The following is a 144,179-nucleotide window of genomic DNA, read 5'->3' as shown; positions in this document are numbered from 1 at the left end:
GAATGTGGCTCTCCAGCAGGGATACGACTTCCTCAAATCCTGCCCTGAAATGAGATCCATCCTTCATGAAATCCTCCCCACTCCACCAATAGTGTCTTTCCGCCATCCACCTAACCTTCATAACCTCTTAGTTCATCCCTATGAAATCCCCAAACCACCTTCCCTACCCTCTGGCTCCTACCCTTGTAACCGCCCCCAGTGTAAAACCTGTCCCATGCACCCTCCCACCACCACCTACTCCAGTCCTGTAACCCAGAAGGTGTACACGATCAAAGGCAGAGCTACGTGTGAAAGCACCCACGTGATTTGCCAACTGACCTGCCTACACTGTGAAGCTTTCTATGTGGGAATGACCAGCAGCAAACTGTCCATTCACATGAATGGACACAGGCAGACAGTGTTTGTTGGTAATGAGGATCACCCTGTGACTGAACATGCCTTGGTGCACGGCCAGCACATCTTGGCACAGTGTTACACCGTCCGGGTTATCTGGATACTTACCACTAACACCAACCTGTCAGAACTCCGGAGATGGGAACTTGCCCTTCAGTATATCCTCTCTTCTCGTTATCTGCCAGACCTCAATCTCTGCTAATTTCAAGTTGCCGCTGCTCATACCTCATCTGCCTTTCAACAACATCTTTGCCTCTGTACTTCTGCCTCAACTGACATCTCTGCCGAAACTCTTTGCCTTTACAAATGTCTGCTTGTGTCTGTGTATATGCAGTTGGATATGTGTGTGTGTGTGAGTGTATACCTGTCCTTTTTTTCCCCCTAAGGTAAGTCTTTCCGCTCCCGGGTTTGGAATGACTCCTTACCCTCTCCCTTAAAACCCACATCCTTTCGTCTTTCCCTCTCCTTCCCTCTTTCCTGATGAAGCAACTGTTTGTTGCGAAAGCTAGAATTTTGTGTGTATGTTTGTGTTTGTTTGTGTGTCTATCGACCTGCCAGCACTTTCGTTATATACACACACACAAATCAGTTGGTTCTATTGAGAAATTCATCAATGGAGTAGAATAAATTCGCCACCAATAAATCCTTTAGGCTTCTCTTAAACTGAATTACATTGGTTGTTAAGCTTTTTATGGCTGCTGGCAAGTTATTGAAAATGGATGATACTGAATAATGCTCACATTTTTGTACAAGAGTAAGTGGCTCTAAATCCTTGTGAAGATTATTCTTATTTCTAGTATTGATTCCATGAATTGAGCTGTTGGTTTGAAAAAGTGATATATTTTTAATTACAAATTTAATTAAGGAATAAATATATCGGGATGCAGTAGTTAGTATCCCTATTTCCCTAAACACGCTTCTGTAGGATGTTCTTGAGTTCACACCACATATAACTCTTGTTGCACATTTTTGTGCCTAGAAAACTGTAGATTGACTTGATGAATTACCCCAAAAAATAATTCCATATGACATTATGGAATGAAAGTAAGCATAGATTTCCAGTTTTTTCATTTTTATATCCCCTATGTCTGACACAATTCGCATTGCAAATAGATATTTGTTAAGATGCTTCAGCAGTTCTGTGGTGTGCTCCTCTCAGTTGAATTTATTATCTAGCTGTAATCCCAAGACTTTAACACTGTCCACTTCTTCTATCTGCTTGTCATCGTATGTTAGGCATATACTCGTGGGACACCCCTTACAAGTTCTGAACTGCATGTAGTGTGTTTTCTCAAAGTTTAGTGACATAGAATTGGCTATGAACCAGTGATTAATGTCCACAAATATTTTATTAGCTGATCTTTCTAAGACTACACTTGATTTGCTATTTATTGCAATGTTTGTATCATTGGCAAACAAAACAAACTCGGCATCTGGTAATGGTACTGATGAAAGGTCATTTATATACACAAGAAAAAGTAAGGGTCCTAAAATGGAACCTTGTGGGACCCCCACATGTAATTAGTTCCCAGTTGGATGATGCCTGATAACTTAATACATGTCTCTTTCGTAATAACACCACCTGTCTTCTGCCAGAGATATAGAATTGAACCATTTTGCAGCATTTCCTGTTACACCATAATATTCTAATTTACTTAAAAGGATATTGTGATTTACACAGTCAAATGCCTTTGACAGATCACAAAATATACCAGTTGCCTGCAATTTTTGTCTGATGGATTAATCACATTTTCACTGTAGGTTTAGATAGCCTTCTCAATATCAGAACCCTTTAGAAATTCGAACTGCGACTTTGACAGTATGTTATTTGGGATAAGATGGTTATAAAGCCAATTGTACATTACTTTTTCTAAAAGTTTTGAGAGTGCTGGCAAAAGTGAAATTGAATGGAAATGTGATGCTATTTCTTTATCTCCATTCTTATACAGTGGCGTAACTTTAGCATATTTCAACCATTCAGGAAATATCCCGCTGATAAACGACTGGTTACACAGGTAGCGTAATATGTTACTTAACTCAGATTCACATTCTTTAACTAACTTTGTTGATATTTCATCATACCCACTAGATGTTTTTGATTTTGAAGATTTTATGATGGAAATTATTTCCGCTGGGGTAGTGAGGGTCAAATTCATGTTATGGAAGTTACTTGAAATGTCTGGTCTGAGGTATTCCATAGCAGCATCTACAGAACCTGACAACCCACTCTTTTCAGTAACAGTTATAAAATGTTTGTTAAAAAGTTCTGCAACACTATACACATCTGTCACCTGTGTATCATTTACTCTTAATGCTATTTGTCCCTCTTCATGTCTGGTTCTACCAGTCTCGTCCTTCACTGTATCCCATATCGTCTTTATTTTTTTATCTGATATGACTATCTTTTCCTTGTAATATATTTGCTTTGATGTCCATATTACAGTCTTTATTTAATATTTTGCAGTATTTCTTGTAATGTGCTATAGCCTCAACTTCAGACCTGTTTCAGATTGACAGATACAGTTTCCTTTTTGTTTACAAGACACCCCTACTCCTTGAGTAATCCATGGCTTCTTTGTAGACTTTGCTCTAACCTTGGTTAGTTTTGAGGGAAAACAGTATTCAGATAACGTGAGCACTTTATTAACAAAAACGTTATATTTATCATTCATGCCATGAGCACTGTAAACATCATTCCAGTGAATGTCTTTGAGGAGTGTCCTAAAATAATCAATTTTTGGCTGATTGATTACCCTCTTGTGCTCAGATTTAACAGATTTCATATCCTGTTCAGTATCAACATTTAACAGAAGGAACTGCATGTCGTGGTCTGAGAGGCCATTGACTATTGGTTTTGTAATATAATTTTGTCCATTGGACTTTTCTATAAAGATATTATCAATGGCTGTTTGTGAGCAATTGGCTACGCTAGTGGGGAACTTTACAGTGGGAATTAAGTTGAATGATAGTGTTACTAACTCAAATAAGTTCTTATTGGGAGAGTCTTTAAGGAAATCTACATTGAATTCACCAGCAACCACTATTTCTTTGTTTTTGTTTGTTAAATGGGCCAGTAGAGTTTCAAGGTGGTTTATGAACAGATTAAAGTTACCTGCAGGTGCTTGGTATACACTTAATATTATGAAGGACTTTTTGTGAAATTCTACTTCTGTTCACATGCTTCCATATGCTGTTCTAGGCAAAATTTATGAATGTCTATGTTCTTAAATTTATGACAGTTCCTGATGAATGTGGAAACTCCTCCTTTCTCCATTTCTGCTCTACAACAGTGAGATGCTAACCTAAACCCTGTAACACATAAAAGTTTTATACCAGTGGCCACATGATGTTCAGAGAGGCAGATTATGTCAGCTGGGTTTGAAGACCCCAATTCATCTATGCAGATAATTACTTCATTAATTTTATTTCTCAGTCCTCGAATATTTTGATGCAATAAAGATAGCTGACATTTCACATTGACTAGTTAAAATTGGCCAGAGTTGAAATATCTGATGACAGCTGAAAATTCTTAACCAATAGCTGTTTATGCTGATGTAATAAGCTAGAATTATGTTTTTTTGTTTCTTACTCAAACTGAAGGTTTGTCTCAGTCCTAACCTCTCTTAAAATTTGGTTTCTTTCTGTCCTCCCTACACTATAAAAGGGTCTTTTCTGAACCCTATAACCACTGGTATTTTATCACTCATGACTGTGCCTCCCCCCTTTAACTTTCCTGCTATTTTCCAAGCCAGTTTACCCTTCCCTTTCCTGTTGAGGTGAAGGCCATGCCTAGTATAATCCCGCCTACTGAGAGAATCAACAGGAACCACACCAATGTGTGACCCTGCACCTGACATAAGCAGCCGTTCCAACTCCAAATTATCTCTCTTGACAAAAGAACTCAAATGAGGTCAGTCATGGTGCCCAAGAACAGATACAAATTCAACACTGATTTACTTCACTTAAAATGTTTTGTTCCTCTGTTAATTTTATAATTCTATCTTTAATCACTGTTTCCACTATTTTAAACAGAACAATTGTGGTTGTTATAGGTCTGTAATTTCCTGGCTCACCTTTATCCCCTCTTCTAAATGCTTGGCATTACCTTGCCCCTTTTTAAACATTTTGGGAACACTCCTTTTTTCTTTACTAGGAATATCAGGAATGTCAGAGGCTTTGAAAGATATGTAGCACAATGTTTTATCAGTTTTGCTTATTGCCATCCAGACCCTTGGTATATTTATTTTTTAGTGCTGCAATCTTTTTGAAACTTTGTATTACCCACATCTATATTTTATTCAAAATAATATTCATGACAGCATTGTATGTGGAATGTGACTGAACTTTGATCGTATTCTCATAATAATGATAAAAGGGACTTCATTGTTAATAAAATAATAAATAATTATTGTCAATGATGTAATTTAATATTTTGTAAAAAATCATATCTGAGACAATACCCATGTATAAAGATAATGAAAATCTCAGTCTTTTGTTATTTGTGATTTTTGTAGAAAAATCCTTTTGATAAGATGTGATTGACATCTCATAACACAGAGGTCAGCAAAAAACTGTATTACAGTCTTGTTATATTGCTAGCTGGTATTTGAAAATAGAGATTATGTGTCATTGAAATGAATCTTCTTTGTTTGGAGTTTTATTTCATTGTAATTCTTGTTCTATATAGATGTTAAGTTTTTGGCTCAGGTACCAAAGAGTGTGACCATTAGCCCTATTGATCTGCAATGCAGTTTATTGGTAAATAGTGAATATTAATGTGTCACAAACATTGAGAAATATTTTCAATACTAATGTATATAGTGGAGGTGAAAAAAGATTTAAAATATAATGTTTATTACAAGCAAAATACTGCCTGAAGCAGAATCCATAAGTGATTATCTTATGTTAGCTGCCATCGTAGTGAAATGTTGTAGCAGCAGTTTTAAATTGATTTTCTATGCAGACTTAAATGTTGTTCATTATAACTGCAATAATAATTGTGTACTAGTGGCCAAGGACCCAGTCTGATCTAATAAATTCCAGTTAGACTGTGAACTTATTGAACTTCTATGAATGCAAACAGCATCTTAAGTGATATAAATTCTCATCTGCTGATGTTTGAAGCCTGGTAATTTCGTAACAACTTTTATGAACTATCTCAACAGGAAAATACATTAGTGTTGTGTATGTATGGTATTGTGTGACAAAACTGTTCATTGTACTTAAAGAAAAGTGTTACCACCTCAAGATACGAGTAGCATTAATTTTGATAAACGATCTGCAACTAGTAAAGATTCTTTTAAACAACAGCACTGAAATTACTAAAAATCATTTCTCTTGTTTAGTTCAGATTACTAGTCATACATTTAGCTTGTTTGTTGGTTATACATGATTACTTTTGTAAATGATCTTAGTGACATTTACACTGCTTGACAGACAACATTGCTACACGTTCCCAGGTGGATATTTCTTTAACAAAACAATGTCCATTAGCCAGGAAAAGCAGTGATTAAAAAAACCCTCATTTTACATTAATAATAAGCAACTAGTTTTATTGTAATCTTGCTGAAATTGTATATCACAAGACATGCAGTTACATTACACACCACAACATCTAGTTTATCTGTAGGGAGTAGGTATAAACTCTCAGCCATTCTTATGGGGCTTACCATGCTCCTTGGTACTATTAAGTCTTGTTTTAGGAGTTTCTGCACTATAGCTATATAGTGCTGACTGAAATTAATACACACTTATTGTGAATCTGTCACTTCTTTCCCCTCACATGGCAATATTATATTTGTATCTTTTAAGACACGCGACTCTTCTCTGTTCTCATCAACTTGAACCGCAAATATTACAGAAATGGAAAGTGCTATTGATGTGCGGTTTTCACAAAATGGATTGGTAGTCAGGGCCTTGTTTTGTTAGCCAATAAACAGAGTATAATAATACTTAGAAAGAGTATTTTTTGTGTAAACATACACTTTTTAAATGGAACAATGCATATTGACATTAACAAACTAAAGGTAGGGTAAATTAGAATGTCAGTGGTGCTTGTTGCATGATTCTAGGCTATGCATCCAAAATGTCAATATATGATAATATTTACCTGTGGGATGTCACAAGAATGTAGTAGTGACTATATTCACAACCCCTACCTTGTTTGACCTGCAGTGACATTGTTCATGGTTAGAGCAAAATATTAATGCAATAGCATTCATCACCTTACATATAACATACCATTTTATAATATTTGTATTCACAGTTCCATTCAAGATTGAAGAACCTTTACAAAGAGAATATTTCTAAGTACATATGGGGAGACAACATGACACAATAGAACACTATTCGAAGCCTTCTAGGCTGCTTAATCATAGTTTCAGAGTTATTTAATTATAAGATGAAATTGGTGACCTCAGGAAGAGAATGGACACCAGCAAGCAGGAGATTAAGAGTAAGCCAATGATGCCTACAGCAACTGACAGTGACAATATTTTAGCAGAACAACAGTGTGCCGACAGTATTCAGTGCGTATAGTGACTTTATTTTTCAGACAACTGCAAATAGTGAGAAACAGATGTTACTGCTGAGTTTGGGAACTTCCATATGGGGGTGACAAACATTTTACCCATCACTTGCAGTGCCTTAATCAAACCATAAAGCAAAATGAAAATTCCACTCTGTTTACTACAGTAACTAGAAGTTTGGTTTTAGATGCTGGAACTGTCTTTTGCTGCATATGTTGTTTTAAGTGAGAAGATACAGTTTATACTGACAATTAATACATTGGACTGTCATATGTTGGTGTGGTGGCAGATATTATTAAGAACACATTAGAGCAGAATACGTACCAAAATCTAAAAATTCATTTATTAAAACAGGATGGTAGAGCACAGGCACAGGATACTAAAAGCGGCACTTATGCATCATGTCATGACCTGGATCATGGCATATCACTGGTATTACTTGGCCTCTGCAGTCAAACAGGATATCAGTGCATCATCAGCTGAGATACTCTATGGGGAAACACTGAGGCTTCCGTTAGAGTTTTTCACACCTGCACCCCTCCTACTTTTGTTGCAGCAGGTGAACCATCAAATCTCCAAGCTTCACCTTACACCAGCATGGAGAAGCAAACATTTTAATCAAGTGTTCACATATTATTCTGAGGACAAGACAAATACCATTTGTGCACCACTGCAACAGTCTTATACTGGCTCTCACCAAGCTTTAAGATGTAATGAGCATATATGATAATTTTATGAAACAATAAATTGATTGGCACTTGTAAGGGTGTAATCAGCTGACCTGATACCCAGGACAGCCTGCCAGCTCAGTGCTACTCCATTTCATCACCATATGTAACAATTGATGGCTTTGATCTATGGATGGCAACAACACCTACGACACTGTCACCTAACTAGGACACCCTCCAAATTCCACAATCTCTAGCACCTGTTCATATGAGGGCTGGTTGTAAAGTTCATCACAGATTCCAATGCATTCACAGAGCTCTTCTCTAACACAGTCGTTGGGAAGAGGGGGCAGGGGGTTGGGGGAGGGGTGCTGTGTGGGAGTGATGTGCTTTGCGTTTGATGTATAGTCTTTAGTGTGCATGTTACATCTCTGTTTCTTGTGAAGCGAACTTTCAGTTCTCTTGTACCTGTATGTGAACAATCTATCTTCTTGTGTGTGAGTTGAAATCAAATGTACATTTGCAAGTTGTGAACAAATTTTGGTTCTCATATAGCATTCTTATAAGTGTGATGTCTATTGTAGTGAAAATACCAACAACTTAAATGAGAATGACAGTAATTTTCTTGTTGTAAAACATGAAGTATTTTGTGACAGTTTTCAAACCAAAGTTTCAAACAATGATGTTAAATTAGAGACAAATGTGGCTGATGTTGACTTAACTGTAGCAAATGATGACTTATTTGTTGTTCAAAATAACATAATGTTAAGGAAGCTTCATAAAACAGCAACTAAGTATTTATAAGCAAGTGTGAGGAAATATGTGTGAAACTATAGTTGTAACACATACATTTATTTACAAGTGAACTCACAAAGGCATTTGTCAAAAGGAGACTGATTTTGGTGTCAGTGCTGTGTTATTTTATCTTATGTTATGGAACTGGGGACCTAGAAACGATGGAGAGTCTTCATCCTTGCTGTAGCCCTCAATAGAACACAACTCCACAACAGGCTATAGCAGTCTACTCACCCCACTGAACCCAGGGTTATTGTGTGGTTTGGCCCCCAGTGAACTCCCCCAGGAACGTCTCACACCAGACAAGTGTAACCCCAATGTTTGTGTGGTAGAGTAATTATGGTGTACGCCTACATGGAGAAAGTGCGCAGCAATCACTGACATAGTGTAACTGAGGTGGAATAAGGGGAACCAGGCTGCATTCACCAAGGCAGATGGAAAACTGCCTTAAAAATCATCCACAGACTGGTTGGTACACCGGACCTCAACTCTAATCCACCGGGCAGATTTGTGCTGGGGACTGGCTTGCCTTCCTGCCCGGAAAGCTGTGTGTTAGACCTCACAGCTAACCGGGTGGGCCAGTGCTATGTTTTGTTAAGGTTATTTGTGAGGAAGTGTCAAAACTGATGTATGCAAATAGGTTGATGATAACAGTAGGGGTTATGTAGAAACAGTGACACTATAAATTAGCATTACCATTTATGCTCTCAGTGGGTCATGAGCTCTTTTCATGACACGTGTCTGGTGACCGTAGGACCCCAAGCTGTGTAGCACTGCTTTCCTGTTTTTAATCCTTGTGTGCTATGTCATTTCCTCAACTTTTCTGTTTATCTTCCTGAGTTATCTTTTCCTGTAATGCTATGTTCTCTTTTGTTTAATAGTAAATGTGCAAATGCTTAAAGTTATTGAGTGTAATCTCACAGTGGAATGAGAAATTCAGCTTCATTTATGCCTGGGAAATGAAAAATTTTGTTTTAATTTTGAAGTGGAATATACAACTTACTGTTTGTGATTCAAAATATTTCTGAGTGAAATAATTTTTGATATGCTTTCTGTTTCTTTTGTCTGGCTTTATGAAATTTATTTGCATGAGTTTTGATTATATTTGGGAATTATTATGTATATGTGCAAAGTATATCTGAATTATCTAACGATAGATGAAAAGTCAGACTTCTTGATTCATTACTGTAATGTTAAAAGATTGTAGTCTGCAACTGCATATGATTATTAAAAGAAAGGATAAGTATTACTAATATTATTATGAGTAGAGTGCATTAAGCTAAAATTTGTTATATTTTGACAATTTCAGTTTGAGGATATTGCTAATTCTTCAGTCACAGAGCTTTACAGTGAGTAAAATTCTGTCTATTTTTAAAACTTGTTACATAATTTGTGGACAGGTAAGCCACACTTTTTCAGTTGTGCACCATCTTGTAGCTTCAAATAGTAGGTCTTTTTCCCATGGACCACTTGATATTTGCAAATGAACTGAATTTCCTTAATGCCTCAACAATTTTACCTGTCTCAAAATCTGAAATTTCTGTTAGTTGCCAATAGCTTCTATTTCAAAATGTATTTAACTTCTAACTAGTTTTTGATAATACTTCTTCTTAATTTTATTTCACTTAATGGTTATTTTTGTGTAATATTGTAGTAATATAACACATAGTCTATTAAAAAAGAGTATTGACAATTAGAAAGGAAACAGGACACAATAAAACACTATTCTGACCCTTACAGACTTCTTAATCATAGTTTCAGAGATATGTAATTATTAGAAGAAATTTTAACAGAATATTTGTTTCTAGGTATATGACCATGTTGTACCTTGGAACAGTTCTTTACATATGGAAAAACCTCACCTTTCTGTAGTAGTTTTTGTAGTTTCAGAAAAAGACTGCAGCTCTCATAAAGGGAATGCTATCATTTCAAACTGGAGTAAGAAAATATATTTAACTTGTATTACTGGGCTAGCTAGAGGCAAAAGTCTGGAGTTCCAAGGTACAACGCTCTCCCCTACTTTTTGCGGGTAAAGTCAAGAAATGTTTAAAATGCTTTGGATAAGAAATTAAAAATTTTGAATATGTAATAGATGGCTATGAATCAGATATTAATACACTGTATTCAGAATGTCTTTTGTAATAGTGAGTTGATAGGTTTGAAGATTGTGATATAATGTTGAGCTTTTTCATGAATAATCATGATGATGATGATGATGTGTTGAAGTTGATGTGATAGTTCTAACATCAAACACAATAAAAGACATGGTTATAGAAATCCACAGTTTATTAGGTCACAGCATGACAGCATAAATATAGGTTGTACAATATAGTTCAGTGACTTGTACAAGATGCTGGCTGGAGCTGGTGCACAGCAATATAGGGCATTTATGCACCAGGGGTTTCTGGCTACATGCTGCAAGCAACTGAAGCGCTGACCATGGTTGATGGCCTGGGTGGGGGCCTGGAGCAGTTGAACAATGTGCTACTCAAATATGTGACACTCACCATGGTAGTGCTGGCAGAGGTATATTAATGTGCAGGCTACTACATCCCTCCTTCCTTTGGGGGAAGAGTGACCAGGTGCTGGCTCCTCCACAATGCTCTGATGGTTGAGCATCCATAGTGTCTGAAGTGATTGTGCTGGATGCAACAGTTCCCAATCAACATGAATCAGTGAGTAAGGGCAGAAGCGGCATGAGCACAGACAAGTGCACCTTCCTCCCTATCCAGAATAGCAGGCAAATGTCCCTAGCACACCACAGTCCGGTGTCATGTCAGTGTCAGACTAGGAGCTAGGTGCTGTTAGCTGGGCAGCTGCAGTGTCCAGAGGTAATGTATGTAGCGCTGGTAGGAAGTTGGCAGGTGCTAGTATCAGTGCAGGAGGCATGTGTGTCAGCGTAGGAGGTACCTGTGTCAGTGTAAGAGGTGCTTGTGGGTTCACCAATGAAGCCCTGGCAACATCCCCTGTGAGAGAAGGCACAGCAGAAGTATTGAGAGGCCGAACCACATCGCCCATGTGGAGCTGGGCCATTGGTGGAGCAGCCAGAGACCACATTGGGAGGATGGGCAGTCATGTCCCAGGTGGTGTGCTGCAGACAGCGAATGGCAATTCCACTGGAAGAGCCATTGGTGTAGCAGTCATGTCGTATCACATGCACAACTTGTTTAAGCACTGCATCTGCAGCCTGTGCTGGGCAGTCCTATAGTTGGTAATGGAGAACCCATCAGTAGTCTGTCTTGCTTCCACATCAAGTTGGAAATGTAACAGTTCTTCCTGATCAAACAACGGATCAGGTTCCATGGGCAGCCAAGACAAAGTGTCCAAATTTGTGTGCTGCAACATAGAGCTGAAATGGATCTCAGAACTATGTTGTTGTTGTTGTGGTCTTCAGTCCTAAGACTGGTTACCACAACAACAACAACATATAACTCTTCAGGCTTTCCCGGCGAGATCTTGACATATGGAATAATCGGGTCTACTGCCGGATGTTTGTGTCGCTCTGGCACAATATTTCGGGTGCTACCTGAAAAAGGCAACGAGTTACGTGGCCAAAATATTGTGCCAGAGTGACACAAACATCCGGCAGTAGACCCGATTATTCCACATGTCAACAACAACATAGTTTTGAGATCCATTTCAGCTCTATGTTGCAGCACACAGCTATACTTCAGCAAAAACTAGGACCAACATTGAAGGTGATTAGAAGCTTTTTCAGATAATAGCTGAAAACTGAAAGACAGAAAGTAAACATTTATGATCTGTGACTAAGTGGAATTTTATACTGTATAAGAATATGCAAAATTCTGTTATGGCATAAACAGTTGCAATGGCTTCTTTTTCAACTTGCAGATAGTGATCCTGAGCTGCATTGAACATTTTGGGTGGAAAAGTGATTGGTTGCTCAGAGCCATCTGCGTGATTATGGACCAGAACTATCCCTACCTCATACTGGGGTGGATCCATGACCACGACTAAATGTTTAGCAGCTTGGAAGGCTGAAAGGCAAGGTGGTGAGTGTAATTTGCTTTTAAATTGCTTAAATGCATGGTCATAGACTGGCAACCACTGGAAAAGAACATTTTTATGAAGAAACTGGTGCAGAGGGTGAGCCAGAGTGGCAGCAACCAGAATAAATTGATGATGGCATGCTGTTTTACTGGGGAATGCTTCTAGTGCATTCAAATTTGTCTGATGAGGCAAAGTCATAATAATACTGACAGGCTATTCCAGGGGTTGAAAAACCCTCCTGTAAAGTTCATGACTGAGATACACAATAGAGGGTTAAAAAAACTGTGACTTCATAACATTACACTTGAGGCCTGTGGTTTGCAAAACAGTAAAGGGAGAACAAAGGTTATGTAAGTGTTCTTCCATCATAGCACCCATTACTACAGTATTGTCAAGGTAGTTGATGCAGTATGGAAGCTCAGATATGAGTTACTCTAAAAAGTGTTGGAAAATAGTCAGGTTACTAGTCATTCCAAACATTAAATGTTGATACGGTTAAAGGCCAAAAGGTACATTCACAACAAGTAATTATTTTGATTTGTCATCTAATGGAACCTGCAGATAGGCCTCAGCTAAGTGCTAGTAATTCATCAGTCCAACGCAGAGAATATATGTCAATAACAGGCTGTGTGTCTACAGTAACTTTAAAGTCTCCACAAAGTCAGAGCTGACCTGATGGTTTTTTTGACAGTCACCTATAGTGTAGCAAACTCATTTGTGGAAATCAGTCAAATGATACCTAGTGATGTCAAATGATGCAACTTAAACTTAAATTGTTCGTGTAAGGGCGCAGGTACGGGTTGTACCCAGAAATAATGCGACCAAGCCAAAGGTTTAAGCATGATATGTTTTATGTATCCTAATCCCTCAGAAAACACATCTAATAATTCAAAATACAATGAATCTAAGTCTTGGTAAGTAACAAGGAATCTCATCTGATACAAGATGTACAGTGTCAGTAATGGAAAATTCAAAAGCAACAAAAGTGTCTAACCCAAACAAATTATTGGTATGAAGATCATCAACAATGAAATAAATGATTGGACAGACTAGAGATTTGTAAGCCATGGTGGCAGTAAATTGACAAGAACAGGAAAATGCTATTTATTGCTGGCATTTGATGGGGGTCAATGGTGGGTTGCCCAGCCATGCAAACATGTGAAAGCTAAGGAGAAAAACAGCTACTCTGGTGTCTGCTTGCAGTGACAATGGTTCGTTCAGCACAGACACTTCAATAAAGAGCTTATTCTGATCTGCAGACAATGATGAAGTAGAATGTATGTCAAGATCCATTTGTCCTGAGGAAGGCTGAGAATGGCAAACTGATGCAATGTGGCCTTTCTTGTGACACTTGTGGCATGTCATCCAATGCAGGCAACTCTCTCATGTTGCACAAACCAAGAGGGGCATGACACAAGCGGTGCACAAAGCCCTTTTGTTCCTGACATGGTTATCAGTTGCAGTTAGGTTACCTGGTCTGAGTGGCATTGACTTTCTCTCTGCTCAGTCAGCTGTTGCTGTGCACTGATGTGGGTCACTATCAATGACAGAATATCTTCCCACACTTTGATTTGGTGGTCTACACTGCAGAAGACTTCAAAGGACTCAACAATGCGTAAAACGTCTTCCAAGGGTGGATCCTCACATTGGAGGGGTATCTGACAAACTTCTTTATCAGGTGTCAGGCAGATAATTGCATCTCTAATAGTGGAGTCTGCAAAGGATTCCTTGGAGGTTTTAATAATAGAGTGACATTTATGGCTCAAATCCTGTAGCTCTGCTGCCAAAGACCAATAAGATTGATGTGGCTGCTTGTGGAACTGGTAAAATTCTACATGAGTGGCAATGATATGGGTGTGCTTGTGATGGTAATAAGACAACAAACTACACACGATTTCAAAAGAGAGTGAGGCTGATTCCTGCAGAGAGGCCAGTTGACACAACAACTAGTAAATGTGTTAACTGACAAATGTGTGGAGGAATGCAATACAACAACAAAGTGTTGCAAGTATCTGTGTGTGTCAGTTGAGATGTAATAAAGTGCTGATGGAGCCATTTTTCATAAGGTTCCCAGTCTTCAGCAGAGTGATTGTACGGCAGAAATGGTGGTAGCTGCACATGAAATGGAGGAACTGAAACAGTCAATATGACCATGAGATTTTCCAAGGCAACTGTAGTGAGTTATTGCTGTTGAAGAAGTGATGGAAGTACTGCCTCCATATAGACAGTGAGCATATGAGTTTATTGACATGTACAAGACTGCCAGCTAGAATCACTGCATGGCAATATAAAAAGCATTTGCCCACTAGGGCCCATCGGCTATTGGGTGTTGGCTATCGAGGTGCCAAGCATGGTTGGCAGCCTCTGGTGGGGGTCAGGATCAGCTGAACAGCGTGCTGCTCAAATATGTGATGCATGAAGGGGTGTTGGTGGTAGAGGTGTAGTAATGCGTGGTTTACTACAATTATGTATATGTTGTATTGAGATATTACAAGGATAATGATTGTACTACTAATGGTCTTGTTTATTATGACTCTATTGATGATGAAGTCTGTATTACGGTTCTCACAGAATGACAATTATTGAACTATATGAAATAAAATTGTCAAACTTCAGAATGGTATGCATTAGCATTTTCAAACTATGCAGTTGGTCACAGGACCTGATGGAATTAGTATGCACATGCATGGTTTGGTTTAGCAATGAAGCTGACTTTCATTTGGATGGGTTTGTCAATAAGCAACATTGGTACATTTGGGGGACTGAGAATCTGCATTTTTGTGATCAAGAAGTCTCTTCACCCTCAACGGGTGACTGTGTGTTCTGCAATGACCAGTCATGGAATAATCGATACAATATTCCCTGATGGCACGATGACCACCAAACAGTACATGAAGGTTTTGGAAGATGATTTCATCCCCATTATCCACAGTGACCCTGATTTTGACAAGATGTAGATCACGCAAGACAGAGCTTGACCCCATTGAAGCAGGAGGGTTTTGATGTCCTGGCGGAGCATTCTGGGGACTGCATTCTGACTCTGGGGTGCACAGAGGCCACTGGCGTGGGCCTCAATTGGCTGCCATACTCTCCAGATTTGAACTCATGTAATTCCTTCCTGTGGGGCTATATTAAAGACAAGGTGTGCAGCAATAACTGCAAAACCATTGCTGAGCTGTAAACAGATATTCAGGAGGTCACCAACAGCATTGATGTTTCAATACTTCAGCAGATCATGCAGAATTTTGCTATTTATCTGTTGCACATCATCGCCAATGATGGCAGGCATATAAAACATGTCATAAACTAAATCCAAATACTTGTATTGATGTTTACATGTTGAATAACGTGTGTACACACCATAGTTTGTAACTAATTTACATTTTTTTCATGTAGTTCAATAATTGTCACCCTGTAGTTCTGAAATGTAGTAGTTTGTTTTCATTCTGTCAGGGGCTATGTGTTTACAGTAGGGAGTGAAGTAAAATTTTGTTATGTGCTGACTGTTGGTGTGATGATTACAAGGTATATATGGATTATAACTAATAACTTGAATGTTAACATGTTGATGGGACAATGGAAATTAGATTGTTAACTGTGAAGTACAGGATGGTCAAAAGTCTTTGGATATCTTCATAAGTTGGAAGATTAAAGGGGAAATTGAAATGTGATGATGGGAACTTTTGGAGTGAATGTCATTTATGGCCGCCACCTTGAAATACGCCATTTTGGTTTCAAGTCATTTTTTATAAATGGGAAGGGGGGTGTATGTCACATCAAATAACACTCACTTGAACTCTGGAATTGAGTGGTGTAATTTGTTTTTGTCTATCTTGTACAGTTTAGAAGTTATTAATGTTAAATGTTACCTTGATACCGACTCATGTCTCTCTTTGTTCCAGCTGATCTAAAATGCGTCTGACACATGAACAGAAGATCAAAATCATCCTTGAATCAGGGGAACGCAGCTACCAAACAAAAGCAGCTGACTACAACAGACGGCACCCAGACAGAGAACCGGTATCGCACAGCACGGTGGCTCATGTGATCACCAAATTCTGGAAGACGGGCTCTGTTCACGATAGAGCACATAGTGGGCAACCAAGGACTGCCAACAATGAGGAAACTACAACTGCAGTTGTTGCGTCATTTGTGAAAAGTCCTAAACGAAGTACCCGTCGGCGGCCGTAGCATGTGGAATAAGCCAAACCTCTGTTGTCCGGATATTGCACACCAATAAGTGACATCCTTACAAGCTGCAGATGCAACATCGACTTAATGAGGATGACCCTGATTGCTGGTTGAGTTCTGCCTGTGGGCTACTGAACAACACAAACTGGATCCTTCGTTTGCCAAAGGCATACTGTTCAACGACGAGGTGTATTTCACTCTGAACGGGGAGGTTAATCGACATAATTGTCGATACTGGAGTGACGCAAATCCGAACTGGGTTGTCTAATTCGAGAACATAGTCCAGCAAAGGTGATGGTGTGGTGTCGCATATGGGACACCCTCATCATTGGGCTATTTTTCATTTACAACACATTAACTGCACCACAGTATCTGATGCTGCTACAGGACCTTGTGTTCCCTTCCACACTGAACACTGATGGCATTTTCACATCTTATTTACAGCACAATGGAGCCCCTACACACTATGACATTGGTGTCCGTGAATGGTTGGAGGAACAACTGCCAGGGAAGAGGATTGGTCGCTGTGGTCCCGTGGAGTGGCCGCCCAGATCCCCTGATTTAACGCCCCTTGATTTTCATCCATGGGGACATCTTAAGCAGATAGTGTATGCTGAGAGCATCCGTGATTTGAGACACCTGGAGGAACGCATACAACACACCTGTGACCAAATTGCAGGAGACACTCTCCTCCGTGTGCAGTAAGAGTGGTTGTGGTGACTGCAGTTGTGCATTGCACGGGATGGACAACACGTAGAACATGTGTTGTAGCAATCGGTATGAAGGTAATTTCCCAACTTTGAACATTAATAACCTCTAAACTGTACAAGATAGACAAAAACAAATTTCACCACTCAATTCCAGAGCTCAAGTGAGTGTTATTTGATGTGTCATACACCCCCCTTACCATTTATATATATAAAAAAGAAAAAGAAAAAAGAGAGAGAGAGAGAGAGAGAGAGAGAGAGAATCCAAAATGGCGGATTTCAAGATGGCGGTCATAAATGACATTCACTATAAAAGTTGTGGCCCCACATCAAACCTATATTCCCATCATCACATTTCAATTTTCCCTTTAATCTTCCAACTTATGAAGGTGTCCAAGGACTTTTGACTTGCCCTGTGTATATAGTGATGTTGTTGGTGACTATATACAGGTATCTGTTGTGTGTAGTGCTGAAACAAGTACTTCACTCCTCAATAGAGATATGCATTAAAGAAAATGGGGCTCCTTTGAAGCTGGAAATTGACATGAAAATAAATTGGTATGGGGATTTGTTGTAACTGAAGAAATAACAAACATTTTATCTGTCTTTGTATGAATGGAAAGAGCATAATTTTTGTGAAATATTATTCTTGAGTAACATACTTTGTGTCAGAAATTTTAACTACTGTGAGATTATTCTTGAATTTTCTGTCAATGGTAGTGTTGAAATTATTTGGTACATTATATACAACTTTACCAGATATGGTTAATAAATAATTAATCATGTCATTTTCCTTCATGCTGCTTTGAATGCTTAGAAAGTGATAATAATATTTTGTCTGTGAGAAATATCTGAAATTTTACACATAGAATACGACTGTTTAAATGAGTTACTTACAGAAATATTGTCTAAAACATTGACTTTCATGATAATTTTCAAATTTTTACTAATAATCAGCCGTAAAATATTTGTGTAAAAGATTCCACTTTTGGCTGTCAAATCTGCAATTATAGGTGTACAAATTTTGCTAATTTTTTTTAATGTTATACGTTATCAACTATAGAAACTCTTATCTCTGAGGATAGAGAGAACAGTGATGATATTAATGTGGTTTTTAAAATAGCCATTTCTCAACTCTAATACAAGTGTAAAATAAATTCAGATAAATACTGGCTGTGACTTGAAAAAGAGGAAGCAAACATGACATAGACAGAAGACACACGGCCTATGATTCAGTAACAAGCGACACAAGCACTCAACATGGTGAACAGACAAGAATGCTGAATAGATAAAAAGAACATTGAATTCAGTTAAGATTTTTCCTAAACGTCTACAATATTAGAAACAAAGGCAGGGAGTAAAATATATTTTTATTTTGCAATAATATAAAAAAAAAAAATCTCATAAAATAGGGATGATTAAACGTGGAGACAAATACTTCTACATCTACATCTACAATCTGCAAATCAACATGAGGAGGGCACATTCCATTGCACAAGTTGTTATGGTTTCTACCTGTTCCATTCATGTATGAAACATGGGAGGAATGATTGTTTGAGTGTCTCTGTGTGTGCAGTAGTTATTCTGATCTTATTCTCATGATCCCTATGTGAGTGATACACAGTGGATTGTAATATACTCCTAGAGTCACCATTTAAAGCAGCTTCTTAGAACTTTGTTAATAGACTTTCTCGGGATAGTTTACATCTGTCTTCAAGAGTCTGTCAGTTCAGTTCCTTCAGTATCTCTGTGACACCCTTCCATGGTTTAAACAAACTTGTGACCATTCATGCAGGCCTTCTCTGTATAAATCAATATCCCCTTTTAGTCCTATTTGGTAAGGGTCCCACACACTTGAGCAATATTCTGGGATGGGTCATAGGAGTGATTTGTAAGTGGCCACCTTTGTAGACTGATTGTGCTTCTGCCCCTCCCCCCCTTCCCCCCTTCCCATATTCCACCAATAAACTGAAGTTAAACACCTGCTTTACCTACAACTGAGCCTATGTGACCATTTCATTTCATATCCATACAGAGTGTTATACCCAGGTATTTGTATGAGTTGGCTGATTCCAACAGTGATTCATTGATATTATAGTCATAAAGTACTATATTTTTGCAAAGTGCACAATTTTACATTTCTGAAAATTTAAATCAAGTTGCCTTGCTTTGCACCACTTTGAAATCTTATCAAGAACTGACTGATTATTTATGAAGCTTCTCTCAGATAGTACTGCATCATCTGCAAAAATCCTGATGTTGCTGTTAATATTGTGTGCAAGGTCATTAATATACAACATGAACAGCAGGGGTCCCAGCACACTTCCCTGTTGCACACCCAAAATTACTCCTACATCTGATGATGACTCTCCTCCCAAGATAACATGCTGTGTCCTCCCCACTAAAATGTCCTCAATCCAGTCACAAATTACTTGATACCCCATATGATCGAACTTTTGACAGTAAGCATAGATGTGCTACTGAATCAAATGCTTTTCAGAAATAAAGAAATACTGTATTTACCTTATTGCCTTGATCCAAGGCTTTCAGTATGGCATGTCAGAAAAGTGCAAGTTGGGTTTTCCATTATCAATCTTTTCAGAATCCATGCTGGTTAGCATGGAGGAGGTAATTCTGTTCAAGATACCATATTACATTTGAGCTCAGACTATATTCTAAGATTCTGCAACAAATCATCATCAAAGATATTGGTTGGTAGTTTTGTGGATTGCTTCTACTACCCTTTTTGTTGACAGGTATGACCTGAGCTTTTTTCCAAGAACTGGGCATGGTTTTTTGTTCAAGGGATCTACAATAGATTATAGTTAGAAGAGGGGATAATTCAGCAGCAAATTCATTATAGAATCTGACAGGGATTCCATCGGGGCATGGAGCTTTGTTCAGTTTTAGTGATTTTACAGCTGTTGCTCAACACCACTGATATCTAATACTTATTTCATTCATATTTTCAGTGAATCAGGATTAAACTGGAGCTATTCATCTGAGTTTTTCTTTGTAAAAGAACATTTGGATATGGAGTTCAGCATTTCAGGTTTTGCTTTGCTACCATCAATTTCAGTTCCTATCTCATTTGCTAGAGACTGGACAGTAACTTTGGTGCCACTATCAGCCTTTACATGTGACCAGAATTTCCCTAGGTTTGGTGAAAGATCATTTGACAACATTATGCTATGAAAGTCATTGAAGGCATCACGCATTGATCTCTTGACAGTGTTTCATTCAGCATCTTTCTGTCTATAGCCCTATGCTTTGTTTTACACGTATACAGTAGTCTATGTTTCTTTAGAAGTTTTTTTACAGTGACTGTATACCATGGAGGTACCCTCCCACTATGGACTGTTCTACTGGGTACGTATCTATCCAGTGTGTGGTCAACTATTCCTTTACGCTTGAGCCATATATCCTCTACATGCTACAGCCCTATGCTGAAAGTTTCAAGTTCCTCATTGAGATATTAAACAAGTGATTTTTTATCTATTTTACTTAACATATACATCTTTCTGCTTGATTTAGCTGTCCTTTGTACTTTGGTAATCATAGTTGCCACAACCGCGTAATTTCAATGACACCAGTTTTGATGTGGATGTCGTCAAAGAGGTTAGGTCTGTTTGTTGCCATTAGATCCACTATTTTTCCATCATGAGTGGGGTTCTTAACTATTTGTTCTAGGTACTTTTCAGAGAAGGCATTTAGTACAGTTTCACAAAATGTCTTACCAGGCCCATCTCCAATAAAACTGTAATTTTCCCTAATTAATTGTTGGATGATTAAAGTCTCCAGCAATGATTACAGCATGATTGGGGACCTTACATACAAGTGAACTTAGGTTTTCCCTAAAGTTTTTTGTTACATCAGGAGGTGAGCCTTGTGGGTGATAGAAAGATCCAATTATTATTTTATGCCCACCCCTGATACTGAGTCATCTCTAAAAATCTCACATGCAGCTTGTAACTGACAGAAGAATTTCTTTTGGGTAATTATAATGTGCAATACAAATATAGGCTATAATATTGCAATAAAAGCCATCTCATCAGTTATTTAGAAACAGAGAAGGTAAATAGAAAGATAAACTAAGAGATAACTATTTAATCATTACTATTCTTATCTTTATTGAACTACTCAATTTGTAGTATAAATTACTAAAATTATAAAATTTTTTATTACTTAATTCCAGGTTTAGGTCTCTGTTCCCTTTGAAAGGACTGAATTACTTTCATTGAAAATTTTTTAGTTACAAAAAATCAAGGAGAACTATAAAGGAAACAAATCAGTAATTATGTATAACTTCTACAAATACAAAAGGTATTTGTTTCAAATAACTTCTGGGAATTCAGCCAGGTAACACTTTCAGCGACCACCGATATTTCAGCGGGAGAACACCCCACCATTTTCAAGGCAAAATGGCGGGGTGATCTCCCGCCAAAATATTGGCGGTCACTGAAAGTGTTACATGGCTGAATTCCCGGAAGTTATTTTAAAGTTGTATACGCCAGGAGAAACTCAGGTCTCACAAAAGGTATTTGAATAACTTGTCACGTACCAATACCTTAATACAAACAGTTTGGTATCTACTGATGAAAGAATACTAAGATTCATTTAAAATCTTGAAATGTCTAGAACATTTGATTACAAATTTCATACTGATGTAAATAATAAATATTAACCTTCTGTGTGTGTGTCTATATATATATATATATATATATATATATATATATATATATATATATATATATATATATATATATATATATATATATATATAAAAGATGATGTGACTTACCATACGAAAGCGTTGGCAGGTCGATAGAAACACAAACAGACACATACATACACACAAAATTCAAGCTTTCGCAACAAACTGTTGCCTCATCAGGAAAGAGGGAAGGAGAGGGAAAGACGAAAGGAAGTGGGTTTTAAGGGAGAGGGTAAGGAGTCATTCCAATCCCGGGAGCGGAAAGACTTACCATAGGGGGAAAAAAGGACGGGTATACACTCGCACACACACACATATCCATCCACACATATACAGACACAAGCAGACATATTTAAAGGCAAAGAGTACTCTTTGTCTTTAAATATGTCTGCTTGTGTCTGTATATGTGTGGATGGATATGTGTGTATGCGAGTGTATACCCGTCATTTTTTCCCCCTATGGTAAGTCTTTCCGCTCCCGGGATTGGAATGACTCCTTACCCTCTCCCTTAAAACCCACTTGCTTTCGTCTTTCCCTCTCCTTCCCTCTTTCCTGATGAGGCAACAGTTTGTTGCGAAAGCTTGAATTTTGTGTGAATGTATGTGTCTGTTTGTGTTTCTATCGACCTGCCAACGCTTTCATATGGTAAGTCACATCATCTTTGTTTTTAAATATATTTTTCCCGTGTGGATTGTTTCCCTCTATTATATATATACAGGGTGTTTAAAAAATGACCGGTATATTTGAAACGGCAATAAAAACTAAACGAGCAGCGATAGAAATACACTGTTTGTTGCAATATGCTTGGGACAACAGTACATTTTCAGGCAGACAAACTTTCGAAATTACAGTAGTTACAATTTTCAACAACAGATGGCGCTGCGGTCTGGGAAACTCTATAGTACGATATTTTCCACATATCCACCATGCGTAGCAATAATATGGCGCAGTCTCTGAATGAAATTACCCGAAACCTTTGACAACGTGTCTGGCGGAATGGCTTCACATGCAGATGAGATGTACTGCTTCAGCTGTTCAATTGTTTCTGGATTCTGGCGGTACACCTGGTCTTTCAAGTGTCCCCACAGAAAGAAGTCACAGGGGTTCATGACTGGCGAATAGGGAGGCCAATCCACGCCGCCTCCTGTATGTTTCGGATAGCCCAAAGCAATCACACGATCATCGAAATATTCATTCAGGAAATTAAAGACGTCGGGCGTGCGATGTGGCCGGGCACCATCTTGCATAAACCACGAGGTGTTCGCAGTGTCATCTAAGGCAGTTTGTACTGCCACAAATTCATGAAGAATGTCCAGATAGCGTCATGCAGTAATCATTTCGGATCTGAAAAATGGGCCAATGATTCCTTTGGAAGAAATGGCGGCCCAGACCAGTACTTTTTGAGGATGCAGGGACGATGGGACTGCACCATGGGGCTTTTCGGTTCCCCATATGCGCCAGTTCTGTTTATTGACGAAGCCGTCCAGGTAAAAATAAGCTTCGTCAGTAAACCAAATGCTGCCCACATGCATATCGCCGTCATCAATCCTGTGCACTATATCGTTAGCGAATGTCTCTCATGCAGCAATGGTAGCGGCGCTGAGGGGTTGCCGCGTTTGAATTTTGTATGGATAGAGGTGTAAACTCTGGCGCATGAGACGATACGTGGACGTTGGCGTCATTTGGACCACAGCTGCAACACGGCGAACGGAAACCCGGGGCCGCTGTTGGATCACCTGCTGCACTAGCTGCGCGTTGCCCTCTGTGGTTGCCATACGCGGTCGCCCTACTTTTCCACCACGTTCATCCGTCACGTTCCCAGTCCGTTGAAATTTTTCAAACAGATCCTTTATTGTATCGCTTTTCAGTCCTTTGGTTACATTAAACCTCCGTCGAAAACTTCGTCTTGTTGCAACAACACTGTGTTCTAGGCAGTGGAATTCCAACACCAGAAAAATCCTCTGTTCTAAGGAATAAACCATGTTGTCTACAGCACACTTGCGCGTTGTGAACACCACACGCTTACAGCAGAAAGACGAAGTACAGAATGGCGCACCCACAGACTGCGTTGTCTTCTATATCTTTCACATCACTTGCAGCGCCATCTGTTGTTGAAAATTGTAACTACTGTAATTTCGAAAGTTTGTCCGCCTGAAAATATACTGTTGTCCCAAGCATATTGCAACAAACGGTGTATTTCTATCGCTGCTCGTTTAGTTTTTATTGCCGTTTCAAATATACCGGTCATTTTTGAAACACCCTGTGATATATATATATATATATATTCAAAAAATGTATAGTTTCATTAGGAAATTGTAGTAAATAAAAAAAAATTCTTTGTGAATGTTCTGGCATGTACAGCAAGGTTGTAAATAGGAAAAAGTGTACCATTTGTGGAGTCAGGAGTTCAGTTGTTAGGCCATGTGACGCTGAGTCAGTCACATGTTTTCAGTGTATTCAGTAGTGCATTAACTCACTTGTTAAGATAAGCTTAGTAAAATTGTCTTTTTGATGTGTAAATTATCTATATTGTTTTCTAAGAACTAATTTGGAAGAAAGTAAATGAGAAGAATTAAAATAGTAAAAGTGTTTCAGTAGGTATAATAACAAAGCTGGTACTCTAGACAATGAGGTGGAGATGATCTGCGAACTGTCTACAACACAGCAAGAAAATATAAGTGTATTCACTTAATATTTGTATTTTTTATTTATTTATTTTTATTTATTTATTTATTTGGTCCTGTTGATTACATATTATACAGCCAGTGTACAAGTAATATAGGACAAGTCAATTGAAGCAATTACAGTAGTACATTAACATTTATACATCACATTGCACAGACATTGGTTTATTTTACAAGAACAATTAATTGCATGCAGTATTAAAGCCTGCATTATGCCAAAAACTGTTTAAGTGATTGTTTAAAATAGAAGAATAAGTGACAGCGCATTTTTTTTTTTTTTTTTTTTTTTTGCATGTTTTAATCTATCTGGGAACACACCAGTTTCCATAGATTGGTTACACAAATAGCACAATATATAACTTCAGTATTAAAGCCTGCATTATGCCAAAAACAGTTCCGCTATATCCTTTCTTTCAGGAGTGCTAGTTCTGCAAGGTTCGCAGGAGAGCTTCTGTAAAGTTTGGAAGGTAGGAGACGAGATACTGGCAGAAGTAAAGCTGTGAGTACCGGGCGTGAGTCGTGCTTCGGTGGCTCAGATGGTAGAGCACTTGCCTGCGGAAGGCAAAGGTCCCGAGTTCGAGTCTCGGTCGGGCACACAGTTTTAATCTGCCATGAAGTTTCATATTAGCGCACACTCTGCTGCAGAGTGAAAATCTCATTCTGGAGTTTAAGTGATTGTTTAAAATAGTAGAATAAGTGACAGTGCATATTTTTATGCTACTGACATATATAAGGAAGTAAATTTTCTTCATGGTCATGGTTTGAATCAATACAAGTTTTAACTGCATTTCTTAAGAAGAGTAACTCAAGAGAGTGGGATACATGGGAGTTCACATTTTCTCGTAATGAAACAGATAAATTTACATTTTATCACCACAATTTCAGTTAAACTACAAGTAACAGCATCACACTTTATCTTTAAGGGAGTGCTTTTCTTAGGCAGTTTCCCCCACTCTTGTACATCATAACTCTAAGTATTCATTCATTTTATAGAAAGTTTATTCAATGAGAAATAATTTTAGTTTACTTTTGAAAACCTGTACATTATTTATTTTCTTTTTTATATTGATGGGGAGCTTATTGAAGACCTTTATACCTGACTCAGTAACTCCCCTATGTACTTTAGTGAGAATTGCAGAGCTTTGATGAAAATTTTTCACCCGTCTTGTGTCATGGTTGTGGATGCCACAATTTTTCTGAACAGTTCCCTATTGTTGGCTACAAATAACATCAGTGAGTGTATATACTAACCTGTGATGGTAAGTATCCCGAGAGATTTGAAGAGACATGTGCAAGATGTCCCATTAGGGACCCCACATATTAGCCTCACTGCTCGTTTTTGTATTCTGAAGACTTTTTCAGCACCTGCAGCATTTCCCCAGAAGATTATGCCATAGGAGAGAACAGAATGGAAATATGCAAAATATGACAACAACATTATTTCTCTGTCTACTAACTGATGGAGAGCTCTTAGTGCAAAGCACGATGAGCTAAGTTTCTTGACCAGCTGATCAATTTGTTCTTTCCATCTTAGGTGACTGTCTATCTGGATACCTAGGAATGTTGTATGTGTGGTTTTGTTAATTTTGTGATTGTTAACATTTATTTCAGGAGCTATATTTTTTTATTTTTTGTCAGAAACTGTATCATATTGGGTTTTGAAATATTTAAGGTTAGGCTATTCGCAGTGAACCATTTGTGTACTTGAGTAGAGACTGTCATGACTGTATCCTGCATTGTGGAGTTGGGCCCTTTTACGAGGATACTTGTATTGTCGGCAAACATTACTATTTTTGCTCTGTTGTTAATTGTTATTGGTAGGTCATTAATGTAGAACAGGAAAATTAATGGCCCAAGAATTGAGCCCTGTGGGACTCCATACTTTATATTTCCCCAGTCTGATGTTAATGCTGTTCCTGTCCCCTTAAGACAACCCTTTGCTTCCTGTTCTGTAAGTATGATTCTAACCAAGTCAAAGATTTGTCGTTATTGCCATAATGTGAAAGCTTTTTTAAGGGTGTGTTGTGATCTACACAATCAAATGCCTTGGCAAGGTCACAAAATATGCCCATTGGATACCTTTTGTAATTTAGATCACCTAAAATTCCATCTGCTAGGTTAAATATAGCTCTGTCTGTGGAGGAGCCCTTACAAAAGCCGAACTGTGTAGGAACCAGTAAGCCATTTTGTGTAGTGTGACTATAAATCCTATCATACACTATTCTCTCAAATACCTTTGAGAAAACTGGCAGCAGGGATATGGGCCGATAGTTGGATATTTCATCCCTTGCTCCACTTTTGTGGATTGGCATCACTACTGCATGTTTTAATCTATCTGGGAACACACCAGTTTCCATAGATTGGTTACACAAATAGCACAATATATAACTGATTAAATCTGCACATGATTTTAAAATCCTACTTAATATGCCATTGTATCCACAGGAATCTGAATTTTTGAGTAATTTTATGGTTTTTTTCAATTTCTTTAGGGGTTGTACTTCTGAAATGAAGTGCTACTTTAGATGTTATTTGCATGTGGTTAAGTAGTTCAATAGCTTCTGTGTGAGCCTGTTTATTATGGTTCACTGTTTTTTCAGCTACAGAGAGAAAAAAATTGTTGAAATCTGAGGCTGCAACTTTGTGTTTATTATTGTCAGGTTTTATGTTCCTATTTGTCTCACTTTTTATGATGTGCCATATGGTTTTTATTTTATTGTTTGAATTGATGATTTTTTCTGCATAGTGCAACTGTCTGGCCTTCTTGACTACACTTGTTAGAATTTTACAGTATTTCTTGTAATGTAACTTTACTGCTGTGTCTGTACTAGTCCTCTGTTGTACATACAGACCTCTCTTTTTGTTACATGATATTTTTATGCCAGTAGCTAGCCACTCTTTCCTTTTACTACAGGCTGGTTTGATTTTAATCTGTCTTTGGGGGAAAGAAGCTTCAAAATGTTTAAAGAATAAGTTCAGGAATGAGTTGAACTTATCATTCACTGTATCAGCCTGGTATACTTCCTCCCATTGTTCATAGCATGAACTATTTCTAAACAAGCAAGTAGATTCCGCATTTATTGATCTTACATGTTTAACTTGGTTACAATGGCCATGTGTTGTTTTTCTGTTGCCAAGTTTTAGGGTTGTCATTTGACCATCGTGATCAGACAGACCATTTGTTACTGGCCTTGTCATCACTTCATTGTAATTTGTGGGATCTAGGAACAGATTATCAATCAGGGTCTTGCTGTGCCCATATACTCTTGTTGGGAATGAGATCATGAGGAGCAGATTGAAGGTTAACAGTAGTGATTCTAATAGTTTCTGGGTGTTTTTGTGAGTAAGTTTATGTTAAAGTCACCACATACGATGACATTACTATTGTTTCTATAAAGTTTAGTAAGAACTGTTTCTAGCTGAGAGAGAAGTTTTTGAATGTCTCCCATAGGTGACCTGTAAAATGTTACTATGATCAGGAACTGTGTTTCAAGCTCTAATTTGACTGCACAACATTCAAAGTGCTGTTCAGTACAGTATTTAGATACATCTATAACTTGTGACCTAATAGTATTGTGTGTGTAAATTGCCACTCCGCCTTGTCTTAAATTGCTCCAACAGTAGGAAGAACCAATTTTATAACTATTTAAATGTAGCTGATTTATTTCTGTGGCTTCCAAGTGATGTTCAGTTAAGCAGAGCACATCAGGAATAATTCAATCTGTGTCCGCTGTTTCTTGCAGTGAAAGCAGCAGCTCTTCTTTTTTTATTCAAAAGACTTCTTATATTCTGATGAAATATTTTTAAACAATATAGCTTATCAATTGTTTTTTTAACTGGTTCCTTAATGTTAGTTTTCACACAAGTTAAATTACCAAAAGGAGCAAGATTTACACTGTGCTCTCTTCCGTTCTTTAGCCTAAAAATGATCTTATTTGAGTGTTGACTATTACTGGAATGTGTTGCTGTGGAAAAAAATTACTATTTTTCTTTTGTGTGGTTGGCGATGAAACAAATTTTGTCATTACTGTTGAATTTGTAGTAAAACTGTTGCCTGTGCTTCTTTCAATTAGTTTTTGTGCTAGGAACCTTTTCCCAAGACTGTTCAAATGAAGCCCAGCGGATTATTTCTTCCAAGTTATAAGCATATAGTGGAATATCAGTTTTTGGTCACACAAAAAAAATGCACTTACAACGTTTTATGTCCAGTGCTTTGTTTAATACCTTTTGCATAAGTGACGAAACGTATAGTTAGTCTGGGAGGAAGATTACAAGTTACATATGCAGAAAACCATAGCTCTAGTATGTTTACATAATAGGTGGCACATTTACTTTGTGTCATTCACAATGAGTTCTTCTGTAATAAAATATCATTCATTGTGTTCTATAGATCCTATCAAGAACCAGATCCTCAGAGATTTGTAATGAGTTGAGGTGTACATTAACAAAAGACAAGTAACTTAATTTGCACATTGTATTAAGAATATATTAATACCATTTGTGCTTATGACAACTAAACATACAGAGTAAATTAGAAGGAAAGCTGCCACTTAACCACCCCTCTCCCTATCTCTCTCTCTCTGCTCTGTGTATACAGCCTGACAAAATAGGGAAAGCACTCAAAAGGGGAGGAAGAAACAAAGTGAAATTTAGTGGTTGGCAAGAGTATTTTATGCCATTTTAGTGATTGCAAATATGAGTCAAATACATAAAGAACTTGGCAGTATGAGCCCACTTACTAGTATAATGCTGAATCCTCTCTGCCTTGGATGCATGGACTGATTCATTTGGGAACAGTATCATAAATGCATTGTATCCTCTCTTGAGGCAAGCCAATCTGGACCCACAAATGTCCTATCAAGGAAGGTCTTGGGTATCTTGTTGACCATGAGAGTACTTCAAAATCATGCAGACTGTTCATAGAGACACGTGCCATGTGTAGGAAATCATAGTCCAAGTGAAAAGTGGCACACCAATGCTATTTCAGAGAAGTAACACATGAGGGCATAGGATGTCCATGATGTGTCATTGTGCCATCAACTTTCCTCACTCACTACCAGTTGTAGCCTGAAGTCATACAAGATGGCATCTTCCATCATGGTGCAAGAAGTGTAACTGCTGTGTCCCTCCAAAACTTTGAAAGAATGAGACCTCATTCCAGATCACCACCATTCTTGCCAAAAATGGTCATTCAAAGTATGCGGAACCATGATTCATCACTGAATACTGTGCAATACCATTAATGAGCAGTCCATGCTTCTTGGTCATGGCACCACTCCAAAACATAGCTACTTTTTCTGTCTCAGAGGAAATGGTACGATAATTTCCTAGTTTGGTCGCTACCAGTCTTTGACCATTGGTGCAGGATGTCACAGAACATTGCAGGGAGTCCATTACTTGTTCTCAGATGACAAGCATAGATGTGTAGGGGTTTGATGTTCTTGTTACACAATATGGCACTCTTCCCTTCTGGTCAGATCATCCAGAACCTTAATGATGAGTGCACCTGCTCTCAAATTCCCATGTAGTCGAACACTGGCCATCCAACTTTGGCCACTGTACAAATGCCTCACAAATCTGAACACTGCATAATCTAAAAAGCTGGCCAAATGAAGATCCATGACGAGGGCTCTTTTGAAATCTGTCAGGTGGTGATTATGCTGTCACACATCTGTTCATGGCATTTCTGTGTCCTTCACAGTGATTGCTCAACATAAAACGCTGTTCATGCCCCTTACATAACCTACCAGCCTGGTAACAACTCTAATCATGAATAGCATTAAGCACTGTGGTGGACATTCTGTTTGTCACAGAAAACAGCAAATGAACTGATGGTATGTAAAGGAATTACATTGGCATGTGACTATGTTTTTTTGTTTTTTGTTGTAAGCTGTTTATCAAATTTATGACTATCCCTCAGAATATTGTTCTTCAAGACAACATTGAATGAAAACATGTAAACCTTTCTTTTCAGTAAAATGTTAATGTGCTGGCATTTTAACATTTCTGATTGGACTGTGATGAACAGATCATGTCTACACTACACATCAGAGACTGCTACCCAGGTAGCTGACTGTGTGTGAGGAGCACACAAGGTTTTTTTTTCATTATGCGAATCTTTGTTCAGTCCAAACAGTTATGGGAGGCTTTATATTTTATGAAGTAACAGCTTTTTCATGTGATGAGAAAACATATTATTTTCCAAGCACAGATCAAAAACTAAGAAGAATAAACAACTCGTAACCAAGCCGACTACGGCAAAGATAAATATCTAGCAGCTGCAGCTTTCACCCGCTGTTTTTGGCGCAATGGATAAATGACGTAGCCACATCAGCCCCCCTCCTTTTGAAACCGGGTGCACCAGGTATGCGGGGAAACTTGCACTTGATTTTTCTACCAGCTCTCGTGAAAACATCTGGTGCAGACAATGGCTGCTCCTGTTCTGCACTTGCTGCCCCGTTGTCCTCTTCTGAAACCGAGGGCTCGGCGAGACTATCTGCTGTTTCTTTGGCCTCCACGTTTGAGGGTGATTTTGCAGACCGAGGAAGGAGTGTACCCTCTTCGGTGTAAGCAGGTTTAAGCCGCTCAATTGAGACTGTCTCTTCTTTACCATCCTTATCGATTTTGAAGCTGTGGCTTCCTCTTGTGATTACCCTGTATGGTCCAGAGTAAGGCGAAACAAGCGGCGGGCGCACCGTATCATCCCTAAGCCACACGTGGGACGTTGCTTGCAGGTCTTTATGTACAAACACCCTCCGGTCTCCATGTCTGACAGGGTTAGTGGGTTTGATGTTTCTCATTCTAACGCTGAGTTGTCTCGCGAATTGCGTGCATAGCTCAGGGGCGAAGGCTGTGTAGATGCTGGAACGATAAATTCTCCAGGAACCCTCAATTGCTCACCATAAACCAATTCTGCGGAAAAGCATTGTAAGTCCTCCTTCATGGCCGTTCTCAATCCGAGTAGGACCAGCGGTAGTGCTTCAGGCCATGAAGTGGAACTACACATTAATGCAGCTTTGAGCGTGCGGTGTAGTCGTTCCACCATTCCATTACTAGATGGATGATAGCTTGTGGTGCGTAGGTGGTTGCACCCGCACAGTAGTAAAAGTTAATTGAAAAGTTGGCTTTCAAACTGCCTTCCGCGATCTGTTGTTATGTTTTGCGGAACGCCAAATCTGGAGAACCATGAATGCAACAGTGCTTTTGCAACCGACTCCGCAGAAATGTCTTGTATCACAACTACTTCTGGCCACCTGGTAAAACGATCAGTGATTGTGAGCAAATAGCGTTGTTCTGAAGAGCATGATAGCGGGCCCACAATGTCCACATGTATATGTGAAAATCTTGCAGATGGCGTCGGGAAGTCAGCAATAGGTGCAAAGACATGTCTGCTGATTTTATTACGCTGGCATGTTAGGCATGCACGCGCCCATGCACGACAATCTTTTTGTATTCCAGGTCACACTACTTTGGAGGACACTAACTTGGCTGTAGCTCGTACTCCTGGATGTGATAGGTTATGTAGTGCACTATAAATCTCGCGACGATATTGTTCTGGTATGTAAGGTCGCTCCTTTCCTTTTGCTACATCACACCAAATTCCGTCTGGAACATTTGGGACAGACACACGTCTGAACTGCAGCGCAGTTCTCTGTTCCTCTATTAGACGGCGCAAGAAAGGATCTTCTAGTTGTTTAGACGCTAACTCGGTCCAACGAATTGAATTTAAACTGGCACAATTCCTAGACAGGCATTCTGCGACCAGGTTGTCTTTTCCTGAAATGTGACCCACGTCAGTTGTGAACTGTGCAATGTACTCGACTTGCCTGCACTGACGTGGTGAATTGAGCTCTGTGTCTCGTTGAAATATAGCTACTAACGGCTTGTGATCGGTAAAAATTGCAAAGTGCCTTCCTTCGACAGACGTGCGAAAATGCTTTATGGCTAAGTAAATAGCAAGCAACTCACGGTCAATAGCACTCCATTTTTTCTGCTGTCGAGTCAGGTTTTTAGAGAAAAATGCGAGCGGCTGCCATCTGCCATCAACTTCTTGCTGTAGCGCTGCACCCACTGCTGTTTGGCTCGCATCAACCATGAGCGCTAAAGGAGCGCTCAATCTTGGATGTCCCAGCAGTGTTGCCCGAGAAAGACATTTCTTTAAGTCATGGAAAGCTGCTCCAGCATCTGGACTCCATGGAATTTTACGATTTCGTGTTGTATTTTTACCTGCAAGTAACGTTGTGAGTGGCTCTTGGGCGGCAGCTAATTTAAGTAAGTGACGTCTGTAATAGTTGAGCATGCCTAAAAATTTGCGAAGTCCTTTGTAAGTTGTGGGAAGGGGCATCTGTTGTACTGCTTCAACCCGCTCAGGCAAAGGTGACAGGCCTGCTGCTGAAACCAAATATCCCAGGAACTTAATCTCGCGTTTTCCAAACGTGCACTTTGTTTCGTTAATAATTATGCCATACTCTGTCAGACGGCGGAAAAGCTGCCGCAGATGTTCGACATGCTGATATACAGAACCACAGAATACCAAAATGTCGTCCATATAACAAAATACAAATGGTAATTCTCGAAGCACCTCATGCATGAATCTTCGCCATGTTTGGGCAGCGTTTCTGAGGCCAAATGGCATAAAATTGTACTCAAACAAAGCGAATGGTGTGATAACTGCTGTTTTTTTAATGTCAGATGGAGCCATGGGAATCTGGGAAAATGCTTTGGCGCAATCAATCACACTAAATATTTTGGCATTGCTAATCGTACTGTTAAAATCAGTCACATTGGGTACTGGATAGCGGTCGGGAATTGTGCGGGCATTGAGCGCCCTGTAGTCTCCACATACTCTCCATGAATTGTCTTTTTTACGGACCATGTGAATTGGAGATGCCCATGAACTATCAGACCTACTTACAATACCTGTTTTTAGAAGTCTGTCGAACTCAGCTCGCGCCGCGAGCAGCTCCTCTGGAGGCAGACGCCGCGGGCGGAAGGCAACGGGTTGACCTTGTGTCGTGCTGATGTGGTGTTGAGTATTGTGTCTGCACTTCCCGTTTGCGTTGACGGGTTCGGTAAGTGCTGGAAAGTCTTGAAGCAGTTTACGAAAAAGTGTTTCCTCCGACAGTGCTCTGATATTGCCTGCAGTGTACGAATCGTTACGACTGTCGGGTGTCTTCTTGCGTGACGCAGACGTGTGCGCCCCGCTTAGTTGCGGGTACGAACTCGTATCACAATATCCCGACGCGGATGACGCGGTAGAGGAGCCGGAAATCTTCGTGCGGAAAGACACGGGCACATCGCACTGCACTGCAACCGACGCGGAAGACGCAGTAGGCAATATCCCTTCTGTAGGAACTGTCACCAAACGACAGTTAACCAGGTCGGGCATAAGTCGGTAGTTCCGTAAAAAGTCCGCTCCAATTATAGGACTCGGCACATCAGCAACCACAAAAGTCCATTTTGGATGGAAGTTGGAATTCAGATGTAATACCAACTGTTTCTCACCATAGGTAGATATTCTGGAATTGTTTGCCGCAGTCAGCACATGTTGCGTTGTTGTCGTGAGTATATCACCTCTCTTTCTTGGATAAACACTGACTTCTGAACCTGTGTCAATCAGAAACTTCTCACCTGAAGAGAGGTCCAACACGAACAATCGGTGTGATTGGTTGACTGCAGATACCGTGGCGTTTTCACCTCTTTGAATCACGCTATGACTCGGGCGCCTATGTTGTTGTTGACGAACGTTAGCGCCCTTTAACGCCCGCCTTTTAAGTTTGGGTAGCTGCAGGTTTGAATACATTGACGGGCAGTGTTACCGAAGCGTCTGTGGTACCAGCACCATTGATCTGTCAAATCCTGTTGGATAGCATTTCTTCGTCTTTTCCAACTGCGACTTCGTAGCTGGTGGTGGTGTGAAGTTACTTGCACGTTGAGTTTTGCCACTTGTGCTGCCAGTTGCTGTATGGTGGGTTCGGTCGATGAGCACTGCTGTTGGGAAGTATTATTGCATGTTCCTGGCTCACTGACGTCAGATTCCATCACACTACACGTTCTTGGGCCTCTATCCTGGCTGTAGTTGAATTCGGAACACGCAGAAACTTCGGTTAAGGTGTTTGCGATGGTGTCTGCCTTTCTTGCTAAGACTTGCAATGGCAAGTCTGTTTCTGCTGCAATGACGGCACGGATGTTGGCAGGAAGTTTACGAAGCCATATTAGACGTAAAGTATCTTCAGGTAGGAGTTCCGGGCCGGCTAATGTACGTAAGGCTTTGAGTACTTGTGACGGAGTCTTGTCGCCCAAATCTTCGTATGCGAAAATTTTTTTTAGTGGCAAATCTGGTGACATCGTATAAAGCTGTATGAGAGCTTCCTTTAGCACAAAGTAATTTTGTTACGACAAGGTTTCTTCTACTTGCTCTATCACTTCTAAATTTAGATGTGAAACCACTATATTAAATTTGTCAATGTTGTTAGACACCCCACGCTGCCGAAATATGCATTCAGCCTGCGTAAACCAAAGCTGGGGGCGCGTCGGCCAGAACGCGGAATGCTTAACATTTCCGTGTCGCGCGTAGGTACTCCCATCTTTTGCGTTAACATCTGTCGTTCCGTTTTGTGGCGAATCAAAGGGCGTGGACCGCGATCCTTGGTTGAACAGACTGTAGTCTTCAATCTTGATTCCACTGCCCCATGCTTTTGTCTCTGAATTCATTATTCTCGTCGGTATATATATTTTCTTTATGCTTCTGCTACGATTTTTCGGGGTCACCACTATGGGAGCCTTTATATTTTATGAAGTAACAGCTTTTTCATGAGATCAGAAAACATTTTATTTTCCAAGTACAGATAAAAAACTAACAAGAATAAACAACTCGTAACCAAGCCGACTACGGCAAAGATAAATATCTATCAGGTGCAGCTTTCACCCGCTGATTTTGGCGCAGTGGAGAAATGACGTCGCCACACAGTAATAACTGTGGGAGACCACGAAGTAAGAGTACAATATCCAAAGAAAAGTGACCCCCACATTCCCCATCCTCAAAGACAAGACTACTAGAAACCTGAAGACCATGTGGCATAGAGTTTTCAACAATGTGCCTGAGAGTGGTTTACTCCTAAAAAGGAATGGAGCTTACATAATGCTAGTCACAGAGAACTGATTACGACTCACAACTGATAGTAGCCAGATTTATTTTATTATATTTAATTATTATTTAATCTTGATTGGAAGTTTAGTTGATGGAAATTATGTATTCGCCACAATAACAAGGGACAAATTAACCAAGACAGAAATTAAAGATACATTTGAGATTGTTTGGGAAAGACTCAATATCAAGAACAGCAATAAACAGACTTGTGGTCTGTGAGGTTTCCAGTGTCAAAACTAGTATCAAGTGTCTACAAGTCAATTATAGCAACAAAGCTTGCCAAATAATAAAGGGCAACTGAAACAAGGAGAACCATTTGTTTGTTCAGCAAGATAAAGAGGCAGTACTGTCATACCTAAAGGAAGAGCTCTGGACAGAATATGTAGAAGAACTGTGGTTCAATTTTGGAAGAATAGTTAACCATGGACTGGATAGATATGTACCTAGTAGAACAGTTTACAATGGGAGGGACCCTCCATGGTCACTATAAAGGAAGAGGTGGAATCTTCCCACACGTTAGTCATGAGCCGGAAGATGGCACAGTAAATCATGATAACAGGTAGCCAAATAAAATAAGTTTGGAAACTAGGTGTTTAATTTGACATCTTCTATGAAGAAACTTCTGCAGAGATAGAGAGTAATCTATAACACATGTAAATAAAACATAGGGCTATAGCTACAGAGATGCTGAATGATGTGTGTTTGATTATCAAGGGGATAATGGATGAAGTCTTCAAGGACTACAATAGCAGAATATTATCGAAAGATCTCTTGCTAAATTCAAAGAAATTCTGGTCATAAGCAAAGACTGTTAGTGGCACTAAAGTTAGTATACAGACTTTAGACTGTTATTGGCTCCAGTCCCTCCTGGATGACTCAAGTACAGAAATTTGAGAGTAACAAAGCAAAAGCAGAAATGCTGAACTCCATATTCCTTTTTCTTTTATAAGGGAAAATCCAGGACTGTTGCTCCAATTTAGTTCTTGTACCACTGAAAAGATGAGTGAAGTACATATTATGATCAGTGATGTTAAGAAAAAACTAAAATGGAACAAAGCTTCAGGGTTCAATGGAACACTAACCAAATTTTATACTGACTGAATTTGTGACTGAGTTAGCTCCTCTTTTAACCACAATATAGCAAGGATCTGCTGAACCAAAAATTATGCACAGTAGTTGGAAGAAATCACAGGTCACACCTGTCTACAAGATGGGTACCAAAAGTGATCCACAAAACTACTGTCGATGACATCCTTGACGTCCACTTGTTGTAGAATCTTTGAATATATTCTGAAATCAAACATAATGAGGAATCTTGAACAGAATAATCTCCCCAGTGCCAAACAGAATGGATTACCAAAACATGAATCATATGAAACCAAATTTGACTTCCAAGGAAGCATTTGACTCTGTACTACACGTATGTTTATTGTTGGAAGTGTGACAGTAGAGGATAACTGGACTGAATGTTTCCTTTTCTTGTGTGGAACATCATCAACAAATATAGAAGAACTTCAACACTGTGAGAAGGAAAGTTGCAACTAAACATATAGCAGAGATGCTGAGTCACAGATAGGTACGATTTCTTTATGTTCCTTAAGTTTAAGTCAAAGGCATATGTCAAATCAATAACCAATTTGCAGTGACAAATAATATTTATTCGGCAGTGCTTATAATTTCTTGGCATATTAGTATGTTATTTCAGCCCAATATTTAGTTGCATGGAGTGTAAACCTGGATGAAGTGTTCATTTTCTCTGTTTACCCTTTGTTGTGTGGAATGTAAATAAACTTTCCAGAATTTGTGTCCTCAGTTTCATGGAATTTGGGCATCAGATTGAGTAAAACAATCAACAAATTTCCACAATTCTGGAACTATGTTCATATATTATTAATACATGTACTATTGCAAAGTTTATTTATTCTTTCTGCATGCATGTTCCAGGCGAGATATTGTAGTTATCTTACTGTTTTTAATCACTTTGCTTTTGTTGCTTTGTGGCCCCCTGATGTTGCTCCTAACTATTTATGTGTTACTTCACTGAATTTCCTTTCTTTTGTACATGTCATTAAATTTTCTCCTTCATATATCATCCTGCTCAGTTGTATGTTCTCATTCTGCATGAATAAAACTGAATTCATTTCAGACTAGCAGTTGCAGCCTATGTCCTTAGTTATTTGCTGGTTTTATTCCAATATCTGTCTTTCCTTACTGTTTGCACTACCATACAATGCTGTTCTCCAAACATACATTCTCAGAATCTACTTCCTCAAATTAAGACCTGTGTTTGACACTAGTCAACTTCTCATGGCCAGGAATGCCTTCTTTGCCTGTGCTAGCCCCCCCCCCCCCTTTTTTTTTTTACTGAGGATAGTAATGTTACCAGTGAATCTTGTCACTGATATACTGTCACCTTGAAATGTTCATTTAATTCCCTCTTTGCTTCTTTGATGTATAGATTGAATAGCAGGGGTGAAAGACCGTATCCCTGTCTTACACCACTTGTAATTCAAGCTCTTCATTCTTGGTCTTCCAATATTATTATCCCCTCTTGTTTCTTGTACATACTATATATCACTCACCTTTCCCTGTAGTTTACTCCTGATTTTCTCAGACTTTTTAACTTCTAGGACCACTTCACCTTGTTGACTGCTTTTTGTAGATTGACATACCCTAAGAGTATATCTTGATTCTTCTTCAACCAGTGCAAAGTCAGAACTATCTCTCTGGTACCTATACATTGCCTAACTAACCTAAGGACTTCACACACATCCATGCCTGAGGCAGGATTGGAACCTGTGACCGTAGTAGTCACGCGGTTCTGGACTGAGGTGCCTAGAACCGCTCCGGGCCACCGCGGCCGGCACTTTCTTCCACACTGATTCTTCCAAACGGTTCTTTTAAACTTCAGTCTGATCTCCGTCATTACTAAAAATTATGATCTGAGTCTATATATGTTCCTTGGTAGCCTTACAATCCAATATCTGATTTAGGAGTCTCTGCCTGACCACAATGGTTCAAATGGTTCAAATGGCTCTGAGCACTATGGGACTTAACATCTGTGGTCATCAGTCCCCTAGAACTTAGAACTACTTAAACCTAACTAACCTAAGGACATCACACACATCCATGCCCGAGGCAGGATTCGAACCTGCGACCATAGCGGTCTCGCGGTTCCAGACTGAAGCGCCTAGAACTGCACGGCCACACCGGCCGGCTTGACCACAATGTAATCCATCTGGAATCTTTCTGTTTTCCCAGGTCTTTTCCAAGTATACCTCTTCTTCTTGTGACTCTTGAATAGAGTTTCAGTTGTTTATGCCATCTAAAATTCTGCCATTAAGCAGACATCTTTTCAATTGCCTTAAAGAAAAAAAAAGTTGTACAGCATTGTTTACTTGTTTGCTTAATGTATTTTATTCACTTCTCTCGTCTTCTACATCTACATCTCCATCTAAATCTTTATCTACTTTGATTATACTGCACTGCACAATTAAGCGCCTGGCAGAGGGTTTATCAAACCACTTTTAAGCTACTTCTCTACCATTCCACACTGAAATAGTGCACGGGAAAAACAAACATTTAAATCTTTCCTTGCAATCTCTGATTTCTCTTGTTTTATTATGATGATCATTTATCCCCATGTAGGTGAGCATAAACAGAATATTTTCACACTCTGTGGAGAAAGTTGATGGTTGAAATTCCATGAAAAGGTTTTGTTTTAATGACTGCCACCCCATTTCGTGTGTCATGTCCATGGCACTCTCTCCCCTATTTTGCAGTAATACGAAATGAGCTGCCCTTCATTGAACTTTTGCGATGTCCTCCATCATTCCTGTCATATGTGGATCCCACACCACACAACAATGCTCCAGAAGACATTGGACAAGTGTAGTGTACGCAGTCTCTTTAGTAAACCTGTTAGATTTTCACGCATTCTGCCACTAAATCACAGTCTTTCGTTTGGTTTCCCCACAAAATTGTCTACTTGATCGCTCCAATTTAAATTATTCATAACTGCAATCCCTAAGTATTCAGTTGAGTTTACAACTTTTAGATTGGTGTGATTTATACTGCAACTGAACTTTAGCTGTTTATTTTTAGTGATCATGTGGATGACTTCACACTTTTCATGATTTATAGGCAGTTGCCACTTTTTGTGCCGTACAGGTACTGGTACCTTGTCTAAATCATTTTGCAATTCGCTTTGATCATCTGCTGTCATTGCATGATGGTAAATGAGAGTGACAGTATCATCTGCAGTCTAAGAAGCCTGATCAGATTGTCCCCAAAATCGTTTATGTAGTTCAGGAACAACAGAAGGGCTATAACACTTCCTTGGGGTACACCAGATATTACTTCTATTTTACTAGATGGCTTCCTGGCAATTATTATGAGCTATGACCTTTCTGACAGGAAATTCCTTATGCAGTCACACAGCTGAGATGATACTCCATAGGCACATAATTTAACTAGAAATAGTTTATGAGGAATGGTGTCAAAAGCCTTCTGGAAATCCAAAAATTGGAATCATTGTGACGTTCCCTGTTGATAGTCCTATTACTTCATGAGAATAAAGAGCAAATTGTGTTCCACAAGAATGGTATTTTCTGAATCTGTGTTGGCTACTTATTAAAAAATCAATTTCTTTGAGGTGATTCATAATGTTTGAGCACAGTATATGTTCCAAAATCATACTGCAAATCCTAATTCTTGGGTATTGTTTGACTCGTGCAACTTCCCAGAGTCTTGGTATGGATCTTTCTACGGTTGTATGTGATTTCTAAGTATGGAGCTATTGTATCAGCATACTCTGAAAGGAACCTGGTTGGTATACAATTTGGATTGGAAGCATCGCCTTTATTAAGTGTTTTAAGCTGCTTCACTACAGCACAGATATATACTTCTAAGTTACACTTATTTCACTGCATCTACATCTACATCTACATTTATACTCCGCAAGCCACCCAACGGTGTGTGGCGGAGGGCACTTTACATGCCACTGTCATTATCTCCCTTTCCTGTTCCAGTCGCGTACTGTTCGCAGGAAGAACGACTGTCTGAAAGCCTCCGTGCGCGCTCTAATCTCTCTAATTTTACATTCGTGATCTCCTCGGGAGGTATAAGTAGGGGGAAGCAATATATTCAATACCTCATCCAGAAACGCACCCTCTCGAAACCTGGCGAGCAAGCTACATCGCGATGCAGAGCGCCTCTCTTGCAGAGTCTGCCACTTGAGTTTGTTAAACATCTCCGTAACGCTATCACGGCTACCAAATAACCCTGTGACGAAACGCGCCGCTCTTCTTTGGATCTTCTCTATCTCCTCCGTCAACGCGATCTGGTACGGATCCCACACTGATGAGCAATACTCAAGTAAAGGTCGAACGAGTGTTTTGTAAGCCACCTCCTTTGTTGATGGACTACATTTTCTATGGACTCTCCCAATGAATATCAACCTGGTACCCGCCTTACCAACAATTAATTTTATATGATCATTCCACTTCAAATCGTTCCGCACGCATACTCCCAGATATTTTACAGAAGTAACTGCTACCAGTGTTTGTTCCGCTATCATATAATCATACAATAAAGGATCCTTCTTTCTATGTATTCGCAATACATTACATTTGTCTATGTTAAGGGTCAGTTGCCACTCCCTGCACCAAGTGCCTATCCGCTGCAGATCTTCCTGCATTTCGCTACAATTTTCTAATGCTGCAACATCTCTGTATACTACAGCATCATCCGCGAAAAGCCGCATGGAACTTCCGACACTATCTACTAGGTCATTTACATATATTGTGAAAAGCAATGGTCCCATAACACTCCCCTGTGGCACGCCAGAGGTTACTTTAACGTCTGTAGACGTCTCTCCATTGATAACAACATGCTATGTTCTGTTTGCTAAAAACTCTTCAATCCAGCCACACAGCTGGTCTGATATTCCGTAGGCTCTTACTTTGTTTATCAGGCGACAGTGCGGAACTGTATCGAACGCCTTCCGGAAGTCAAGAAAAATAGCATCTACCTGGGAGCCTGTATCTAATATTTTCTGGGTCTCATGAACAAATAAAGCGAGTTGGGTCTCACACGATCGCTGTTTCCGGAATCCATATTGATTCCTACATAGTAGATTCTGGGTTTCCAAAAACGACATGATACTCGAGCAAAAAACATGTTCTAAAATTCTACAACAGATCGACGTCAGAGATAGAGGTCTATAGTTTTGCGCATCTGCTCGACGACCCTTCTTGAAGACTGGGACTACCTGTGCTCTTTTCCAATCATTTGGAACCTTCCGTTCCTCTAGAGACTTGCGGTACAAAGCTGTTAGAAGGGGGGCAAGTACTTTCGCGTACTCTGTGTAGAATCGAATCGGTATCCCGTCAGGTCCAGTAGACTTTCCTCTGTTGAGTGATTCCAGTTGCTTTTCTATTCCTTGGACACTTATTTCGATGTCAGCCATTTTTTCATTTGTGCGAGGATTTAGAGAAGGAACTGCAGTGCTGTCTTCCTCTGTGAAACAGCTTTGGAAAAAGGTGTTTAGTATTTCAGCATTTCGCGTGTTATCCTCTGTTTCAATGCCATCATCATCCCGGAGTGTCTGGATATGCTGTTTCGAGCCACTTACTGATTTAACGTAAGACCAGAACTTCCAAGGATTTTCTGTCAAGTCGGCACACAGAATTTTACTTTCGAATTCACTGAACGCTTCACGCATAGCCCTCCTTACGCTACTTTGACATCGTTTAGCTTCTGTTTGTCTGAGAGGCTTTGACTGCGTTTAAACTTGAAGTGAAGCTCTCTTTGCTTTCGCAGTAGTTTCCTAACTTTGTTGTTGTAGCACGGTGGGTTTTTCCCGTCCCTCACAGTTTTACTCGGCACGTACCTGTCTAAAACGCATTTTACGATTGCCTTGAACTTTTTCCATAAACACTCAACATTGTCAGTGTCGGAACAGAAATTTTCGTTTTGATCCGTTAGGTAGTCTGAAATCTGCCTTCTATTACTCTTGCTAAACATATAAACCTTCCTCCCTTTTTTAATATTCCTATTAACTTCCATATTCAGGGATGCTGCAACGGCCTTATGATCACTGATTCCCTGTTCTGCACATACAGAGTCGAAAAGTTCGGGTCTGTTTGTTATCAGTAGGTCCAAGATGTTATCTCCACGAGTCGGTTCTCTGTTTAATTGGTCGAGGTAATTTTCGGATAGTGCACTCAGTATAATGTCACTCGATGCTCTGTCCCTACCACCCGTCCTAAACATCTGAGTGCCCCAGTCTTTATCTGGTAAATTGAAATCTCCACCTAAGACTATAACATGCTGAGAAAATGTATGTGAAATGTATTCCAAATTTTCTCTCAGTTGTTCTGCCACTAATGCTGCTGAGTCGGGAGGTCGGTAAAAGGAGCCAAGTATTAACGTAGCTCGGTTGTTGAGTGTAACCTCCACCCATAATAATTCATAGGAACTATCCACTTCTACTTCACTACAGGATAAACTACTACTAACAGCGACGAACACTCCACCACCGGTTGCATGCAGTCTATCCTTTCTAAACACCGTCTGTACCTTTGTAAAAATGTCGGCAGAATTTATCTCAGGCTTCAGCCAGCTTTCTGTTCCTATAAAGATTTCAGCTTCGGTGCTTTCTATCAGCGCTTGAAGTTCCGGTACTTTACCAACGCAGCTTCGACAGTTTACAATTACGATACCGATTGCTGCTTGGTCCCCGCATGTCCTGACTTTGCCCCGCACCTGCTGAGGCTGTTGCCCTTTCTGTACTTGCCCAAGGCCATCTAACCTAAAAAACCGCCCAGCCCACGCCACACAACCCCTGCTACCCGTGTAGCCGCTTGTTGCGTGTAGTGGACTCCTGACCTATCCAGCGGAACCAGAAACCCCACCACCCTATGGCGCAAGTCGAGGAATCTGCAGCCCACACGGTCGCAGAACCGTCTCAGCCTCTGATTCAGACCCTCCACTCGGCTCTGTACCAAAGGTCCGCAGTCAGTCCTGTCGACGATGCTGCAGATGGTGAGCTCGGCTTTCATCCCGCTAGCGAGACTGGCAGTCTTCACCAAATCAGATAGCCGCCGGAAGCCAGAGAGGATTTCCTCCGATCCATAGCGACACACATCATTGGTGCCGACATGAGCGACCACCTGCAGATGGGTGCACCCTGTACCTTTCATGGCATCCGGAAAGACCCTTTCCACATCTGGAATGACTCCCCCCGGTATGCACACGGAGTGCACATTGGTTTTCTTCCCCTCTCGCTGCCATATCCCTAAGGGGCTCCATTACGCACCTGACGTTGGAGCTCCCAACTACCAGTAAGCCCACCCTCTGCGACAGCCCGGATCTTGCAGACTGAGGGGCAACCTCTGGAACAGGACAAGCAGCCATGTCAGGCCGAAGATCAGTATCAGCCTGAGACCGAGCCTGAAACTGGTTCGTCAGACAAACTGGAGAGGCCTTCCGTTCAGCCCTCCAGAATGTCTTTCGCCCCCTGCCACACCTTGAGACGACCTCCCACTGTACCACAGGTGAGGGATCAGCCTCAATGCGGGCAGTATCCCGGGCAACCACAGTCGTAGTCCGATCGGGGGATGCGTGGGACGAGCTGGCCGTCCCCGACAAACCCCCATCCGGACCCCCACAGTGATGCCCATTGGCAACAGCCTCAAGCTGTGTGACCAAAGCCAACACTGCCTGAAGCTGGGAGCGAAGGGATGCCAACTCAGCCTGCATCCGAACACAGCAGTTGCAGTCCCTATCCATGCTAAAAACTGTTGTGCAAAGAACGTCTGAACTAATCTGGATCTCATGTTATTTCTGGGAATGTTAATAATGGGCTTCTGCTGCAAGAACCATAATATACAACCGTTCTAACTTAACCAATGTTATCCACTCACCGTTGGCCTATGTTAAAGGCATGGCATAATGGCAATACTAACTAGCCTAATGGTAAGCTCACTAGATTCGAATAGCGCTTTGCATGAATCTGAGGAAGAGATTACACTTTATAGTATCTACGGTTAATCAATAACAATTTCCATTAGCAAAAATGACAACTCTAGGCTCTTACCTTTATCCTCTGATTTATGCGGATTAGAAGACCCATTCCAGTTGTTTAACCATTACATACCCATTCACTACAAATATGATGATTAATTTTTGTTACAATTCCTGATCTGTTATAAAATGAAACAACTTATATCTGTCCTAAAATAATAAGAAATTATCATAATCTTCAATCACAGTGCAGGGGAACATACAGAAATGTGTCTAATCACTTAGCTAACTAAATTCGTACACTGATATAAAACTCAATGAACTTTGTACCTGAATAGAAAACACCCATAAGCTTGCCCTCAATGAACAACACATAATGAATGTGAATCTAAACATGAAGGCATTACTGCAGTTAACTCATGGGTGTACATGACATAAATGAAATTTAAGCTATGATCTTCTAATGTCTAGGAAACAGATCATGGAAATATTGCACCCCTCATATATATATATATATATATATATATATATATATATATATATATATACTAGTGATCTGCCACGACTTCTCACGGGTAGCCCTAAGTATCTACAGCCGGACAACTTGTCTATCATAGCGGTAGTAAATTATGTACAGAAACCTTCCTTGTGAATCAGTCTATGTACAAGTAAAACCATATCAAAATCCCTGCACTAGTTCCTTCATCTACAGACAGAGAAACGCGATGAGGGACTTTATAATATGTATAGAACATCAATGTATGCAGGTTGTCTGTATATGCTCTGACCTCGGCACACGTCCATTCTTTGAGGAAAGGTGGGTAACCCTCTTTACCAGATTACATTGTGAATATTGTATGGGGATGAATAGAGTTCAAATGTTCCAGCAACTCTTCTAGTTTTTTGGTTTCTTGTGCCCACACCACTAACATGTCATCCACGTTTCAATAGAAATATGTTGTCTTGAACTTGAAAGGTTTTAGCATGCTGGTCATTGTACAGGTGACAACAGACTATCCATAGCCATTTTCTGCAGCCAGAAAGTAAGGTGACATGAGGACGTGCCCAGAGAGTTCAGTGAAAGAATCATCAAACTCTTCTGTGATTATTTCCAAGGACTCGTTAAGTAGGACTCTCGTAAAGAGGGAGGATACATTTATACTGAGTGAAATATCCTTTTGCTGAAGCTGTGATTGACTGCGCCAGTGTACAAAGTGAGCAGAGTTGTGACGTAGTGTTTGCACTTCCCTTAATCCCATCCAAGGGGGAAGGGGAGGGGTCAAAACATCCTCCCCCCCCCTCCCCACAAAGAAACATATTACTGAAAGCATGTATATTTTTACATTATCAATTTCCAATTTTTACATTATCAATTTCCAAGTTTATCAACTAAATTTTTGGAAAAAAATAGCACGAAAACAGTCTAAAAATGGCAAAGATTTAGAAAATTACAAACTACATTGCCCGAAAAAAAAAATGAAGCACCCAAAATACATTGACAGATATCACTGTAACTTTGTACACAAAATGATTTTAGTCGCAATTCTCTGTCATGGGTTGAAGGGCCACCAGAAATCATTGGCTTTGTTCGTGTTTAGTGCTGACCCAGGCCTAGTAAGGTATATAAGGAGCATCAACAGCGTCAGACTTCAAGTGATCACTGTGAAGTACATGGAGATGCCACGTGCTCATGTGGGACAGCGTTATCAGCACCTGGCAGAGTTTGAAAGGGGCCTCATTGCGTGCCACCTTTTGGTCAGCTGGTTGAATCGTGGGACATTTGGATGTGACAGTGATCCAATGTTGGGGGGGCAGGCATACATGTCATTACGGTTCAGGTCGGCGACGTCTGACCACCAAAATCGAGTATCACTGTATTACACACCAAGCATATCGTAACCCCTTCACAACGGTGCTTCTCACACAAGAACAAGTAACGGTCTTCCTGCTACATTGTGTCGTCCTGCACCATTGGTTCGAAACTAGCAGCAGCCAGAGTGTGGAATTGCTGTCCCATGTGTAGGCTGGTGTGAACATAACAAGACAAGTGGCTCCGTTTGGAATGGTGTTGTGATTGAGAAGCATGTACTGCTGATGAATGACGTCACATTGTCAATGAATCACAGTTCTGCACTATCCTGAACGACCATTGTCGGCGTGTATGGTGACGATCTGAGGAGAGGTCCCATTATTCCTATATTTTGGAGTGGCACAATGGTGTAACTCCTGGCGTCATGGTGTGGGGAGCCATCGGGCCTGACTTCAGATCACGACTGGTAGTAATTGGGGGAACTATGAATATGGTACAACATGTACATGCTGACTACTCGTGTGTTACCTCTTATGCGACATTGTTGTGCCAGTTTTCAATGAGTCAATGCTCATTCACGCATGGCACGTGTGTCTATGATCTGTCTGTGTGATGTTGAGGTGCTCCAGCGACCAGGAAGATCTCTAGATCTGTCTCCAACAGAAAAATGGTGGGACGAGCTCGGTCGTCAACTCTTTCTCTGCTGCAGTATCCAGGATGTCAAAGATCAGTTACAACAGTTATAGGTAAGTTTGTCTCAGGATAGAACACAAAAACTTCATGACACCCGCTTCATGAATCCAGATCACAGAGGGGTGCAACGTCATACTGATAAGTGATCTCATATGTCAAGCTATTTGTGAATCTGATTCGACTTTGTAATCACGGGAATAACGTCACACATCCTTTCAACCGATGAAGTTTCATTTCGTTTCCTCCCCCCCCCCCCCCCCCATCCCCCCTTGTGTGTGCTTTACATTTTTTGTCAGGCAGTGTTTGTTTAACATGGGTAATTTTAGTTACTTGCGTGAGGGCCTGGCGATACGGATGCGCTTGAAGTCTGACCGCATGGAGAGAACACACTGGTCAGTAAAAGGGGCCCACTCATTGTCTGACCACACTTGTTGCATAAAAAATCCGACGCGGTTTGTGAGTCCATGCTTAGAACAGAAACATTACAGGAAGCGAAGCAAATCAAGGCAGGAAGGAAAAGGCACTGCCTTAAGAAATAGCACAGACTGCGTTTCCTGAAGAGAAGCGAAAAGACTGAATTGGAGCGTACCTCTATTTACGCGCTTACATGACCGTAAATTAAAATGCTAATGATGGCTAATGCAAATTCCGGTTTGATGTTGTTTATATTATGATGTTACTTACTAAAGTTGCACTAAAGCGACGTGCTAATCTGTCATATACGAGGGGTGTTAAACACGTAGTGAAACAAACGTTTTTCTCGACTAACTTCGGTTGGAAAAATGAGGAATTTTGTTGTGGGACATAGTGGAATATTCTCGCTTCAGCCTCTATAGTTCCATACCGTTCCGACTGGTGGCAGCACTATACGTAGGCTTCAGAATGGAGTCTGTAATAGAGGTGTGTTCCAAGCAGAGAGTTTCTTTTGGCGGAAAACCAGAGTATTGGAGATATTCATAGGTGCTTGAGGAATGTCTACGGAAATCCGAAGTGAAAAAAAGCACGGTGAGTCGTTGGACGAGGCATCTGTCATCATCGATACAAGGTTGTGCAAACCTCCTACATGCCAGCCTGCTGCACACAGCTGTGACGCCTGCAGTGTTGGGACGTGCGGACACTCTCTTTCGAGGTGATGGACGTATAACAATCACACATCACGCTGCTTAACTGGACGTCTCTGTTGGTAGTGCTGACAGACTTGTCCACCAGTTGGAGTACTCAAAGGAATGTACCTGCTGGGTTCCCCACCACCTAACAGAAGGCCACAAAGAGCAACGAAAGGCCATATGTGCGGAACTGTTTGCGTGTTGCGAGGCTGATAGCGACAGTTTTTTGTCGAACATCGTCACAGGCGACGAAACATGGATTCATCACTTTGAACGGGAGAAGAAATGACGATCCATGGAGTGGTGGCACACCACTTTCACCTCTGAAGAAAAAATTAAATCCGTGCCCTCCGCCGGTAAAGTCATGGCAACAGTCTTCTCGGACTCTGGAGGGGTTATTCTGTTTGATGTCCTCCTTCGTGGTGCAATCAACTTTGAAGTTTATAGTGCTACCCTCAGGAAATTACAGACAAGTCTGCACACCCGAGAGAAGATCCGACTGTTCTTGCTCACCCATCCTACAGCCGGGATCTCACACCTTCCGACTTCCATTTGTTTGACCCAAAGAAGGAAGCAGTATACGGATGATGGGGAGGTTATTGATATATTGAGGTGTTGGCTCCGAAGTTGACCAGTAGAATGGTATCGTGCAGACATACAGGCCATACCAGTAAGATGGCGTAAGACCGTTGCAGTGAACAGATATGTTTGCCCACTTAGCTAGGTGGTAACACGCTCGCCTCCCATGCAGTGGGCCCGGGTTCGATTCCTGGCCGGGTTGGAGATTTTCTCCGCTCGTGGACTGGGCATTGTGTTGTCCTCATCATCATTTCATCCTCATCACCGGCACGCAAGTCGCCCAATGTGGCGTCGACTGAAGTAAGGCTTGCACTTGGCGTCCGAATTTCCCCGGGTGGGGCCTCCTGATCAAGAATGCCATACGCTCACTTCATTTCATTTTTTCATTGAACGGAGATTATGTTCAAAAACAGGGTTTTGTGCCCAAAGGAGTGGCGAATAATACGATGTATTGGAAAGCTGAATAAAACCAATCTACTTTCATAAGAAAAAAAAAGTGTTGCATTACTTATTAAACGCCCCTCGTAAAGAAGTTATTCTTATAATTTTAAATTTTAATATATGTTATTGTTATTAGTATTATTAAAATCTGAGGCAGTCATGGTATGTTAAAGGTAAAAATGACAGCAAATTAGATTACCTGATCGAAAGTATCTGGATACATATTAGCGGATATTAATATGGGGTGTGAGCACCCTTCGCTTGATGACAGCATGGACTCTGCGGGGGCACTTTCAGCTAGATGTTTGAGGAATATCAGTCCCAAGAGCCGAAACCAGCGAGTGATTTGGACCCTGGGGTCTGGAGCGAAGTCGACTTTCTAACTCATCCCAAAGGAGCTACGGGGTTCAATTCGGGACTCTGGGCAGGCTAGTCTATTTTAAGAATTTTACTTTCAGCAAACCACTGCCTCACAGATGTTGTTTTGTGACAGGGCGCATTGTCATGCGCCGTCGTCACCGAATTGTTCCTCTTTTTATGCAGTACACAATGTTCTAAAATGCGTTCATCTTCTTACCCATCTAACGATTTTTTTAAAGGCAATAAGGGGACTACACCATAACCACGAAATACCCCATATTGTAACACAACCATCTTAGCAATTCGCTGTTGTCGCTACACACAATGATGGGAAACGTTCTCCAGGCGTCAGCCAAATCCAACTTCTTCCATCGGAAATCGGATTGCCACAGGGTACAGACCTTCGACCATAGATACTATCTATGGTCGAAGGTACAGACTGATTCCCCACTCCAAATGACTCGTTTACTGTCTTCCACTGTACAGTGGCGTCGCTGTTTGCACCACCTCAAGTGTCACGTAGCATGACTACAGAAATGTGTGGTTTGTGAGGAGCTGCTCGAACATTGTACCCCATTGTTTTTAACTCGCTGTGCACACTGTGCTAGCTGGACAGCTGCTTGCACTTCTGAAGTCAAAGTGATTCCTTCTGCTGATTGCGTGGGATCTTTAGGGTTCCGTACCTCAATCGAAAAAAGGAACTTTTACAGGATGACATGAAGGGCTTATTTCAATAGTGGTACAAGTCCATTTTTGTTAATTCTGAGATACAGAGTCCTAAAGTTAATAAGAGCTGAAAAATCTGCAGTTGGGATACCAGAAATACTCAAGTATTTATACTTGACTATACTACTCAAGTATTTATACTTGACTATTTCTGATATCTCAACTGCAGATTTTTCAGCTCTTATTTAACTTTAGGACTCTGTATCTCAGAATGAACAAAAATGGACTTGTACCACTATTGAAATAAGCTCTTCACATGTTATCCATCTGTCTGTCCGACTTTTCAATAGGATTTTGCTCAGGACTGGGTAGACGTATCAAACTGTAATTGGTGTCACAAACTAAGGTCTATGGTACCTTGGCGGTATAGTCAACGTTAGCTTCTAAGTAACTACAGTCGAAAGATACCGCGTTTATGTCATATGTTGTGATAATTGCTGACTCACTCATCAAAACCTACAGGCTGCTTCCCGTTGACCTAGAATCATGAAATTTGCCAAGAAGCAAGGTTTCACACTACAACCACAGAAAAAAATCCGAAAATTGGTTTTTTAAATTATATCTCATTAAAAAAAATTTTCTTGTCATCTCCAATCAGACTATCTGTCTGTCCGTCTGTTGAGAACCCTATTTCTCAGGAACAATTAGACATATCAAGCTGAAAGTTGTCCTAGACTATGGTCAACTGTACCTTGGCGATACAATAAACGTTAGCTTCTACGTCAGCACAATAAAAAATACGGCCATTTATGTCACATATTTTGATGTTCACAAACTCACTCATCAAAACCTTCCCATTAGTCTAGAATGCAAGAAGCAAAGTTTTACTGTGCAAATAAAGGAATAAATCCTGAAACTGTTAATTTTTAATTATATCACGTGAAAAAAATATTTTGTCAATTGTTATTTGTCTGTCTGTCCATCTGTTAAGCTGTATTTTTTCTCAGGAACTGACAGACATTTCAAGTTGAAACTTATGTCACATGTTAAGGCCTTGGCGATGTACAAAAGTGAAGGTTCTAAGTCCACGCAATCAAAAGATACGACCGTTTATGTCACAAATTCTGATCTCGGAAACTCACTCACGTAGACCCATAAAATTTGGGAAGAAGAAAGGTTTCACAGAACAAGTAAAGGAGAAAAATCAGAAATTTTTTAATTTGTAATTATATCACACAAAAATATATCTTTTGTTATTAGTTTTCAGGCTTTAAACATTCTCGAAAGTCTTGGTATCCCAGGGATGTATATCTTGCCAGTACCAATGCCGATAACAGGCAAAAATCGTCGAGATCCTCGATTCACATAATGGATGAACTGACTGTATACATAATTAAATTTGTACGGAATCCTCGATATGCTAGTCGTACTCGCACCTGGGCAGATTTTTTCTACAACAATGCTCGACGGTTTGTGCTCATCAGTACATGAGATGTGCCTACTCTTGGTTTGGCTGTGGTTGTTCCTTCGCGTTTCCACTACACAGTGACGTCACAAAAAGTCGCCTCTTGCAGCTTTAGAAGGGTTGAATTGTGTGTGACGCATTTGCTGCTCAAGGGACATACAATGACTAGTCGACGTTCGAAGTCACCGATCCGCGCTGCCCGACCCACAGTGTTGCTACTGTTTCTCTACCGACAACACTGTGCTGCCTCCTCTCATACTGGCGGGTCCGCCTCTGCTGACGTCTAGACAACGGTAGCTTGTACAAATGTACATTGTGGTGGCCTATAGCTTGCTGACTTACACTCCTCACTAAATTGAATGTGTTATTGAAGTTCCCCATGTTGAGAAATAAGAAGGAGCTATCTGTATGTAGCTTTGAACGAGAACTTGGCTATAAAAATTTGTTTAACGAATATATTAATTTTACATATATAAATTGAACTGCTTAAATATATTCTGATTTTGTAATTTATCCATGAACAATGCGACAAAAAAAAAGAAATAAAAAATGGGACTAGCGGGAATTCGACGCAAGCCACCAATTTGCGAGCCTCTGGTCTTAACCTTTTTTTTCGATCTCTCCGATTCTAGGCGCGCACCATACCACTTTATTTATCAGGCTAGATTAAAGACAGACTAAAATTTTACGTTCTCATGTCAGGATTGGACCCTGCGACTTCTGAGTTTCCAAGCACGCGTTTTACCGCTTTTTTCCATTTTATTGCCTTTTTTTCATACAGAAAATGCTTGTGTCGGCAGAAAAGAACGGACACAGACAGCTTCAAATTGGATGGAGACATTTGGGCTGGATTCGAATCCTGAGGCCTGGCCAAGATACCTTCCCATCCCCCTCGCCTCCACACACATGCCCCTGGTCTTTTTTTATTTTTCTAACGTTACAACACGCTGCCCAAAAAAGAATGAAAAAAATCATAGTTAGTCCTGCATGAGTTAAACCACTTAAAAAAGTACAAAACATTCATTTCCAGTCGTTGCCGGCAACAATATTTATTTATTTCCTTTTGTTAATTAAAAATAGACAAGACAAAAAGGACCACAAAGAGAGAAGAAACTGCAACTATACGACTGAAAGGGAGCGTAATAAGACCGTTTGGCTGCCACAACGTTACGAAATTCAGTCCTCAAAATGTCCTCTTACTCTACGCGTAGCCGGCCGGAGCGGCCGAGCGGTTCTAGACGCTACAGTTTGGAACCGCGCGACCGCTACGGTCGCAGGTTCGAATCCTGCCTCGGGCATGGGTGTGTGTGATGTCCTTAGGTTAGTTCGGTTTAATTAGTTCTAAGTTCTAGGGGACTGATGACCTCAGAAGTTAAGTCCCATAGTGCTCAGAGCCATTTGAACCATTTTTTTTTACGCGTGAATCTTTGGAGAACGTTTTACCTTTTCCTATGGACCACTCAGGCGAAATATTCTAGGAACTTGAAAGGGCATCTACCTGCTTGTATTCACATAGTCTGAGCCAAATCGGTGAAACTTGTCCCACGCCCTCCCGTTAGATTTACATTTGGAGAAGATCTACCTGATTCCTTAATCTTACTTTCTGCTTCAAAGATCTACTGGGAAAAGGCCTGTTTAGCACATCACCACTTTCGTATTAAAAGAAGGTGGCATTCTCCATTGAGACAGAGCTACAAAAAGTGTTTTCCTCCGTTTTATTTGCATACCAGCACGCATTTGAAGAGTAATGGCGTAACTTTAGTGCAATTTCCGGCTCATATTCGAAGAGAAATGGCGTAATTTCAGTGCTTTTTCCGATTCGCCTTCGAAGAGTCAGGGCTTAATTGTAGTGCGATGTTTCCAGTGTTCTGTAGGACATTAGCACATGATAACCGGCCACCACTGTATCTAGTGGTCAATTACTCGTTACGTAGGAGTGTCCGGATAGTTTTGATTAGGTATTTGGGGGGAAGGGGAGGGGTGGAGCAGAAAAATAAGAAACTGTAACACTCCCAAGAACTCAATCATGTAGCCGCGCCGGTTCACATATTCGCTGAGAATGAGTTTCTCTTAGTTTACTTCTTACTTTTTCGTGTCCAGAGCTGTTAATTTTTCGGTCCAATACTGGACTAAGTTAAAAGCTTCAGGCTTGCTAATCCAGAGAGCTACAAGCAGGACACTTTTGGCATCTTAGAATGTTCCATGTTTTGTACTTTTCCACGGTCGTACTTGTAATAATCCCATTTTATCAAGTTGATTTTTTACCGGGGCTACACCAATTCTGATGCGACTTAGCATTTTCCAAGAGTTGTAATTTAATTCCGAACCACTTGGTGGATGTTCTGAAATAGGGTAGCCGACAGGGGGTTCATCCAATGTCTAACTGAGGCACAAATATCTTGATTTTAGTCTTTTTAATCCATAAAGGCTACAACGTAGTGGATGACTCTCATCAAATGTGTTTTTGCACTGTTCCTTATGTGCATGAGCTACCGTACGAGATGTAGGACTGCTGAAACCTGAAGCTTGGTAGAGCTTTTCCAGTGGAGTGAGCTTAATGCATCCTGTGGCTAGCCTACAGGTGTCATTAAGGCTTATGTCGATTCTTCGCATGTGTCGGTCTAGACCAGACAGGGCACACGTACGCAGCTGCGGAAAAGCAAAGTGCTAAAGCGATGGTTTCGAAGCACAGTGGATTTGGCGTCCCACTTACTGCTGTTTCTTGCAGCTATGCAGCTGCCTCATTTTATTTTTTTAATTTTCTTGACAGAGATGTTTGTATGTGATGGACCTGCCAAGCGTCACTCCGAGGTATGTCGGAGGTGTGTGTGCTCAGAGACAGACCCAGTCCAGTTAACGAGCACCTTTTAATTTACTAGGCGTGAGTGCAGGTGAAAGGCACAAACTTTCGTTTTAGTGGGATTTCGTTCGGGAGTTGTCACCGTAATATGTTGACATAGCTTCTAGGGTATTCTCCAACTTTACGTCTACTTCCTGAAATATTCATCCTTGCGCTGTGATACGCAAAGCGTCAGCTTAGAGAGAGTAACACGTATCTTTGGATATTGGCTGATAGTTCGTATATACACTGAAGAGCCAAAGAAATTGGTACACCTGCCTAACATCGCGTAGGCCCCCGCGAACACGCGGAAGTGCCGCAACACGACGTGGTATGGACTCGCCTAATGTCAGAAGTAGTACTGGAAGGAATTGACGCCATGAATCCTGCAGGGTTGTCCATAAATCCGTAAGAGTACGAGGGACTGGAGATCTCATCTGAACAGCACGTTGCAAGGCATCCAAGACGTGCTCAATAATATTCATTTTTGGTGACCAGGGAAGTGTTTAAGCTCAGAAGAGTGTTCGTGGAGCCACTCTGTAGCAATTATGGGCGTGTGGGGTGTCGCATTGTCATGCTGGAGTTGCCCAAGTCCGTCTGAATGCACAATGGACATGAATGGAAGCAGGTGATCAGACAGGATGATTACATATGTGTTACCTGTCGGATTCGTATCTAGCCGTATCAGGGGTCTCATACCACTCCAACTGCACGCGCCCCACGGACATTACGGAACCTCCACGAGCTTGAACAGTCTCCTGCTGATATGTAGGGTCCATAGATTCATGATGTTGTTTCCAAACCCGTACGCGTCCACAAATTGAAACGTGACTCGACCGACCAGGCAACATGTTTCCAGCCACCAACAGTCCAATGTCGGTGTTGACGGGCCCAGGGGGGGGGGCATAATGCTTTGTGTCGTGCATCATCAAGGGTACACGAGTGAGCCTTCGGCTCAGAAAGACCATATTCATGATGTTTGGTTGAATGGTTCGAACGCTGAAATTTGCAGCAATTTGCGGAAGGGTTGCACTTCTCTCACGTTGAACGATTCTCTTCAGTCGTCGTTGGTCCCGTTCTTGCAGAATCTTCTTCTGGCCCCAGCGCTGTCGGATATTTGTCGTTTTATCGGATTCCTGATATTCATGCTATACTTGTGAAATGATCGTACGGGAAAATCCCCACTTTATCGCTACCTTGGAGATGCTGTGCTCCATCGCTCGTGCGCCGACTATAATGCCACGTTCAGACTAACTTAAATCTTTATAACCTGCCACTGTAGCAGCTGTAACCGATCTAACAACTGCCCCAGACACTTGCTGCCTTATACAGGCGTTGCCGACCGCAGTGCCGTATTCCACCAGGGTACACATCTCTGTATTTGATTACTCATGCCTATACCAGTTTCTTTGGCGCTTCGGTGTATGTTGAACAGGACGGGAGCTAGAACACATCCTCGAGCAAGCCGTTTTTCTGTTTCCCCCAGCGACCGTTCACCTAATTTGCAGTCTGTGACGTAGGTGCCCCATTGTTACTAACAATGGGTCCTTGTGCGTCTTAGGAAACTCATACGGTCGCACAGCTGACTAGCAGATCGGCTGCGACGACTGGTCGTCCCGAGGCTAGCGAGGCGTTGTTTATCTGCGGCACGACGTACTTGAACGTTGAGCCGGGCGGGGTTGCGTAATCGGCGGTGGGCCGGCGCGCTGAGCCGTCAGTAACAGCGCAGCCGGCCCGCGGAGCAGACGCGCCGACATGGAGACCGCGCGCAAGATCGTGCTGGCGCGCCACTTCCGCGGGGAGCCGCGCGAAGACGACTTCGGCGTGGAGGAGGAGGAGCTGCCCGCTGTACGCGAGGGCGAGGTGCTCTGCCAGGCCGCCTACCTCAGCGTCGACCCCTACCAGCGGGCGCGCGCCGCCAGCCTGCAGCCCGGCGACACCATCATGGGCTACCAGGTGAGGCGCACTTCCTGCCACACGCGGCTCGTGGTGCTTTCCCCGGTTATTCCTAGCATGATTTTTCACGTCTGGATTGTTTTTTAATGTGAAAGAGGCCGAGCTGCACCGTGATTCGGAATCCACGTTAAACTGTAGGCCCACACATAACTGGGGCAAACAGTTTAAAGATCGGCGGAAGGCAAAGGCATACCACCCCCAGTAGAGCCACGCCTACTAAAGCACTTCAGGTTGATGATAGCTTTATTTTATTACTTAACGCTGACGTTACGAAAACCGTTAAAAAGCACCAGTAGAAGTTGTTTTACTTAACGCACTTTATCAAGCAAACGCCGTCGGCATATGTTTCGCGCCCTTACTTCATGTGATAGTTTGACGAACTCTCGCTAGGTACTGACATGTTACTACACTCCAGAACACTCTGGTGATTATTATATTCGTGACATGGTCAGTCTGGGGACGATCTCCAATGTATGGTAGGTGAAAAACACTTCAGAAGCCAAGATCGCCAATACATACATACATTTATGTGGCGGGGTCTAAATCACCTTGGGGTATGACCATGCGGTGCATCAGACCTGCGGTCATCGCACGGTGGCGCTGGCAGCAGTCCACATACGCAGAGGTGTGTTGGTGCATGTCAGAGTACGGTGCAGCGAGTAAGTGTGCAGACGTTTTCAGACGTGCTGATGGTGTGTTGAAAATGGCTCAAAGAACACATACTGATGACGTTATGAGGGGTAGAATACTAGGGCGACTGGAGGATGGTCAAACACAGCAGGTCGTACCACGGGCCCTCCGTGTGCCACAAAGTGTTATCTCAAGATTATGGCAACGACCCCAGCAGACAGGAAACGTGTCCAGGCGCTACAGTACGGGACGTCCACAGTGTACAACACCACAAGAAGACCGATAGCTCACCATCAGTGCCCGCAGACGGCCACGGAGTACTGCAGGTAGCCTTGCTCGGGACCTTACCACAGCCACTGGAACAGTTGTCTCCAGACACACAGCCTACAGAAGACTGCACAGACATGGTTTATTCGCCCGGAGACCTGCAAGGTGCATTCCACTGACCCCTAGTCACAGGAGAGCCCGTAAAGCCTGGTGTCAAAAACACAGTACGTGGTCCAGTTATAGTCTGAACACTGATTCTTGCCAGGTTTTCATCTGGCGTGAACCAGGAATCAGATACCAACCGCTTACTATCGTTGAAAGGGAGGTCGTGGTTTGATGGTGTGGGGTGGGATTATGATTGGTGCACGTACAAAAAAATGGTTCAAATGGCTCTGAGCACTATGGGACTTAACATCTATGGTCATCAGTCCCCTAGAACTTAGAACTACTTAAACCTAACTAACCTAAGGACATCACACAACACCCAGTCATCACGAGGCAGAGAAAATCCCTGACCCCGCCGGGAATCGAACACGGGAACACGGGCATGGGAAGCGAGAACGCTACCGCACGACCACGAGCTGCGGACGGTGCACGTACACCTCTGCATGTCTTTGGCAGAGGAACTGTGAGAGGTCAGGTGGGATCGGGACGTCATTTTGCACCAGTATGTCCGCCTTTTCAGGGGTGCAGTGGGTCCCACCTTCCTCCTGATGGATGATAACGCACGGCCCCACCGAACTGCCGTCGTGGAGGAGTACCTTGAAACAGAAGATTTCAGGCGAATGGAGTGGCTTGCCTGTTCTCCAGACCTAAATCTCACCGAGCACGTCTGCGATGCTCTCGGTCGACGTATCGCTGCACGACTTCAAACCCCTACGACACTTCAGGAGCTCCGACAGGCACGGGTGCAAGAATGGGAGGCTGTACTCCAGCAGCTGCTCGCCCACCTGATCCAGAGTATGCCAACCCGTTGTGCGGCCTGTGTACTTGTGCATGGTGATCATATCCCATGTCCGGGTACATGCGCAGGAAACAGTGGCGTTTTGTAGCACATGTATTTCGGGACGGTTTTCTCAACTTATCACCAATACCGTGGACTTACAGATCTGTGTCGTGTGTGTTCCCTATGTGCCTATGCTATTAGCGCCAGTTTTGTGCAGTGCCAAGTTGTGTGGCACCACATTCTGTAGTTATCCTTAATTTATGAGCATGAATGTAGTTTTCGACATGTTCGCATACCTCCTTTGTGGCCTCATGTAACAGCTATGTTAATTCCAAATTCTGTAATATATTATTGAAAAATATACATCTTGTGGGACGTCTCTACCTCAGAACTTTTAACTAAGAGCCGCTCCCGGTGTGTACTGCCCACTGCTGAGAAGGAAGCATGCGACAGGAATGTAACGTGGGTCGCCGGCCGGAGTGGCCGTGCGGTTATAGGCGCTACAGTCTGGAACCGCGTGACCACTACGGTCGCAGGTTCGAATCCTGCCTCGGGCACGGATGTGTGTGATGTCCTTAGGTTAGTTAGGTTTAAGTAGGGGACTGATGACCACAGTAGTTAAGTCCCATAGTGCTCAGAGTCATTTGAACCATTTGTAACGTGGGTCAGGCGTGCACAGTGACATAGTCCAGAGCAGAGTGGTACGCGCTGCGCTTAAAACCTTTCTCGAATCCAGTACCTGTATCTGGATGAGATTCGAGCGATGTCCAATACGAAACCAGCCCAGTTTTTCAGCGTGCTGATACTTTATTAATTGCTGATACTGTGTATGCAACTAATGAAATGTTTTACTTCGTCACAATACACGTCTCGTTTCAGTCGATTGAAACATTGACGGTCGTACGTTTTCTTCGTCTGTTTCTTGTTTACAACGCGGATATGATGTCCACAAGCAAGCTTCACTGGAATTTCGACTGGGCGCTGATGGTGTAAATCAAAGAAGTGGGAGACCATACACGGTGAACAAGGAAGCACAAGACTATTGGGAAGCAACTATTTTTGGGACGGCCGGCAACAAAGACCACAGGCAGTCCCGTCGGGCGGTATTCTTCTGCGCTGCCTGCTAAACGAGTATACATGGCTAACTGCACGCTAATGTTCATGAAAGAGATCGTAGTTATGCTTTCGTTGAAAGGTTTTGGTTTACGCGATACTTGTTTGTTAGCTGGTAGCCGTGAGAACAGGTCAGCCTGAAATGCAGGGACGGTTGAAGGTCTGATAAACTGCGGAGCACCAATTGAGCAATATGAAGGCATACTCATATTTTTCAAAGCGTTTTGCTTTATTTTATATAATACGTGAAGATAACGTCTAATTTATTTCACTAATTTAAGCCAAACAGTTGCTACGAATCTCATTTTTGAACTGGTATCTGGGAAACATAATCAAATAATACTTCATTATAAAATTAAAGTGAAACTTCTGGACCAATGCATCCTTAGGTGTGAATCTTCTGAAACCAGCTATGTGAATAGCGTGCTCTTTCTATTATAATCACAAAGCGGGGGAGTAGTGTAACAACTGTCTAGTCTTTTACTATCACTCCAGTTATCCCCGAACAGAGCTGACGCTGCTGCCATTGATCTGTGCAAACTGTCTCGAAATGCACTGCTTTACCGCATTTCATTTTAAAAAGTAAAACGCATTGTATTATGATTTACAAATTTCTATCCTTTTTACTCGAATCAGTTTCACAATACAGTTCTAATTCTAAGTCACGCTTTGAAATGTCACGATTCGCAGCTTTTTAAGCTTGGTTTGTTAACAATGTTAAGCAAACAGTGTCGGTCGACAACGTTGTGCAAATAAAACTATTGTGCCAGTATGTAATACCAAAAATCTTACGAAGATTGGGGAGCCTCAAGCAACACTAACATTAGACCATAAGATATTGCATTTTTTCCCTCCAACTTGAACCCATTAGATTTGTTTGTGTGGAATCTTTAAAGGTTTAGCTGTGTTCCGGCTCTGTTGATAGCGGATCAGCTTCCGAAAACATTGTGGATGGTTGTGAAGGCACTCGGAACACAAGTGAGATTTCTAAATGTGTTCGGGCATCGATTAGCAGGCATGCTGAAGCCTGCCTTCATATGAACGGCGAACTCGTGCAACACTTGTTTAATGTGTTTATCCTCAAATGCATATCTGCAGTTTGGATCCTCGGCGGCTTCGTTATGTGTTCATTCACTCAGCAGTAACATTTCGTATCCCGCAAACCATTTCTTCTCTGACCAATGTTTATCACATTATTTGCTTGTTTCATAGTTCTCTACTAGCTCCTTTCCTCATGCAGAAATCGCATTTGAACGTTGTTTCTGCTACGTTTCAAGTAAAAGGAAAAAACAAACAAACAAACGTATACTTGCACGTGTTGGAATTCAACAGCGAGTTGATTATGGACTATCGAGATTGAGGTTTAACTTTCTGCGATTTTGCTGCTCACGTTGATTGGTATCCCATGGCTGTCATGCGAATATGGAATCGATGGATTCTGGAGCGCCATACTCTATGTCATGCAGGATCTCTAACGGCCTCACGCTATTAGCGCCCGAGACGGCAGACGTTCGGCCGTGCAGTGTTGTACAGCCTCGTCACCTACCTTGTGTTGGGTTTGTCTGAAACACGACAAATACCCACGCCGGCAGTGCGACGACGTTTGTGGCACAATGGACTGTCAGCACAATGTCCATCGTTGGGGCTGCCCCTGATGAGTCAGCAGAGAGAGGCGCGCCAAAAGTGTACGCCCAATAACAGCCCTGGGAACAGGAGTGGCACCAAGTTGTCTTTTCAGACGAGCCCCATTCTTACCTACAGCATCATAATGGGCATGTCCATGTATGCAGTCTCCGAGGAGAACGAACACTGGCAGTCTACATTTTTCATACATGCCCAGCACATGATAGGGGTTGGCGCTGGGTGCTCAACACGATCACCTGGGATTCGCGTAGCTAGTAATTTGGATAATAGCCGTTACAAAAAAATGGTTCAAATGGCTCTGAGCGCTATGCGACTTAACTTCTGAGGTCATCAGTCGCCTAGACCTTAGAACTAATTAAACCTAACTAACCTAAGGACATCACACACATCCATGCCCGAGGCAGGATTCGAACCTGCGACCGTAGCGGTCACGCGGTTCCAGACTGAAGCGCCTTTAACCGCACGGCCACACCGGGCGGCGATTATAGCCGTTACATTTCTGACGTGTTAAGGGCGACGACTGTGTCTTATTCCAAAGTCTTCGTAAAACTGTCTTACAACAAAATAACGGAAGAAAGCATGTTACCCTTGCTGTTCTGACCTAACTTGATACAGAGGGGATTTGATATTAGTCCTGGTCAGCACAGTTTACAGATCTCTCACCCACTGAAAACACCTGGTCCTGTATTGCCGAGAGGCTGCCACGCCACCACTTACCAGCCACTACGATTAATTAACTCTGGCATAGACTTGAAGCAACGTGGAATTCGTCATATTTGTCATCCAAGGTGAGTTCGACTCGATCCGCAACCGGGTTAGAGCCGTTGCTATTGCCAGAGGTGGCTACTAAATTTCGCATCCTGTACGTCCTCATGTTACCTAAAAATGTTATAATATTTTCTTTCTACGTTACGTATACGCACAATAAGAACAATTTCATTATTTGCTACCCTTCCTTGGTGTTTCAATTTTAACGCTCAGTAGTTTATTTCTGTATTTATGAATTTGGATGTGGAAACAGAAACACAAAAGATAAAGTGCACTTTAGCGAGGCAGTAGAGTTCCCCGCAAAAAGAGCCACTAATGTCTTACAATATCAATTGAATGAACACACTACGCCATGAGCAGAAAACGGCTCATGAGTCCGTACGCCCATTAAATACCATGACTTCACTTTCACTAAAAAGTAGACGTGGTAATACATTTCAAAACCGAATTTTGCTGTGTTTAAAGGCTACCTGCACTATATTTGGTCATCGTGAATGAAACGCTCGAACAATCAAAACAATGTAATCTGCATCTACATCTACATATTACTCCGCAAACCACCGTGTTGTGCATGCGGAGATTACCTTGTACCAGTACTAGTCATTTCCTCTCCTGTTCCACTCGCAAATAATGCGAGGGAAAAAGAACTGCCTAAAAGCCTCCGTACGAAACCTAATTTCTCGCTTCTTGTCTTCGTGGTCCTTACGCGGCAGTAGAATGGTTCTCTAGTCTGTCTCAAATCCCGATTCTCTAAATTTGCGTAATAGTACCTTGTGGGAGGAGCATCGTCATTCCTCCAGGCGTTTACATTTGAGTTCACAAAGCTTCTCGCTAATGCCTGTGTGCTGGTCCATCCTACCTGTAACAAATCTAGTAGCCTGCCTCTCAACTGCTTTGAGGGTCTTTCTTTTATTCGGCACAGTGGAGATCCCAAACACTCGAAAAATACTCAATAATGAGTCGCACTAGCGTTCCGTACGCTGTCTCCTTTGTGGCTGTCTCCCAATAAAACGACGTCGAACATTCGCCTGCCTTGCTCATTCCATTTCACATCACTTTGCAACGTTTAATCCTAAATACTTCATCGAAGTTATTGCTGAGGAGAGAGAGACTGTTACTTTCTCGGTTCAAGAAAGAGCGCGCAGATGTTGACAGGCAAGAGTTAGTAGAAATTCGTGTATCCATAGGAAGAGCAATGCGCGAAGCATACTACATCTTACCGAAAACCCGAGAAAAGTCTGGTCATTCGTGAAATCACTAAGCTGATCGAAGGCGTCTATCCAGTCATTCGTCGACCAGTCTTGGATGGCAATAGAAGGCAGTAAAAGGAAAGCTGAAGTTTTAAACTTCACGTTTAAGAAATCATTCACGCAAGAGGATCGTGCAAACATACCACTGTTTGACTGTCGTACAGACCTCCCGCATGGAGGTCATGGAAATTGGCATCCGTAGTATGGGGAAGCAACTGAAAGAGTTGAAAACAAGTAACAGTTCTGTTTTACATAGAGCACTCTGCCGCATCAACCCCTTACTTAGACCGCATTTATCGCGAATGTCTTGCCCAGCGAAAAGTCCCAAGCGAATGGAAAAAAGCGCAAGTGACCCGTTTATAAGAGAGGCAGAAGAACTGACCTAAACAATTACATGCCTGTATCCTTAACATTGGTTTGCTGCAGAATTCTTGAACGTATTCTGAGTTCGGATGTTATAAATTTCCTTGAGACAGAAAAGCTTTTGCCCAGAAATCGGGACGGATTTAGAAAGCATCGCATGTCTGAAACTCAGCTTGCGCTTTTCTCGCATATTATCCTATAAACCATGGATGGAGAGCGACAAGCAGATTCCGTATTCCTAGTTTTCCCACACGATGTCCCACTACAGATTTTTGACGAAAGGTCGAGAACACGGTTTAGGTTCCCAGATATGTGAGTGACTCCAAGGCTTTTTAAGTAGCAGAACCCAGTACGAGGTCCTTGACGGCGAGTGTTCGTCACAGACAAAGGTATCCACTGTCTTCTATTGCCACATCATACTGGTGGACGAGTGGCTGGATGGAAGCCTTCGACCCGCTTAGTGATTTTACGAATGACCAGAATTTTCTCCGGTTTTCGGTAAGATCCTTCGCTAAGATATGACGGTGGAAGTTGTTGTCGTATACTTCACGCATTACTTTTCGTATGGACGTACGAATTGCTATTAACTTTTGTCTGTCAACATCTGCGTGCTCTTTTTCGTACCGAGAGGGCAAGAATCTCTTGTTTCCTCAGCATTTTCCGAGTTTCCTTATTAAACCACGGAGGGTTCTTTCCATCCTTAAGCCACTTACTTGACACATGCTTCTCCAGAGCGCGATTTAGAATCGGTTCAAACTTTGTCCATAATCCATCTGCGTCCGTCGTACTGGAGCTAAATGATGTCCACTCATTGTCTAAGTGGGATGTTAACGACAGCTTGTCTGCTTATTCTGGTATCAACACTCTCCTGGTCTTCTTGGCGGATTTGTTAGCTCTAATAACCATCGTCACTACGATGATTTCATGATCGGTAATCCCTGTTTCTGTACAGACACTATCGATAAGGTCAGGCCGGTATGTAGCTATAAGGTCTGAAATATTTCCATTGCGTGTGAGTTGTGAAACTAGTCGTTCAAAACAGTTTTCGGAACATCTGTCCAGATATACTACATAAGACTGTATGTCCGTAAGACCTGCAGCGAACCCATAGACGTTCCTGTCTATACTCGATAAGTTAAAGTCACCTCCAATTAATACTGCATGATCTGGATAATTCCACAGTACTGCCCGTTGACTTTCCTTGAATGGGTCTAAAAATGTAACAGCGGAATCGGGTGACTGGTAAAAAGAGTTAATTTGATTTCACCTAGACCTGTTGTACACATCCAAATAACTTCACTGTCACACTCAAATTCGACCTCAATAGAGACAATGTTTTTGTCGAATGCAACTAACCTTGTAGAGGATTGACTGAAGAAGGCAAAGATTGTATTATCAGCCAGTGATATACAGTGTTATTTTTAGGACCATTAGTTTGTTTTCGAATCTTTTCATCATTTTCTTGATTTACTCCGAAACAATATGGTGTGATGGCAATCACGATGAACTCACGTCCGTAAGGAACAGTTTGCTTTTTCTTCTTTCACGTGCATTTCCATGCTCCCTTCGTGTTATATGACAGTTGCGTCTCACACTTATTTCTTCAGTGTAGTCAACTTTGATGCGTGCACGTGAAAGAGGAAGACTGCCACACAGTTGCTTAGCGTCGATCACTTTGATGAATGCGTGCAATGTTTTTATTTTTTATTTACCCGTCAAGTTCCGTAGGACCTAATTGAGGAGCAAATCTCCAAGGTCATGGAACGTGTCAGTACATGAAATTACAACATAAAAGTAACAACACATAAAAATAAATGTTCATGAACCTGAAAAAAGTCAGTCCATAAGTTTAAGTTAACGCTATCAGCAATACAATAAGAATCAGCTTAATTTTTCAAGGAACTCCTCGACAGAATAGAATGTGTGGTGCTGTGTTGGTGGTGGCGGAAACAATGGGTGATTTCCGTGCCTAGTGTTAGCCCATAGACTGCTAATATACGGCACGCCTGGGACAGCCTAACGTAACTTTCTCATCTCAAGGACGGATCACAAACAATAGCGTGAAGCTGTCTCATTCCGTGAGGCGCTACGTTAGGGTATTGAATACGTCACAGGATGCACGCACACAGCCTGGTGCTCAGGTATGGGGCAGCAACACTTCTCCTCCATTTGCCGTCCAAATCTCAGTGTGAAAACACATTCCACCGTCAAGAATCGTTCCTGCCACCTCCGAGTCGAGTGCCAACACAATGACATGCTTTAGTTGCTGTACAGACCTCTGATGTACCTTGCTCTACAGTAACAAAAATCATCAAATAAAACAATGTTGAATCTTCTGAGTATGTACATACGTGAGTATTCAAACTGAAGTGATACCTATAGTCCGCATCATTGCCTGTTGTGACTAGTCAACAATCATGTTTAGATTTCTCAAGCGCCGACACCTTAAGGTGAGATTTTTTTGTGGCAACCTACAGGGGTTGGACAAAAATATGGAAACACCACGAGAGGCGCATGCCTGGACATAAATGCATACGCTAGCCGCCGGCCGGAGTGGCCGTGCGGTTCTAGGCGCTACAGTCTGGAACCGCGAGACCGCTACGGTCGCAGGTTCGAATCCTGCCTCGGGCATGGATGTGTGTGATGCCCTTAGGTTAGTTAGGTTTAAGCAGTTCTAAGTTCTAGAGGACTGATGACCTCAGAAGTTGAGTCCCATAGTGCTTAGAGCCATTTGAACCATACGCTAGCCAAGCCTGAAGTTTGCGCTGTTGAATTTTCGACGAACGGCACCTGTTCAAAGTCCTCACTTTGCAATTGTCATTCTTGGTCATAACGGTGTTTATGTAGTTATAGGTGGGTTATATCGGAGATAAGTGAATTTGAACGTGGGCAAATTATTGGTGCTCATTGGTGAGTGCTTCCGCAACAAAGTTAGTCGAAGTGCTTGCTGTTTCAAGAGACACCGTTTCGAAGACTTATACCGCATACAGGGAAAGAGGAAAAACATCGCCCGCCAAGTCACAGTGCGGACGAAAGTGTGTGCGTAGTGATCGTGACAGATGGTCCTTGAAGATGATTGTGACAAAAAAATAGAGGACTACACCTGCAAAAATCACTGCAGAACTGAATGTCGTATTCGCGAACCCTGTCAGCACCAAAACAACACGAAGGGAGCTCTATAACCTGGGAATTGCAAGGTGAGCTGGAACTCTAAAAACCACACCTCATTATGCAAATACCCTTAACAGGAAATCGCCGAAGCCATAAAACCTGTACTGTGGAACAATGGAAGAAAGTGATTTGGTCGGATGAGTCTTGTTACACACTGGTTCTAACTTCTGGCCGAGTTTACGTCCCGAGAGTGAAACATCGCGCGGTTCGGTCATGATATGGGTAGCTATATCATGGTATTCTATCGTACCATAGTTACTCTGCAAGGTCGAATTACTGCTAAGGAATTTTGTCTGATCAGGTCCATCCCATGGTACAACGTTTGTTCCCCAAAGGTGATGCTGTGATCCAAGATGACGGTACCTGTTCACGCAGCTCACATCGTCCAGTTCAAGTTTCGTAAGCACGACGATGAATTGTTGCATCTTCCTTGGCACCACAGTCACTAGGTATCAATATTATTTGCCCTTTGTGGGCTACTTTGGAGAGAAAGTGCGCGATTGCTGTCCTCCTCAATCATCGTTATCTGATCTTGTCAATATTTTACAGAAAGAACGGTGTAAGATTCCCTTGAAAACCATACAGGATCTGTATTTATCCATTCCGTGACGACTGTAAGCTGCTTTGAATGCCAACGGTTTTCCTACGCCGTATTTTATGTGTTTCCATATTATTGTCCACCCCCTGTAATATCTCTTAGAAAAGTTTTACTGGACAAATGTTGTAGCAGGTTTTTTATTTTTGATGAAATTTGGTAACACGGTGTATTTATTGTCCCATAAATTGTGTCATTAACAACTAATCTTACTTACGTAAACACTGACATATTGAGTAATGGAGAATTTGAGCTCTGATCAGTACCATTTAGAAACCAATTTATTCAGTCGCGATCGCTGTAAATGTAATATACATTACGGTTTACGGCTAGTTATAGGCATTTTCCGATGCAATTGTATTACACTGTAATTTCTTTGACATAAGAAAGATAAGGAGAAAAGAAAATGAGCTGAACTTATCCGAGCTGACTCGTCTAGACATAGAGAAAAAGTAAATTTTGTAACTATAACGATTTGAAATCTCTTACAGGTTTCCAGCTGACAATGATGATCTATTTCGCTGAAATATTACTTCAAGGAGACATTATCATCCCACTGGATCACAGAAATTATTTGTTAAGCGTTTTTTTTTTCGTGGCAGCTTCTGTGTGATATGTAAATTTTTGACTAAAACAAGTTACAAAGAACTGCAAACGAATCTTGATGCTGTATTTGTGAATTAGCTGTTTCGTGGCTTCCGCAACAAATTGCAGGACGATTGCCTCAAGGACTTTGCCGCTAACTCAGTGCTTTAATCTTACTCAAACTAAGATAGTGCTTAGCAACTAACTGCATCGTAACGAATGCGGCGATGAGCATAAGAAAGATAAATAAATAAGTACAAAAAAGTAACGAGCGATGTCTTTCGAGCCAATGCGTATCTTTACATCTAATCTTATTTAGTGGCCCGTTAAAAAACTAAACTCCACCCGAACCGGTCATGAAGGCCCAATGGTACCGATTGGCCACCGTGTCATTCTCAGCTCAAATGTGTCACTGGATTCGGATATGGAGGGGTATGTGGTCAACACACTGCTCTCCCAGCCGTTTGTCAGTTTACGAGACCGGAGCCGCTACTTCTCAATGAAGGAGCTCCTCAGTTTGCCTCACAAGGGCTGAGTGCACCCCGCTTGCCAACAGCGCTCGGCAGACCGGATGGCCAACCTTCCATGAGCTAACACAGCCCGACAGCGTTTAACTTCCATGATTTGACGGGAACCGGTGTTAGCACTATGGCAAATTTCTTGTGACACAACATGTACTTTCCGCGGCGCGAGGTGAGTTACAGGTCACATAAATTCCCCTTTCGTTAATTTTTGCATTATTTTTTAAACTATTTAGTGGCTGTTATTCTCTTCTTGGGCGAAATCGAGCACTTTCAGTAATACATAAACTGTACCTAGCCAATGATATGCAGATAAGGTATCTGTTTACCGAGCTCTGGAGTGCGAGAAGGCGACCCGTGACTTGCATATACTGTAGCTTATCAGCTATCTCCCCACACATATTGCGTCTTGATACGAAAGCTAAACACACCACAGGAGAGAAGGTCTCCATATTTCGATTGATGAGGAGCCGAAGTGCAGCTAATGATAGAATTTCCACGAATGGACTTGAATCAGTTAGATAATAAAGATTTTGAACATGGATATTATCCATGCAATCTTATTAAACAAATTACAACGACGAACTGAGCCTGTTTGAGTGTGTACCGAATATTATCTTTGTAAGTAAAAATTCGGAGTGTAACCATTGGGGTAATATTTTTCTGACTGAAAATAACCCGTAACGCATATCATGCAGACAACAATGTGCGCTAATGTCTTTCTATAATTAACACGCAAATTGCAATGTAATATAGAGTCGGAATTGGAGCTCTTTACTGTAATGCCGAATATATGAATGGATCAGCAGAAGAAAGTGTAACTCCTGAATTTCGCAAGGAGTAATCTGATCATATTAGTATTTTCCAATATTTCACATGCTAGTTACATATAGTTCGATTTGTAATGCTAAAAGAACTGTTTACTGTATAAGTCGCATTGTCTTATTGCGTTTATGTTCTTGTCTTTGAATTTAGCCAACACATAACATGCAATAACTCAAAATGATGCTCATGTGGGTTAGAACTTACTTTCGCCCAGCCCTTCAGAAGTGCAATTTATCAGCAGTGATGTTCTCATTCGCTTTTGGATGACAGGGTTACGTGTCTAACTACTAATCTACAGATTCAATTTTTAGTCTCACTTTGTTCATTGAATTTATTTCAGACTTTTAACGTGGTTTTCGTTTCTATTAGTTCTTTCTGTGCTTGAACAACGTCAATCTGTGCCATGTTAGACTGAAGGTACCCATGAAAGCAGCTGGGGTAGTTCTACCACAGGTCGGAGAAGAGCAGCGCATATCACTGTGAGTGAGCAGTACTGTGGTGTAAAAGACGTTCTTGACAACTGGTTGAATTTTGAAGGTCATTCTGTTAGACTCCATTTCAATCTCAGTTTGTGTTATTTGACGAAAGTCTTTTGCCTCATCATACCGAACAAATAAAATTGTGAGTGATTCTGGACGTACTGAATAGGAGTGATAAAGAACGAAAAAATTCAGTCTTATGGAGGAAGCTTACGGTTACCTGATCAGGCAAAGTGCTCACTCTATGAATAGCGTGATACAAAAGTGAAATTTGTCTTAGAAATTGTTCTAAATGGCTGCGTGAAAGTGAAGTTACGTTTAAATATCGACACTATTAACTGGAAAATATAGCGGTAAATCATAATGAGCATGTAAAACTCAGCACACATACAGAGACGTGGTGAGGTTTAGTGTATTGTGATGGAGTTTCGAATGGAATCCTTTAAATTTGACGAAACACTGCAGTGCGATTCCATAAATGTTTGAAAACGGTACACAAACAATAACAGGTCGTCAAGCAATTAACTTTGTAGAGAGTTTTCTACAATTTGAAAACTACATTAGCCCGTCTTTATCACCGCAGGCTGAACTGTTAGATATGTTAGCAGCTCCAAAGGCCCTCCACTGTCGCTTGCTTACATTATAGAAGTACACTGGTTACATGCACTATCGGTGACATCGTACAACCAAGACAGAATTGTGTATGCTGACAGACAGTAATCGACAGACGTTGTGCACACGGTTGGTGCCTGGCTAGCAGACAGTTAGGATCGCTCTGGAGTTTATGATCGTAATATTGATGTAAAACTACATAATTAAAGTCCATGTAGGGTATCAATTAATCCTAGTATGGCAAACAGTATTGTCTTTTATCTTCTATTGTCAGATGATGGCCGGCCGCTGTGGCCGAGCGGTTCTGGGAACTTCAGTCCGGAACCGTGCTGCTGCTACGGTCGCAGGTTCGAGTCCTGCCTCGGGCATGGGTATGTGTGATGTCCTTAGGTTAGTTAGGTTTAAGTAGTTCTAGGTCTAGGGGACTGATGACCTCAGATGTTAAGTTCCATAGTGCTTAGAGCCATTTGAACCCATTTTTTTGTCAGATGATGTTTTTATTGAAGTTGGTCGTCTATGTAATCGATATGGCCATGATAAATTTGTGCTCGCCACTCAAGCAGCAGTCTTTAATAATCATCCAGATTCTTAATCTCCAATTAATGTTGATTAGAATTGACACATATTTTATGATAATAATGGCACCAGGCGTGGTTATTAGGACACAAGAAAAATTACCAGAAACCTGGCAGGAGTATACAACCAGCTTAGCATCTGCACTGAACATTTGACGCGTCTGATTCCGAATGGACCTTTCAGGCGATTCACGAAGTCACTCAGCGATCTGTATTCAACCTGCCTCTACCATAGCGGAGGAAATCAATCGGAAAATGCCCCACAGATCCAAAAACCCGTTCACTCCGATTTGCCGACATACACGGTCTGGTGGAACATTTTGTTGCTAGGAGAGCCACTGTGACAGCAGTGTTTGGACTCATGCCCGACTTATTGGTTAAAGTGGGAAGCTCACGTTTCATCGCCTTTGAGCATCCCGTCGATAGGCTGGTCACTGTCATCATAAACAAAGGAACATTATAGGATGTCAAATTAAACACCTTTCGGCCATCAAATATCCAACTTTATTTTAATTGGCACCCAGTTTCAGCGATTTACTGCTCCATCTTCAGGCCCCTGACCGACGTGTAGGAAGAATCTACCACGGTTGTAATCAGCCAGCAATGCTGATATTAGTAGATATTTGCCACAGTGATCACTTCAACCATCACCTGCAGGTGAGGTAGATTCTTCCTACACGTTGGTCAGGGGCCTGAAAACGGCGTAGTAAAACGGTGGAGCTGGTTGCCAAATGAAATAAGGTTGGAAATTTGATGGCCGAAAGGTATTCAATTTGACACCCTCTACTGAACAGCCTAGTGTCCGCAGCTCGTTGTCGTGCGGTAGTGTTCTCGCTTCCCTCGCCCGGGTTCCCGGGTTCGATTCCCGGCGGGGTAAGGGATTTTCTCTGCCTCGTGATGACTGTGTGTTGTGTGATGTCCTTAGGTTAGTTAGGTTTAAGTAGTTCTAAGTTCTAGGGGACTGATGACCATAGATGTTAAGTCCCATAGTGCTCAGAGCCATTTGAACCATTTTGAACAGCCTAGTCCCGCAAACATCTCTAAAAAAGATGGTCATACAAAGAAAGGAACATTATAGTTTGAAGTCTTGTCGGTGACGAAGTTACTTGTGAGGGAGCGCAAGTAGGAATTGAAGAAGGAAACTAGCTACACCTCTTTTAAGGAATCCCATCCTCTCCTGCCTCCTGGCATTCACCTTGAGCGATTTCGGGAAGTCACGGTAAACCCAACTCTTTATGGCCGGATGGGATTTTGACATGACGTTCTCTCGAATACTATGCCACCTCGATAGATACTGTCACTGTGGTAGCTGAACAACTGCCAGCACTGATTCGTGTTTGGTTTTACGGTCGAGTGCCAGGTTCCACTACTCGTATTTCCACTGTGGCAGCGGTGGGCGGTGAGGACCTGTACGTGAGCACTGCCGCACTTCCACAACATTAACACTGCTGCGGGACAGATGCTCATAGAGCCGTCCTCCATGGGCAGTTTGATGATTTGAACCAGCAACTCACCATCTACTTGCTGAATTCGTATAGTGAATACTCTAGTCGGAGTTGGTATTGCGGTCATAAACGTTACTGCAAACCTAACTTGGCAATTAGCGAGAGAAGAAATAGGAGCCATGCTTTTCAGCTACAGCGGCTGCATTGCGAGTGACCATGAAATAGGAACTGCCGTATACGATAGCCATGACCCTAATGTCTCAAGTATGGGCACTCAATTTTCGTAATTCGTGACTGGCGAGCAGCACGAGAAACTTAGTTTTGTGGATCAGTGGCACACATTACAAGACTGTGGAAGTGAAAATAACCAAAATTAAGCCACAATAACGTCATCGCAACAATGAGTGCACGGGGAGACCTCTGTCCATCCTCCGTCCTCAGAAGACAAGAGGCGTGCAATTCTAGTTTTCAAATGGTAAGCTACGGCATCACGTTTCGAAAAATACCAGCTTTGTCGGGTTGCGTTCAAGTCATGTTCAAAGCCGTGTGACCATCTTGGCGCATCGTATGACAACGAGGTAATTCATTTCTGTACCGGACTTGAATAAATTAACAGTGTCTGTAATGAATATCGAAGCTGGCGTATGTAATGGCCAAGCAGTTGGAAAATGAACATGCTTGGAGTACTGCGGTGTCTTAAAGAATAATTCGGTGACCAGAAAAGTATTATCGATATTAAATACCACGACTAATATTGTGGTGCATATAAAAACAGTCATACAACAACTATAACTACAAATCATTCACTTCGGTAGACTTACTCTGCTGAACTACACAAGTCAGAAAGTGGAGGGCTTCGGTGTTACGTCATAGACTCTTTCTTTCCATGGAATTCATGATGGCGTAGCTCCATTTACACACAATCGTTCAAGTCACCGTCCTGGGCACTGAGACATGCAAGAGGTATTATGCGCAGCTTTTCAGTTTAGTTGTGAACACATACGGTAAGATGGAGCTAAATGAATCACTTAAACTTTTTGGGCCCCAAAGGGATAGTAAGTACTTTATGACACCTGTTAAGTTGTAGTGGTGAGCAGATCATAGTTATGAGTTTAGTATGATAAAGGTACATGCTTCAAGATCTATTCTTCTTCATTGTAAATAGCAAAAGATAAAATGTAGAAACAAAGGAAAAATTAAAAATTGGTGGCGCTATTTGAATCGTAAATAGAACTACGCGAATCATTGTAAACTATCATACAATTATGCACAAAACGGAAAATTACACGTTTTAACTCTTCCAGTAGATTTTACATGCATTTCCGACAGCGAAACTGATTACGACCAGCAGCCGCCATGCGAATTTCGTGAAACCACACCGTGCGCTTATCGCCCCTGATCCATTCCCCTTTTCTTCACAGATCTATTTTCGTAATATTTGATGTTGCAGAAACCACAAGATACGTTTTATTCCTTTCACCTTCGAGTGATGACGAAGATGAATCTTTTTCTCGACTTGAAGGTTTCTTTTGAACAATCAGCGCATTTCTGCAGCCCTTGACCTTGTTTCTTTGGGAGTTTTCAAAATGTAATTTTCTCTTCCGTCTTGTAAGACTGAGATGAATTGGTGAAGTCAGATGACGAGCCAAATTTTTATCTCTCGTCGCACCTGTGGTTTTCGTTGGGATAAACAGAAGACAACGGTGATGACGGTGCTCGGTTTTGGGTTACCGAATTTCTTGGAGGATTAGAAGGCGTTGCAAGGACTGGATTTAGTTCTGATTCTATGGTAACAGAGGGGGAATCATCATTTAGGAATGTGGACGAAGGGAGCATTTTGCGTGAAGGTATTTTGTTGAGACTGAAGGGGAAAATTCCAGTGAACCTAAACTCCTTCACTGTAATTCCTACATTAGCTCCACTTCTCCAGGCGACACCGAAAATTTTACCAAAAACAAATTTTGTAATGGAGGCTGAATGGCTATTGTGTATAATTATGCTACGCAGATATTTTAATAAAGAAGAAAAAGCGGTTATCGTCTTTCTTAGCACATATCGTGGATACGGTAGAAGATATAACAAAAGTGTTCAAACTTAATTTCCATGGTTGCTACTATACTTTACAGCTGACTAGTCACATCTTTGAACATTATGATATATTTCGAAAACCTCCCCTCACCTCAGAATTTTCGAAACGTTAAAAACTTATGTGTAATAAATCTAGTAGTACATCTAACAACAAATTTAACCATATGTTATAAAGTTATATCCCGAAGTCTCAGTAGTCAGATAAAAGTTGGAAGTACCCCTATATAACGATACACGGGCGCTCAGTCCGCCGTATGACGCTTGTCATACATGGCGATAGTATTGTTTGCAATTTCGCTGTGCGATTGTAAAAGTCGGGCTCCTGAAGGATTTAATTGAAACAATAAGGCCTCGCTCTCTGGCTAGTCCGGGAATAATCAACCTGGAGGTGGCGAGTGGCTATTCCCGCTTTGTCTTTTCATGGTCTTCGTTTTATTGGTTTATTGTTTATTTGGTTTCGTTCCTTTGGTTTTGGATATTACGTTTGACATCTATTTTGTTATTTTACGGTACTTAGGTTTTGTTGTATTATCTTTGGTAGTCAGTGCAATAATGAGCGGACTTTGCATTATACGTTGCAAAGAAATGTTGCATACACATACTTGTTGTGCACCACGTACATCTGATTACTGTAATGTTATTGCATAATTTACAGCGTGTATCATAATTTTTAAAGCAATAATTAACAGGAGGTTCACATTTATCAGGATTTTCTGTGATGTATCCGCTCTTGAACCACGCGTACCTAAACATGCTCACAAATCGAGGAGACGAAACCTGATTATGAATCAAAGATTGAATTTTCAGGCTATTATTCCACAGTTTCAAATTTTCATCATAGCTGTACTGTAGGATATTATTCCATAGTTGCAAAATTATATCATAGATGTATTGTAAGATTACATCAGAGAACTGTTTTAAAAATTCTTCCACGGTCTGAATGGCTCAGAGCACTATGGGACTTAACAGCTGTGGTCATCAGTCCCCTAGAACTTAGAACTACTTAAACCTAACTAACCTAAGGACATCACACACATCCATGCCCGAGGCAGGATTCGAACCTGTGACCGTAGCAGTCGCGCGGTTCCAGACTGCGCGCCTGGAACCGCGAGACCACCGCGGCCGGCGGTCTGAATGTGTAAACATCAAGTGGCTGGGTTACATTGGTTGTTACAGCAAGAGTCGTCATAATTTTTACGTCCTGATTACCTTCGGTATGTTGTTAAATTTCTTTTCCGTTTGTCCTGTCCATATTAATGCTTCCCACATGCTCATAGCTATAGCAGCCTTTGTAATAATTTATAGCGTAGATTGGTCTTTCCCGTAATACCCTCATCTGGCCATCTTTCGACAGTTTATGGAATAAGGAAATAAGGACGTACAATGTAAATAATGTAAATTTGCATGTGAAGAATAATGTCCTAAAATTCAATCTTTGATTCGTAATCAGTTTTCACTCCCTTGATTTATGAACGTGTATCGGTATGTGTGGTAGAGCGGATACATCACAGAAAAAACCTGATAAATGTGAGCCTCCTGTTAATTATTTCAATTAAATCCTTCAGGAGCCCGTCATTTACGGTATCTGTGAAACTGCAAAAAACCCTATCGCCATGTATGACAAGCGTCATACGGCGGACAGAGCGCACGTATAGCGGTATATAAGGGTACTCCCAACTTTTATCTGACTACTGCGACTTCGGGATATAACTTTATCAGATATGGTTAAATTTTCTGTTAAAAGTACTATTAGATTTACTACACATAAATTTTTCAAAAATTTTGACGTGAGGGAAGATTTTCGAAATATATCCTAATGTTCAAAGATGTGATTGGCTAGTTGTAAAGTACATTAGCAACCATGGAAATTATGTTTCAAGATTTTTGTTATATCTGCCACTGTTTCGACGATATGTGCTCAGAATGATAACAACCAAGTTTTCTTCGGTAGGGTTTTCACCACTTCAACGGCCGTATGGGCACATATAAAAAAAATACGTTTCTCATATCTTTACCTAGACTACAACATATTCGAAGTGTATCGGAATCGGCGAGCGGCACTTGGATAGCGTTACTGTCAGTCTTGCACAGAGAAGCTGTTAAACTGTCAGCCTTTTGCCCAAAAAAAGACGCCATATAAAAGCTAGTGCAGCATAAACTTGTATGCATTTGACCCTTTTTATATGTTATAAAATAGAGGAGACACCATAGATTTTCTGCATAACGTTCCGCTCATTGAAATGCTGAAGCTCAAGCAAGTGCAAAGGTATCGCCGTAGAACTTGGCCGCTGTACTTGTTAATCCTGCACGTATGCAGTCGCTAAAGCACGAAGGTGACCTTACAACTTCTTAGTCGCATCAGTTAGTACACCAGCGTGATAATGAATTGAAGGAAGCTTCCTGTGTTTGCTCTGATCTTAACGCTCGGCCCACCGCCGCCTCGTAGAATCATTATTGTCTGAGTGTGAAAGGTTGCCGGACTGTTGTAATTTACTGTGAGCCTCATTCATTCGAACTTGAGAACAGTTGACGCCAGTTTTAGCGGTCACGTTGATTTCTTTGTGCTCAGTGGGCACAGTTGATGAAAAGCTGATCGGAAATGATTCTATCAATTTTGTGTTTTATTTCGTTGCGCTGCAGGCTCCACCCCTGAGGAGGTTTCCCTTATCTTGGAGTTGGCCCTTTTTTCTGCTATTGGATGCCACCCGTCACGTCACAGCCTTGATTTCTTTTGGATGGTATAAGTTTTTCACCTGAAGCAGCCACAAAATTTAGGGTTCAGTGATTATGTTTCAAATAGCTCTGAGCACTATGCGACTTAACATCTGACGACATCAGTCCCCTACAACTTATAACTACTTAAACCTAACTAACCTAAGGAAATCACACACATCCATGCCCGAGGCAGGATTCGAACCTGCGACCGTAGCAGTCGCTCTGTTCCGCACTGAAGCGCCTAGAACTGCTCGGCCACCGCGGCCGGCTTCAGTGATTATCCCAAGTTTATGGAGCCTCAATGAAATTATTGGTATATCAGTCAAATTTTCCTTTTCATCCATGGAACGTGGTGGATGTTTTCTCCTTATGCGATGTCGCAAGTTTGCTGTGCCACAGAGCGTTTTTAATCTTTTATAGCAAATGGGGCACAATACTTCATTGCCACCACACTTCATAAAATACTTCCAGAAACAAGGGATGGTACCAGACTGCAATACAACTGCTTTCCGAGGACGACAGCAAGAAACTGTCGTATAGACCATATGGGGGAAAGCCTTGCACACTGCTCATGCAGGGTGGTCCAGTGATCGTGATCTGCAAAATATCCCACGAAATAAGCGTCAAATGAAAAAACTACAAAGAACGAAACTTGTCTAGCTTGATTAGGGAAACCAGATGGCGCTATGTTTGGCCCGCTAGATGGCGCTGCCATAGGTCAAACGGTTATCAACTGGGTTTTTTAAAATAGGAAACCCCATTTTGTTACATATTCGTGTAGTACGTAAAGAAATATGAATGTTTTAGTTGGACCACTGTTTTCGCTTTGTGATAGATGGCGCTGTAATAGTCACAAACGCATAAGTACGTGGTATCACGTAACATTCCGCCGGTGCGGACGTATTTGCTTCGTGATACATTACCCGTGTTAAAATGGACCGTTTACCAATTGCGGAAATGGTCGATATCGTGTTGATGTATGGCTATTGTGATCAAAATGCCCAACGGGCGTGTGCTATATATGCTGCTCGGTATCCTGGATGACATCATCCAAGTGTCCGGACCGTTCGCCGGATAGTTACGCTATTTAAGGAAACAGGAAGTGTTCAGCCACATGTGGAACGTCAACTACGACCTACAACAAATGGTGATGCCCAAGTAGGTGTTTTAGCTGCTGTCGCGGCTAATCCGCACATCAGTAGCAGACAAATTGCGCGAGAATCGGGAATCTCAAAAACGTCGGTGTTGAGGATGCTACATCAACATCGATCGCACCCGTACCATATTTCTATGCACCGGGAATTGCATGACGACGACTTTGAATGTCGTGTACAGTTCTGCACTGGGCGCAAGAGAAATTACGGGATGATGACAGGTTTTTTGCACCGGTCCTATTTAGCGACGAAACATCATTCACCAACAGCGCTAACGTAAACCGCAACAATATGCACTATTGGGCAACGGAAAATCCACTATGGCTGCGACAAGTCGAACGTCAGCGACCTTGGCGGGTTAATGTATGGTGCGGCGTTATGGGAGGAAGGATAATTGGCCCCCATTTTATCGATTGCAATCTAAATGGTGCAATGTATGCTGATCGCCTACGTAATGTTCTACCGATGTTGCTACAAGATGTTTCACTGCATGACAGAATGGCGATGTACTTCCAACATAATGGATGTCCGGCACGTAGCTTGCGTGCGGTTGAAGCGCTCTTGAATAGCATATTTCATGACTGGTGGGTTGGTCGTCGAAGCACCATACCATGGCCCGCACGTTCACCGGATCTGACGTCCCCAGATTTCTTTCTGTGGGGAAAGCTGAAGGATATTTGCTATCGTGATTCACCGACAACGCCTAACAACATGCGTCAGCGCATTGTCAATGCATGTGCGAATATTACGGAAGGCGAACTACTCGTTGTTGAGAGGAATGTCGTTACACGTATTGCCAAATGCATTGAGGTTGACGGCAGGGCCGGCGCAAGCCCAAGTGCCGCCCCGTGCGAGCTGCTAAATTGCCCCCCCTCTCCTCCGTATTTTTTTTTTTTTTTTTTTTTTTTTTTTTTTTTTTTTTTTTACAAATCGTTTGTGGAATTTTATTTAAACAAATCTGTAGGAAACGTTAGCAATCAATCGCAATTTTTGTTTTTACTTTTCAGATCTACCTAGGTTTCGGCCACTCAGTGGCCAGTCTCAAAGCTTTTAATATGTGCTTACATCTAAACCGTCATGTTGACAGTTACGTTCAGCATGACGGTATAGATGTAAACATAACTCAAAGCATTGAGAATAGCCACACTGTGCCCGAAATCTATGTAGATCTGGAAAACAAAAACAAAAATTGCGACTGGTGGCATTCTCTACAGATTTGTACACAACTGTCGCTGGGCACCAGGTCCAAAATGGAGTCAAACCTGATTGAAGTAATGTAGCTAATTTTAACAAGCCTTGTGAATTTACAGTGTTCAAATGTGTGTGAAATCTTATGGGACTTAACTGCTAAGGTCATCAGTCCCAAAGCTTACACACTACTTAACCTAAATTATCCTAAGGACAAACATACACACGCATGCCCGAGGGAGGACTCGAACCTCCGCCGGGACCAGCCGCACAGTCCATGACTGCAACACCTTAGACCGCTAGGCTAATCCCGCGCGGCATGAACTTACAGTTAACGTAAATAAACATTTTTCAGTGGTTTTGAACAGATAATGTATTCAACGGAAAACAAAATATATTTACAATTTAACGATAATCTGGTTTGAACAATAATATTTACAGTAACTATTTAATGTTGAACAAAATAAGAAACAACACAGTAAATAACCAAGACACTGATCATAATACAAAAATTTAAAAAAATACTAGACAAATCGAGCCTTCCTGGCTTTTGCTTGTGCAAACTCTTTCACACGATCTGTGTAATTTAAGTCCCCTACAAGCTCGTGCTCAATCGATATTGTTGCAAGATCATTCAAACGAGTTTGGCTCATCGTTGATCGGAGGTATGTCTTTATCAATTTTATTTTGAGAAACTCCTCTCTCCACTCGCAACTGTCACTGGGAATGTTAGGAGAATTCTCAGAGCAATGTTAACATTAGGGCAAAAATTATGTCTTCATATAAACTTCAGAGTCTCTTTAGAACCTATTTCAGGTTTCAACAATGTTGAAAGCACTTTTAGTTCCTCTCTAACTCCAGTGCATCAATGTCACTTGACTCATGATCTTGCAAAATCGCTGCGAGGTTTCTACACTTTGTGTCCAGGCTGTCAGGAGGTGCGTTCTTCAGCTCGCCGATGTCGTAGAGGAAATCACAATGAGATTTCAGTTGACTGAATCCCTCATGCAAAGATGTGGTTACTATATCTAAAAGATAATAGTAGAATTCAATCTTGTAACGTTTTTTTGGGTCATCTATTGTCTTCCTTCATAGGTAAAGTGTATTGGCTTCCGTGGTAACGTTAGATCTTCTAGCTCCAATTCTGTAGCCAGTTTGGAATCCATCAAGAAAGACACAAACTCTTCTTCTGTTTTGCAGGTCTCAAAATATGCTTTTTTCAAGCAATTCCACGGCCTCAGAAACATTTATGTCAATGGTCTGGAGGGTCTTACTGACGACACTGATGCGAAGCAGAACGGCGTACCAGATTACCAGAGAAATGAGAAAGGTGTAATTTTTTATTTGATTCACAAGTGACGTTGCTTCGTGAGCGGTCATGCCATCGAATTCTTCTGATATCTGAACCAGTGCATCATAAACGCCTCCAATTTGAAACCTAAGGGAGCAAGTGCATCGATGCGACTTTCCCACCTAGTATCGCTCAGTGGCTTCAGCGACAGGTTACGCAGATACTTCTTCAAGACATCCCAACGTCGAACGGAGGGCGAGCACAAGTCATACAAGCTTTTCATTGTCGAAAACATGGAAACAGCATATTTATAAGACATAGCGGCATCGTTTAGAACAAGATTCAATGAGTGACCGCTACATGTTACATAAAAAGCTCTCTTGTTCATATCTGAAATTCTTTTCTGGAGACCAGACTTCTTTCCTTTCATGTTTGCTCCATTGTCGCATCCTTGCCATCTCATATTACACAATAGGATTTTATTTTTATCTTCCAAGAACTTGAGTACGACCTGCGTCAAAGTGGAGCTTTAAGAATCGGGCACTGGAAGAAATCCCAAGAAATGCTCCTGAATTCGGACATCGTATACCCCGTCGAGTCTTGTCTCCTGGACGAAACGTACCACAACTGTCATCTGCTCAACTTTTGAAATATCTGGTGTGCAGCCCAGAATACTGTAATACTGTAATACTTTGTAGATTTCATCATTAATAGAATGTTGTTATAGATGATCCAATAAGATTAATTATTTCATTCTGTGTTTCTTTTCCAAGATAATGATGACCCTTGTTCTGACCATGCTTTGCTTTGTTCTGTGCAGGTGCTCCATCATCACAGTGTCGAACTTTCCGAATAATTCAACAAGTTTCAAGAAGTTTCCGCTGTCAGGCTGAAAGAGTGTATCTACACTTCCTCTCAAAAGCAGACATTGCCGACCCAGGAAATGAATTATTGCTATTAAGCGCTCAAGAACATTTTTCCAATGTTCGCTTTCAGTATTCAGAAGCCTTTGATGATGGGCGTCGACAGTTCGTGACTTTTTCAGTCCCTCGGAAAACACGATCCACTTTTTATGTGAATTCAAATGCTCGGTAGACTTCCCGTGACTTTAGAGATACGAAGCAAGGTGCCTCCAGTCGCTTATACCGTTCTTTATAATTTTTACTGTAGATGACTGACGAAAAAAGTTTGCAACAAAAGCCGAACACAGCATCCTTGCTCTTTGATTACAATAACCAATGTCTATCCGCTTCTTCTAAATTCAAAGAATAGCTGTAGTGCAAAGGGCCGAAACACCGGTTGTCCGCATTTTTAGGACATTCTTCAGCTTCCTTAATGCGCTCGGGAGGACTTCGCATGACCAAAGTCGTTCGAATGCAGTCGGTAATAATTTCCGGCCATCTTCCGGGATCTGAGTCAGTTGTGTCTTCCAGTTTAGGCTCGCCTTCAATCCCTTCTCTGGTGGTGAGTACCTCGGCTGATGTTCCTCCGGTATTTTCCGAATCGGGTCGCCTGATTTCAGTTCTGCCTGATGTTTCAAACTCGGAGCTTTCGTTACAAAGCAGGTCTTGAGTCCAGGCGCGGTCCGTTGAACATGTTGTGGATGGCTCACCGTCAGCATTGCTACTGTATGCAGTGGTCGCAGTACTGTGTTCGTAAACTTCCTGGTCATGTCCCGAAGATAAAAATGTAGCTACAGTAGCTCAACTAGTTTCTGTACTTTCAGGATCTATTTTTCCGCCCTCGCCACTGCTAGATCGCTCTCTCTTCGGCTTGAAACAGCGTTATAGTGCATCCTTTTGCTTCTTATCGTCATCTTCCTTCAGCGCCCGTCTTTTCCTACACTCCTGGAAATTGAAATAAGAACACCGTGAATTCATTGTCCCAGGAAGGGGAAACTTTATTGACACATTCCTGGGGTCAGATACATCACATGATCACACTGACAGAACCACAGGCACATAGACACAGGCAACAGAGCATGCACAATGTCGGCACTAGTACAGTGTATATCCACCTTTCGCAGCAATGCAGGCTGCTATTCTCCCATGGAGACGATCGTAGAGATGCTGGATGTAGTCCTGTGGAACGGCTTGCCATGCCATTTCCACCTGGCGCCTCAGTTGGACCAGCGTTCGTGCTGGACGTGCAGACCGCGTGAGACGACGCTTCATCCAGTCCCAAACATGCTCAATGGGGGACAGATCCGGAGATCTTGCTGGCCAGGGTAGTTGACTTACACCTTCTAGAGCACGTTGGGTGGCACGGGATACATGCGGACGTGCATTGTCCTGTTGGAACAGCAAGTTCCCTTGCCGGTCTAGGAATGGTAGAACGATGGGTTCGATGACGGTTTGGATGTACCGTGCACTATTCAGTGTCCCCTCGACGATCGCCAGTGGTGTACGGCCAGTGTAGGAGATTGCTCCCCACACCATGATGCCGGGTGTTGGCCCTGTGTGCCTCGGTCGTATGCAGTCCTGATTGTGGCGCTCACCTGCACGGCGCCAAACACGCATACGACCATCATTGGCACCAAGGCAGAAGCGACTCTCATCGCTGAAGACGACACGTCTCCATTCGTCCCTCCATTCACGCCTGTCGCGACACCACTGGAGGCGGGCTGCACGATGTTGGGGCGTAAGCGGAAGACGGCCTAACGGTGTGCGGGACCGTAGCCCAGCTTCATGGAGACGGTTGCGAATGGTCCTCGCCGATACCCCAGGAGCAACAGTGTCCCTAATTTGCTGGGAAGTGGTGGTGCGGTCCCCTACGGCACTGCGTAGGATCCTACGGTCTTGGCGTGCATCCGTGCGTCGCTGCGGTCCGGTCCCAGGTCGACGGGCACGTGCACCTTCCGCCGACCACTGGCGACAACATCGATGTACTGTGGAGACCTCACGCCCCACGTGTTGAGCAATTCAGCGGTACGTCCACCCGGCCTCCCGCATGCCCACTATACGCCCTCGCTCAAAGTCCGTCAACTGCACATTCGGTTCACGTCCACGCTGTCGCGGCATGCTACCAGTGTTAAAGACTGCGATGGAGCTCCGTATGCCACGGCAAACTGGCTGACACTGACGGCGGCGGTGCACAAATGCTGCGCAGCTAGCGCCATTCGACGGCCAACACCGCGGTTCCTGGTGTGTCCGCTGTGCCGTGCGTGTGATCATTGCTTGTACAGCCCTCTCGCAGTGTCCGGAGCAAGTATGGTGGGTCTGACACACCGGTGTCAATGTGTTCTTTTTTCCATTTCCAGGAGTGTATATTCACTGCCAGACAGTCCTTTTCTACCGTCGGACGTGTTTCGATCGAGCCTGTAAAGAACAATTACGTGAAACTAACTGTTGATGTCAGTATGCTAACTTTATTTGCAACACACTTCGCAGACAGTTTCCTGATATTCCACTGCACTTAAACGGAAAATTATATTACTGTAGATACACTGTTCAGGAGATGAAGTCATAAGAATTGAGCCGCGTAAAATTGAATTTCAGGCCGAATTTCACTACAGACGCAGGTGAAACGGTCAGAGAGTGGGGCGGAAGACAATGGTTCAAAATGGTTCATATGGCTCTGAGCACTATGGGACTTAACTGCTGTGGTCATCAGTCTCCTAGAACTTAGAACTACTTAAACCTAACTAAGCTAAGAACATCACACACATCCATGCCCGAGGCAGGATTCGAACCTGCGACCGTAGCGGTCACGCGGTTCCAGACTGTAGCGCCTAGAGCCGCTTGGCCACTCCGGCCGGCGGGAAGACAATGGAGAGGGTAAGGAGATTGAGTAACATAACAATGCAATAAATACACACGCGGGCATCGATGGGTACTAATGCTAGTCGAAATATATTAACTCACTGCACTGCGGTTGCTCATTTCAAAGAACTGACACTTGACATCTGTCGTAATTTCCATGTGTTACTTCTTTCGTGTCTGATTGTAGAATAAGGGGTAACAAATTGGTCATCGCCATATCGCTTCACCTTTCTCCGCTTTATTTTCATTCTAGCTATTGGGACGACGCGTGCTTATTTGCAGACTTGTTGATTTTTGAAGTAACAGATCATAAGAAAAATAAATTTTACTATTCCGTAACCTTGAAGGAGAAAAATTCTAACTTATGAGTAACGTGCATGCGCAATACTAATTGTACGTTATATGAAAAGTACCTATCTATTACATCCCAAGTTGCAAGAAATTCGGACGCACCAATTCTTCTGTTCTTACGAAACGCAATGAAAGTGCTTCTGACCAATTTTGACTCCCTCGGCCAACTACCGAAACGAATTCTGTAGTTTTCGTTGTAGAGAACGCAACAATACCTATTGCCAGGAAAGGCGAAGTGGTGACGCGGCAGTGCCAGAAACTAGATCACGTGACGAGGTACAGCGAGGCTACGGTTAAACTAGCGCCCAAGAAGATGAAGCACGAAGCTCACAATAAGTATGTGACCGATGATATGGATAAATGTATTACGAGGCAGCAATTTCTATGGCATTACGAACAATAGAAAGAAATACGAACTTCGTGAAAACTGCACAACTTATGTCAAACAGAAATGTGCTTCACAGCTAGCAAGGAAACCCTTAAAAGCAATGTTTTGTCTATGTATTTTCGTTTTAGAAGGTGTCAAAATTAACGTTTTGTTTTGGGCGGACGAGAGGGCATTGTTGCTGAAAGAACATACTTTCTCAGATTTTCATCAGAATCAAAGCGACCAGTAGTTTACTAAGATGAAACATGGATTCACACGCATTATACAGTAAATAAATGTTGGCAAAGTGATGATGTGCGAGTAGTATCGTCAAGCAAAAGTGCCGGTCAGAGTTTAACCGTTGTTCATGCAGGCGGAAACAGGTGTCTCATGATTCAAAAACGTCCATCACTCAGAAACGGACAGCAAAAATATTCAAAAATACGTCGAAGCCCAACTTATGCGACGCTTATTAGCAATGTCTTTATCCCTTGTAATTACTCGCAGCGTATTTACCCATTCGGACTACGTCAAGCCATTGTGGGTGTTGGACATGTTTGACTGTAGTGATGTTCAACCATTTTTTTCCATAATGCGGGAAGAATAAAACACTCGGAAACTGCCGATGAAGGGCTTAGCAAAACTGCTTCAGGCTAAACATGTAACCGCAGTATCGAACATGGCATTCGAATTTCCAAATTAGATTTCGTCTTCTGTAAAATTAGTTGTGAGTAAGCCCACGGCGCGTAACGGGCTGGCAGCGCTCAAAAAAATGGCTCTGAGCACTATGGGACTTAACATCTGAGGTCATCTGTCCCCTAGAACTTAGCACTACTTAAACCTAACTAACCTAAGAACATCACACACATCCATGCCCAAGGCAGGATTCGAGCCTGCGACCGTAGCGGTCGCGCGATTCCAGACTGAAGCGCCTAGAACCGTTCGGCCACACTGGCCGGTGCTGCCAGCGCTCCACTCATAAGAATACTGGCGTGTACACCAGACTGCTTCGCCCTCTCTGTTCCTGCGGCGTAAACATGATGGTTTTGGCGAGGAAGAAATTAGTCCTCCTCCCTCCCCTTGTTCGACAGGGGCGGCTGGCAGGTAGTCGAGGCGACATGCCACAGGCTTAGGCTCTGAGCACTATGGAACTCAACTGCTGAGGTCATTAGTCCCCTAGAACTTAGAACTAGTTAATCTTAACTAACCTAAGGACATCACAAACATCCATGCCCGAGGCAGGATTCGAACCTGCGACCGTAGCGGTCTTGCGGTTCCAGACTGCAGCGCCTTCAACCGCACGGCCACATCGGCCGGCTCGACATGCCACAGTTCCCGAAGCCGCTCCCTCCCCTCTTGGGCATCTATGTTGAGTTTGAAAAAAAAAAAAAAAAAGAATGGGGGGGGGGGGGGGAGGGGCCGCAGATTTTCCGCCCCTCGGAAAGTGCCGCCCACGTTTCGCACCTGCCTTACGCCGGCCCTGGTCGACGGACATCATTTTGAGCATTTATGGCATTAGTGTGGTATTTACAGGTAATCACACTGTAACAGCATGCGTTCTCAGAAATGATAAGTTCACAAAGGTACATGTATCATATTGGAACAACCGAAACAAAATGTTCAAACGCACCTACGTTCTGTATTTTAACTGAAAAAACCTACCTGTTACCAACTGTTCGTCTAAAATTGTGAGCCACAAGTCTGTGACTATCACAGCGCCATCCATCAAAACGCGAAAAAAGTGGTCCAACTAAAACATTCATATTTCTTTACGTACTACACGAATATGTACTAAAAATGGAGGTTCCTATTTAAAAAAACGCAGTTGATATTCGTTTGACCTATGGCAGCGCCATCTAGCGAGTCAACCATAGCGCCATCTGGTTTCCCCCTTCAGGCTAGACAAGTTTCGTTCTTTGTAGTTTTTTCGTTTGGCGCTTATTTCGTGAGATATTTGGCTCGGTCACGATCAATGGACCATCCTGTATACACGTACTGTCCAGTAGGTCACACCACACGACAACAGTTGCATTACTGTCTCTGCTACGCCTTACCGCTTCTTGTGTCATGTATTTCTATTTTCTAACTAGAGACGCTCTTATTAAGGTACTGGTAATCGCTTTTCCCAAATCAGATCAAAACAGGTTTGCATCAGCTCCGTTCCGAGAGTTCTGGAACCTGTACGAAAATTGGAATAAACATCATTTCCGCCCTTTTTATTGTTCATGAAAACCACATATTGCATGTTGTACCACCGTACAGCGAGACCTTCAGGGTGGTCAAGATTTCTGTACACACCGGTACCTGTAATACCCAGCAGTACTTCCTCTTGCATTGATGCATGCCTGTATTCGTCGTGGCATACTATCCAGAAGTTCATCAAGGCACTGTTGGTCCGGATTGTCCCACTCCTCAACGGCGACTCGGCGTAGATCCTTCAGAGTGGTTGGTGGATCATGTCGTCCATAAACAGCCCCATTCAATCTATCTATGTCTGGATAACATGCTGGCCAATCTAGTCGAGCGATGTAATTATCCTGAAGGAAGTCATTCACAAGACGTGCTCGATGAGGGTGCGAATTGTCATCCATGAAGACGAATGCCTCGCCAATATGTTGCCGATATGGTTGCACTATCGGTCGGAGTATGGCATTCACGTATCGTACAGCCGTTACGTCGCCTTCGATGACCACTGCCGGCCGCTGTGGCTGAGCGATTCTAGGCGCTTCAGTCCGGAACCACGCTGCTGCTACGGTCGCAGGTTCGAATCCTGCTTCGGGCATGGATGTGTGTGATGTCCTTAGGTTAGTTAGGTCTAAGTAGTTCTAAGTCTAGGGGACTGATGACCTCAGATGTTTAGTCCAATAGTGCTTAGAGCCATTTGAACCATGACCACCAGCGGCGTACGTCGGTCCCACATAACGCCACCCCAAAACAGCGGGAAACCTCCACCTTGCTGCACTCGCTGGACAGTGTGTCTAAGGCGTTCAGCCTGACCGGGTTGCCTCAAAACACGTCTCCGACGATTGTCTGGTTGAAGGCATATCCGACACTCATCGGTGAAGAGAACTTGATGCCAATCCTGAGCGGTCCATTCGACATCTGTACCGCGTTGCATGATGTCGTGGTTGCAAAGATGGACCTCGCCATGGACGTCGGGAGTGAAGTTGCGCATCATGCAGCCTATTGCGCACAGTTTGAGTCGTAACACGACGTCCTTTGGCTACACAAATAGCATTATTCAACATGGTGGCGTTGCTGTCAGGGTTCCTCCGAACCATAATCTGTAGGTAGCCGTCATCCACTGCAGTAGTAGCCCTTGGGTGGCCTGAGCGAGGCATGTCATCGACAGTTCCTGTCTCTCTGTATCTCCTCCATGTCCGAATAACATCGCTTTGGTTCACTCCGAGACGCCTGGACGCTTCCCTTGTTGAGAGCTCTTTCTGGCACAAAGTAACAATGCGGACGCAATCGAACGGCGGTATTGACCGTCTAGGCATGGTTGAACTACAGACAACGCGAGGCGTGTACCTCCTTTCTGGTGGAATGACTGGTTCTGATCTGCTGTCGGACCCCCTCCGCCTAATAGGCGCTGCTCATGCATGGTTGTTTATATCTTTCGGCGTGTTTAATGGCGTCTCTGAACAGTCAAAGGGACTGTCTCTGTGATACAGTACTCGTTTTTAAAAACTTTTATTTAAAATAAAAAAATTATCACTGCTGCTATGGCAAATTGATATGTCGGTTTTTTATCCGATTATTCGTAAAGAGTTAAAAAAAACCGTTATAAGCTAGAACAAAAAAAACTGAAAAATACCGGTTGTTCAGAACTAAAATACCGGTACACGGTTTAAAGGGTCAGTTTTTCCCATCTCTAGCCTTGATGTTTGCCGTTCTGGTATCGATGGTGAAAACACCGCTGTCTGTTTTGCCGTCACAGCTTAAGCGTTGTTTGAGATGAGTAGGATGGGAGGACTTGTCGGTCTACATCTACATCTACATGGATACTCTGCAAATCACGTTCAAATGCCTGGCAGAGGGTTCATCGAAAATTCCAATATCGTATAGCACGCGGAAAGAACGAACACCTGTATCTTTCCGTACGAGCTCTAATTTCCCTTATTTTATTATGGTGATCGTTTCTCCTTATATAGGTCGCCGTTAACAAAATATTTTCGCATTCGGGGGAAAGTTGATGATTGGAATTTCGTGAGAAGATTCCGCCGCAACGAAAAACGCCTTTGTTTTAATGATGTCCACCCCAAATCCCGTATCATTTAAGTGACACTCTCTCCCCTATTTCGCGATAATACAAAACGCGCTGCCTTTCTTTGAACTTTTTCGATGTACTCCGTCAATACTATCTGGTAAAGATCCCACACCGTTCAGTAGTATTCTAAAATAGGACGGACAAGCGTAGTGTAGACGGTCTCCTTAGTAGATCTGTAACATTTTGTAAGTGTCCTGCCAATAAAACGCTTTTCCCACAACATTTTCTATCTGTTCCTTCCAAATTAAGTTGTTCGTAACTGTAATTCCTAGGTATTTAGTTGAATTTACGGCCTTTAGATTTGACTAATTTATCGTGCAACCGAAGTTTAATGGATTCCTTTTAGCACTCATGCGGATGATCTCACACTTTTCGTTATTTAGGGTCAAATGTCAAATTTCGCACCATACAGATATCTTTTCTAAATCGTTTTGTAATTTATTAGTCGATAAACGATAGCGTCATCTGCAAACAACCTAAGACGGTTGCTCAGATTGTCTCCCAAATCGTTTATATAGATAAGGAACAGCAAAGGGCCTATAACACTCCTTGGGGAACGCCAGAAATCACTTCTGTTGTACTCGATGACTTTCCATGAATTACAACGAATTGTAACCTCTCTGACAGGAACACGAATCCCGTCACATAACTGAGACGATATTCCATAAGAACGCAGTTTCACTACAAGCCGCTTGTGTGGTACAGCGCCAAAAGCCTTTTGGAAATCCAGTAATACGCAATCGATCTGAAATCCCTTGTCAACAGCACTCAACACTTCATGCGTAGTTGTGTTTCACGAGAACGATGTTTTCTAAATTCACGTTGACTGAGAGTCAATAAATCGTTTCTTAGACGTAATTCATAATATTCGAACACAATATACGTTCTAAAATCCTGCTGCATATCGACGTTAATGATACTGGCCTGTAATTTAGTGGTTTACTTCTACTACCTTTGGTGTGACCTGTGCAACTTTCCAGTCTTTGGGTACGGATCTTTCGTCGAGCGAACGGTTGTATATGATTGTTAAGTACGGAGTTATTGCATCAACATACCCTGAAAGGAACCTAATTGGTATACAGTCTGGACCAGAAGACTTGCTTTTATTGATTTAAGTTTCTTCACTACTCCGAGGATATTTAGTTCTTCATTACTCATGTTGGCAGCTGTTCTTGATTAGAATTCTGAAATATTTACTTCGTCTTCTTTTGCGAAGGAATTTCGGAAGGCTATGTTTAGTAAGTCTGCTTTGGCAGCACTGTCTTCGATAGTATCTGCTTTACTGTAGTACAGAGAAGGCATTGATTGTGCCTTGCCGCTAGCATACTTCACATACGACCAGAATCTCTTTGGATTTTCTGCCAGGTTTCGAGACGAAGTTTCGTTGTGGAAACTAGTATAGGTATCTTGCACTGAAGTCCGCGCTAAATTTCGAGCTTCTGTAATAGATTGCCAATCTTGGGAATTTTGTGTCTGTTTAAATTTGGCATGTTCGTTTCGTTGTTTTTGCAAGAGTGTTCTGACACTTTTCGTGTCCCAAGGAGGATCAGCTCCGTCGTTTGTTATTTTATTTGGTATAAATCTCTTGCTGCCGATACTATTTCTTTGAATTCAAGCCATATCTGGTCTACACTTACATTGTTAATTTGGAAGGAGTGCAGATTGTCTCTCAGGAAGGCGTCAAGTGAATTTTTATCTGCTTTTTTGAATAGATATATTTTTCGTTTATTTTTGGAGGATTTAGGTGTTACAATAGTCAATCTCGCTACGACAGCCCTGTGTTCTCTAATCCCTGTATCCGTTTTAATGATCGTTATTAACTCAGGATTTATTCGTTACTAAGAGGTCAAGTGTGTTTTCACAACAATTTACTATTCGCGTGGGCTCACGAGCTAACTGCTCGAAATAATTTTCAGAGAATGCGTTTAGAACAATTTCGGATGATGTTTAATGCATACCTCCGGAATTATATATGTATTTTCGCCAACATATCGAGAGTAAATTGATCACGAACTATAATCGTATGTGTCGGGTACGTGTTTGGAATCAGACTCAAGTTTTCTTTCAAAAATGGTTCAAATGGCTCTGAGCACTATGGGACATAACTTCTAAGGTCATCAGTCCCCTAGAACTTAGAACTACTTAAACGTAACTAACCTAAGGACATCACACACATTCATGCCCGAGGCCGGATTCGATCCTGCGACGGTAGCGGTACCGCGGTTCCAGGCTGTAGCGCCTGGAACCGCTCGGCCACTCCGGCCGGCAAGTTTTCTTTGAATCTTTCAGCAGTTGCATCATCTGAATTGGGAGGTCGGTTAAAAGATCCAACTATTATTTTATTCCGGTTGCCAACAATGACCTCTTCCCATACTAACTCCTGCTTCAATTTCGTGACAAGATAAACTACTTCTAACAGCAACAAAAACGCCACCGCCAGCAGTGGTTAGCGGATGCTTTCAGAACACCGTTAGGTTCTTCGTAAAAATTTCGGCTGAGCTTATTTCCGGCTTTAGCCAGCTTTCAGTGGATATAACGATTTGAGCTTGTGCTTTCTAGCAGTGGCCGGCCGGTGTGGCCGAGCGGTTCTAGGCGCTTCAGTCTGGAACCGCGCGACCGCTACGGTCGCAGGTTCGAAACCTGCCTCGGGCATGGATGTGTGTGGTGTCCTTAGGTTAGTTAGGTTTAAGTAGTTCTAAGTTCTAGGGGACTGATGACCTCAGATGTTAAGTCCCATAGTGCTCAGAGCAATCCGAACCATTTTTTTTTCTATCAGCGCTTGGAGCTCTGTTACTTTCCCAACACAGCTACGACAATTTAAAGCCGTTATACCGATGGTTCCTGTATCTACATTCTTTCTGTGTTCGGCCTGCACCCTTTGTGACTGAAGACCTTTTTGTGTTTTACCGAGACCCTCCAACCTAAAAAATCGCCCTGTCCGTGCCACGCAGCCCCTGATACCCGTGTAGCCGCCTCCTGCATGTAGTGGACTCCTGACCTATTCAGCGGAACCTTCACAAACATTACCCTGAGTGTCCGGAACATTGGTTCTTAATCCTGTGCGAATTTTCGTGAATCTACCTGCTGTTCCTATTAAGCAAACTAGCCTTCTGCATGTTAAGTTACATGGGTAAGTCTGTCATATGACAAACCAATATAATTCGTTCGTCTCCTGTGACTACTTCAGTTTCTGTGATAAAGAATTTGGCTGGCATCTACGGATTTAGCAAATTTTTGAAACAATTATCTTTAATGTAGACCTTTTCTATAAGTACGGTACGTCGAAATTATACGCTCATCATACAAGTACCCGGATTTTTCAAACACAGCTCTGATCTCGCAGTATGTGTTGCAGCGTTTCTATCTCGGCATGTTGTCATGAGAGTATTTGTTATGGCATCGTTGAGAAAGAGTTCGAAGACGAGAATTCGGAGTAATGTAACATTGGATGTAACGATTCTGTATGTTCTGTTCACATTTTTGTTAGTAGGCGAAGAATATTCTGATGCGTATAGCAACTGGCTGCCAGCGTTTGTTCAGTCGCTGTGTTTAAAACATAAAAAGACGCAAACAGGAAACCCCATTAAAATCACACTCTCTCCCCTCTTTCATTTACCCACAAATCCGCAGTGGAAAAATTTGTTTAATATGGTCATCGCTTCGGAACCACATTATGCCATTATCTGCTGTGTAAAAGAAAGACAATACATATCATTATTTCTCATTACGACACAAACCAATATACATTAAAATTAACATGCCTTTAGGCACAGTCAAAAATAATAAGCAAGGTGTAAACAAGCGTTGTCAAACATATGAGACCTTTGAACTCTGGAATAGCTTCTTCACGGAGATTCTAATGCGTTAGATTTGTCAGTCGAAAGCTCGGGATTGACGACTCTAACGCTACAGGAACTTCGCGAAGAACTTACTGAAGAACATCGTCGTGAGAAACTTAATTTATTACTTCAGGGCTTCAGAAATATGGAATTACATGGGAAATCGGGACTACGAGGAGCGTGCTAAGGGCTTCCCAGCGAAACTTCTTTAGTGTAGTCAAAACAACCTTGACAACATGTAGGTAGGCATCATACTGCAACCAGTCAAAAATCATGACTAACGGTAGAGTCACATTCCAAAACGTGCTCACTATGTACATTGTAAGTTACAAACTGGAAACATTGAAACTTAATGACCACACTGTATCTATGGAGACTCAATCTCACTTTGTTTACAACAATGGCATCGCATGAGCATGTTAGTGCCCTACCCACGACACTAAAAGCCATACCCCCTGTCTATGACATCATTATGATGTCACAAACTGCATCCCTTGTTCTATGATGTCACATTATGGGGGGAACTTAAAAATCCAAGACGCCAATGCGGGACATTTAAGAAATTCAAGATGGCGCTAGAGTGAACAGACATTCTTAGCATAGTGTATTTTACCCCAAACGAAATAAGAATGTGAAGATGGTGTGTGTGTGTGTGTGTGCGTGTGTGTGTGTGTGTGTGTGTGTGTATGTGTGTGTGTGTGTGTGTGTGTGTGTGAGCGCGCTCGCATTTGAAGGACCAATTATTAGCACTCTTGCTAAAATAGAGATAAGTCTGATTATAACACTAAAACTTAAAAAGACGCAAACAGAAAACCCCATTACAGACCACATGTCCGAAAGAACAGACGCCATCTTCATATCGTTAAGGCTAACTGGCTGATTACCTTCTTCAGTGCGGATGCATGCGAATTGCCTGAACTCTTACGGGACTCAGTGGATTGTCTGCCGCGAGTAGTGGGTATAATGGCAGGGGCACCACGAATGTAGTGTGTGGACTATTAGTTGAGAATGTGGGTCCCACGGGGAGTGTGCCGGCGATAAGTCCCTGCAGTCGCGCTATCCTCTGTGCCCTCGGTGGCTCAGTCTTTCCTGAACTGCTATCGAAGTCGCTATTGTTGGCGCTGCTATCCAACGTTTAAAGCGGTAATCTTGAAGTTGCTATTGAACTGGCCGTCACCAGTTGTTCGCGGCGCTTACGTCCTCTTCACATAGGGGCCGCTGCTGTCGCGTTGTCGTCCTGGAAGGGTTGAAATGATAATTATATCAACACCATAAGCTGTCGACAGACGTTGATATACATCAACGGGGACAGTTGAAAATGTGTGCTCCGACCGGGACTCCAACCCGGGATCTCCTGCTTACTGGGGAGACGCTCTATCCATCTGAGCAAGCGAGGGCACAAAGGATAGTGCAACTGCAGGGATTTATCCCTTGCACGCTTCCCGTGAGACCCACATTCCCAACTTAATGTCCACACGCTACATTCGTAGTGGCCCTGCACATTACACTCATTACTCGCGGTAGACCATCTTACCAAGTCCCGTAAGAGTTCGGGCAATGCGTGTGCATCCAGCACAGAAGAAGAAGGTCAATGGCCGGTTAGCCATAACTATATGAAGATGGTATCTGTTCTTTCGGACTTCCTAGAAGGGAGGTCGGTCAGCGTGCGGTTGGCTGATTTCTTCTCACAGTCTTCTCTTTCCTGTCGTTCCCGACTGGCGTGCCGGCGCTTGACTTTACGCCTTAACTGGGTGACTACGTACATTTACATTCATAGTTCAGTATAGCATATTACACACATTTATAATTGAAAATTAATGTACTACTGCTTGCTGATGTATTAGAAAGTTTTCTGTGCCTTAAAACATATGAACTGGATTCTGCCTGGTTTGGCTTGGTATGGGATGCTCTGCTGAAAACTATTAAAATGGAATTTCTGTTTATCTATACTGAACAACCACAGTTGTCTCAGTGCAGTCCACCACATACTGTTTTCAGCAATTTTTTAACTTTTACTAATGAATTTAACAATCACATACGTTTTTCTAGCATTTTTATCGGTTGCTGTAACAGATAAATCATGGTACTTGAACAAAAGTTTTAGTAATTACGATTCCATGAACACTGCTAAATCAGATCGTTTTATTCGTTACAGTAGGCGAATTTCGGCAAATAGACATCCTGAGGTTACCTCATGGGGGTCTTGGTTCAAACAGCTCTGAGCACTATGGGAATTAACATGTGGGATCACATCCATACATCCATGACCGAGGCAGGATTCGAACCTGCGACCGTAGCGGTCACGCGGTTCCAGACCATATGGGTCTGACATCCGTAAGTTATCGTGCTTCTGTCGCTGTCTCTGTTTTAATTGCACTCCATTAGTGTTTTAGACATGGCAGGTTATTCGATATGATTTTCAGGTTATCTTCCTTTTCTTTAAAGCAATAGTTATGTGATAACTTATTTGACAGATAGATCAATGATGTTGTATAGCTACAATCAATTTTGTTTATGATAATAAATAAAGCGATCTGACTTAACCCTTTCAGGAGCAAAATAAAAAAAAATAATTTTTAATTTTTCCTTGTTTTTATTGTATTAATTTTCATACATTGAAACAGAAAAATGTAAAAATTAAATGAAATATACATAAACTGAACACATATAGGGTGGTTTCAAATGGAGCCACTGCCCGCTAAATGTCATCACTTTTGATGATACAGTAAAAAGCAATTCCTTTCTGCAGGTAAGCAGAAGGCTACCTGGCAGTGACTACACGTACATCTGCTTCTGTGGGGTTCTTTCTTTGTGCTACAGTGCACACAGCACATTGAGGTTCCACGTTTTGGCAGATGTTTTGCTTCCGATATACGTTTCTCATGGGGAACAACAGTTCTGAATTTTTTTGCAGATGATTCTGACGGTGTACTGGGATGGCCAGGACTATCTTTGAAGACATTACTGCCTACAAGGCCTGTGGCAACACGTCTTCGAAAATCCTTTAGCACTTGCTTCGCTGTTGGATTACATAATCGAAACAGAATAAATGCATTTCCAATAGAAATATCAACTATATACCAAAATAATCTTAGCCACCACCTTCGTGATTTCCTGTCTATTGCATAAAAACTGTTCGTCATATCTGCCTTATCGACACATCCCATATTTGTATTGTATGATTTCACTGTTTTTGGGCAAGGTACTTTTGTGATTTTTCCATCCTTTTCTTTACGACTGACTTCTTCAACACATACAGGCGAATCAATTATAGACAGCAATATGACTACACGTTTGTCCTTCCATTTGATGCAGGCAATGCCATCAGAACGAACTGACCAGTCAAACTCTCCTCTTTGCAACTCTGTTTTTAGCGTAGGAAGTCCTTTTCTGTGTGATCTAATTGTTCCACAGGCAAAAAGTCCGTCATCTTTTAGCTTCTGTAAAGGTGAGACACTGGTAAAAAAATGGTCAAAGTATATGTGGTATCCCTTTTTGTTCCAAGCCTTTACACATATCTCTCACAATTCTCTCTCCTAAGGATTTTTCACTATGCCTTCAACTTTTCCAGTATATATCTGAATATCACAAATATATCCAAGCTTATCAGCTCTGACCTAGATTTTGTATCCCCTCTTGATTGGCTTTTGGGGCATATATTGTTTGAAAGAGATTCGTCCTTTGAACTTCACCATGCATTCATCTATAGCTTGCTCCTTAGTAGGTGCATAGAATTCTCTGAAGCTTATCAGTATCTGATTGATTAGTGGACGGATTTTATACAATTTTTCATAATTTCTGCTCTCCCTTGAAGGCATAACAGTGTTGTCATTTTTACCGACATTAGTGAGGAAATGTACTCATCTCGACGTTCCTTATGGGATGACCAGCAATCACTATAATAACATGGTTTCTTGATTCCCATTAGAATGTTTATAGCCAAAAATACTTTCAGTTCTGCTTTAGAAAGAGGCCTGAAATTGCCACCTTTCTGTGTTGCGTACAGGTTGGACTGGAAAACTATGTGTTCTTACATAGTGTCACAAAACAGACACAAAAAGAATCTACTGGTTGCATACATTCACTGTCATTTATAAGTTTTCCTCGTACACCAGCTTCCTCTGAAAAATTGGCTTCAAAGTTCGTTGCACTGACGTCCTTTCACCATGAAAAATTCGCAGTGGAAGACAGTGGCAAATCGTCATTAGTCCTGAAACTATCATCACTGTCATTGTCAAAATGGTCCTCATTGTCACTTTCCCAAATAATTTGAGATAAAACAGGTGTTTTCATTCGCAAATCCAGATCACTGTCTTCAGCTAGTACATCACTTTCACTGCCACTGCTAGTGTCAATCTGTGAGTCGGGATCTGAAGGAATATCTGCGAAAAGGCACTCCAGAATTTCCTCATCCTTTAGTCTGTGAGAATACATCACGTGAAACTGAGAAAAAAAAAAAAAAAAATTCGTCACACCTACTAATGCTGCCGTTACAGGAGCAGTGGTTTCAAATGGAACCACCACAACATTAACGGAAATAAATGCATTATTTTGGTTATTATTGCAGAACAGTATTCTGCATTTAATACATGCATAAAAGCTACCTAATACAGAGGAATACAGTCACGATTTGAGAACAAAGACGTTCGTGCACAGCGTACAAAAATGGCTATCCAACTCGCCTCGTTACTTGCTAATATTTACAGATTTTGAAGCGGTTCCAGTGGCAGCTGTTAGAGGGCAGCACCAACTAGGCTGCTGAATGGTGTCCCCAAATGTAGCCACTGCCCTTTTGCCACAAAATGAGAAAATTGTTGGTGGTTTCAAACGGAACCACTTCCCCTGAAAGGGTTAAAAGCATTTTTGGAATCATAATCACACAATGTCCTTAAAAGACATATACAACGCAGCGGGCCCAAAAGATTACAGAAAATTTTAGTTTTTCAAATTAGCCTTTAACATGCTATTTTAGTCTTTATTAATGAAATGAGTGGCCACGTTTACAGTTCCCATCTAATCCCTGTCGTGAAAGAGGTACGGAGGCGGCTCATTAGCAGAAACACTGCAGTGAAGAAGTTTACTGTCCGCTCGGTGTGGGAACCCATCAGGCTGAACACTCCCCTCAGGCCAATGAGCAGTTCGATGCGCCCATCACAGCTTGTGTCACCGCCAAGTTACGGAACAAAAACGACAATTCTTGACTACTACTGCTGACATTATACATTCGTAAAGTTCTCTCCAGTTCAGATTATTAACATTTATAAGAGCAATATTAATAGTTTACACTCTACAGTTAATTATTTAATTACAAACGGAAATATCATACGTTAAAGAGAAGCTGAAAACATGAGAAATATTATACACAGGTCGTGTATGAGAAATTTAAGACCCAATGCCAATTAAAAGATCATCGAGAAAAAATAATTTTGACGTTTGTCACAAACATTCTGGGTCTGTATTCTAGTTGATAGCATTCTGCATACCACGAAATACGAAAGACTGCTCCATTTTCCTGACCACCCAAACAGCCTTTTGAAATTCTTCTAAAGAGGATGCAGTCCATTGAGACTAATGAGAGTAATTTCTCATCGTATTTTCTGATTTTTAAACCGTCCCGTTTTCAAAATGATCGCTGTATTTATTGCACTGTACACAAAACACAGGCTATTCACCTTTTGGACGCGGATAGGTATTCTTACTGCTCCAAAGTGTTTGCTTTAGAAGCGCTTTTTCTGTGCTTTGCGAACATTACCTTCCGTGGAAGCGATGAACTTTTACTTGAGGGAACCAGGTTTCGGCATTTGCACTGGAGTGTTTGGCAAACAGTGGGGCAACAGGCGCATCCCTCACGCAGTGGACTCACTCCGCCTGTACGCCACGGCCGCTCCGGAAAAGTCCCAGGAAAGCCCTCTTGACGATGGGAAGCAGCAGTCTGCTTTAACGTCCGGTTCTCTTATACAGTAATAAATGCACGTCCAAATATCGGTTAGAGATTTCGTAGGAAGAGTATTTAACATTTTTCTTACTAAATTAATAGCCACACATATCGACAATTATCTCATGGCGTAATAGGAAAGAATATTTGTGAAGTCAGCGTTTTCCATGTTTGACTTGTTTCTACTGTATGGACCACACAACAGTAGAATATTTTATTGATTTATTTTTTAAGTGCCCGTAATGGTTACAATTACGTAATTCATTTCCTTTAGCCTTCACCCTCAGCACTGTTACAAACATGTTGTGGAATGTGAGAGTCTTAGGCAACTTTTTCTCTTATACTATTTTATTGTGATTTTTTTCTCCTGTGTTATTTTATTGTGATCTGATACATGACACAATACCAATCAGTTTCCCTTATTTTCCTTTTCTTTTTTTCTTCTGAGGCTATTCACTTAGCAGCAATAAACTTAGACGACTCCAAGTACTTTTATTTCTGTACAGGCAGTTAATGCAGCAGTATATTTCTCACCATATTTCTTTCTGTGACCCATTGCTCTATGCGGAGATTTTATAATAGCCTTAAGATTTTTGGTGTTGTAAGTAAAGTTTCACAAAAATTTTACTATACATAGTATTCAAGTAAAACAACATTTGTTACGGGTTTTTATAAAAATAGAAAGGAAAATTTCCGATATATATCGGAACTTTTGTCCGTAAAGTGACTAATTACTTCGGCTATTAAGTGGATTTTCTGACCCTCCGGCAATTATCAACGTGCCTAATTCCTTCAACTTTCTGCACTAACGTTTTCAAGTCCATGGAACTCTTGAGTTGTTGGGCAAACATGATCCCCGATCTCTTCGAAGGTCAGTTCCCTCTACCATGTTCGTTGCCACTTCCTGCTCTGTATACGACAGACACATGGCCCTCGCTGCATTTTTCAATCTGTTCATATACTCCCCAAAGGATTCCTTGTCACCTTGTTCCTGCGCGTCAGTCAAATGCCACATTTCCCTACCTGGGATTACTTGGAAGCAGACCTGCCTGTGAGAACCATCAATGGTTTCCCGTGATGCTATGGCCCTACCCACTCGCTGCAGAAAACTACCTTTCACACACGGATATTTGCTGAATGCCAACGTTGAACATCCTGCTCTATGTTTATGACTCTTCTATTACTCAGTACTGACACCGCTGACATCTCAGTTAATGTCAGTTCCACTTGCGCATCCTTTACCTGAAGGCACTCCACCACATCACTATCCTCCCCTTCCTCAAAAATAATTTTCGAATCATTCAAACGAATAACATAATGTGCTACCCTGGCTTGCAAACTCTTAAATTGAGACTGGGATGGAACTTTCCTTTCAGGAATTTAATAAAGGACTCAGTCCCTTCCAAAAGTAGCTGAACTTTCGTGCTGCCTGGAATTCATCCTGCTATCCACCAGAAGCAATATGAACTGACTCTCCTAATGTTTGAGGAAGCAGTTCGGTCAGCTGAGGCACCGTAGTTGCAGGGGCCTGTCAATGAACGACATTGTTGTAGGAGAATACATCCTTCCACAGCGAATCCATCTTCAGAACATTTTTGACAGACATTCTGCCACAGCAAACAAGCAAATCGAATACTACATTAGCTGCATACTTTCACAACATACAGCCACGCTCAGCTTGGTACAAAGTAATTGGCATCAGTAGCAACATAGGCTGTGGAGTGGAAGGTGGCTGGGGGATGTGAAGGTAATGGTAATTTAGCTATGCTATCACTTATTAATCGACGAAGTACTGAACTGTGAAGTCGAATTCTGTTTTGATGTTTCTTTTAAAAAATGGCTCTGCACTATGGGACGTAACATCTGAGGTCATCAGTCCCCTAGAACTTAGAACCATTTAAACCTAACTAACTTAAGGACATCACACACATCCATGCCCGAGGCAGGATTCGAACCTGCGACCGTAGCGGTCGCGCCGTTCCAGACTGAAGCGCCTAGAACCACTCGGCGATGATTGTTTTAAAACAGCACAATAACGTAAGCAAAATCTTACTGTTTCAGAATCAATACTAATAATAATTACCAATTACAAGTCTCACAATTCATAAGGAGTTCTAAATCAGTAAAACTCAAAACCCTCTAATCAGTGAATAATCAACAAGTTAACACTAACGCCGAAACGTAGGAGGCATAAAATTGCAATTAAAACTTAAATTACATAGAATAAATAGAAAGTAATTAGTCAGGTACACCGCAGTGCTGGCTTACGTCAAAAAGTTACACTAATTGAAAACCGTCCTTGCATTAACACGTCATCCGACAATATGAATAACGTCAGATCGTAAGAGCATGGCAAGCCCTTAACATAGGTCTCAGTCGCGAAAGATATCTTGATACCAGACTCAAAATGTGAGAACTTAAGAACAATGTTTTATCAGTACAAACACCAATATGCCAAAAAAAATTAACCTTGTGACTGAACAATGTGAGTAAAGTCGCTGTGCAGGATGCACGTGAGTATTTCTGTCGTTTTCAGGAGAAAGCACATTCTAGTTGCTGCAAGTATAGTGAAAGGGTGGACCAATGACTACATCGAGAAACTTATACAATTGTATCGTGAAATATCTTGTAAGTGAAAACTGACACATGAACATTACACGAACAAGAATGTAAGAAACAGGTCGCACAAAGAGACGGTTGAGATATTTATAGACGGTATTCCAATTGCGGATCAATGTGTTATAAAATCTAAGCTACAAAATTAGAAATAAAGCTTTAGAAAAAAAAAATCAATAGTTTGATCATATTACCCGTAGTTGCTTCATAATAATTAAAGATATTTAATTTTTTTTTCAGAACTACAGTACAAGAAACAACAGTCCCATACGAGGGAATACCTGAAAAACGTGCAAGCAGACGGCGTTTCGTGACGTGAGCAAGAATCGGACATAAAATATCGCCAGTAAAATCAATAACTTCTGTAACTAACTCTTTTTATCCCTTTAAAGCATGCCAGATTGTAAATATGTTTAATTGCGGTCCATTGGTGACATTTTATTTCACTAAAACAGAACGCGTTTCATGACAAAACAAGCATTTTCTTGTACTTGCAAAGATGAATTTCAAATATCTTCAGTAATTTCAGAAAAGGGCTCAGAAAGATGTATGCCTCTTGAAAGAAGCATAAATGGATGAGATGCACTGTATAAACTAGGTGACAGTAAAAAGTTGCTTGTACTGTGTTCAGTATTGTATTACCTGTAACTGTCATATGTCCAATATTTTATAGATATTACGAATTACTATACTTCACAAAGAATCAAGAACACCCTGTTCCTAGTATATTAAACTGTCATGATTCTCAGACGAATGCTCACGATTCTGTATCAGATCTATATGTTTGAAATGTTCCATTTTGGCAATTAATTTTTGACCCCTTTTTTTGGATTTTTGTTTCGAGATATATATTAGTACTTGTCGTACAAATCGCCATCGATTGCCACAATTTTCGTCCTATTATCATCCATAATAACTTCTTCTCTACAAGGTGAACAAATTTCAAAATCCGCAAATATACTATAATCAAATAATGTCTTGAAAACGACGTACTGTGCAACGTACGAGGGCTATTCGTTTATTAAAGTCCGATCTGTCACGAAATGGAAACCACTATAAAAATACTGGTGTAACTTTGCACATATGTGCTGGGCAGTGTCTCTAGTATGTCCTCGAATACCCATGTCATTCTTTCCGGTTCTGATCGCACAGTGAACACGTAAAGATGCCGAGATAAATAATGTCTCCCGCCAAGTATGAGGGTGTGGTGAGAGTTTTCGCCTGATTTCATGCAGTCCACAAAACATGACTGTCGTGTGTTTCCTTCTTCGTGACGTTTCTCGGCCGCACTCTGCAGGGGCAATGGAGACGCTCCTGCAGCGTTTTCGGTGGGAAATGTTTTTTCACCACCATACAGTTCCCTCTCAGTTTCAGTTCTGCCCACATAAACCGCTGGCTATAAAGACAACATTTTGTCACAGACCACCAGCGTAGAGAATTGTCGGAAAGCAGAGATAGCGCCTCCTAAATGCATGTTCAAAAATTGATTTAGAATTTTATATTTTTTTTAGAAAATGAGGTGACACAACAGTATTGATTGCAGATTTGATTTTTGCTTCATTTATCCATGATGCGCACTTCGCCTTACCAAGGCATCTTCAGACTGACCAAGTGTTAGCAAGTGGGTCTTGGGTGTCACGATTAGGGCATCCACTTTCCTCGCCATATATACTAAAATAAATCTGAGCAACTGTGTGGTCACGTCATAATTAAAAGATTAAGAACCAATAACCTTCTAGGCCATGTAGTATAGACCATTGGATACAAGACAGGATGAGGTCTCTATATGTATACGCTGGAGGCACCGTCCTTCGTTCCCTGGTCTGACACACTCTACTATAGCATAGATACCGTACGCTGCATGTGATCAGCCGTGGACTAAGCTTCTTTAGGCTCTTCTTGAAGAACTCCCTCGCCAGCTCCTTCCCTCACTTCAGAACCTCCTCCTTCCCTTGCTCGTCGTTTGAAGACTAATTCCACTCATGTGTGCCTTCAGGGAGGTGAAAAGACGATAATCTGGAGGCACCAAGTCAGGGGAATACAGGGTGTGATTAAAAAAGTTCCGACCAAATGAGTCCAAGAGCGCCTTAGTGGCTCAGACTGTGTGAGGATGGGCGGTGTCGTACAACAAGCACTCTCCTCTCGTCAGCGTTCCCCTCCTTATGTTTTGGCTTCTTTTGAGGATATTTTAGGTCCTCACAATATCGTTATGCGTTGGTGATCCCCCCTCCCCCCCCCCCAGTTACAAATTCGTCTAAAATAGTGCCTTTTCAGTCCCAAAACACAGAGGCCATGTTTTTTTGCCCGAAATTGTGGGTTTGATTTTTTTAACAGATGGAGGAATTGGTGTGACGACACTGTGACGACCGTCCTTTTGTCTAAGGCGTGCAATGAGTACAGTTCAGAAAATTCTGATTTTCCATATCAAGTCGCTCAAGACACTCGTGGGCGCTATTATGAAAAATGTTTTCCTTCCAATTCACTTGCGGGAGCTAGTGACACGATTTTCTTGTGGTGCTGTCAGCAGTTTTGGGACCCATCTTGCACAGTTTCCGGTATCCCAGCGTTTCTGTGAGTTACTTGTGTAAGGCTGTTCTGGAGGGCTGTGGGAAACATAGCAGAAATTTCATCCAATCAAGCGGCAACTTCACGAACAGTTTCCTCTATTCTTTACACCAACTCATTAGCCAAAATGGAAGGTCTTCCATTCTTCTTTTCGTCATGAACAATTGTTCTGTCTCCACTAAACTCCTTCCACCACATAAACAGACTCGTTCTCGTCGTAACACCTTCACCGTAAACCGTTTTGGTTGGCGAAAAAAATTCGGTAAATATCATTACTTTCGCGATAGGAAACACACGGCTCGCACTTGACGGGATTTTTTACTGAAATTTTCCACACAACTAGACTCTTCAACGTGAGTTTACGTACAACCATATTCCTGCATCGCTCTCCCCCCCCCCCCCCCTCCCTCTACCACTCAATGTTGCCAACCCTCAGAAAACAAAAAATCTCATTACACTTACTTTCTGAACATGTCTTGTATGACGAGGGTATTGGGAAGTTGGTACAATGCTACAACAAATGTCTTAAGTCGGAGTTGCGACTATGTAGAGAAGTAGTTGGAAAGTATAGTTAACTGTTGCAAATTGAATATTTTTTATTTTCTCTGTGGTTTCCATTTCGCGACCAATCAGTCGCAGACTAAAAGTGTGGTGTCACCGCCAGACACCACACTTGCTAGGTGGTAGCTTTAAATCGGCCGCGGTCCATTAGTACATGTCGGATCCGCGTGTCGCCACTGTCAGTGATCGCAGACGGAGCGCCACCACAAGGCAGGTCTCGAGATACGGACTAGCACTCGCCCCAGTTGTACGGACGACTTTGCTAGCGACTACACTGACGAAGCCTCGCTCCTTTACCGAGCAGATAGTTAGAATAGCCTTCACCTAAGTCCATGGCTACGACCTAGCAAGGCGCCATTAGCCTTACATAGCAATTGATACTTATCGTATGAAGCATGTCTCATCAAGAACGATGTATACAACAAGGATGGATTAAAGTTAAGTATTCCAAAAGCTACGTACTTTTCTTTATAGCATTTATTACGTATTCTGTTTCAGACCTCACGCCATCCTTCGTGTGTTTATAGCGTGCATTGCAGTCCCCTCAAATCACACTGTGTCGGCACTTCTGTCGACACATCATATGGCGACAAGTCAAAAAAAGGGTCTTGTTCTTTCTACTTGCTTACATTTACTTGTGTCATGGCTTCTCCAGATGTACTGTCCGAATTTTATCGCTTGCAGAATCAGCAGACGCAGGCGTTATTGGATGCCCTTGGACAGCTCATCCAGGTTCAACGTGCAATGCAAAACGATGCGGCGGCACTCTTCTTGCAACATACAAGGGACAAACAAAACTTTTTACGTTCTTCGTTCTTCTACTGCAGTGAACTTGTTTGGTTTAGATTTATTTCAGTTGTTTAACATGTCTATAGTAAATCAGGTCCTATCAGTGAATCAGACTGTGCCTTCAGACAGTGTTTCTCATCTGTGTGAAGAATTTGCAGACCTTTTTGCACCGGGCTTAGGTTGCGCTCAGAACTATGAAGCACATTTGGAACTGAAAGTCAACGCGCAACCGAAATTTTTCAGATTGCGCAATGTTCCTCACGCATTGCGTGATGGGGTCGCAAGAACATTACACGATTTGGAATCACAAGGTGTGTTTTTTGCTCGTGACTTGCCATATCTGGGACATGCAATCAATGCCCAAGGCATACATCCCAGTCCAGAGCACCTCCGTGCCATACAAGACTTGCCTTCGCCGCAGAATTTGAAGCAGCTACAGAGTGTGTTGGGTAAAATTAACTATTATCATCGCTTTCTGCACAATGCCTCTTCCATTTCAGCTCCGCTTCATCGTTTACGCCGTAAAGGTGTTCCGTTCGTCTGGACGACGGAATGCGAACGCGCTTTTCGCCAGTTGAAATCGGCGTTGCTTTCAAATACTTGCCTTATGCCATTCGATCCCCAGAAACCCCTTTTGTTGATGGTAGATGCATCGGATTTCGGGATCAGTGCTGTGCTTGCACACAAAGATGGATCGCATGATCGCCCTATTGCCTTTGCGTCAAAATTGCTCTCGTCTGCGCAAAGAAATTATTCACAGATCGAGAAAGAAGCTTTGGCTCTCGTGTTTGGTGTTACTAAGTTCCATGATTTCTTGTATGGTCGTCACTTTACCATCATCACAGACCACAAACCTTTGACGTCACTTTTTCATCCGAACAAGCCTGTACCTCCACGTACAGCGCAGAAATTCATTCGCTGGTCTATTTTCCTCTCGCAGTACCGCTACGATATCTTGTATCGGTCCACTGCTAAGCACGGAAACGCTGATGCGTTGTCCCGTTTGCCTGTTGCTGAGGATAGAGCATTCGATTCTTCCGAATTTGCTTGCCTGTTCATTGATGTGGAAACCGATGACGTGGTCGAATCGTTTCCGATTGATTTTCGTTGTGTAGCTACAGTCACAGCTGCTGACCCTGTCCTTGCTACCGTTTTGCGTTTTGTTGCTACTCAATGGCCCTTGTCGAAGTCGCGGATTGAGGATCCGCTGGTTCGCCGATTTTTTGCCCACAAGAAGAGACTTTTTGTACGACGTGGTGTTTTGTTGTTGCGTTCTGATAATGATCAGTCCAGAGTCGTGGTCCCACGTTCGTTACAGTCCTCTGTTTTACGGCTTCTTCACCAAGGACATTGGGGTATCGTGCGAACGAAACAACTTGCTCGTCAGGACTGTACTTGGTTCGGAATCGATGCTGCGATTACGAATATGTGCTCTTCTTGCATGGCGTGTGCCGAACAACAATCCGCACCACCGCGGAAATTCTTTGCATGGCCAAAAGCCACTTCTCCTTGGCAACGCTTGCACATCGATTTTGCTGGTCTATTCTGGAATGCTAGATGGTTGGTTGTGGTAGATTCATTCATTAATTTTCCTTTTGTTGTCCGGATGTCTTCCACGACGTCATCTGCTACCATCCAAGCGTTGTCTGCTATCTTTTGCATTGAAGGTCTTCCACAGGCTATTGTTTCCGACAATGGCCCACAATTCATGTCCGCAGAATTTCAGTCATTCTGCAAGGTCAATGGTATTCAACATCTGACGTCCGCGCTGTTGTCGCCTCAGTCAAACGGTGCCGCTGAACGATTGGTCCGGACTTTCAAGTCACAGATGTTGAAGTTTAAAAGAGTCGCATTCTCGGGAGGACGTGTTGTTGCTCTTTTTGTCTTCGTATCGCTCTCAGCCCCGAGATGGTCGCTAGCCGGCTGAGTTGCTACACGGTCGTCCTCATCGAACCTTGATGTCTTTGCTGCATCCGCCGCATCAGGTTCCTGTGCAGTGGCAGACTCCTGCTTTTGCTCCAGGCGACGTTGTATTCTATCGCAACTATCGGGGTTCACGGAGTTGGCTCGCAGGGCGCATTCTTCGCTGCCTCGGCCGCGCGATGTATTTGGTTTTGGGGGCCGCTGGTGAGGTGCGTCGGCACCTCAATCAGCTGCGCCTCTGTCGTCGCACGGGTTCTGCCGCTGCCCGTCTGCTTTCAGCGACGGTGCCGTCCGGTCAGCGCCCTGGGGACCCATCTACTGGCTCGCCTCATCCCCAGGTGTTACCGACGCTGCCTTCCAATTTGCCCCATGGCGACGCGCCGCCGCCGCCGCTTGTTCTCCCGCCGGCGCCGCCCGCAGTGGACGCCTCGCTGGAACCGCCAAGCGCCTCCCTGGGTCACGTGCCACCGATCGCTTCCCGTGACCAGCTGTCCTCCGCCATGGAACTCTTGCCCGCTCCGGACCACATGGCGTCTTCGCAGGTTTTCAGGCGTTTCCTAGCTCCCCTCGGACCGAATGGCCGGGTGCTGGTGGCACAGCCTCGCCTGTTGTTAGGCTCCCCACCTCATCGCATACGTCAACATGGGGTCCTCCCCACGGCGGGCGGAAGCCTTATAACACGACCGTTCGCCGATTTGCGGGGGAGGAATGTGGTGTCACCGCCAGACACCACACTTGCTAGGTGGTAGCTTTAAATCGGCCGCGGTCCATTAGTACATGTCGGACCCGCGTGTCGCCACTGTCAGTGATCGCAGACGGAGCGCCACCACAAGGCAGGTCTCGAGATACGGACTAGCACTCGCCCCAGTTGTACGGACGACTTTGCTAGCGACTACACTGACGAAGCCTCGCTCCTTTGCCGAGCAGATAGAATAGCCTTCAGCTAAGTCCATGGCTACGACCTAGCAAGGCGCCATTAGCCTTACATAGCAATTGATACTTATCGTATGAAGCATGTCTCATCAAGAACGATGTATACAACAAGGATGGATTAATGTTAAGTATTCCAAAAGCTACGTACTTTTCTTTATAGCATTCATTATGTATCCTGTTTCAGACCTCACGCCATCCTTCGTGTGTTTATAGCGTGCATTGCGGTCCCCTCAAATCACACTGTGTCGGCACTTCTGTCGACACATCAAAAAGACCTCGTGCTTTACGCGAAACGTAGTCGGAACTCCTGAAATCCCTCCCTCGTGGCCTCTGATCTGTCGATCATGCATCATATCCCTGGGTTCGCTTGCAAGTCACGAAAATCCACCGATTCATGACACACAGGAAGGTGCCCGGCCTTTGGGCAGGTCTGAGAAATTGAATCCCTGACGGGCAGGGCCTGCACGTCAGTGGGAAACTACGGGCCTGATATCGGCGGTCCGAATGCGTCTAAGATATCCGCTGATCTCTCCCGCGATTTTGGCCCGTCGCGGAAATCCGTTCGTGTGGGGCCAGCAATCGCGTACACAAGGTATAAAAGGGCAGTGCACTGGCGGAGGCGGTCATTTGTACTCAGCGATTCACGTGAAAAGACTTACGACGTGATTATAGCCGCATGACAGCAAATAACGGAGAATGGTAGTTGGAACTAGACGCATGGGACATGCCATTTCGGAAATCGCTACGGAATTCAATATTCCACGATCCACGGTATCAAGATTTGCCGAGAATACCGAATTGAGGCGTTACCTCTCACCACAGACTATGAAGTGGCTGATGGCCTTCATTTAACGACTAGGAACGGCTGCGTTCTATGCAGTGGCTGACGGCCTTCATTTAACGACCGGGAACGGCGGTGTTTTCGTAGAGCTGTCGGTGCTTATAGACGAGCAACACTGCTTGAAATAATCTCAGAAATCAATACGGGACGTACGACGAACGTTTCTGCGAGGACAGTGCTGTAGAATTTGGCGTTAATGGGCTATGGCAGCAGACGACCGAAGCGAGTGCCTTTGCTAACAGCACGAGGTCTGCAGCGCCTCTTCTGAGCCCACACGATATTTGGAGGTGTCCCGTGACTTTTGTCAGCTCAGTCTATGACGGTTTGTTACACTTTTCTGTATGTTGTGTTCTGGAAGAGGTGCAAATCTGGAACACACCAGATTACCTTAAAGTAAAAGTTTTAACAATTCACACAAGCACATAAAGTATGCACCCCGTAGGAGGGATGGAAATGGCACAAGACACTAAAATTAAAAGATTAAGTTGGCAGTGAAGGTGCAACTTGATTTTAACTTCTAAGAAAAGTCTTACGGTGGAAGGGTGGCAACTTTATATACTAAAATGACCATTTAAATAAAAGCCCATGAAATGCAATCTTACATAAAATTATACAAGGTTGGCCAAACATGCTGTACAGTACACATATAGTAATGAACCGCGAATTTACTTTCAGGAATTAGGCCGTTACACTTCAAGCAATAAATTCGTTAACACACCGAATCCGACAACATGACAGAGGCAGATATTAACGTACGGCAGAGTGATAGGGAGATTACCGAACAACCCGAACCGCAGGTTGCTCTAACCCACCCCTACTCCACAAGGGAAAAACGGACTACCCAATTCATAAATAACCACCTTCGCTCGGGTGGGCAAACGGAGAAGAATGGTGGAACGACCCCAAAACAAAGTCGCTGGTGACCTCACCAAGAAAACAAGTAGAATTTAACAAGTAAATGAAACAACATATCACCACTGGCAGAACTAAAGCTGTCAGGACGGGGCGTGAGTCGTGTTTGGGCAGCTCAGCTGGTAGAGCACTTGCCCGCGAAAGGCAAAGGTCCCGAGTTCGAGTCTCGGGCCGGCACACAGTTGTAATCTGCCAGGAAGTTTCATATCAGCGCACACTCCGCTGCAGAGTGAAAATCTCATTCTGGAAACATATCACCAGTCACTTAACTTTTAATTAACTGCGATTTATGGCGAAGACCTGGCGCAGCACCCCCAAAACGCTCTCCCGAACCGTCCGCTGCCAGCCGCTTCAACAGACGCAGGAAGGCGCGTCGATCACCCGTCTCACGGCGTCGCAGCTCGCACCGGCCAGACCGATGTCGTGGGTTGACTCCTGTTGCTCTCGTGTCGGCCGCGAAGCCACTACCCCTCGCTATACGGCGCGGCCCACTGGACTCCCGTGGCGACCTCACATGCGCCGACGCTCAAGACGGACAAGTCATCTTGTGTGTCAGTGCGCGACCGACCAACCGATCGATCGATCCAACCGCCAATGACCATTGCCTCAGCCAGCTCGAACAGACTGGCGGCCTAACGCGCAGACTCAGATGCAGGAACTAAGCCCCGACCGGGCGACCACTCGTTGAGTTCTCTTACTGGCGGAGTGGAAAGACTCTCATTTTGCTGGCTTTACAGGTTGATCCGAACGGCAGACATACTAGCACTCTGAACGACAGACAGACACTAACTGCCTAACAAATGCGGACGAGAGACTGACCCAGACTGACCGACTGGCGAGCTCATAGCGCCCCTTAAATGCTCGTGAACAGGCAACCTTCCCCTTTCCCACCAGAGGGAGACACCAAAGCTGCGATTGCCACAGCGGCGCCGCCACCAGAAACGGAGGGCGACTGCTTCACACTACGCGCTGTGGAGCGCTCTTCAAAACAGCAATTTTTTACCATGGCTCAGGCACTTTCTCAATTATGGAAGACGATAGAGGCAGGATGTCTCAATATTTCTGCAGGGGACTTCCAGCGATTTGTTGAGTCCGTGCCACGTCGAGCTGCTGCACTACTCCGGGCAAAAGGAGGACGGACACGATATTTGGAGGTACCCCATGACTTTTGTCAGCTCAGTCTATGACGGTTTGTTACACTTTTCTGTATGCCGTGTTCTGGAAGAGGCAGGGTTTTCTTTGAATGCTGTAGCCTGCGGTGCGGCGTGTGTTGACGCGGTCGTGTGGCGTGTGCCGGCAGGTGGCGCTGATCGTGCAGAGCCGGTGCGCCGAGTTCCCGGTGGGGCGCTACCTGGTGGGCGACCTGGGCTGGCGCTCGGCCACCGTGCTGGACCCGCGGCGGCCGCCCGCGCGGCCTGGCGCCACGCCCACGCGCCTGCTGCCCGCCGACTGGGCGGCGCCCTACTCGCTGGCGCTGGGCGCGCTCGGCCGCCCCGGCGTCTCCGCCTACTTCGGCCTGCTCGAGCTGGGCCGCCCCAAGCACGGCGACGTCGTCGTCGTCAGCGCCGCCGCCGGAGCCGTCGGCTCGCTCGTCGGCCAGATCGCTCGTATCCACGGCTGCAAGGTAAACTCTCCGCCACCGCGCCTCCAAATAAATTTGCCCTTCGGAAAAAAATACTGTCCGTTTCTGTCTAAAGCACTGAAATATACAGTTCCTCGAGTTGTAAAACTACCGTAGGCTACCGTAGACTATCGTAAGGAACCGTAGACAACGGTAGTTTTCCTAGTATCTTTGTTTGGTTTAGGTCATGCACACTTTACCTGTATGTTAGGTGTGTTGTATACTTACCTCATAACGATCACTTTCTTTGCGTGTACGATCAATGTCTTACTAGATTGCCCTGAAGTGGTGAACCGTCTAGGAACTGAGTGAGGCTATATAAAGAGCTGGGTAAGCTATGGACATTTTTATCCTACACAGCTACACTCCTGTTACATAAAAGCAAACAGTATTTACAGCAAAGGCTTAGATGGAAAAGGAATAGTGCGTATTGGTGGAAAAAGAATAGAATGTATACGATTTCTTCATGATACAGTATGAGTGGCAGAAAGTAATTCAATGCTAAAAGATTCTTGTGTATAAAATGAGATGAGAATCAGTACAGCAGAAACAAAGAGTATGGTGATTGGCAAAGGAAGGACATTGGCACATGTAAAGACAGGACGAGATGTTATTAGATTAGCCAAGTAAGAGCATTTAAATATCTTGGAAGTACGATTACTGAAGACTTGAGATGCCATCAGGAGGTGAAAACTCGCATTGCTACAGCGAACGGGGCATCCAATAGAAGGAGGAGGTTATTATGTGACAAACTGGATCAAGGTCTGAAGAAAAAGCTTGGCAAGTTTTTGGCTGGAGTGTGGCAGTCCATGGAGTAGAAACATTGACACTGAGACGAGGGGAGTGCCTGATAACAGACAGTCTGGAAGGTCTACTTCGTGGGAGGAGATACAAGATGATAGCCGACATAAAGGTAAGTGGAAATCCCACAGACCTGAAGAGGATGGCCAAAACAGGAGAGCATGGAGAGTTAACAAGTTAAAACTTGCCTTTGGGCAGAACACAGATGGTGATGTTTATAGCAAAACTGAAATTATCAAAGTTTAATTCAGATTTTATTCGAAAATTGTTGATATGTAACGTCAAACAGAGGGCTGTGATAGTGAAAATGAAGAAAACAATACAGATTTGTCATACAGGGCTATGAAACGCAACCTGCCCACCAGAAGTTAAAATAAAAAGAACAAAAACAAAAATACATCAAACATCGCTTCAGTACTTCGTCGAGCTTACATAAAACATGTTTCTGTTATTCATAAACAACTTTCGCATTTATCAGTAATGACAGGAAAAACAGCAAACTCTTGTCTTCGATCATGATGAAGAATGTTCTGTTGAGTACAATATTGTGTGTGTGTGTGTATGTAAACTTTACTTGCATCAACAGTAATTGCTTTGTTTACATAAAGGTGTGAAGTTACACAATCAACTGATTTTTGATACTTATGAAATGCAATTTATATTCTGTACAGATATAAAACACACAGAGGACTAACACTGAATGATGTATAATTACAATTATGTGCGAAACAAACAAACAAACAAAAACAAAGAGGAGTCGTTCGATCCCAGTTTTTCTCTTATACATTCATTTATATTTCTTTCCCTACTAATGCTACCAATACTACCATTTAATATGTCACTTACGTGGTTTACCAAAACTATCAAACTGTAGTTCTGGTAGAGTGAAAATTTAACATCTGTTAAACCCCTCTTTAAGAAAGGTAATAAGAGAGAGATCAGTAACTACGGACCTGCTTCATTGTTGATATCATTTTCCAAAATCTTTGAGAAGGTGATGTATTCTAGAGTAATTTCACCTTAGCAACAATAATATCCTCAGCAAACCACAGTCTGGGTTTCAGGAAAGTTGCCTCATTGGGAATACCATTTACATATTCACTCACTGCTACAGTCAGTACTTAAAAATAAAATAGCGCCTCTTGGTATTTCCTGCGACGTGTCTAAGACATTTGACAGCTTGAATCGGAATATTCTCCTAGACAAATTGAAGTTTTATGGGATTGATGGTATAGCCAACTAATGAAAAATATCATGTCTAACCAAAAGAATGAAGATAGGTGTACTAAGTAATTCCACCAATATAGACAGGGGCGTAATCCTGAGTGGGGAGAAATCATGTATGGGGTTCTCTAAGGCTCAGTCTGAGATCCTCTATTGTTCCTTATATGTGTAAACAATTTTCCGTCTAATATACAACAAGCAGAATTGGTTCTTTTTGCAGATGACACTAGTAGTATAATCAGTCCAAGTGTACAGACAGAAACAGAAGAAATAATAAACAATGTTCTTAAAAGTTTCTTTCTGCGAATGGTCTCACCCTCAATTTTAAAATGGTAAAACATATTCAGTCCTGCACATCTGGGGGTACTACCTAATGATAAGTGTAACACATGTTGAGGAAATAATAAATAAAGTGGAAATTTCAAATTCTCTGGTGTCTATATCGATGAGAATGTAAGCTCAAATAGCATATTTTGGAACTGCTAAAATAACTTAGTTCAGCCACATTTGCACTTAGAATGATAGCAAATCTCGAGAAGAGACAAATCAGTAATTTGACATATTTTGTACATTTTCAGTTAGTGGTGTGACATGAACTAATGTTCTGGGGTAATTCACCTTCAAGAAAGAAAGTTTCCGTTGCTCAAAAACTTGCTGAAGAATAATATTTGGTGCTGACCTACGATCATATTGTAGACATCTGTTTAAGATGTTGGGTATTCTGCCTATTGTCTCGCTGTATATTTATTACATCATGATGTTTGTTGTAAACAATCCACTACCGTTGAAAAGGAAAAGTAATGCACACAATTACAATACCAGAAGGAAAAACGATGTTCATTACTCCACACCTAAGGTTGTCTTCAGCACAAAAAAGGGGTGCAGCACAAAATTTTTGATCACTTGACCAGTGATATAAAATTTCTGACAGACAGCGAAGTAAAATTTGAAAACATAATGGAAAAGTTTCTCCTTGACTACTCCTTCTATTCCGTGGAAGAATTCCTATCGTCGTAATTTACTAACTCATATCTGTATATTTAAAATTATCTTATAAATGTTCAGTATGTAGCCATATTTACAAATTAACCTGCAATCTGAATGTAAAATGACTCGTTCCACATCACTACGATTTATTGTGCTGAACGATCCATGGAACAAGAAGGAAACGAATCAGCTAAGTAGCTAACTGATAAACAGCGCTTCCTTGCTTTCCGATGGTGACCTGCAGCTGCTTTCATTGTCTTATCTTTTGATGATAGCCAACGTTCAGGCATAAATTTTAACTGCTTTTGGTTGAACAATGGGGAACCACTCAGTACGTTTGGCACACGGAACTTTAATGACAGCAACTTTCCTGGACAAACTGTCGTATACATGGATCTAGGCGATAACTGATTTGAATTTGCAGCTGTAAATTTAGCAGTAGCAGAGGCAACTGTCTAATATAATCAGTGTTCTCTAAATGACGAGAGCAAAGTCTTCAGTTTGAAATATTTACAGACTCTTTATTACAGCATTCCGACGCTCCTATCTTTTTGCAAACGTTCATCGCGACGCAAAGCATGAAGCGTTATTTCAGTCCCTTTTTTTCACAACGACTGTGAGCATTACAGTTCACATCATCACAACGTGGCATTGCTTACACACACACACACACACACACACACACACACACACACACACACACACAGACACAAAACATTTTTACTTGCTAATAACTCACTGAACAAAGGTAACTAAGCGAAAACAGTAACGCTCACGAGATGACAGCCTTCAACCATCCTACAATACAAATAGGGCTACACACCTATGTGTGGCATTCAACAAGTAATGCAACATATTTTTTTCTCGCCCAATTTCGGATGAAAAAAAAAAACGCAATTTGATGTCGGACAGTGTGGAACATTCCCGCCTCAGCCCCTATAATTTCACGAAATTCTGATAGATGGCAGCGCCATACGTAGCCTTCAAAATGGCGTCTGTAACGGAGGTGCGTTCCAAGTAGGGAGCTGTCACTGAGTTTCTTTTGGCGGAAAACCTGAGCATCCCAGATTATCATAGGCGCTTGCAGAATGTCTTCGGAGACCTGGCAGTGAACAAAAGCACTGTGATTCGTTGGCCGACACGCCTGTCATCACCGCAACAAGGTCGCACAAACCTGTCCGATCTCCCACGTTCCGGCCGGTCGCAGACAATTGTGTCATCTGCAATGTTGGAACGTGCGCTCACTCTCATTCGAGGTGATCAACTGATCACAAACACTTCGCTGCACAACTGGGCGTATCTGCTGTTATTGTTGACACACTCGTCCACCAGTTGGGATACTCAAAGATGTGTGCCTGCTGTGTTTCTCGACGCCTAAGACAAGACTATAAAGAACAGCTAAGGACCATCTGTGCGAAATTGCTTGAGCGATACGAGGCTGATCATGACAATTTTTTGTAGAACATCGTGACAGGCGATGAAATATGGCTTGATCACCCTCGAATCGGAAACAAAACGGCGATCCATGTAGTGGCGCCACAGCACCACCATCACCCGGTAAAGTCATGGTGATGGTCGTTTGGGATTATGAAGGGGTTATTCTGTTTGATGTCCTCCCTCATGGTGCAACGATTAACTCTGAAGTGTACTTTGCTACCTTCAGGAAATTGAAGAAACGATTTCTGCATGTTCGTCGCCACAAGACTGCCAACGAACTTCTCCTTCTCCACGGCAACCTAAGGCCTCACACAAGCCTGTTCACCCGAGAGGAGCTCACAAAATTCCTTTGGACTGTTCTTCCTCATCCACCCTGCAGCCCGGATCTCTCACCTTCTTACTTCCATCTGTTTGGCCCAATGAAGTATTCAGTCCGGGGGAAGTAGTACATAATGATGGGGCGGTTATTGATCTAGCAAGGCTCTGGCTCCGACGTAGACCAGTAGAGTGGTACCATGCGGACACACAGGCGTTCCCAGAAAAGTGGCGTAAGGTCATCGCATTGATCGGAGTTTACGTTGAAAAATAGGTTTTTAGCCAAAAAAGTGGGGAATATTATGATGTATTGGAATCCTGAATGAAACCAACCTGCTTATTTACTGACAACCCTCGTACTTCAACACGTCACTTGATACAACGTAATGTACACTTCCGCCTATTAAAAGATATGTACACGTGACGGCCTCACGTTTGGAGGTAATACTGCAGTCGCCTCTGCAGAGGGTTACGAACTCTTTAAAGCACTTACGGATCATCTCGTAAATCTTGACACCATTGGACAATTCGCTGCTCCAGTTCACAGCCGTATCAGTGGGAATCCTGTACCATTCACTTCTAAGATTACCCCACACGGATAAATCCAAAGGATTGAGGTCAAGTGACCTTGGAGGCCAAGGTACAGTTTTCGTTTGACACACCCGTCGTGGACGATATGGCGCGTTAGAAGTCGTCTTATCTCAATAACAGAAAGTGTCTGTGTCCCATCTAGCGTATCAAAATACCCAAGTTGCCCAAGGTAATGTAGGCCGTGAGTGAAATTTGAGCCCAATTACGCAGGTACTTCATCGAAATGTTAACAATTCAAAAACATTTGTACTGACTAAGACAGCCGACTGAAGTAGCCGAGCGGTTCTAGGCGCTTCAGTCTGGAACCACGCGGCCGCTGAGGTCGTAGGTTCGAATCCTGACTCGGGCATGGATGTGTGTGATATCCTTAGGTTAGTTAGGTTTAAGTAGTTCTAAGTTCCAGAGGACTGATGACCTCCGCTGTTAAGTCCCGTAGTGCTCAGAGCCATTTGCACCATTTGACTAAGACAATACTTCGTACTGAACTCAGTGGCGGTTCGTAAACATACATTTGCTGTTACCTCGCAAGCGGCTTGTATGCGGACCAATGTTTACCGAAATGCTTCTGCTTCTGCTATCGTTTAGTTTCACAGCGCCAATTTTCCGTATTAATTGTGCTCCACCATGTACTTAAAAGGGGCAATCAAATAAAAACTGAAACCGTTTTTTATTTCAAAATACTCGTACACTGATGGGACAAAACTCATGGGACAGCCACATGCACATGTGCACATGGTGACAGTTTCATGTGCGCAAGGTATGAAAGGGAGAGCATTGTCGGAGCTGTCATTTGTACTTATATGAATATATGAAAAGGTTTCCGAAGTGATTAAGGGCGCACGACGGAAGTTAACAGACTCTGGATGCAGAACGGTAATTTGAGCTAGATGCGTGGAACATTCCATTTCGGAAATCGTTAGGGAATTCAGTATTCCGAGATAAAGTTCCAAGAGTGTGGCGAGAATATAAAATTTCAAGCGTTACGTCACCAGGTACAACGCAGTGGCCGACGGTCTTCACTTAACGACCAAGAGCAGCGGCGATTGCGTAGATTTGTCAGTGCTAACAGACAAGCAACACTGCTTGAAATAACTGCAGAAATCAAAGCGGGACGTACTACGAACGTACCCGTTAAGACATGCGGCGAAATTTGGCTTTAATAGGCTATGGCAGCAGTCGACGGACGATTAAGCCTTTTCTAACAGCGCGACGGCTGCAGTACCTCTTCTGGGCGCTTGACCGTATTGGTTGGACCCTAGGCGCTGATGGTAGGGTTCGAGTGTGCCGCAGACCCCACGAAGCGATGGACCCAATTAGCCAACAAGGCATTGTGCAAGCTGGTAGTGGCTCCATAACGGTGTGGGCTCTGTTTACATGGAACTGACTGGCTCCTGGTTATGTTCGGCTATTTGGAGACCATATGCAGCCACTCATGAACTTCATGTTCCCAAACAACGATGAAATTTTTAGGAAGACGATAGGCATGTCGCGGGGGCGCAACTGTTCGCGATTAGTGTGAGGAACGCTCTGGACAATTCGAGCAAAAGATTTGTCCAACTTGATCGTCCGATATGAATCCCATCGAACATTTATGGGACGTAATTGAGAGGTCGGTTGGTGCACAAAATCCTGCAGCGGCAACACTTCCGGAATTGTCGACAGTTATAGAGGCAGCGTGCCTCAATATTTCTGTAAGGGACTTTCAACTACTTGTTGAGTCTATGCCACATAGAATTTCTGTTCTACGCCAGGCAAAAGGAGGTCCAACACGATATTAGGAGGTATCCTTGACTTTTGCCACCTCAATGTAATCGCCATTACCTGATAACCCATTTATCCCAATGTGAGGCAAAATGGTCAACGCCTTAATCGAGAAATGTTTGCGGTTGCCTATGAAACGGTTATTGTACCCAGATGTGCAGTACTTCGTCCGAAGCTAATCGCCGACCACGAATGTCTTTCTTAGGGGCTCCAAAAATGTGAAATCGCATGGGGAAGGATAAGGACTGTATGGAGGATGTGTAAGGCTTTCAAGCGAAGCTTCTGCAGCGCAGTCGAAACAGTTTTGGCAACATGTGGGCGAGCATTAGCCTGCAACAGAATGATGCCGACCGTCAACAGTCCTCGGCGTTCGAAGCCCTGCGTTGCCAAGCTCAGATCCCGTTGTTTATGGTTTTCCACCGCAGCTTCAAAAGAAATTAAAACAAAAGTCGACCCATTAAAATCCGACCTGGATAGTTGCTTCACCGAACATTCGCCTTTACAGGTTCGGAAGTAGTGGCTCATAATTGTGACACTTTCAGACCATGCGTCATTTCTGCTTTGGTCACTGTAACTCAATATTTCCATGCCAGCTTTGCTGTAATTCAAAAGTTTTAGCTTTAAATCACTCGTCAACGTTGATTACAAATTTCTGTTTCCATTAAGGCCAGAGAGAACGTGTCATGTAGCTAATTAACATTACTGGATGACCGAATGAAAGTGCTCTGTAAATCAAATGTGCGTACGGAAAACGATTACGCAACTGCTGATTCATGTGCTGTCGTTGCGCTTTCCCTGATTACGGTTTTTTTTTTTAATTTTTAGTTTTGACTGTTAGAATAGCATGGGTGTGATATTTGTGATACGCACGCTGGTGCGTCATGTTTGCTAAATTCCCGTTTTCAAATGGTTGTTTAGTCTGATTAAAAGCCGAAGCAGTAACTAATTATTTATTCCGCTCTAATTTGTAATTTATCTGTTAAAACTAACGATATTTTAATAGGCGCATTTAAAGGCATCTCCTATCTCCAGTTAGTATCTTTTTCTCTACGAATATCAAACGTTGTGGAAGTTCAAGAAGTGGCAGTTTATAAAACAAGGAAGATACTATGCTTACGAGTATTTGTTACAGAAACAAATTTAGCTGACAGCGGAAGTTTTTACGAAATTCTTTCTTTGCCTAAATCGTGCTTTATAAAAAGAAAGTGAATTCTTACAAAAAGGTAATGACTAATAAATTTATTTAGTCCATTCTTCTTCCACTGTATTCGGTTAAATTGTTCTCCCAAACTGAGGTTTTGGGCTTCTAGGCTTAAATCTCTTTCGTACCTAGCGTTCGTAAACGTAAATCCTGTCTGTAGAACTGGTCCATCGCACTGAACATGGAGTTTCGTCTCCGTGGCACTTAGTTCCAAATAAGATAAAGAAATATATAATCACTGAACATAACTTGTTTCGACAATCTCCTTTGTGATAATCGCGCTAACAAAGACCAAATGTCTACGAATAGTATTTTATGAGAAATAAATTTTTATAATTACGCTGAACATGAACAATACGATCTGTTACGAAATTTTTACTGTTGGTTAGTAAGTTTCTCAAAATGCAAAGATTGTCCAGGAAAAAGGATTAATTGTTTAGAAAATAAGAAAACGGCGAGTCCTATAAGAATTGTGACTCTCAACAGCTTTATCCCAGTTAGTTACTGTACAGAGTCACTCCCTACAAAATGCTGAAAAAGTTCTTATATATTCTCTTTTAATCCGCTAACATACTGGACCAACAAGCCATAGCTTCGTTCAGCTATCCATAATTTCAAACAGATATCCTACCGTTTGCGAAGAGTTGATTATCATTCTTCACGATATCCGGGCTGTATAGTGAATCAACGACGCAGAGGATGACTGTTTAGTTTTGGGTCTTAGGCGGTGGCTGCAGGCATAAATGTTCTCAAAAAATACAGTAGCTAGTATCGAAAACGGAATACGTGTTTTGTTAAACCCAGCTGCAGAAGCGTAGAAAATATGCCAGGATATTACTTCGGAGCAAGTCACCTTGACAAAAAATCCTCAGGAAGAATCAGTGAAATGACATGCTTATTCTTTCAACATAGAGGTGCAATCCTTTAGTGAGTTTCATTCCTTTAATTGCAACACGAAAAGACATCATATTGGAGCCAAAAAGATAAGTAAAATTTATCCTGATACCCCGCAGCTTCCGACTTCAAAGCAGTGGTTAGACACTGGACTCGCATTCGGGAGGACGACGGTTCAATCCCGCGTCCGGCCATCCTGATTTAGGTTTTCCGTGATTTCCCTAAATCGCTCCAGGCAAATGCCGGGATGGTTCCTTTCAAAGGGCACGGCCGACTTCCTTCCCCGTCCTTCCCTAATCCGATGAGACCGATGACCTCGCTGTCTGGTCTCCTTCCCCAAAACAACCAACCGACTTCAAAGTGAGTAACAATCAAGGAAAGGATTCTTCTGAAGTAAAGAATTGCAAACTTGCTATTAAGAATGTATTGTTAGCCAAATGACATAAAACAGGCGACTGTCCAGTGAGATTGCCTTATATTTATCGAAGTTCCTGCCGCTTAACTGAAGAACTTACAATTATATAAAATACTCTGTTCACTTTTTTAAAACTATCGCATTAAGTCCTAGTGACATGATTAGTTATCGTGCAGTTACTCTCTTCACTATAGTTCCTAAAAAAGTAGAGATGTGACAAGCTGATGGTATCTCCACAGACGGGTAAATCAGATTTGTTTGGACTCTATCCCACGCTTAGTACCAATGTGACATTTCATTTCATGAATGTAAAGTTACCCAATTTTCCAAGAAAGAAACCAAATCTCTTGCAGTGAAAATAAGGAAGTAAAAAAAATTGCATCTGCCATTTTTGCGAGCAATATGTTTTTTAATTTCATATGTTTGTACAAACTAAAATTGTATGACATGTGTTAGATAATTTCATGATTGAATCACAAATTAACGTTCGTAATTGAAGATTTAGTACAAGTTAAATTACTTTTAGCGTGAGCGGGAACGTTGAAGTTATACACCAACATTTTGTTGTCAGATGAAGATTACCACTAACAATAGTTTATTTGCTAGTTAATCTCGTGTGAGAGACTATTCTTGTAAAATTAAGAATTGTGTTGTTGAATTACTGATGATCTGAGAGCGGTTGTAGCTTCTTCTCTCTCTCTCTCTCTCTTTTTTTTTTTTTTTCTTTTTTTTTTTTTTTTAAGCGTGAATGTACTCCTTGAAAATAGAATCTCAGCTCCGAAGCATGTTGAACTTAAGCAGAATGTAAAATATTGTGACTGAAGACATGTATTGCTAGTTAAACAATTTTTAACCTAGAAAATTTACCCGATAAAATTGTGGTTACATCTGGTAACTTTTTGACAAATTATCAAAATGGCACAAATACTAGCACATATCTCGTGAGACGGAAATGTGTAGTAGCCTTTGACTACACTAGTGACGAATAACAGTCAGTCATTCACACCATGAAAATATGTTGGAGTAACAATGAATACAAACATGATGTGGAGCGATGACGTAAAATTAGTAGGTGTAGATATCGCAAATACAAAATTTCGGTTCATCGGTAGGAGACTGAAACAATGCTGTTTTTGTAGGAAGTAGATCGCTTGTACAACATCTGTAAAGCCCGTACGAGCATATTGTCCCAGTGTGTGGGATTCGTACAAGGACGGAATGGCGAGAAATATCGAATTTGTACGCAGAAGAGCAGCACGATTTGTCTGACCATCGGGGAAGCATAACAGAAATGCTGGAAAAACGTAACTCGTAGAATAGGTTTTCAGAGTAAAGACTCTGGATAGATACTGTAGAGATAGTGAAGGTAAAGCTAGGCTAATAAAATTTATTAACTAAAAGAAACATTTTTTTGCTTTGTTTCACAAAATTTTATTATTTTGTAGTGACATAGGTTCGACAGACACCAAAACAAAACGAAAATTCTCTTAAAGTGTCTGTATTCTAATGGTTTAAATGGCTCTGAGCACTATGGGACTTAACTTCTAAGGTCATCAGTCCCCTAGAACTTAGAACTACTTAAACCTAACTAACGTAAGGACATCATCACATCCATGCCCGAGGCAGGATTCTAACCTGCGACCGTAGCGGTCTCGCGGTTCCAGACTGTAGCGCCTAGAACCGCTCGGCCACCACGGCTGGCAAAGTGTCTGTATTCGTCCGGTCTCCCCTACCTTGGAAAGTGCCATAGTTCACAGTGGCACACAATTCTGCACATCTTTAATGGACCATACGGCAAGGAATCTGGAAATCTGGTAGTTAGTGGTAAGTTCCTATGGGACGAAACTGCTGAGGTTATCGGTCCCTAGGCTTACACACTACTTAATCTAAATTAACTAACTTAAGCTAAGGACAACACTCACACCCATGCCCGAGGGAGGACTCGAACCTCCGATGGGGGGCAGCCGCGCGAACCGTGGCAAAGCGTCCAAGACAGCGCGGCGATTCTGAACAGTAGGTGACTGCGGCGTATAGTAGTCGCGATTTTGCCTCTTTTCATACGATGCAATGTGTCGATTACAACGACGACCCAATGAGGCGGTCAACAATCAGTGGTTTTTGTGTGTGTGTGGGAGGGGGGGGGCGAGGAGGGGGTAGTTCACGCTGGAGGTGGTTCTGTTGTAATTTTGGGATGTTTTATGTACTGTGACTCTTGTCCACTCATTCAGGTTACAAAGACTATGAACCACCATTTATTTCACATTCCCGGTGACCAAGGGTTGCTATTCCTTCTTCACCTTCACGATGAACATGCTACAAACTCTGCTGCCTTCCAACATGATATCAGCCCTGTTAATACGGCTGCACGCACACGGCCCCAGTTTTATACACACTTGGGCGCTGCATTGCACCTCTACTGACCCGCTGAAGGCGAGGCGCATACTGGGACGCATCCGGCGAAGGGCAGGGCACGGCAAGGTAGCGCAGCCCAGGCTTCTGTAACTTACAGGTGTAAATGCAACAGCGCAAACTGAGGTTCAGGGCAGGGCTGCAGAGTGCCTGCTTCCACCTCTGCCGTAGTGTCCGGGACACAGTTCACTGCGGATGGACCATAACGCTGAACGGGAGGCATACAGACCTAATGCTCTCGAGGAGTGGGCACAACGATGGAAATGGCTCTGAGCACTATGGGACTGAACATCTGAGGTCATCAGTCCCCTAGAACTTAGAACTACTTAAACTTAACTAACCTAAGGACGTCACACACATCCATGACCGAGGCAGGATTCGAACCTGCAATCGTAGCGGCCCCCTAGAACCGCTCGGCCACACCGGCCGGTGCACAACGATGGAAACTGCCTCCCTATACCGCACACACTATGTGGTGAAGTATTTCCTTCCCTTCGTCGGCTGTGTCCTAATGTGCACCTGACACGATGGTACAGAAACTGTCTGGCACTGTTGGAACAGCAAATGAAATCTAGAAATAGAATTTCGTCACTCAGTGGCATGTCAGTGTTAATGCATGTTTTCGACTGGATTTGGGATACTGGAGGAAATGTGTGGACTATCTTTCACGCGCTAATTGAAGTCATTATCAAGGACAGAGCCAGTCTTACACGATATTAGCGCAGAATAGAGAATATGCAAAACGGAAACTCGGCTGTAATCCATGCTCCAAAATTTATTGTGCATGTGTGAAACCTGCCATATTGAAACAGAGTAAACAGCTCTGGCTGAAACTAAAGCCGAACGGATACGTTTTGTTTGTTTTATTAACTGTGCATTTTAGTTGCTCGGATTTCCCACAAGTAAACAGTTTTTTGATGTATTGTTAAAGTCAGAAATATATAATTAGCAGCAGTAAGAGAAACGACGGCATAGGAAAGTAGTAAGGGGTTTTCGACAAAGTGGCTGATATTAGTATATGAGAAAAGTGTGTTTCCCGACTTTCTTACTGTAAACAATAAACACTTATTAAACTTCAAAAAAATACTGTATATAAGTGAAGCAAAGCTACATTAACTCCTGTAATTAGTTTTTTCGTAGAGTTTCTCATTTTATTTAAAAAAATTAAAACAGACTTTTTTCGCAGTTGCGCACTTCTTTGTCTACTATGTATAATATCTCTCATTCGATTCTGAGCAGACTAGCTGGCGCACAAAATTGATTTCTTTGTTATCTTATAGTTTAAAATCATTGGTGAAGTGTCTGTTTTGTCGGTGTTGGTCATAGTTATTGTGATACTTAATTTCCAGATACTCTGCATCGTAAAATTTGATGGGTTCGCAGTGGAAAATGTGGTCCCTGGCTACTTTGCTTCATTTTAGTTGATGCGTTGCTGTGTACTAAATGTAGCTAACATATCGAAATTGTTTTTCAAGTTGGGAGGAAAGCTACATCTCATTACGGTATGGAGAAAATAGAAGTTTAAAAATCTTATTTGAATGCCTCACAGCACCACGTAAAAGTAACCTGCAGCTCAGTTGTGAGCAGTTCACGCAAGTAGATTCACGTTCCCCAACTTAGCGATCATTAGTTGTTGTTGTACTTATTGCTGGAAAAAATGATAAAGAAGAGAACATTTCATACGAATAGCTACATATTGAAAAAGCTGAAATACATCTCATGTTTAGGACAAAGCTTGACAAAATTTTCATTGCAACACGTCTCATCATTTATTAAACGAATGTGGTTCATATTAGATGATTGTTAGAGTGAACGTATAGGTCTGGGCCTAATTCAAAACATTTGCATAAATTAAATTGTAATGCAGCCTGTTGTCTTCAGTCAAAGTAATACCTATGTCTTACTTTCGGGTTGAAAACACGAATGAAAATTCCAACTCTGACACAGATCCTGAAGTGTGTCCCATAACAGCTGTTTCTGTTGGAGTGAAGTTGACTTATCAACTTAGCCCCCCAGGAAAGAAAAATTAAGAAGTAAAATAAGAGTGCTGCAAGGAAAAGCGTCATTGACCTCTGAAGCTAAAATCAGTGGCTGTTCACAGCTTGCACATTTTGACAGCAATGAATTTAAAAGCTTCTCTGATAAGTTTTTAACTAAGGATTTATCACTGCTTATTTCTTTTGCGTTGCGCAAATGGTTCAAAAGGCTCTAAGCACTATGGGACTTGACATCTGAGGTCATCAGTCCCCTAGACATAGAACTACTTAAACCTAACTAACCTAAGGACATCACACACATCCATGCCCGAGGCAGGATTCGAACCTGCGACCGTAGCAGCCGCGTGGTTCCGGACTGAAGCGCCTAGAACCGCTCGTCCACCGCGGACGGCTTAGCATTGCACGCCGTAAAAGTTTTCATGTAATCGGTTAGATTACTTCCCTTTCATAAGTTTCGCGTTTACTCAGTTTCAGTACGGAGTTGAGTGCAACGCTTGACTTCATAAAACATAAAGGAGCCGCCCTCTGCTTCCCTTTCTGGTATACTCTCTGTTCTGTGGTATTAGTGTAATGTGTCCTACGGGTGGCCAATTTTTCGTTCAGTGTGCTTACTTAGAGCAAGCTAATAAGATTGACTTATATGATATACTACACATTGATTACTGTGTATATTACTATTATTTACTGTTTATGATCAAGCATATTGCAGTAACTACTTTTTATTACTGTTGTATATTGCTCGTTCAGGGTGGCGGTGAGCCGGAAAACACATTTCAAATTTTCATAGATTATGTAATGAGAACAGGAAATATTCAGCAACGTGCCATTTATTATCAAAAGCTTACAAAATTGTCAGAAAGACGGCCTCCATTTAAGTGACTGCACAGTTGCAACCGCGCCCGGAAATTGTCGTACACACTCCTCTGTAAGCAGGGTTGCCAACTAAACCGTTTTTCCCGGGAAATCCCGTATGTTGGCTACTTTTTTGTCAGATCAGTTATTATTTAGACTTTATTCCATATTTTTCCAACTTTTGCAATGGTAGTTAAAATAATTTATTTCACCTGACACATCATAGATTTTCCCACAATCTCTGTTCCTGCGGTGAACAAGTAAACCGGCGACAGCGCTTAGGTTACGAGCCTGCTCTGGTGGCCGGCGTCTCGGAAACTGGAGGAAGGACCACATTATGCAAAGCGAGAGGATGTGAGCATTGTTCTGGTCTGATCCAGTGTTTGAGACTTCTTGTTTTAGTATGAATAACGATGAAGATTTGGTGAAATTATTCTCAAGGAAAAGAAATAAAAATGTATGTTTAGTATTCATGTTGGATTCGTCCAGTGAGATCTAATATTTTCTGTTCTATCTGCAGAGGTGGACAGAGGTCCGCAACAAATGTGCCATCGAACTTACAAAAGTAGAACTGCAGGTAGATGTGAATTTTAATTGTAGAGAATTTTTAACGTATGTAAGATCGAATGAATCTTTAAACTGTTGGCAACTCTACAGATGGTCGTCAATAGTGGTAATCTGATCAGCAGTGGCTTGTTTAACTTCTCGAATGATCACTGTGCATCTACAGAACATCCGGTTTTTAGAGAATTCCTATAGCAATAAAATCCTGGACAATAAGAACCGGTAACCGAGCGGCCCAAGCGATGTCTCCATAACGAGAGAAACAATCACGAACATCCCACGAACAACGGCCAAGCAGTTACGCGCGGTGTGGCGTCTGGCATTCAGCACCACCTTGCTGAAAGTAAGGAGCCTTCGGGTTAAGCAAAGCCGCCATAAACAAGGATGAACAAAGTCTTCCAACAACATAGTGACATAACGGTCTACATTAAAATTCACTGTTTCTCCATCTTCACTCTCTCAAAAAAGTATCGGTCTACAGTACCAAAAACAGCGAATCAACACTATCTGTCACTTTGAGGAAGTACAACAGCCTGCCAGGCAGCTCTTTAGGATTCGCTTGAGACCTGTATCGCATGTTCCGTTTGTTGACGAAAGATGGAAATGGGCTTTGTTGAACATGAACAAATTATTCAAGAAATCAAGGTACCTGACTGTGTTGACAAACATTAGTGTTGTCTTAAAAATGTTGCGCTTTGTCACAGACTTAGTTTCGATATAACTACGAACTGAGCTAACACGATGTGGCATGGGCCTGCGTTTCGTTGCTACTGGCGTATAAAATTACTTGATTCGGAAATTCTTCCAAAGTAGAGGTAGGTGATCCTTCAAATTTGCCACAAATTTCAATCCTGCATAAGACTGATCGCACCATTCTTTATTAAATCTTACGCGTTTTAAAGAATCATGGTCACACATAAAAGACGCAGATCTAGTTTTAGGCTCAACAAATTGGGCACATGACTGTATATAGCAATACCATGCTCGCTTCGTAAATACCGCGTATGGTAACACAGTCGTAAATTCAATGAAACCAAGTGTCGAACTCAGAACCAGATCTACATCTTATGTCTGACGATATTTTTCGAGATTAACATTAAAAAAAGGACCATGCAATCAAGACTTTTATTTAACTGCAATTTGTGGCCTACAAAATGACTTTCATTCCTTTACCTTTTACTCTCTGGCGCTCAATATAGCCTACCCCGCATGCGTAATATTCAAGGCCGAAATGTATCAGTCGGCTACGCGCCAACCTGTATTATGGATAGTGTAATGTTCAATCCCTACTACAGTTGTGTTCTACCGGAACTACGGTTTGGTAGTTTTGGCACAGTACATAAGTGACTTAGTAATTGTTAGGATTGCCGGTAGCATTGTTAGGGAAGGTAATGAACATGAATGTGTGAGGTGTGAGGGAGAATCTGGGAGCCGACGACTTCTTTCTATTTGTTAGTCCATTGTGTATTTTATATTCTTACAAAACATAAATTGTATAAGTAACAAAAATTAATTGATCGCGCAACTTCTGGTCTTGTATATATGCAAAACAATTAGTTTTGATGCAAGTGTAGTTTACATCCACAAACATACAAAAAATCTGCATGATTACTCTTGTTATTTTATAGTTACGTTCTTCATCATGGCCAAAGCCAAGAGTTCCCTGTTATTATTGATAAGTGCGACTGTTGTTTGCGAATAACAGAAACATGTTTTACATAAGCTTGGAGAAGTATTGACGCGATGTTTGATATGTGATCGTTTTGCGTTATTTTTTAATTTTACCATTTTTTGAGGAAATCACGTTTTATGGTGCTACATAATAAAGCTGTATTGCTTTTTTTGTTTTTGCTACAAATCCCTCTGCTTCACGTTACAGATCAACATTTTCGAATAAAACCTGAATTAAACTCACACTTCCAATTTTGCTATATATACTATTTATTTTGAAGTAACAGGCAGGAGGATGACTGTGGAACAAAAATGTTCCATAGCCTCGAGGCCATTTATGTATCCTCACTAAGTTTCTAGACGGGTGACCGCTTCCTGTTTCTAGCGAGACCTAGTAAGATGCATAAGCAAAGAACATTACCAGAATGAGGTAAAGCCCGATAGGTGTGCAACGCACCTGATGTAATGTGGTTACGATCTTAATTGACCAAGGCTTCTAGGTAAACTACTATAGTCTACGCTTACTTATGATATTCTACAATAGTGTACAGTAGTTTTACGACTCTACTCCCTAAGCATGTAAGATGTAAGAATGGTAGTGAAGGCGTTAATGCTACCACGTGGAATGAATTCGTAAATATGAGGGAGTGTTGAAAATTAATGCCTCCGAATTTTATTATGTGAAAATTCTTAACGCTCCTTAAATAAAACAAACGTTATTAACATTCTACATCTTTATTCTTCGATGTCTACGTCTTTATTTCGCATCTTAGTCACCTTTTGACTAACACATTTCTCCCAATGCGAGACGAATCTGTTGTTACCGTCACTGCAGAATGTTTGACTTCGTTCAAGGAGGCACAGCCTCTGCTTGCACAGCTTCATCGCTATCAAAGTGAAGTCATCAAACGTGTTCTTCAAGTTTTGGAAACAGTTTAAAAGCCGTATGGAACAATATCGGGACTGTATGGAGGATGATCGATGACGGTGAACTCAAGGCGTCGGATTGAAGCACATGTCGCAGCGCTCTTGTCTGGCCTGCCGTTGACATCCTGAAGGGGAGGGTGCTCCATGTGTGGACAGACGCTTTCTTTGATTGTTGTTGTTGTCGTTGTGGTCTTCAGTCATGAGACTGGTTTGATGCAGCTCTCCAAGCTACTCTATCCTGTGCAAGCTTCTTCATCTCCCAGTACCTACTGCAGCCTACATCCTTCTGAATCTGCTTAGTGTATTGTCTCTTGGTCTTCCTCTACGATTTTTACCCTCCACGCTGCCCTCCAACACTAAATTGGTGATCCCTTGATGCCTCAGAACATGTCCTACCAACCGATCCCTTTTTCTAGTCAAGTTGTGCCACAAATTTCTCTTCTCCCCAATCGTATTCAATACCTCCTCATTAGTTATGTGATCTACCCATCTAATCTTCAGCATTCTTCTGTAGCACCACATTTCAAAAGCTTCGATTCTCTCCTTGTCCAAACTATTTATCGTCTACGTTTCACTTCCATACATGGCTACACTTCATACAAATACTTTCAGAAACGACTTCCTGACACTTAAATCTATGCTCGATGTTAACAAATTTCTCTTCTTCAGAAACGCTTCCCTTGCCATTGCCAGTCTACATTTTATATCCTCTGTACTTCAACCGTCATCAGTTATTTTGCTCCCCAAATAGCAAAACTCATGTACTACTTTAGGTGTCTCATTCCCTAATCTAATTCCCTCAGCATCACCCGAGTTAATTCCACTACATTGCATTATCCTCGTTTTGCTTTTGTTGATGCTCATCTTATACCCTCCTTTCAAGACATTGCCCATTGCGTTCAACTGCTCTTCCAAATACTTTGCTGTCTCTGACAGAATTACAGTGTCATCAGCGAACCTTCAAGTTTTTATTTCTTCTCCATGGATTTTAATACCTACTCCGAATTTTTCTTTTGTTTCCTTTATTGCTTGCTCAATATACAGATTGAATAACATCGGGGATAGGCTACAACCCTGTCTCACTCCCTTCTCAACCACTGCTTCCCTTTCGTGTCTCTCGACTCTTATAACTCCCATATGGTTTCTGTACAAATTGTAAATAGCCTTTCGCTCTCTGTATTTTGCCCCTGCCACCTTCAGAATTTGAAAGAGAGTATTCGAGTCAACATTGTCAAAAGCTTTCTCTAAGTCTACAAATGCTAGAAACGTAGGTTTGCCGTTTCGTAATCTAGCTTCTAAGATAAGTCGTAGGGTCAGTATTGTCTCACGTGTTCCAATATATCTACGGAATCCAAACTGATCTTCCCCGAGGTCGGCTTCTGCCAGTTTTTCCATTCGTCTGTTCTTTAGTTAGAAACTCGATCATAGCTCTCTGTTTCTCAAGCACTGACATTGTTATGCTGGACCACACCATATTAAACGCTACTGTTCTGGGCTCTGTGGAGGCAGAGGGCTGGAAAAAGGTAGACATACAGAATAAAGATGTAGAATGTTTCCAAGATGCTACTCCAGGCGGGTGTAAAATGAATGTGCGCAACGGAAAATACTGAACGCGAAAATTAAGATTTGGCCCTGTCTGACTAGCCCATGAAGCAGATCTTAGGATCTCTTAATCGTGATATTATCTCCTCCTTCTTGCTCTTTAACATATAAATTACAACATAAACATAAATGTATAATTAAGGGAACTAGTAACTACGAATGATAGCTGCTGTTTCTGCTTATACATTTATTACGGATTAAAACCCCTTTATATATTACAAACGTTTATATATCAATGTCCAATGGACATAAAGATATAAAAATAGACTTCCTAACTAATATTATTGATCAAGTGCCCAAATCTGCCCCTTTTTATGGCTACGCGGTTTAATATAAGTAACGCGAAATGACTGACATCATCTACGTACCAAACACTAGAAGACACTACTGTCAAAGATGGTCTACAGTGGTGTGCAACCTCAGTGGAAATAAAATTTACGTGATCAGAACTGTTGAGCTTTATAGCTGAAGCAATTAGTAATATCACCATATGTACTTGTCCGGTGCGTCGGAGTGATGGTTCTCGTACACGTCTGCGACGATGGATGAATTCCAGCCACAAAATAAAAATTCTTTCAAACACTAGGACAGTAGAAGGCGGTCCACTGACTAGTGCGATCTAATACTGTCTTCTCCTCTCTGTGTTCTACAGACAAGAAACGCGAACTCCCAGCCACAAGAACGGTATTCAGATAACGGCTCTACTTGAGTGTAGACAGAGGAAGTGCTCTCAGTCACTGAACGCTGTGTACTCAACGACGTCTCCCTATCCGGAGGCGAAGTCCAAAATCGTATGGGTTCGCAACAGTGCAGTGTCTAACCGGTCTAACTATAAGATGTCCTGAGAGCAAAGACAACAAGTCGGTCTGTACCAACAAAAGCTGCTACTAAGCGACCGTCAAACATGGGCGCTCAAAAATGGAAGACCTCTTTCTATCCACCGCTGGCTTCCCTTCCCAGCAAAGCTCGGCTCCCCTCCCTCGTAACTGCAGAAGGGGAATCATATTCTCGAAACCACGGAATCGCCGGCACGTTAGCTCAGCGTGTTCGGTCAGAGGGTTAGCTGCCCTCTGTAATAAAAAAAACTGAGTTAATGGATCAACGACGAACGTAAACGGATGTCTTACGACTTCCGCCCCGAGCAGATGCTACGAACGAAAAAAAAAAAAAAAAAATCTCCCTCTCTACAGATTCTTCTGAACGCCGACCAACCATATTTTAGTCTTTTGTCGTCCAGCGCGGAAAGTTTGCAAGGAAATACCTATCCTCGTTAATTAGGAATACGTACAATGGTATGCTTCTCAGAGTAAAAATCCTCGGAAATAACCCAGCCTGCGTGATTTCCGAGGTAACGCTTCCTCGTTCCTCTCTGCTGCGTCCAAGAGTTTCCGAAGTATTATCCGGTTATCCTTCCGGCCCCGCTACAACACCGGCCGGCCACCGCCGTATTGTGCTTCAGCGCTCTGGTGCCCCGACCGTCCGTCTTGGCTACTTACTGTGTCAAGTAGGACCAACACTCCTGTGCGGGCTTTTCCACCCAGGGCTTGCGTTACAGCTGCCGTTTCATTTCCACTGGCATTCCAACCTCTACTAGTATAGGCAATCATTCATTACGCCGTTTTGATAATAAAGACACTCCGTCACCTTTCATGCAATAAGCGTTAACAACTATTTACGAAGGTGTACGTGACAATGTCAGTCTCCTTTAAATATTTGTATATACAATGTACAACCTATCAAATGATACCTAATTCCGCTTGTAAATCATGGCAAAGTATGTAGATGACTGCTTGTAAGGTGCGAAATTATAGCCTCCTTACATCTTAATAGCGTTGGTTTTATTTAGAACATCAGCAAGTGGGCTGAGGTGTGAAGGGGAATTTGGATTGAAGAGAGAGGCAAGTAGGGCAGTAGTCCGTGCAGTTGTCCAGAGCCACTATGCCACAGTGGCATACTCGTACTAAGTAAGAGGCCTGGATTTGAATCCTGGCCTTCGTAAAAATTTTCATTCGTTGCTTCAGTCCATGCATACACTGAGCAGAGAGAACATTATAACGATCTAATAGCCGCTATGTCCACATATGGCGCAGATAACAGCGGCTCAAATGGCTCTATACATTATGGGACTTAACATCTGAGGTCATCAGTCCCCTGGACTTAGAACAAGTTAAACCTAACTAACCTAAGGACAGCACACACATCCATGCCCGAGGCAGGATTCGAACCTGCGACCGTAGCAGCAGGGCGGTTCCAGACTGAAGCGCCTAGAATCGCTCGGCTACAACGGCCGACGATAACAGCGGCAATGTGTCGTGGTATGGAAGCAGTGAGGCCTTGGTAGGTCGCTGGATGGAGGTGCGATCACATCTGCACACATAAATCACCTAATTCAAATAAATTCGGCCACGTTCAATCACATCCCGGATGTGTTTGTTCAGTTTCAGATCTGGCGAGTTGTCAGGCCAGCACATCAATTGGAACTCGGCACTGTGGCTTCGAACCAAAGGTTCACACGTCTGACCTTATGACATGGCGTATTATCTCGTTGAAAAATGCCAATGCAGTCAGCAAATGTGGTCGTCAAGCTCCCATCTCCTTGGAGATTATATGGGTTAATTAACGATTATTATGTTACATTCCTCTTGTTTTAGTTGACCGTGCATATCGAGACTTCGCTCATTGCTAAATGCAATGGTGTGGTACTAGCTGATGGAGACGCATTAAGGACTGGTAAAATTTAATTTATTTCCTTTATCACACTGCACAAACATAAACACACTGTTATTCAAACTATGTGCCACTACTATTAAACACAGAGATAAATCCTTCGCTACGCAACCGCCTTTGGCTCACGCAGCCTACACCTTCCACAGCCTCCCAACAACTGCCTCTGCTTTCGACTCTGCGCCACTGGGCATTGTCGCCCTCCATTGAGCAACCACTTACAGATACTACACACCAGTACCCTCACACGGCACAGAAATGTCTTTCACCGACACAAAGCAACGTCCTCGTCGCCAAGGAATTCCCAGCCACGCCACGCCTGGGCCCCGGCTAACATTCGGCACTACGTGGTCCAGGTATTGTGCGGCATCACGCGGTTGCTAAGGCCGGTATTACACTATCAAATTTCTTTGTCAAAGATTTGATCAAAGATGTGATCAAATATTCCGTCAAATATATTAGACAAAGATCTTTGACGTAGCTGTAACGTTGTTACTTTAATTTGCTATGTAAGCGGTACTGATAGCCAATAAAAGCGGGTTAAAAGCTGTGAGCTGTCTGGGGAAGTTAACCTTGCATTACTGAGCAACTGTTTCACCAGGTATCCAGTTTAGCTTACCAAATTCCCAACCAGACTAACATTAATTATAATCTTTTAATAGTCATACGACAACCAGTGATATATATATAAAAGATAATTTAAATAAAAAGAAATAAATCAGTTCATATTTGGAAATTTATTTTAACATTGATCATTGAAATTTCAGCATATTAAACTTGATTCCTAACTAAACTGGTGCCTTATTTAGGATTGTGAAAATGTGAGATTGTAATCTTACGGAACACATCAAATATGGAGCCAAGATTGGGAGACTGGATACAACACTGCATTCATATAACAACACACAAAGAACGTTGAAACAAATGCAAGAGAAAATTAACCACTACCAACCGATTAAATTTTCACCCAAAGAAGTTACGTACGTAGCACAATCCTATCCGTCATGTAATTACCACACACTGGTATACTAAATTCATATTAACTCTTTGTGAAATCTTCCCGAAAAGAATAGCTAAGGGCTACTTTGATGATTACACCACATGCTTCACGTGGTCAACTTGGTTTACACAAAGAGTGTAACTCCACAATAATTTTGATAATTAAAATAAATTAGATCGAAAAGCAATTTACAAAAGTAAAACCTCGAACTGGTTACTATCGTCTTACTATTAACCTGATGGGTCAAACAATTGTATAAGCACGTGGTACTGGTTTCACAAAGTACACCCCACGTGGGTTCAACATAAATAATAGTTGCTATATTGAAAAATATTGTCAAGACGAGACGTTATAATCTCACACACATTAGGATTTAAGATTGATGAACTTAGTTAGAGTTACTTATCAACACGTGGTCCCACTTTACTCACAAAGTAGTGACAAAGCAACTACCAGAATATATTCTGAACTTCACACGAGAATTACACTGCGCTGCAATTTAAGATAACATTAGATATTTTAGAGCTAAACCTGAAATAAAGGTGATTAAATTTTCAGTTAGGCTGAACTTAAGAAATCCATTGTCCTACGGACTTAGCAGACACGCGCTTAGCCGGAGATCTTACCACTTCAGACGCTCGCTGCGGACAGACTGACCTGGTCCCTTTCTGAGGGTGCCTCACAAATACCAACGGAAGCGGCCAGAGGGGCAGCTTCCTATACCAACATGACAAGAGACGGACAGGACCATACTAAGGATAGAAACCTCTCTGCTTTTAGAAAGCGTAGCTACCTGTTCCGACGTTGGTCCTACTGTTCTCTAGCAGACAGGCTTGTCTGCTACCCTCAACCATGCAACTAGAAATACATTTGCTCATTCATCCTCTCACACAGAAGGGAAGGGGGATGACAGTATCTTATCATATACAGTATATAAAAGAAAGCTGATGTAGGTTCCGTATGAGACTGTATGACATGAATTACATATAAACTGTGTTTTAAAGTGTAGTAGTGTGACAGATCGTTCTTGTTTATGTGTAAAAGTAACACGTTCCACTACTCAGTCTCCTCCCAGATAGTCAGAAACGCCACAGTAAATTTAGAAGAGGAATTTATGCCGTAAATGACAACAGATTTAAGAAATCAAACATGAAAGGAATCCAACAGAGACTTTTCAAGCGCTAGAACGGGTATTACACTGTCATCTAATTTTTCGTCAAAGTTCAAGATGGCTGACAACAACAACTTGTTATTAACCGCAGCAATTGCATGTGCCACAATTGCACTGCGTGCACATGCGGAAGAGAAGCGGGAGAAAAAAAGGAAACAAACCTGGCTAAAGCCGTGGGTTTTACGACGACACGATAAAAGCATTGAACAAAACTTGTTACGTGAGCTTATAGTGGAGTACGTCAAGTCGTACATAAATTACTTAAGAATGGATGAGCATACGTTTCTGTATGTGCTCAATGAAGTGTATCCTCATATCACAAAGCACAATATTCACTTAAGAACTGCTACATCTGCAGAAGACAGGCCCACTGTAACACTCTGATTCCTTGCTACAGGAGAGGGTTAGGTTAGGCCAGGTCAGGTCAGGTCAGGTCTCCAACCTTCGTAATCTATTTTTGTATTCAGAGTGCCTCACGTTGTAAAGCGCCTCATCAGCTTCATACATCTCTATTAATTTTGTAGTTGTCGGCACACACCAATTGTATTTACTTGCAATGTTTATAAAAGCACTACAGACGGCAGAAAGCTGCAGCGATACTAGCGCTCCATGTGGTAACATGTCACATTGCAGTGAACAGAAGACAAGCGACTTCTTTGATCAAATCTACAGCGAGGCCCTAGATTTGTTCAAATATTGGACGACATTTGACAAAGTTCCCTATTACACCATCAAATATCTTTGACAAAGATATTGGACAAAGATATTTGACAAAGAAATTTGATAGTGTAATACGGGCCTAACGAGCCGCGGCTCTAACGAGCGTCCTGTGCTGTCCCCCCAACTCCGAACAGGGCGCCACAACTCGCCCATTACCTCACACACATAAAAAATTCGGCCATATCACTTTTCAGCACGCCCTTGTAAATGGACGGATATCTGTTATTTTATGTAGCCTACGGCCTGTGAGACAGAAAGGCCCCGCCTTCAGCTGTGTTTGCTACGTGTCAGGTTATAGGCTTCGCCGGCAGCGACGAGAAGGTGCGCTGGCTGAAGGAGGAGCTGCAGTTCGACGAGGCGTTCAACTACCGCACGACGGACGCCCGGCGCGCACTGAAGGAGGTGGCGCCGGCGGGGGTGGACGTGTACTTCGACAACGTGGGCGGCGAGCTGAGCAGCGCCGTGCTGCCGCGCATGCGCCACGGCGGGCGCGTGCCCATCTGCGGCGCCGTCTGCGCCTACAACAGCGAGGAGCCGGTGCGGGCGACGACGGTGCAGCCGGCGGTGGTGGGCCGCGAGCTGGTGCTGCAGGGCTTCCTGGTGTCTCGCTGGCTGCCCCGCTGGGACGAGGCGGTGGAGCGCATGCGCCGCTGGGTGCTGGACGGCCGGCTCGTCTGCCGCGAGACCGTCAGCCACGGCTTCGACAGCCTGCCGCGAGCCTTCATCGGCATGCTGCGCGGCGACAACCTGGGCAAGGCCGTCGTCAAGGTCTGACGGCTGGCGGCTGGCGGCTGGCGGCTGGCGGCTCACCCACCACTGCTATCCGGCATTCGGCTGCCTCCCTGTACCAAAGTAAAAATTAAAAAAAAGTGTGTGTCAACTGCTAGTCTCCTTTATTTTTGACGAAGTAGCTCAGTTTTCATACAGGGTGTCCAGAAAAGGACTCCCTGATTTCAAAATTCTATATCTCGAAAACAAAGATCGATAGAGGAATGCAGTAAACGGTATGTTTATTGTGAAAGCTGTAAGAAGTTTATACAGCTGTTTGAAATAATAGTTACAAAAGCTGCTAACAGATGGCGCTGTAATCGCCATACGTAATGCCTAGTATAAATAGTGATCCGAAGCCCAGAGCGATCAGTTCCACTATTGAAACGTGAAAGGAGGTTAGCGTACCGAAGGAAGAGATTAAAACCACGTACTCCATTGAACAACGCGTTTTTCTGGTGCTAGAGTACCACAGGTTAGAAGAGAGTCCTACGGCAACAAGGCGAAGTTTTCAAGCCCGATTTAATGTTCCAAAAGGACCCGATGTGAAAACCATTCGTACGCTCTTTGCAAAATTTCAACGAACAGGCAGCGTAACTGATGATCTAGTGGGGCATGTTGGCCGCAAGTAAACCGCAGTTACGCCTGAAAATATCGCCACAGTTTCTGGAATTAATCAGCGAAATCCAATGTAATCTGTCCGTAGAATTGCATCTGAGACTTGTTTGAAGCGTTCCAGCACGCAGAAAATACTGAGAAAGAGCCTACACATGTTTCCATTCAAAATTCAAACGCACCAGGCCATACGCGTACGAGCTGTGCAACAAAGGGTTGCCTTTGCTAATCAGAGGCTCACAATGATTGATCTGCTTTACGGATGAATCACACTTTCACCTGAATGGATACGTGAATAAGCAGAACTGGCGATTTTGGGGTTCCGAAAAGCCATATTGGTGTGAAGCGAAACCCCTGTATTCTCCTAAAGTTACTGTGTGGGCTGCGATATGCAGCAAAGGCATTATTGGCCCTTTTTTTCATTCGAGAAACGGTCACTGGTGCACGTTACGTTGCAATTTTGGAACAATTTGTCGCCACACAGCAAGCGTTAGAGGATCGACCAGGTACTGAATGGTTTATGCAACATGGAGCCCGACCACATCGGACCGAACAAGTGTTTCGGTTTCTCGAGGAATACTTCGGGAATCGAGTCATTGCTTCGGAATATCCCAAATTTACTGGTGCAGGCATGGATTGGCCTCCATATTCGCCGGATTTGACTTCCTGTGACTTTTTTTTGTGGGGCACAGTGAAAGATGAGCTTGAATCGGCGATCTCTGTGGCATGTCAATCCATTTCGGTTGAGACACTACGAAATGTGATGGCGAATTTCATTCTTTGTTTGCGCCACCTCTGTAGTGCCAATGATGAACATTTTGAAAACATTGTGATGTGATTGTTTGCAAAGATTGTTTTCATACGATTATTTCTTATGTATGCTGATATGAGCTGTACAGCGTACAGCGCCATCTGTTAGCAGCTTTTGTAACTATTATTTCAAACAGCTGTATAAACTTCTTACAGCTTTCACAATAAACATACCGTTTACTGCATTCCTCTATCGATCTTTGTTTTCGAGATATAGAATTTTGAAATCAGGGAGTCCTTTTCTGGACACCCTGTAACTGGTGCTATACTCTTCAGCCTACCGACCTACCCACTTTCCTCTCTCGTGCATTTTTATTTCTGACAACCATGTCCTCCTACAGCGTATAACACTACCACTCTTACTGCAATACCATCGGAGGTGAGGGTATCATCTGGAGTGCCCCAGGGAAGTGTGGTAGGTCCGCTGTTGTTTTCTATCTACATAAATGATCTTTTGGATAGGGTGGATAGCAATGTGCGGCTGTTTGCTGATGATGCTGTGGTGTACGGGAAGGTGTCGTAGTTGAGTGACTGCAGGAGGATACAAGATGACTTGGACAGGATTTGTGATTGGCGTAAAGATTCGCAGCTAACTCTAAATATAGATAAATGTAAATTAATGCAGATGAATAGGAAAAAGAATCCCGTAATGTTTGAATACTCCGTTGGTAGTGTAGCGCTTGACGCAGTCACGTCGATTAAATATTTGGGCGTAACATTGCAGAGCGATATGAAGTGGGACAAGCATGCAATGGCAGTTGTGGGGAAGGCGGATAGTCGTCTTCGGTTCATTGGTAGAATTTTGGGAAGATGTGGTTCATCTGTAAAGGAGACCGCTTATAAAACACTAATACGACCTATTCTTGAGTACTGCTAGAGCGTTTGGGATCCCTATCAGGTCGGATTGAGGGAGAACATAGAAGCAATTCAGAGGCGGGCTGCTAGATTTGTTACTGGTAGGTTTCGTCATCACGCGACTATTACGGATATGCTTCAGGAACTCGGGTGGGAGTCTCTGGAGGAGAGGAGGCGTTCTTTTCGTGAATCGCTACTGAGGAAATTTAGAGAAAAAGCATTTGAGGCTGACTGCAATACAATTTTACTGCCGCCAACTTCTATTTCGCGTAAGGACCACAAAGATAAGATAAGAGAGATTTGGGCTCGTACAGAGACATATAGGCAGTCATTTTTCCCTCGTTCTGTTTGGGAGTGGAACAGGGAGAGAAGATGCTAGTTGTGGTACGAGGTACCCTCCGCCACGTACCATATGGTGGATTGCGGAGTATGTATGTAGATGAAGAACTTAAAGTTGGAGGTAGATCGTATAATGAAACTATCTTGTTAAAGCAATTATGGTATAAAGCAACAGTGCAGTGTTACCCTCTGAAAGGAATTTTGTTGTGTTGATCCTGATTTACCTAAAGAAGGTGGCTTATCGGACGTCAGAATCAGAATTACGGAAATGTTTAGCAAGTAACAAATACAGGGTTATTACAAATGACTGAAGCGATTTCACAGCTCTACAATAACTTTATTATTTGAGATATTTTCACAATGCTTTGCACACACATACAAAAACTCAAAAAGTTTTTTTAGGCATTCACAAATGTTCGATATGTGCCCCTTTAGTGATTCGGCAGACATCAAGCCGATAATCAAGTTCCTCCCACACTCGGCGCAGCATGTTCCCGTCAATGAGTTCGAAAGCATCGTTGATGCGAGCTCGCAGTTCTGGCACGTTTCTTGGTAGAGGAGGTTTAAACACTGAATCTTTCACATAACCCCACAGAAAGAAATCGCAAGGGGTTAAGTCGGGAGAGCGTGGAGGCCATGACACGAATTGCTGATCATGATCTCCACCACGACCGATCCATCGGTTTTCCAATCTCCTGTTAAAGCAATGCTGAACATCATGATGGAAGTGCGGTGGAGCACCATCCTGTTGAAAGATGAAGTCGGCGCTGTCGGTCTCTAGTTGTGGCATGAGCCAATTTTCCAGCATGTCCAGATACACGAGTCCTGTAACGTTTTTTTCACAGAAGAAAAAGGGGCAGTAAACTTTAAACCGTGAGATTGCACAAAACACGTTAATTTTTGGTGAATTGCGAATTTACAGAACGAATGCGTGAGGATTCTCTACCGCCCATATTCGCACATTGTGTCTGTTCACTTCACCATTAAGAAAAAATGTTGCTTCATCACTGAAAACAAGTTTCGCACTGAACGCATCGTCTTCCATGAACTGTTGCAACCGCGCCGAAAATTCAAGGCGTTTGACTTTGTCATCGGGTGTCAGGGCATGTAGCAATTGTAAACAGTAAGGCTTCTGCTTTAGCCTTTTCCGTAACCGTCGGCTGTGGTACCTTTAGCTCCCTGCTTGTTTTATTCGTCGACTTCCACGGGCTACGCGTGAAACTTGCCCGCACCCGTTCAACCGTTTCTTCGGTCACTGCAGGCCGACCCGTTGACTTCCCCTTACAGAGGCATCCAGAAGCTTTAAACTGCGCATACCATCGCCGAATGGTGTTAGCAGTTGGTGTCCTGAAGTGTCGTTGCACTGTTATGACTGACTGATGTGAGTGCATTTCAAGCACGACATACGCTTTCTCGGCTCCTGTCGCCATTTTGTCTCACTGCGCTCTCGAGCGCTCTGACGGCAGAAACCTGAAGTGCGGCTTCAGCCGGACAAAACTTTATGAGTTTTTCTACGTATCTGTAGTGTGTCGTGACCATATGTCAATGAATGGAGCTACAGTGAATTTATGAAATCGCTTCAATCATTTGTAATAGCCCTGTAATATTTTACCTATTCAAACTGTCCAAATACTGCAATAGAAACGGTCGCCAGCCTAATTAGGCATAGAAATGTGTAACATCTCTTTTCAAAGATTAAGATATATGCAACTTTAATGGACATACACAGCCTATACTTTATCACACGAGAGTGCAATGAACTCTGTCACTAGCAGATGTTAACGTTAAAGAAAGTGCTAACAGTTATAGCAGAACAAAGCTATTTGCATAAGTACAACAGATAATGACATACACTTTTGCCTTCATGGCTTGCTCAAACTGAATGGTTTCAATAATATTACTATTAAAGTGCACCTTAGAATAATAAGTTGGACATAGGTTTAGTATGACTTTTCAAACACTTTTCTATCTGGTATGAGATGTGAATAACGTTCACTGCAAAATTATAAATTGAGTATAGGTTTAGTCTTTCTTTTACCAATTACTTCTCTAACTGACATGGCAATAAAGAAAGAGTTCACTAGCAAACAATTTCTCACAGTTCTCTGAAGAAAAGAAGTAACTGTTCTCATGGATAATGATATTCCTAGCCACTTTATCTTCAGTGAGGATAAAACAGTAAGTGGGTATTCATAAACTGATATTTCACTTATTAGAACACAATGAGCACTCAACTCAACATAAATATCAAGGGTAGTTAGAACTTTTTATAATCAAGTAACATTGTGCATTTCGGCAACTTTCAATGGGGGGGGGGGGGGGGGGGGGGGGGAGGGACTTAATCTTGACCACTGTATTAAAGCAAACTAAACACACTTTCATAAACAATTTAAAGAATGCCAACTTATGAAAACTGTTTCATAGTTCTTTACCTTTTTAAACCAGAAGTGATATATTTTGGTAGAACACAAAACAAAAATTATGAAAAAGTTCAGATACCGAGAGGCTCTCACAAAAGCTACACTTACTTCCTCCTTCGACTTCACCAAAATCCACAATAATACTAGATAATTTACTTCACTCAATTTTGAACAAATTTAATTAGGTATTAGTCTTTCCTTTTGAATATCATTTGTTCAGACGGTTTGGATCCTGAAAGGTGTTGTGATAAGGAAAAAATCAAGGTACGTACGTAAATTCAGTTATAAGTTACCTTATATTTGAGCACACTAAGACATCCAATGAGCTGATCCTTCACTTTATGTATCTACAATTCCACGATTCCGTCACAGTGATTGCGTAATGTGGTGGCTTGTACGTCCTGGCAGGTGGATCAGTAGTTGATAATGATAAAGCTCGCTCATTTCTTGGTGGCGATGATAGATACTATTTCCAAAACAGAGCTAGCTTACAAATACATCCATCCTAGGCTTTGGTACATTGGAAAACGGCACAAAAAGCCTCTCTCGGCACCAGCGTAATCCACTGTTGTTACTTGGAGCTGTTGGCGGTTCAGTAGCTCGTCTCCGACTAACTCTCGGTTCCACCTTTCTATCCATGCCAATCACATTCCCGACGGGAACCACAACACCTTTTCATCTTACAATTTACTAAAAGCCCTAAGTGAGGATCAGCAATTACATAAGAGCAAACAGTCACTTTAAATAAAATAGATCATTTACGCATATTGGTATTTCTACAAAAAATTATTCACACAGAAATTACAATTATATACAGTA

At 42.3% G+C, this 144,179-nt stretch overlaps 1 protein-coding gene across 1 annotated transcript; it reads left to right on the top strand.

The window, feature by feature from the left end:
• Positions 1–56,529: 56,529 nt before the first annotated feature.
• Positions 56,530–138,422, top strand: LOC124547391 (prostaglandin reductase 1-like). The gene is made up of 3 exons (XM_047125102.1): positions 56,530–56,781; positions 111,970–112,293; positions 137,845–138,422. The coding sequence occupies exons 1-3, from the start codon at positions 56,581–56,583 to the stop codon at positions 138,325–138,327; spliced, it is 1,008 nt and encodes a 335-aa protein (XP_046981058.1). The 5' UTR covers positions 56,530–56,580; the 3' UTR covers positions 138,328–138,422.
• Positions 138,423–144,179: the final 5,757 nt, after the last annotated feature.

The sequence above is a fragment of the Schistocerca americana genome, chromosome 1, assembly GCF_021461395.2.
Source record: "Schistocerca americana isolate TAMUIC-IGC-003095 chromosome 1, iqSchAmer2.1, whole genome shotgun sequence".
NCBI lineage: Eukaryota > Metazoa > Arthropoda > Insecta > Orthoptera > Acrididae > Schistocerca > Schistocerca americana.
Note: the sequence above shows the minus strand (reverse complement) of the source record. Positions and strands in the feature narration are given on the sequence as shown.

Excerpts from the sequence above, each read along its gene's own strand:
- LOC124547391 (XM_047125102.1), top strand. The coding sequence starts at position 56,581 with ATGGAGACCGCGCGCAAGATCGTGCTGGCGCGCCACTTCCGCGGGGAG. Across the intron at positions 56,782-111,969 it reads ACACCATCATGGGCTACCAG|GTGGCGCTGATCGTGCAGAG; the intron begins GTGAGGCGCACT and ends GTGTGCCGGCAG. Across the intron at positions 112,294-137,844 it reads CTCGTATCCACGGCTGCAAG|GTTATAGGCTTCGCCGGCAG; the intron begins GTAAACTCTCCG and ends GCTACGTGTCAG.